The sequence below is a fragment of the Melanostigma gelatinosum genome, assembly GCF_949748355.1.
Source record: "Melanostigma gelatinosum genome assembly, chromosome: 2".
NCBI lineage: Eukaryota > Metazoa > Chordata > Actinopteri > Perciformes > Zoarcidae > Melanostigma > Melanostigma gelatinosum.
The window spans coordinates 28,742,851-28,887,029 of NC_136635.1; the positions used below are offsets into that span (position 1 = coordinate 28,742,851).

The 144,179-nt window shown below is 43.6% G+C and overlaps 3 protein-coding genes across 4 annotated transcripts; all 3 read left to right on the forward strand.

Moving 5' to 3' along the window:
* The first annotated feature begins 5,555 nt into the window (after positions 1-5,555).
* htatip2 (HIV-1 Tat interactive protein 2) lies at positions 5,556-9,674 on the forward strand. The gene is made up of 7 exons (XM_079284420.1): positions 5,556-5,736; positions 6,412-6,601; positions 6,693-6,800; positions 7,094-7,231; positions 7,358-7,419; positions 8,024-8,259; positions 8,918-9,674. Exons 1-6 carry the CDS (start codon positions 5,621-5,623, stop codon positions 8,238-8,240), a joined length of 831 nt encoding a protein of 276 aa, XP_079140546.1. The 5' UTR covers positions 5,556-5,620; the 3' UTR covers positions 8,241-8,259; positions 8,918-9,674.
* Positions 9,675-10,363: 689 nt separating this feature from the next.
* prmt3 (protein arginine methyltransferase 3) lies at positions 10,364-72,973 on the forward strand. 2 transcript variants are annotated; one of them, XM_079285599.1, is made up of 16 exons: positions 10,364-10,406; positions 10,659-10,797; positions 11,078-11,160; positions 11,248-11,297; positions 11,494-11,599; positions 12,977-13,136; positions 13,715-13,856; positions 15,525-15,590; positions 16,677-16,798; positions 20,881-20,980; positions 32,521-32,599; positions 46,079-46,266; positions 48,468-48,554; positions 57,361-57,411; positions 58,068-58,155; positions 72,758-72,973. In XM_079285599.1, exons 1-16 carry the CDS (start codon positions 10,385-10,387, stop codon positions 72,865-72,867), a joined length of 1,593 nt encoding a protein of 530 aa, XP_079141725.1. In that variant the 5' UTR covers positions 10,364-10,384; the 3' UTR covers positions 72,868-72,973. The 2 variants fall into 2 exon arrangements, with proteins under 2 accessions (XP_079141725.1, XP_079141726.1); XM_079285600.1 differs by having other exon boundaries at positions 10,392-10,415.
* A 3,924-nt stretch (positions 72,974-76,897) lies between these two features.
* On the forward strand, positions 76,898-100,840 carry slc6a5 (solute carrier family 6 member 5). The gene is given in 17 exon segments (XM_079284918.1): positions 76,898-76,977; positions 77,927-78,406; positions 79,986-80,133; positions 80,712-80,843; positions 80,976-81,149; positions 82,646-82,796; positions 83,301-83,433; positions 85,066-85,200; positions 85,306-85,409; positions 86,106-86,230; positions 86,411-86,523; positions 89,989-90,106; positions 90,109-90,119; positions 92,029-92,128; positions 93,588-93,688; positions 95,663-95,830; positions 96,590-100,840. Coding segments are annotated over 17 exon segments (2,352 nt in total). The 5' UTR covers positions 76,898-76,974; the 3' UTR covers positions 96,746-100,840.
* Positions 100,841-144,179: the final 43,339 nt, after the last annotated feature.

Consider the following 144,179-nt stretch of genomic DNA (forward strand, 5'->3'; position numbering starts at 1 on the left):
TCACAGGCAGGGAGAAAGCACCATTTGAGGAGCATTCTCTCCTTTCCACTCTTCACATATTCTGGACAGCCAGGATATTTGCAGATGATGTATAAAGGCTTGGTTTCTTCCTTCGTCTTGGATTTTATCTCACAAACCTCTGCCTTCCTTCATTTGTTTTTGAAAAAGCAGTTTATTTCAAGGTGCTTCATACGGTGAAGTTTGTGTTTTTCAAAATGAGATGTCTGCACACATGAGGGAAACAAACTAAATCCAGAGTCATTAAGAGCAGGCAGATATGCAGATAGACTGACAGACGTAGTTAGCAGCAGGTTGGCCAGATGTGCAAGTGTAGTCTTATCTCTACCTGCTGGGAGCTGCCATGGCCCCCAGACTCTTTTCAGCACCATCTATTGAAAAACAGTGATAATCTGTTTGCTCCTTTAATGAGCCCATTGTTCCTCAGAGGAGGGAAAGCAGGTCTCATTGCTGCTTAGCTGCGGCTCTTTGAGCAGGAAAGCTCCTCTGAGCACCAGTGATACTCCGCTTCGCCTCGAAACATATTGGGAAGGTCTGAGCCTCAAGTCTGAGCCTGCAACAAAGCCAAGCCCGAGGAAGACTCTGAGCCTCTGTCCCACTGTGGAGTCACTTTATTGTACCGCTTTTTTCACTGCTGATCACGGGATCGGGCAGCTGGTATGGTCTTTTTAACCCCTAAAACTTTTGAAGTTTCTCCTGAGTTTCCTTTGAATTGAGAGAAAACTGCTCCCACTGTAAGACAGTATTTTGTAATTATATGATAATATTTAAAAGGTACCATGACTCGATTTTTGTATGTTGTTGTATAACAAAACATACATTTTACTGTAGATAAAAACGATAATACAGTATTACAATTTGCAACAAGACCACTACAGTTTACTTGCTTCTATCTTTTTCAATTATTGCTGAATATATAGGGACTCTAACTTTCTAATAACAGTAAACTTTTTTAAACTGTTCATTTTCATTTACTCTAAACTACATCAGTGTCTTTTTTAGAGGGGGAAACAAATACATTTGAGTGCATGTGGACATGGTATCCAGGTGGAAATGTATTTAAAATGTAAAAATGTAATTAAACTGACAATCTGTATATTTTTCCAGAGAAAACCTGTAAAAATAAAAAATAAAATGAGCCTCGTGTATATTCTGCATCTGCTTGGTCCAACAATGCATTGCACGTACATACCCTTACCATAAATCCTGTAAAAAAAGAAAGTGAAAACCTAAAACCTGAAGTTTACAATCTTATCAGTGGCAAATTATGAACTATGCTTAGCAAAATAAATGACAAAAAAGAACGTTCTTGTTGCTATTTTACTGATAAAACTTGACCCGTAACAAGTTGACAAGAAGCACACTGAAATATTCATGGTTCTGTTATCATTTGGACGATAAAACACATTGGAGATTAATTACCATTGAAATGCATGACGATAAATGGATATCTCAGCAGAAGGTCATCATCTTGACTATTGTGCGCAGCAGCTGCATCGGTAGACACAGCAACAAATAATGGCAACAGTCGGCTCAAATGATGGAGACTCCTCTCATAACACACACACACACATCATAGGTACGAACCCTGCATCTTGATCAGACAGTGCCTGTCTAATTGAGCTAATCCCCACTTCAGGATCAGCTCTGTCCCCTGAGGTCTGACCCTCCACCCTGCCAGTCTCCTGCTCTCCCCGTCTCAGCTTAGCCCTCCCGTCCCCTCTGTGGCTCATGTGGACTGCAAAGCTGTTTATTGGGAGACAATGGGCAGCAGATTGTGCTGTCAGGCTCCATTAATTTCCATCATTAGCATCACACTCCAGAGTCTGTGGAATCAGGGTCCAAAGCCGTAAGCCAAGTTTGTGTACAGCATGCATGAGTGTGTGTGTGTGTGTGTGTGTGTGTGTGTGTGTGTGTGTCTGTGATATTTATATACAGGCATTCATGTGTATTCATGTGTTTCATTTGGATATATCCTTAAAATTCCAATCATATCAGTCGGTTTTACAAATAAAAATAACATTCAATAAATCATTCAACACATATATCAAGAAAACAAAAATGAGTCCATATAGATATGAAGCTGCAGAACAAATGATGGGAATACCAACTAAATCTGATGAGTTGTGACTCCTGATAATTGCTCATTTTAGTTCAATGCCAGAGAGCGCAATCAAATGTCATGGATTAACACGTTGAACTGTCAGAGGTCTCAACTGCTGCCTGAAAATGCTAACAAGCTTACAGTCTTAAAACAATATACAGCAGAAATATAGAATTGGTTTTTTTGTGTAAAGGCGCAAACAAATTGGAGTTTGTGGCCGACTGAAGCGTTTGGAGACACCAACCTTTGCTCTTCATCTACACATTACACTTTTCATCAATTAAGCTTTATGTGAAAGACTTTATTTGCATTTTGCACGAAAAGATTTAAGAAAGCTGAGGTTCAAAAACGTAAAAATGGAGAAACTTGGAAACGGATGTATGCACATTTCAGGAGGAAAGAATAAGGAATTTTGTTTAATTCCCATTTAGGTATCAATCCGTAAACCCTGTATTTATTTATTTATTTTTCAGGGACAATGCACACGAATCAACAGTTACACTGTAAGTGAGCCAGAGTTAGCCAGAGAGGCTAATTTCCATCTGCTGTCCCCGGCCAGATGTTTCAAGGCATCTATGAACTGTGAGCAGACTATCATCGCACGTCTGAGATTGTTGTTGGACCTCATAACTTCACAATAAAAAGTTTGACAATGTTTCTATGACTAAAATCAATGTAGATACTGTACAGCTGAGATTCAGCCAAATCTCCCAAACTTGGTTGAGCTGTGACTTTCCTTTGGTTGGAGTTTTATTGTTTGTGCGTTTCAGTCTCTACAGCAGAAGTTGAATGTGACACATTTTTGGTGTGAAGAAGAAGTCCTACTACAGCGTTCTGCAATTAGGTGCCACGGTCTCTCTAATCAGGTGCAAATCCATCCATCCACTGTTCTAAACTGTGTGTCAGAACAGCAGTGACAGAGACCTCAAACATTATGCAATGCTGAGGAAATGCAGGAGGGACTTTGATTGAGGTATTAAGAATGTGAAAACCCAATGAAAACCAACTCTTTATGATCCATATGTCCTTTAGTGCGAGCTAATCAATGGTCAAACGCAATTGACCACTGACCACCATTGGTATTTCCACCTCCAGCAGCGGAGCACTAAAAGGAAATTGAACCACGTTTCTGCCACGCACCCACTGAGGCATAAGCCTTCTTACTCCAACTTCCTGTCTGATCAATGTGAGAGACAATGACTCAACAGGTGCGACAGACAGGAGCCCAGCGGCAGCTTTCCTCCCCGCCGCTAGGCCCAATTAGCACCCGCGGCTAAGGAACAAAGAGGCGACATTTCATTTCAGCAGAGTGCCAGTTAAAGGCCTCTTCTCTCAACCTCAGCCTCTTTTCTTTCTGTCTCTGACTGCTGACAAATTTAAAGGATCAGATTCATCCCTGGCTCCATCGTATTCTATTATATTGGGTCGATTCCTTGTGTTCGAAGTGGCAGGGGTGTTAAAAACATGGGGTGTTGATGAATTCATTGCATGTGACTGGACTTGCTTTCTTTGTGTGGAGGTTTTGGCTGATGAACCCCCCTGATGGTCTGACAAAAGGCAAATACATTTTTCAGGGTTTGGTTGGCACTCTGGGTCCAGGCTGGATTTCCTGACCAAATTACACACAAGTGCTGCCATCCCGGACAACTTTTCTACTTATTTTGGAAAGAAAAGATTCAATGTATCCTAAACATGTTAAAAAGCTTTTCATTATTATTTTCATACAGTGCCCTATGTGTAAATGGCTTTCATCAGGATGTAAGTATGGAGAGCCATTCTCTGTCTCATCATGGCTTCAAGACCCTATTTCAGTATCGCTATCTATTATCTATTAGCTAACATATATTTTTTATGTTTTTCCGCACATATTTGTTATGTAAAAGAAGCTCTTATGCAGCGAACATTTTGAGTGTGAACCAACCAGTTGGTAGAGACCACACTGGCTGAACAGCATCTTGCATTTAGCTTTTGTGAGATGAAAGATGTTAGAATGAGTATTAAATGTATGTTGAGGGTCATATTTTTCTTTTATGTTTCAATCTCCTTCATCTGCTTGAAGAGAACTGTAAGTAAAATATTTGTATTTTAAACTCAATGTTGGTCTGTTAAGGCTGGTCCAGTCTAATGGAGTTATTACAAAAAATGTAAAAGAAGAGTAAAAACCCTTGACTTGTCATCAATGGATTTTTCTGCTACATGAACTAAAATGGTTTGATGATAGCAATCAAAATCCCTGAACCTACAGTTTTAGTTTGTTAGTTCCCTGCAACTATAAAGCTAAACTCTCTGCAGTGGTAAACCAGGAAACCTGGGTGCAAATTAGAATGCCGTATGCAAGGCACTTAGAGCGCTGTAAGAGATCGTCTCTACTCTGTGGTATTGCTTTAGTTTCAGTAAAATATCTGAGTACTTCTTCCACCACTGGGCAACATGCATCTCTATAACCGACAGTGAAGGAAGACACAAAACCACCGTCTTAATGACGGATGGGGAAAATACAAGAAGACTGAATAAAAATGGTATTTTGATCTGTGTAAAAATACGGTTGGGCTTGCATTCAATACCTCGCAAAAAAAACACTTTCCTGAGGGCAAAAAATAAATTAAGTTATCTGACTTTTATCCTTAATGAGGACTGTGGTAATAGGTTATTATGTGATGTTTACGCATACACAAAGTTGCAAAATGCCCGGTCATGCTCATACGCAAATTCAACCCCACTTTAAATAAATGTTTGTCACTATGTTTGTACTTTCCCTTGGAAGATTTGCATTATGAATCTAATATTGAGAGATAACGACGGTAGACTGTTACGTATGGTTCTGTGTCCTGCTGTGAATGTTTGTGCTTGGGTGTGTGTGTGTGTGCATGTGTGTGTATTCTGTGTCTTTTGACTTCTAGGTGCAGCTCCCTAATGAGTGATTGAGGGCACCTGGATGAGGATGTGGTTTACCTATAAGCACCTCCTTGCACCGCCCTCTCTCTCGCTCATCTGCCTGGCACCAGACCCTGGTCTGCAGTGGGATTTGCACACTACAGTTGACTTGTGTCCTGTAAATAAACTGGCAGTTGTGGTTGTTTTTAACCTAACTTGGTGTCGTGTCCCTCCTATATGTTGCGACTCCCGAGCCGGTCGTAACAAGACCAAATAAGCAATTAAGTGCAACAGTTGGACACTAATCATGTTGTAATGGGCCATGATATTGAAATTAGAGTGGTTGGAAAATAAATACATAATATTGTATTATTCTACGGTTGTAGGATATTCTTCTAATATATATATATATATATTTAAAAAAAAAAAAATATATATATATATATATATATAAAAAAAAATATATATATATATAAATATATATATATATATTCTTGCAGGGTTTTTTTTAAATGTCAAGTGCGCATGCGCAAACGTTTTCTATGGCGGAAAGACAGCATGTGAGATGAAGCAACCAGGAAGTGTTGCAGCTATATTCAACTATTGCGCCCAGCAACGTCTGTTATGAAGATACTGGACAACGCCCTCGGAAAAGCGACCGGGCTGTTAACGGTCTTTATTGTTGTCATTGCAGCGGTTTTGAATTATTTCGACGACCCTGATCCGGTGAAATACACGAGGTAAACACCGGGCGGGGGTCTTTAGTCAGCCAGCTCTGTCCGCTGGACTCTGCACACACACACACACACACACACACACACACACACACACGTTAATTTAACTGCTGACACCAGGAAATGGCTACAGGCAACGTTACGTCAGCTAAATGCGAATATGAGTGATGTTAGCCACGTTAAGAGAAAAGCAACGACTTTATTTTAGAAACGTTCCTCCCCGGGGTCTCCATGACTTAACAAACTGGTGCATTTAAAGTTACTTTGCTGTTTGGATAACATATTCACCGTGTGAAATTGCTGTCTTACGACTGGGTTCTAAATGATAGACCTCTTCTCGTCAATTCGTCGTAAATCGTGTCTACTAGTTACATACGAGTTTTTATTATTTTATATGGTGGATTGCTGCCCGTCCACCGACTGCAGAGTCTATTTCTGAAGTTGGCGTTTCTTCTCATGGAACTATACAACAGCAATCAGTTTATCTGAGGACACAATTCATTTCCAATTGATTGCCCAAATTAGTATGTGAAATCACGCCTTTATGCCAAGATAGTAAAGAAACAATGTTCGCGGAGCGTGTTTCACATTTGCATACATTCCCTGCTTCTAATACACTTTGTTTGCGTTGAGCATTACCTGAACTCGTGCTAAGAGTCTGTTTGTTTTTGGCACACACAGCATGGCGGAGGACATGAAGACTCTGGAGGAAAACTTCAGGCAGCAAAATAAAAGCTGCTTCATCCTTGGTGCCTCTGGAGAAACAGGCAAGATGTTGCTTCAAGAGCTGCTGGGGCACAACATCTTCTCCAAGATTACCCTCATCGGGAGGAGACGGCTCTCCTTTGAAGACGAGGCATATGAAGACCTGGTCAGTGGGTTGATTCTCCAGTCGGTTGACAACATTGTCTGAGATTCATCATGTTGAGAGTGACATTTTCTTTTGTTTTCTATGCCTCCAGCTACAAGAGGTGGTGGACTTTGAGAAGCTTGATGATCATGCTGCAGCCTTCCAGGGCCATGATGTTGGCTACTGCTGCCTGGGAACAACCAAAGCAAAAGCAGGGACTGTAAGTTCAACATTACAAATCAAACGCTGATGGATCATCAAGATTTTACTGTTGAACTGTGGCACAAGTTACCAAAATACCTCCATATTCTCCGTGCAAAGTATTGTCAACTGTAGAATGGTCTGCTCTGTACATAGCTGGGTCACGACTATTAAACAGTATGTAAAAAAAAATATATATATATATATATATATAGTAAGAGTTTTAAAAACCTCACATATTTATATCATATTGTCTTCAAAAGTTCAGTATTGGTCGGGGTATATGTCAGTCATTTTCTTCTGTTACTTCAGGAAGGATTCATCCGCGTTGATCACGACTACGTCCTAAAATCAGCAGAGCTCGCCAAAGCAGGAGGCTGCACACAGTTCCACCTGCAGTCCTCCAGAGGAGCCGATAAAGACAGCAACTTCCTCTACCTCAAAGTCAAGGTGTTTTATTTCCTTCCTCTACTGCAGGCCACTTACTGAATGAAGTCTTCCTCTTTCTCTTGCCCGTTTTGTCTCATTAAATAATGACGTCGGACAATCACTGGAAATTGTTTCGTTTTTTCCCAGGGACAAGTGGAAGCAGAGATTGAGGCGCTGGGTTTTGACAGATATTCCATTTACAGACCAGGGTGAGTGGGCGAGCTCATTTACTTTATTAAAATAATATTTTAAGACTTTCAAATCACCATTAACCATTTGACACTAATAATTGCCCACCAAAACACATCGAATTGTTGGCATGGATTAGGACATCTGACAGCTGTTCCCAATGCAAAGGCCCGGTGAGCAGAACAAAACAAAATCTGGATGGACTCTCATGTTCATCCGTGGCTTGATTCGTATCATCACTCGAGAAGAGGAGTGCAAACATTATGCTTCACTTATGTTTCAGGGACTGTGATTGCGGTTGTTTCAACTCCTCCCCTGCTGCTAATTTGGCAGTTTGACAGGTTTTAGAATGTGATTTAATGCACCGATCTAACATCACCTTATCATATAATTTAGCAGCTCATTTAGGATACTGCGCATGTTGCAAACTGTTGCTACACACCTGTTAGCAGCTGGTGGGCAGCACAGTCCTTCTTGGCTAAATAACAGCTAAGGAAAGGGGCTGTTTGGCTGCAAGCGGTGAAAGTATTCTAAATAACATTTAAAACGGATGTTTGACTTTTTAGGTGAGCCTTTCTTATAGGTGGCTAAAATACTTCTCTCTTTTTTTCTTTCTCCCGACAGGGTTTTGTTAGTAGACAGGCAGGAGAGTCGGCCCGGTGAGTGGCTGGCCAGGAAATTCTTCGGTGCCCTTTCTGCTGTGTCTTCCACGTCCATGTCCATCCCAATCCAAGCGGTGGCTAAAGCGATGGCGTCAAACACTCTGCTTCAACCTGAGCAGAAGTCTGAGATCCTGGAGAACAAAGACATCGCCAGTCTGGGGAAAAGTGCAGGGAAGTGAGAGACGCAAATACCCAGAGGTGAGAACGTTGATTCCCATTTACACTGATCAATTCAAGCAGTAATTTCCTGGCATGGGACTGACCCAAGTTGGACTCCTTGACATCTGTATCTGATGACTATATGGATGCCAAGACACTGAGGCAGTGCACCACACAAATGGGTCGTCATAGTCTCCCCGTTATTAATCCTTTTTTATGCAAGTGATATTTTGTTTTTATGTCTTCATTTTAATGTCATTGCCCTATTTAGCTTCCATAGAAATGCTCTTCTTAAAAATTGCTGGGTGGTAAATATTGGTGCTCAGAAGTGGTTTTAAAATCCAGTTTTTCCATGTCATATTCCTTTTGCTCTAAAGCTGTACCTGTGCAAAGCTAAAGTGTAACTTTGGTATTTTTCAACCTGGACCCTTTTGTATTTGTGTCTAAGTGATTAATGGGGACAATTCTTTTAAAGAATTGGTCCAGTATTGAGCGAGACGGCGGGCGCTAAATCTCGTTCTGCTGCAGCGTTCTCGCTCAATACTGGACCAATTTCAAAACTCTCCATTCGTCACTTAGACACACAAACATGGGAACATAGGGTCCAGGTTTAAAAATACCAAAGACAGGTCAGAGTTCACTGTGATGTTCTGTGTCACCTGTATTCAAACTGCTCATTTTATTCTTCTCTTTTCAGGTCATTTCAGCGGATAAACGGAGACGACTCCAGACTGCAAACACTGTTCAGGTCATCATCATCATGTCAAAGCATTTTCACATCACTTCAAATGTATCCATGAGGTTTTCAATAGTCACAAAGCCAAAGGGTGTTTCTATTTAAGTCGTCTATACTATATCTGTGCACTGCAGCATGTCATATATTGGATCCATATCACCATATCTATGCTATTGTTTTTCCTGGTAAATTCTATTTAGCCTCTTTATTTCATTTATTGTTTTATTTCTGTTTCATATGTTGTACACAACTGTCTTCTACTTTAATACATTTTATTTCCTTTTTTTTCTTCTTATACTTGTGTGTATGTTGCTCTAAGTGATGCACTTCAAATTGCCTTTTTGTTTGAGAGATGACATTCAAATAAACGTGATCTAGCAGCGCCCCCTTGTGACTGAATGTGTTCACACTCATTGGGTTGTTTTTTATTAAGTAGCTTTGGTTTATTTGCTGCTAAAAACATACAGTAAAAAACTGTCTATTTGAGGTCATCTTTGTAGCAAGACAATGGCAACACCAGTAAGAGGGTGAGGCCTTATGGTTGAACAGATGTATTTTTTGCAACGTATTTGTAGCTATAACGAGTGTGAATGCCAAAGCTGTCATGGTTATGATTAAAATATCTAAACAAACCGTTTTCTCCCCCTACAGATTTTAAACCTATGGGAGCTCTGCAGCTTGTCCACAAAAGGGTCTTTGAATAAATAATTTAAACTTTGCTGGATTTGTTCTTCTGTTTTTATTTAAAGTTAGCTAAACATGTTTTTCCTGACTGTTAAAGTTAAGTTATTGTGTGTAACCACACGCATAAATATAATTTACACTCACCAGAAAATACATGGAGCGTTTGACAATACTTGTTGATGTTTTGAAGCCATTTCCATGTTTTATGGAGACTCTGAACTGCGACAGTGACCCGATTACCGAGTTGCTAACATGTCCATGGTTGCAACTGATTTTTTTCCGGCCAAACAAAGATGGCAGCCGAAACCGTTCTAGAAATTTTAGCCCAATCGATTATCTTTTATAATCACTTTGCATTTTATTTAGATATTTTCTCCAATGTTTTGCCCATCAAGCTTAAGTCCACACACTACAGCTGTAACGCTAAATGTTTTCTTTGCAATTAATCCTTTATTGCTGGACGGGTTCAAGGTTGTGCTCAGAGTTTTTGCAATCAATCTGTAACCCAGTTGAAGATCTGCACTGTTGCATAGGTGACAATAAAACCTGTTAAATAGTGTGAGTGTCGTAAAATTATACTTTTCACCTTCATGGGCAGATAAAGTATCTAAGATCAGCAATTCATAAATTAAACTCTGGCGACATCTTGTGGTCATTATCTGTAAGAGTCTCTTCTGACTCGGCCCAGCCCCCTTCTCTGCGTCACCAAACGTCACCAGGAAGTCCACTAACCAATGCGGCATCATGGAAGAATACACAGACCCACGTGAGTTTGGTAAATAGCAAATTTAAAACTCCCCCTAAAAAAACTACAGCTGGTATAAAAGCGTGCGCTTATTTTGGCTGGCGAACCTTTCTATTGCGCATTGTCAATTTGTTGCGCGTGCGTCACACGATGCGTTAGCAGCCGTTTTCCCAGCTGTAATGGCTGTAGCGGTGATGCTAATGCTTTTAAATAACTAGCTTTAGCCAAAGTACCTGTGTGCAAAGCGGCTGTAATGAGGTTTTACTTTGACAGGCGGCGATGGAGCTGCAGACGAGATGCCGGAGCTCTCTGACGGTGATGATGAAGACATGGATAATGATGAAGAGCCGTGGCAGTGGGAGGAGGAGGAGGACGGTCTACCGGTTAACGTCACGTGTCTGTTCTGTGACAGGTGAGAGCGCTTTGTGTTTTCACATACACAGTATCAGACGGACAGTCCCAACTGTTTGTCTTCACTTTCAACAGCTATACAATAATTGGATATCCATACTAAGTACTTATTAATACAATTCAAGGTTTACTTCTAAATGTTACCACTACACTGTACTCTTTTACCATACAATAAAGCACGACATCTCAGATGCTGTTTTTGATTTTTAAAGATTCAATATGTGTAAATGTATATGTTTCATTTAAACAGATTTCCCTACCTGTCTCATTTTGTGTTTCAGGTTGCTGAACTCTGTGCCTGCCACCCTGCAGCACTGCACGGATGAGCACCAGGTCAACCTCGTGGACGTGATAAGAAAACACGGTAAGCAGAGTCGGAGGCTCTGAAGAACCGGAGGATTGTTCCGTTCTGTTGAAATGGCTCACCCTCTTTTCTTTTCTCTCTCGTTAGATTTAGATGACTACGGTTACATAAAGATGATCAACTTCATACGGTCAACAGTAAGTATTGTCTGTAATGAGATGTGATTTATTTATTCAACATTATATTGTTGAGATTCATTTTTGTATTCATGGGGCATTGGAATTGTAAATATTTCATTTAAAAAAAACATCAGAAAATATCCACTAAATGATAATTAAAAGAACTTAAGAAAATAAAAAAGTATGATAGGACTGCTGATTTATTTCTTTATAGAAATGCGATGCATCCGGTCTGACGGGGCTGCCAGACGCTCCTTTACCCTGGGAGAGCGAAGACTTCCTGAGACCAGTCCTGCAGGACGACCTTCTGCTGCAGACGGGTACAGCCAGTGTGACAGTATTATGCTGAAGTCTCATTCTCAACAAGCAGTATCGCCTCCGAGATTTAATGGACGAAGCCAAGAAAATCAACGAGGCTGTGCACGCTTTGCACACTCATGCAACAAAATCTACACCGCACACTCGAACCTGCCACACACACACACACACACACACCACACTAAACCACACATTTGCATTGCAGATCATTTGCAAAAGCTACACCCATGAAAGAAGGCCTGACCAGAAACGACTGTATTCAATGGCGATATAAGACACCTCAGCAATATTTTTCTGAATTCATATTGTAAATAAATGTTTTACAGTTTGAATCATCAGCGCTGTTGGACAAGAGACCCCTCAAAACTTTGCTGATGAGGCATTCAGGTGGCCTCACGAACAGCAACTCCTTTACGTTTTTATTTTAGCCTTTGATTTTTGAGTAATTGCCGGGAGTTTGACTAAAAACCTCATCAGATACGTCAACAGATAGTACCAGAAGAAGTTCATAGATGTTCCCAGCACCACGTGGAACTGGCTTATAACTCACTCACATTCAGCACGTTGGTACTTGTTTGCAGTTTGTCCCTTTTTTATCAGCAGTGGTCCAGAGGAGAGAGGTGTAAAACTCAATGAAACATGATTTGGACAAAGTGTCGTCCAAATAAGGCAGATGCAGAATTGTTTGCATTTGTTCTGAATGGTCACAGGTTGCATAGAGAGGGCCTTCAGCGAGAAGGCGTTGATGGTGTTGCACTCGGTTGTGACCGCACTAGTTGTGGGAAGAATGGGGGGGGGGGGGGGGGGAGAGGTTGAACGAAGTGGTTCAGGTTGCTGTTCTTTTGTAGATTTGCGGTGCAGCCTTCTGTTTGTCTGCAGCCTCTGCAGTCAGTGATTTGTTTCTCAGAACCTCTTTGAAAAGCCCCTCAGAGAAGGAGCAGCTTTAGTATTCTGCGTCGGTGCAGAGAGCTCTAGTGGAGTGGCAGATATTCCGCTTGAGAAACTGCAACGGTGACGAACCGTATTCAGCCCGCGGCCTGTTTGCAGAAACCGGCCTCCGTGCCTCCTCTGCGGTGCACATCTCCGCTCCCAGAACCAACACTCATTTCTTGCATGGAGTTATTGTTTTCATACGAGGTCTTTAAAACTACAGGAAGGTCTGAAAATCTGAATTTAGGCAGATTATCATTTTTAGATATGACCTGAATGGATTTAGTCTGATTCTACATCCACTTTCATCTAACAGCCATTTAAAATATAACACAAATCATGCACGGCATAAATATACAATATACAATGCATACTGTGTTTTTAGTCGCTGTGGTGAGCCTTGATGTGATACACCTCTGTTTATCTCCCTCTCTCTGTGTTTCTGACAGACCTTGAGGAGCTCTGTGAGGGCTCCAGCCTGTCGACGTGCCCGTCGTCTGGGACCAAGTCCCATGATGCACTGCAGCAAAGGGCCCTGGTCGCTGAGGAGAGAGCCCGTACTGCAGAGGAGGCGCTGACCAGAGCCATGGACGACCTGCAAAAGCTCCAGTCAGTGATGTTTCTGCATTTTTTACTTTCTCTTTATCACTTTCTCTTTATGTGTGATATGGTTGTCATATTAGTTTATTTCATGTCAGTCCTCATATTAATTTATTTCATGTCAGTCCTCATATTAGTTTATTTCATGTCAGTCCTGGGTAGATTTTCTTTTCCTTTCCTTGTTCTTGAGAGCTTGCGGTGTACTCGGTGTGTCGCTCTACTTGTGCACTACCCTCTTGAGGCCAGCAGGGGGACACAGTGAACCCAGTATTGCAGCAACATCAACTAGATTACCTTGTTGAAGAAGTTTGGAGGAAGGGGAAGGATATAAAAAGAGAAAGGAAAATTCCACTGCAGCATGGAGGTTAAAGTGAGGAGGAGAGGTAGGAAAGGGGGGGCAATAAGGGAAAATTACAGAACGAGTGAGGTTGGGGCGGTTGGAAGAGAGTTAGAAAGATGAATGCCTCCCATCTCCTCCATTTACTGCTACGTCCTGCATGAAGGTTGTGTGTGCTTTCTGCTTTTCTGCTCGCTGCTTTTGTCCCAATAAGAGACGTTAAAGGCAGATCTATCTGCTGTGCTTTCAGGCTCCTGGCTCAGGGTTTGGTGCTGAACGCAGGGACGAGCAAACCTGGCAACCTGGGCGCGGTGGCCGAGCTCCGAGAGGACGAGGACGAGGCCTACTTCAGCTCCTACGGCCATTATAGCATCCACGAGGAGATGCTGAAGGTCTGAGTTGTGCAAACACACATAGCACCAACCCACGCACACACTGACCAGGCCTGCAGGTCTCATTACTGTCGCGTGGCTCGCTTCTCCCCCGGGCGCAGCTGTCTCTGCAGAGCGAAATGGGGTTCATCAGTGTACGTCTTGGCTGAAAGATTTCCATGTAGCACGTAAAGGAAAAATCATCATCTTTATGCACACATTGGTACTGAGGACAAGACATTTCCTCAAAAGTGATAAATCAGCAATAAGCGCTGAGCTCTAATGTGAGACACCGGCAGTGCCGCTGCATGGCGGATGCTCCAAATGTGGAAATACATTTTTACGCTGCTCCAATGCTGAAACCTGAAAGTGTCAGCAAGCTGGGGGGGGGGGGGGGGGGTCAGCTCTGTCTCCTCCCTTCCTGTTCTACTTACAGCAGTGCTTAGACATATCCCTGTTGGCTGTCCTGACTGTTAAGTTTTGCGTCATTTGTTCCTGCGTCAGGCTCTAAACTCGCATCAGAGCCTCAGGAGGGGGAACGAACACGTGATGGGGGGGGGGGGGGCTTTGCGGTAGAAAGTGTTCAACTCTTTCACAGGTCGCCGTGGAGTGCATCATCTCTGACGTGTGTTTTGGAGACCGTATGAAAGGGCGTCATGAATCCACTTTAAATTAGTTGCTGCTTCAACAAAACAACTGGATACCGGCCAATCAGTGGGACGAGGAGGTCAGAATTGTTCCATCGTAAACCGACTTCGTTTCGCTTGCTTTTGTGCTAACTGTGAGTTTAAGCGAAGGCTTTTGGTGTCCCCTCGTCGTCGGAATGAAGGCTGAACAATGAATTGTCTTCACACCGAACTTCGTATTTGAATTATAGCCTTCATTTTACAAAACATTGTCTTAGAAAACAGCTGCAGGTTTTACTTCTTTTGTTTATCTTAAAAACAATACCCATATATACAATATGTACAATAAAAAAGTGAATTGATTGCTATAATATTTCCTCCCTCACACGATCACTACAACACGAATGTAAAATCCAAAGTCTTTGTTCTTTTGAGAAATCCATTGAAAAGCTCCTCATCTGCTTTATTGTGATAGCATAACCTATTATCATTTATTTCACTGTTCCAGCGAAGTACAATGAACCGTGAATGAGTCTGTGGTTGTCATAGTAACTTTACTGAGGAGTTACTAATTGAAAACTTCCTTTTATGTAAATGTCCTCCAAGAGCTCAGTGTTGAATAAGAACCTCCTCAGTTCCACAGTGTCCTGCACTCAGCCAAGTTACTGTCACGCTGAGTGTTTTTTGGGCAGATTTGATTGGCAGGTTAATTAGCGAGTCCTGACCTGACCACTACAAATGTTAGGGTCCCTCCCGGTTGTATTTATCCCATTCCAAGAATCCCCCACCGTCTGTTTTGATCTGCTGTTATCCGTGAAGCAAAAGCTTTACATGCTCTCAGTTTTTTTTTCCCCCCCCCCAAGGTGGCTTATAAGGCCGCTGTATATCACAAGAACATAACATAACAACGTAAAAGTCGTAGAACTCCAAGAACGCTGTTATGGCTCTGCACATCTGCACTTCTTCTAGTCTTTGTTGTTATTTCATAACTGCTCATAAATAATACAGATTTTATAGGGGCAATGTAAAAATTGCTGACATTGATCCCTGATTCTCTCCGCAGGATAAAGTGCGCACGGAGAGTTACCGCGACTTCATGTACCGCAACCCCGAAGTGTTCAGAGACAAGGTGAGCCAAATGCAAACAGACATGTGTGTTAATGTGTGTGTGTACAGTCTTTGCAGGGTAGCCCGGCGGTTTAATCTACAGCCAAGCCTATTAACAGAAAGAAGGCGTGTGCGTTTTGCAGGAAAGACATTAATAAAGGGACGGTGTCTGATTTAAAACACAGTGTGACTTTATCAGCGCCTTGAATGTCGACTGCAGAGTGCTGATAACGCACGCATGCAATCCACCACCAATCGGCGACCCTCTGTGAACCCATAAAGGCAGTGGGGTGCTTGCAGGCAGGTTAAAGTGGCCTTAAATAGAGACACGCATTAACACCGTGACACATATAGAGGCCATATAGTCATTGCAGCTGTGCCTCGGCCGTTTAACACCAGTCGGGGGCGAAGATGAACAAATTAACTGGAGCCTAACCTGAAATAGAAGTGACTCAACAAGAATGGCTTGATGGGGGGAAAAAAAGATACTTTAGGGAGCGGTTAAGGTGCTGAAGACAAGCATGCCAAACATACAGGCTGTTCATTTTGATGACTTGGCACAAACGTGGAAGTCAAAGCAGCTCTAGGTGACGTGGATGTTGAAGTTCATATCGTCAGCCTCCCTGACAGTTGCTGCTTGTTCGTTATTTCTACATATTTTGGTTTTCCAATGCAAGAAAAATGTTTAAACGGAGCTCCTCAGAACTGATTTAAGCTCTTGGCTGAAATGCTTTGATAGATTCATAAAGCATACACAGTATACTGTATTAACACGTTTTTCTTATGCATAGCAAGTGTTGCGGCTCCTCCTAAAACTATACAAATATTGGAAGATTCACAACCAGATCACGTCTAAAATCTTACTAACTTATCCTTTGGTTCAAAGCTATTTTACCATTAATTTTTAGCTGCTATTAATTTCCTCATAAACTGTTTCCGGTGACAACATACTTTCTCTATACCTGTAGAGAATCTGTATTCACATTACAACGTTCAAAGCCAACAGTTCCATTTCATCCGAACGAAGTTGCCTGAATTTTAAAATCAATTTGAGCAGTTCTTTCCCTCAGTGTTCATATTTTGTCCCCCTCCCCCTCCCGTCCTGCAGGTGGTGCTCGATGTGGGCTGTGGGACTGGCATACTGTCCATGTTCGCTGCCAGAGCTGGGGCCAAGCAGGTCATAGCAGTCGACCAATCGGCAATCATCTATCAGGCCATGGACATAGTCAGGTGAGACACACACACACGACAGTCAGTCACTTTTTTATTTTTGAAAACCTTTGCCTCCACCCAAATACATTGGAGGTTGACGTAATCTCATGTATGTTGCTTACAGCAATGCAGAACTCAACAGGAACTTGTCTTTCAGTCAGCAGCTAACACGCTGGCAGATTAGCTCACTCACTGTAGTGGTAGCAGTCGTGACCCCCCCGCCCTGCACGTCATAGCGGTCCTTCAAGAGTTGAGAGAGTAGACCAAGCCTCCAGGAAGAGGAGGTTTGGGCTTTGAAGCTAATTTTACATCGCGGCCAAACGGTGGAATTACATCTTCCGGGGTCCAGACGGGTCCTTTTTCCCTTTGTGTGCAGCAGAGGGTTGTGGGAGTAGAGGTCTGTGTGACCTCCAGCCACCTTTTAATTTGTTGCAACTGGTTGACTTCAATAGAGCTGCTGTCAGTCGTGTGGCCATTATGCAGATAATGTACACCTGCGGTCGGACTCATTCACCACTCGTCTCTTCTTCTCTGCAGGGGCTTCAGTCCGAGGCCTGCGTTCTCTCACACACACACACACACACACACACACACACACACACACACACACACACACACACACACACATGTAGATGATCCTCAGTCCTGCAACCACTTCCTCCATCACACCCCTGCCTCTAAAATGCATTTTTGAGTTTGGGGCCATTATGACTGCTATTATTACCGTTATGTAAGAGAGTGTCGTATAAGCAAAACAACGGGGTTTGCTGAAGGAAAGGGACGTTTTAATTTTACAGCCCACTGACTCGCTGTCGGAGAGTGTGTTGGCATGCTGGCTGCGTCGCAGGTTCGCCAGCGGTGAAGTTTCAGCTAAAAGAAGATGTGTAACCCCCCCCCCCCCCCCCCCCTCCCCTCCTACACACTCACACATTCAGACACACACATCTTGCCCGTGGCTCCCTTTAAAGCCACTGTCCGCTTGGGTTGTGATTCTTAAGCTCTTACGTGTGTGTGTGTGTGTGTGTGTGTGCGTGTGTGTGTGTGTGTGTGTGTGTGTGTGTGTGTGTACGTGTACGTGTGCAGATGGCCTTTCCTTTGTGTGTCCGCCACCTCCTCTTGATGTTAATATCAGGATTGTAATTAAAGTGGCTCCTGTTGGTTGGGCAGGAGCATCCATCTCCTGTCTCCACTCCGTCGCCGAAGTTTAAATGAAAAGCTAGATGTGACTTCCTTCCTTCAGTCACTTCCTTAATGGATAATGTCCAAATACGGTTTTTTTTTATTCTTCTTTTTAAATGGCTGGAATTGATGGATTATCCAATTGAATGCTTTGAATTGTGGCAACAAAGTGGAAAAACATTTTACATAGATTCATGAAATTCAACTTTTAATGGAAGGAAAGATAGACGGACAGATTATCGGTTTGAGGATGTTCATCAGCCAACATTTGACTTTGGTCAAAGAATGCTGATCAGCCAGAAACAGGCACCCATGAATGCATGTAATTCAGGACAACTTAGTCATTGTTGGTGTTAGGGCTGGGCGATATGGCCTAAAAAAAAAATCTCCGATTTTTTTACAAAAAATCCGATTCACGATTTAAATCGATTTTTTTCCCCCACAATTTTTTGCAGATGACAGAAGCTGTTGAAAACAATTTTTTATTTTATTTTGTGATGATTTTCCCTCGTAGGTTGATAAAAATAAAGTGCAAACAAAACCTGAACATTGTAGAAAGGTGCCTGTAGTATACAAAAAGTATTTGGTCACTCTTTTGTTTCCCTGAATCATTTAAATATACAATTTAATTAAACATAACATTAAATGGCATTAAATAGTAGCCTTCCATTGTAAACAACTGTGCAAATGTAACTTTTTACAGTAAGCTTTTCTAACTGAATACACTGATACAAACACAGCATGAAATAAAATGTATGTGACCCTTTAACATTCACATTTTCAAAAGTGCAACATCTGTTCTAACATCAACATAACATATTTTGCACAGTAAATAAGTGCATGTAAACAAAATCAAGTGCATTCACAACATAACCAACAGTATTAAACAGTAGTGCATGTTTTTTCTAAATATTTTTTGCCAGGAAGACAAGCCTGTCTACTACCTCTGGCTTCAGGCATGCACGGTGGCATGTAACAATGCCCCCCCACACACTGAAAAGCCTCTCAGAGGGGGCACTTGTAGCTGGCACAGAGAGGTATTTCTTTGCTAAAGTACTTAGCCTTGGAAAGTTACGTTGGTGACGCTTCCACCAGTCAAGTGGATCGGTGTCTGGGTCAACCTGCTGGACCACAGGTCAGTTGTTGCGGAGTAGAATGACATCCCCTCCAGCTCCGCAGAGATCCTTTGGCGTGTACAGCCGAGGCAAGGCAACGTCAGAAAAATGTTTACGGCTTGGTAGCACGTACCTGGGGTCCAAAGCTTTGAGAAGGTGAATAAACCCCGGCTTTTCCACGGTGTATATGGGCACCATATCTTTTGCGATATACATCGCGACTGCATCCGTGATGGCTTTCCACCGGGCACTCTTCTTCTCATGCGGAGTACAGTTGGTGAATGTCTCCAAAATGCTGGGTTGTTGTTGTGAGGTGGCGGCGGCGGCGGCGTCGCTTGTGCTCCCGCGGTCCTGCGCCCTCCTCAGGGCAACAACACTTCTCCCTGCATTAAACTTCTCCGTGCTGCATTAAATTTGTTGTGCTGCTTGATTTTGTAGCAATAGCTTTTAGACAGACCTTACATCGTGGTGCTGTTTGTTCTGTGTCAGATGACACGAACCCGAACCATTTCCAGACCACCGAAGACACATTCTTGCCTCTCTTAAGAACGAGAGCTTCACTGCTAGCCGCCATTGTTTTCGTTTGTAAACAATGCGCGCGCACTCTACTACGGGAACCCAACGGGGGGGAGGGGTGGGGGCGATTTTCTCGATTTTCAATAAAACACATCGCCTTAAAGCACACATTCGAATTAATCGATTAAATCGATTTATCGCCCAGCCCTAGTTGGTGTGTATTAAAGTTTGTGTCGCTCATTATCCCAAAATCCCATTAACCCAAATATGATTAAAATAAAACTTAGATAGTTAATTTCCTTGTTTTTCGTTCAGGTGGCAGTTATTTTTGAAGTAATTTAAAAATAATCTTAAATCCTATTTTCTTTATTACCTTTTTTTGTTCATAAAGATTTTTGTATTTTTAGTTGGCATGAAGTGTAACACGTCCGCGTCTAGTGTGTGTGTGTGTGCGTGTGTGTGTGTGTTGTCCCGCCATGCTGGCTATTACACAGATGCCGATTCGGCTCTTTTGCTAACTCCGCTGCCGGCTAAACGGCGGAACAACTCTCTCCCCAAATTCCATGTTCGTACCTTTTATACAGAACGGCAAAGCGGAATAACGGTGCAATGTTCCCGCCTTTAACATGCTGTATGAAAAGGGCTTCTCTCTCACACACACACACACACACACACACACACACACACCACTACAAAGCCACACAGATACTGACTCTCTCCCCAGAGTCCTGACATTGTCCTCTAAATTACCCCAATAATGAGATTAGTGTTTCCCTCTTGTGAAAGGTGTAGGAGGAGGGGGGGATTGTGGGGGTGGGTTGGATCCTGTGAGGAGGTGATAGCAGCAGAGAGGGGAGAGACAGTTCAAGATAAGGATCGCTGCCACAGAAATGCACTCTGGGCCGCTGTGAGTAATTGTTCTGTCCTCTGTAACATTAGCTGTCATGATAATGGAATATTCACAGAGATTGATACCCAGACCGGCCGGTCTGAAAGGAAGGATCATTTAAACAGCAGCACTGATCTTACAGTCCCTACCTGAGCCTGACACCTCTGCAGCCCCACAGTTACAGTTTCCCCCCTTTCACACTCTCTACAACACGGCTCAGGAAAGACTGGAAATATAATATATACGTTTTATAAGTAGAAGTTTGCAGTATCCACATTATTAATGTGCACCACAGCAGCAAAACTACAAGCCCGCTCTCCAACCATTGGTTTACGGGATGCTAGGTATAAAGTCGATGAGTCGTTCTGATAGCTCCTCTGACTCTTGCATGTTTCCCACAGGTTAAACCAGCTGGAGGACAAGATCACTGTGATCAAAGGCCGCATAGAAGACATCAAGCTCCCAGTGGAGAAGGTGGACATCATCATCTCAGAATGGATGGTCAGTGCACGTTTACGCACACATGTACATACTGTGGCAGTTTGAGCGTGGGAATGCACTCACAAAGCCTCGTGAAATAAGTTCAAGTCATGTTTATTCAGATTGATAGCTGAGCATGTGGATCGGTAAACGCGAGTGCCTCTCCACCAAAATCCATCCCGTGTGAAAGGAAAACATCAGTTCGGTCAGAATATCAACTTGAAATCTTTGTTGTTTTGATCGAAGATGATTGAATACATAGAATCTCCTGTGCACGAACACGAGGGTTCAACCAGCTCCATGGATGCGTTAGCTTTTCCGAGACCTCGTACGGTCGCTCGAATAAACGTATTCCTGGCATGAGTGGTGTGGACAGCTCAGGTCACACTCAAACTCCTCCCTGTCGTTAAAACCTTGTGGCTTTTTTATGACACGGTTGAAGTGGGCAGACCTTTAACGACGCAGGTGGATGAATGGTCGGAAGAGGAGGCGTGTGTGAATTAAGATGTTCACAGTGGAAAGTTTATAATAATGACTAAAGCCTGGCCATCGTCACCATACATTCTCAAAGTCGAATACATCGAAATTCACAGGAGACAGTTTACTCGTCGTAGGAGCAGCTCACGGGGCTAAACTCGACCATGAGCTCCTCTGAATACCTAACCAGGAAGAGCAGTCTTCCTTCCCCTTGATGCCCATTTATCAGGGAGATTCTCTGTGGCGATACAGGCGGGACGGCCAAAGTTGAACGCACCGCTGAAGTCATACCTAATTCATGAGCATCTCGTATCTGTCCCCCCTCCACCTCCCCCATCCATCGTGAAACCCAGGGTCACGAGCAAGGGTCGCCAGCCAGAGCCTTCCCATCCTCTCACCGGGGAAATTGAAATTGGGCGGTTGACGTGTCGGTGGAGCGGTGAAGGATAGGGGGCGTAATCTCTGATGACACCGGCTCACAGAGCGCCAATAAATCTAAGAATCCTCCGGTCACTTCTCATCATGGCGGCGATGGCAGACATTTCTCAGAGTGGCCAGAACTTCCAAAGCTGCCGCCCGATCTGCCTGTGTGAAATGACAGGTGTCACAGAGTAAATGGCTTCAGACTGTATTAAACTTAAATGGCTTTGTCTTATAGCCAGGTAGTGTCTGATCACCACGGGAATATTCTACATATGTCATCACTCTATGTAATTCTTTTTTTTTCGTTTTTTGCTTCACATGCCTTGTTTTTTATTGTCATATAAATCACTTGTCACAATTCACTTCATAGCACATAAACATCATTGCATTTTTATATATTTTTTAATTAATAATTAATTAAAATAAAATAAAATGTTAATTTTCTCAACATACAGCTGGTGTTGGATGGGAATTTCCCACGTGGGGATGCAAGATTGAGCCCTCATTACCCACTGACTCTCTAAAATAACCTTTTATTACTAAATCTGATTTCCAATGTGTTTTACAAAAATATAATTTCACCTCATGTTAATTCCCAGATAAACCTTTTTCATGTTTCTCTCTAAACAGTGTGCATATAATCCAGCATTACTGTTTACTGGTAGCAGTGTTAAGTTGCTGCTAATGCAAGCTGAACACTTCCGGCCGCTCAACTGGCTTTTATTGTGACGCAATCACAGGAAATGCAAAAGTGTTACTGAGGTTTACGCATCTAAAAATGTGCAACCAAAAGAAGAACGTCCTTTTCAGTAATTACTTTGACAGTTTAATATTACAGGGAGTAACGGAACGAGAAGGCGCTGCAGCATGACATTCAATCATAAGTCCAATCATCGAGTATCTTTTCCTGTTTGTTTGGCTGCTCTGTAAATAGATACAACAGTTGCTCTTCTGTTGTTCTGACAAAAAAACTTTGTTGCACAAACACATTTTTAGGACTTGGAGGATTCAACAGCCCTTGCTATTACCACTGTAACTACGGGTGTCGCCCAATCAAGCAGAACTGAAATCTGCAGGACTTTAAAGTCACGGTGATTATTCTTGTACCACCCAGTTCCTCCCTGTAATAAACCCAAAGATCCTGTTTCAACTGTAAATACGGCAAATAATGGAGGAAGACCCACATCAAGGTGCTGTATCTTTGTGACTTTGATCAGGGTCTAATACCGTGGTCTGACATGGCTTTAATGCATGCGGCTGATCTAATCAGACCCTGCTCAAATTACACACACACACACACACACACACTGATTGGAGGCTTGCTAAGGCCTCCTACAGAAAATGGCCAAATTGGGTCAAAGCAATGGCGGGGGTGCACACGAGGGAATTCTGTAACTAAGAATAGATTAGCATCCAGCATTTCTTCTGTGCAGAGAAGTTGCTGGCTTTGTAGTCCGTCCTCTGGTTTGAAGGAACATTGGATTCGCGACATAAGTTAGTTAGTCGAGGTAGAAAATGTATTATAACACTTTGTTTGTTGTCACTGAACAATCTAATTCATCTGTAAAATGAGTTGCTCTAGGAACCCATGCTCTGTGGATCATGAGAGAGAGCCTTGGGCTTACTGTGGCAAAGAAAAGCATCAGTCCTTAAAAAAAAGCAAAAACTAGATTCATCTGTCATCACGTGTGCTGTGATTGAAAATGTTCTCTGGCCTGGAAAGTAGTCTGTATCGAGTGGAAGGAATTCAGTGACAAATGTTTGAGACTTTGAAAAGGTATTGCTTCCAGAGAGACTGTGAACAAATGCAGTGGATCATTTCAAAAACGGAAAATAAAGGCAGAACAAAAGGAGAGAATATCACAGCACTCATTTTTACAGGCAGCATAACGATCCACGATCTTATCACGTTTGATGACATTTTCACACAGTGGTGATGTTGCTGCTCTGCTGTGTGCAGGGGAAACCATAGAGCTGCAACTGATAGAATGCGTGCTGTTGCTCGAATGATCCACTAATTATCTCCCTCTTTAATCTTTAACGTTGATATACATGTTTGTAGAATTTTTTTAGATTAAGCATATTTGGGGTTCAGAAATGTCGAGATTCAACGTATGCATGGTTTGCAGAAACATACAGCGCCATCATTTTATTCTGGTGACTGGGTTCACAGTTAACACCACAATACAGTAGTTACTTATCTGACAATTAATGCTGTTTATGAAAGCAAAACGAAGGATTTTATCACTGAAGTGATGAGCGGGCGGACCGGCCGTGGTTACAGGGCTAATGAACAGAGGTGGGTGATGAATGTCTTGTATCTGTGGTGGTGGTGGATGAAAAGGGGGCAAATGAGTGTCTGTCTGTTGTGGCAGTGTTTGAGAGACTGCCTGTAGCAGCACCACTGTCATTTCATAACTCACAACATTGATCGCTTCTCTTTCTCGGCACACGAAAAAACAAAAACCGTCCAGAGCAGATAAGAGAGTGGGGGGCTGACGGGGAGGAGGAGAGCCGAGTCCGCCGAAGGCTAAATAAAGTCTGTCACTCCAAGATCAATCACAGGTGATGGGCCTGCTGGCTCGACAGTGTTTAATGGCGCGGACGCTCAAATACGGACATGAGAGTACGGCTGTCAGAGCGGAGTTGGCTTTAACAAACTTTAGTTACATAACAGGAACAGCATTGTCAACTAAAGCCTGAAATGATTGACTTACGAGTACGATAGCTGTCTTCACTGCTGCCCAAAACAAACTGCACCAGAGCGAGTTTGATGAAAACAGGCCGACTAACTTTGAGGAGTTTGAGAATGTCGGTTTGCCACGAAGAGGGACCCGCATGGAGTGTAAAAGATCCAAGCGTTTCCTCATCACGTATTTTGCATCAGCTGATTGTTTGTGTGACCGTCCTTGTGCAAAGTGTAACCCAGGCTTTGAATGTTAAAACCTGATCAGTCTTGAAACCACGTCAGTATCGTGCATAAGAAGCTCTCTATCTCCATAAAGCTCTCTGTGTATTTATTGCCCACCTACTGTAGTACGACTCCACTCAACCTTTCTCTTGTCCATATTACAAAATGTCTCTGGCAACATGTTACATTGGGCTAAAGCGGTCCTGGCCATATTTTGTTTTCACACTTTCTCCATTTCTTCTGTCCATCAAACCTACATAGGTGATACGATGGCCCTTATAAGTCCCCCTGCCCACAAACTGAACATATGGACTGAAATATGTCAAGTGTGGAATTGCCCTTTACAATTATTCTTTACATGTGAAATACAAACTGATGACACAGAAAACTATGATAAACACTAAGTGTTGTAGTCTTTTACTGCGGATGCTGAATCTGCATCATATATCGTGTTCTTGACAGCGGTTTGTGTAGAGAGGCGAAGGCGGGTTTGAGGTATGTGCTAACTCACCTTGGAGAAACTCTCCCAGAATGTCAAATTTGTCTTCAGCAACAGTGTTCACTTTCATTCAAAGGTGAGAAGGACCCTGAACAAGAAGAGTGTCAAAGAGAACTCTGCTGCGGAGGCTGTCTCTGATATTTTACCTTGAGGGGAACATAGTTTGACTACAAAGCAAGTATCATTGGCGCACACACACACACACAAAAACACACAAAGTCCGAACACTTGTGTGAGGTAGAGGTGTGAAGTCAAATTAATGGCAGCTCTTGCTCTTTAGCCTCATTATCAGTGCTGGGAGACTCACCTGCCCAAGAAGAGGGCGATAGTCATCAGTCATCCTGTCCTTCAGTCTGACTATCAGTCACACACACACACACACACACACACACACACACACACACACACACACACACATGCGCGCACAGACACACACACACACACACACGCACAGACACACAGTTATAGAGACTCAGGAAGTGGTTTTCAGCCAGCTGCCTGCGTACCAAAACCTCTGATGTCCACACGCTCCTAAAACTTATGAGCTGTGGTTACATGGACGCTAAATAATTAAATTATATATATAAATGATCATAGAAATATGAAAGATAATGATTTTGTGTTCCTATTAAACGTATTATCAAAGTATTTCACCACCTCTCTCAACCCGATTGGAAAGCCCTTCTGATCGGACCACACTCTTCAGATTGAGGTGGTTATGTGATTATTCTGATTGGAATATTATTCTGATTATTCATTGAATATTAGGGAATAAGCACAGCTCAGAACATCTTCCTGTTTAGTAAAATAGGGCAGCTGTGTCAAAAAATTAGGAGTAAAATCTAAATGAGGTGCTTATTATACAATGTTAGTAAATGACAACACAAGAAATGGTTGAAGCAAAGTTTAAAAACGATCCTCAGTCATCCATCTCTCACATCACATGGCCTATATGTTCATCAATGTGACAATCCACAACAAGTCAAAGAGACACGTTTCCTGTTAGTGCACCACCTCTCTGTTTTTATGTGACTCTGTGTTTCGTCCCTACGCGCCTAGTGAAGCACAGGCATATGGCCATATAGGCAGCCATTTACAACGAGCAGGGTGGTACATAAAGACCTGCAATGCAATTCAATACAATATTATATACTGTGTGCATCTAAAATGCAATGTTGCATTTCACTCATCCGGGCAAAACATCCGCAGGAGAAGAGTGACTGCTCTCTGGTTTGAATAACAATTCTACATGCCGAACATGAACTTGACGACCTGAAATATCCCTCAAACAGACATTCTCATGAACCCAGCCCCACAATCCGGCACCGCTCAGTCGACGTTGTTTTTGTGGAGAGAAATGGCCTCAGCGTTCCCCTCAAAATGATGAATTCAATAACGGCTTGTGAATGCTTGGACAAGTACATCGCCGAATACAAGTACATTAGGATCTTTATCGGTTATGTGTCAATTCAAAGCTATAACTTTTTTATTTCACAAAGGCAGGCATTGTTTTGTGATTCCGCTGACTTTGACCTTAAAACAAAAATGAGTTTTCATGTAAAGGTGCCTTTCCCAAAATCCAAACGTTGGGAAATGATGTGTATTCATGTCATCATTATCTGGTCTTGACGTCTGCAGCTGACATGATGGACTTTCCCTCCTCATTACAGCCACCATAAAGCCTGTAAAACCTAACAAGACTTTTAATTAGGTCGTGCTCTCTTTGTCTAAATACTAATGAACAAATTAATCAATGACGACTTTGTGCCGCTCAACTTACGGAGTAACTTCACTATAATTCACTGCCTTCTCTCGTTGAAGGTTTGCACATTGAGGCGAAGATGCAGCTGCATGAGCTGCACAGCTGATGCAGCTGTTTTACAAGATAGAATTTGGGAAATAAAAATTTGGTAGCATGAAATTGGACAAAAGAGACATGCGTGTCCGAGTGAAAATGTGCCATTTTCCATCAAATCGTTCATGTCATCAATTCCTTTCCATACATGATTGAAATGTTTTCCCGGCCGTGGAGATTATCGTTCCATCTTCTAAAAACACACAATGTTCTTCTCATTGATTTCAGGAGAGCCGCTGCTTGTAATAACCTTGTAGCTATACTGCAAATGGCTTTGCTGTTACACTATCTTTCCCCTCTATCTCTCATTTGCATGCCTTTAAATGGAAATTAGGCTGTTATTGGAACCCGCGCAATGTACACCCACCGAGCGCTAACGCACCAAAAATCTATTACTCGGGTGTGTGTGATATGTTTATGCTGATTTGGAGTCACCCGATCATAAACTAGCATAGAGGAGTCTTGTTGACGGAAGAGGCGCTGCCTTCAGTATTCAGTGAAGCCTGGAGGTGCTCCTAGAAACACACACATTCACGCGTGCACACCAACTCGGCCCTCCTGGGACTGGAAGTGATGATGATCTGCAGTAATTGAGTAAGACGTATGTTGAATGCAGTAGAAGAGAGGAGGTACTGGAGGGCGGAGGAAAGTGTAAACTGCTGACGCAGATTTTGTTCCAAAACGCCTCTTGGTACCCATAATTGACGGCCTTTCAGTCTCCCATGGGTTGATGGACATGAAATCTGTAAATTGTACCACACCAACACTCTGCCTCCAGCGACTAAAGACAGAGAAACATTGCAGGAGTTATTATAAAAGTTATATCTGTGGAGTTTATAAATACAACTCAAACTTAATAGCATTTGTGTAAAGTTAACTCCAATGTTCTACACATAAGTAACACAGCTGTAAAAGTGTATTTTCCGGTTTTCTTTATGTGTGTGTGTGTGTTGGTGCATATATAGATGTATGTGAGTGTGTGTGTGTGATAGCCAACTCGAGAATGTGTTTTATATGCTAATTCTGTTAATGTGTATAAGCTGCTCCAGCCCGTTCTCATTAGGATTTCATTAGTCCCTTTTATGGAAATGCACAGCGACTATACTGCAGAGCATCGCCTGCACCAGCCAAGCTGCCTGGCAGTCAAGCTGAGCTGCTTCCTCACACTAAAGCCCAAGTTATACCTTCCACGTCAGAGAGTGCGCAAAGTTCCGCTGGGGTCAGTGTGACGTACATTTTGATTCCAAACTTCTTCTTTTTTAGCTTCATGAGCCACTGAAACACTTTCACAGGCGGCCGTGACTTGGCTGTGTGCTACAAGTGGTAGTGTCGCGATCTACTGCGCATGTGTGGAACGCATCCTCCTCTGGTGTTGAGATTTCTTGTTTTCAAATAAAGATAAAATGAAGTGAGATAAAAGAGAGAGAGTTAGGCAGGTGGAGTCTTGAAGCGTGCACACTTTTAGGCCAGGTGGATCACTCTTTACTTTATTAACTGACATTAATCCAGCAACATGTCAACAGCGAATACATGAATATTATTTTGTGACTCAGAGCATTTGAACAGCATCAGCCATTACTCTTAAAGGAATACTTTTTTTCTTTACTGAGAGAAGATTATTATCAATTGACCCATCGCTAAGTCCCGCCCCTGGAACACATAATATTATATATATATATATATATATATATATAGTATACTGCTCAGCTCCATAGACTCTCACTCGCATCGTTTACGATTTTTCTCATTTTCATGCTGGTTTGTGATACGTTTCTAAAACGTTACGTTTTCATGTAAAATCCTGTAGAGCTAACATTAGCAGAGTACGTTAGCACATTATTCTAGCATTAGCACTTCTATGCTTTTCAGGCTACTAAAGGTGCACTGAATAAATGCTGCTTTTGCTTTTTAATGATTGTAACAGTAAATAAAGACCAAGACCTACCCGGCTTTAAAGTAACAGGGTTGTTCCTTAATTTCATTTTCTCCTGTCTCGTTCGCCAGGTGACTTTTACGCTGTGATCCGTAGGCTTTAGCTTCTATCTTTATCTTTGTCACCTGTTTTGGCTGCCGAATCAGTTTGACATCCTGGATAAATCCTTCAAAGACATTGTAGACCCATTTGAAGTAACGTTTTAGTTTTTTCAAAAGTTAGATCATATTTAGTCAGGGAGTGCAGTTCGTGACAGTGTGGGCTCCACGGTGGCTCTCGACAGCTCGACTGAGTCGCAGAGGGGGGGGGGTGGTGCTTAGTTGAGGTAATTTTCAGCAACATGAGATGTTTAGTCTGATCAGGAGCTTATCTGCAGTTCACCGGTCAGACGGGGATAAAACGTAAAGAGGTGACTCATCTTCATTTTGCTGAATGTGTAGTATCGGTAGGAATTATTTTAAAACTTGAACTTTTAATTAAAACGCTGAGACGCTGTTGGTCGGAGTTTGAGGAAACTGTGAGGGATATTACATTGCCTTGTTCTCGTAATTAGAATATCAGCACTGACTGGCCCGAAGGCTGAAGCCGAAGATTCAACTTTTAGTGACGACACATGGCTCATCAGAATCAGAATCAGAACCGTTTATTGCCAATGTATGTAGCATACAAGGAATTTGTCATGGCAGGTGGTGCATAACATTAGACAATACAATGAACAACAATCAACAGTGCAAGAAATAGAAACATATACAAATGTACAGTAGAATATAAAATAAAGTGCACAACAAACAGACAACAGGACTGTAAACAAGTGTAATATAAAAGTGACAAGTGTGTTTAAATATGAAGTGATGTGCAGGGGAGCAGTAGGGAGGGAAGGAAATTGTCCCGGGGATGACAGAGCCAGTGGTGATTACCTGTGTCGTTCAGGAGTCACATTAACACTGTTGGATTGTTACGGCAGATTTGTTTTTTTTTATGTCAAGGTGGAAGCATCCTGGCAAGATCTAATCAGACTCGGACAAACTCCAGTACTTTTAGTTCCAGCAGTCCTCGCATCCCATTCTAATGGCACGGACTGTGTTTTGGGTAATGACCATTGCAGATGTATAAATTAAGGGGGTGTGGTGCATGCTGCTGGGAGGACATGGAAGGCAGCAGGGTGGGGGGGGGGGGGGGGGGGGGGGCAGTAATCCTGGAGCATTGTTGACAATAAAAGTAAGGTGCAACGCCGCTTTCGGGCATCTCTCGCTCGCTCATATCCTCTTCCCTTCAAGAGAAGCGGTGTGCCGTGAAATTGGGATCTAAATTACGAGGCTAGTGTTCTCTGTGTGAGGGTTTTAAAAAACGACCCGCTTGGCTGCTCAGGACATCGGCTGGACCGCAGCAGTCAGCAGCAGACGATCCGCCGGCCCGACTTCGGTCCACTGTTGTCGATAGACGGAGAGAATGTTTCCCTTTGTCGCCTCACGGAGGATGAGTCGGTTACATCAGCTTCATCGCTGTCATGATTATCAGCAGAGGCCCATAACAGAGATGGTGACTATTTTGGAGTTGGTTATAAATCAGGGCTGCTTCCCCTGTTTGCCTGCCGCTTGCTCTCCTCTCCTTTCTCCAATGAGAGGTTGTCTTTATTTGAATAATAAGCTTCTTATCTTGGGAAATTACTATTCTGCTGGCCACTGCATCCTCTCTACATCACTCTTCCTCCGCTTCTACTTACCCTTCATCATACCCCCCCCCCCCACCCTTCCCTCGTTCAGTACTTCTCTTTTGTCCTGGCCCTCACCTCTCCTTGTCCCTTCGTCCCCCAACTGAAGAGAACGTAGAGATATTGGAATCTTAAACATAACTCGGGCCATTCTGTTTTCTTATTTTTCCACACATAAGGCCTTCACACACCGTGGGATGTGACACATAACGGCATGAAAATGCGAAATACTCGCCTGTGAATAATTCACATCAAAACTATTCATGCTGGCAGCAATGCAAATTACCAACTACTGGGATCCCTCTGACCCGGAGCAGCGTCTGGCACTCTGTCGGAGGTATATCGTTATGTAGCCTAAGCTACTGGAAGCTGTTTTATTGAATTTCCCTTTCGCGAAATGTTCCCTCTTGTTACGGAAGTGAACTGTATATGTCCAGGGCTTTTATTGTGAAAGGTAAGAATGAAAGTAGAGGATATGGTCTGCGTTTCCTTTGTCAATGTTGAAAGAAGTAAAGTTTCCAGTCTTGGTGTGGGCAGTTTGCTGGTAATGGCATACTTAACCTTTTAATGTAGCGGGCAGTATCAAGTATATACTTACTGAGTATGCAGTATGCAGTACGTGAGTATGCAATTTCGAACGCAGCCTTGTTTATAACATTTGTGAGGATCTGACTGCTTGTGTTTGTTCCCCCTTCGGCCCTTTATTTAAGAGCTGTTGCCATGTTCTAAGATGTTTGGGAGGTATGTTATCAAAACCAATAGAACCGATGGTCTGACTTACTTATGGCAATAAAATCCAGCTTGTTTATAATTTGTTTTCCCTCGAGAATCTCTTATTTCCTCTACTCTGGACCTGTAAAGCTGTACAAAATACAAAATAATAAACGTTGTCAGATCATGGATAAACTGACGATTAAGCGCCAATGTGATTTATTCCAGAATGAATGGCAATGTCAGATATCCCATCAGAACTGCACCACAAATCCATATCAATCCATGTAAGGCTTCGTGAATCCACAGTGAACATGCGGTCAAATTTATCATTATGAAGGAAAATGATGGGAACCAAATATCCAGATTGAAAATTGAAGGGGTTGTACTTTCGACATTCTACATGGAGCTTTTGCTTTGATCGTAAAACGCAGATGAAAGCATTGATGGGTGTTTTTGTGCCTGGAGGAGCCAGTCAGTGTTGAAATAACTGATACGGGTCATCAGTTACAGGACAAATGTACATGTAGTGATTTGACTCCACCTCCTTGTCCCAGATGGAGATATTCCCTCCCATATGTTTGAACCCGCCCAAAATGTGCATATAAATACCATATTGAAGGGGCCAGCGTTGCAGCTCGGGCTTATCCGATTGGTTGGAGGGGTAGGAGGATGAAAAAGCCATTTGTCAGCAGTACCCGCCAGTCAGGTCGAAGCCAACAAGATGTGGACAAAACTCAATTTCAGCATTAATGGAATAATCCCACGGTTAATGTGCAGCCTACTGGAGCAGAGCAGGAGCTCAACCCAGGGTCAAGCCTTTGGATGTTGGCTGGCAGACCACGAAGGGCACGTCACCTATTTCACAGTCACGGCTAATTCACATTTCCACCATGGTGATCTTGAATAAAAAAATAATTGGATTGTCCAGCTGTTCTGTCGTCTTCTCCTACACATATTATTTATTACCTGCCTCGACCTGTCAGTCAGCTTGTTCCAGAAGATTCTTCGGTGGTAATGAGTTTTTTCCTCTCTTTCTAGGGTTACTTCCTGCTGTTTGAGTCCATGTTGGACTCTGTCCTGTACGCCAGAGACCTCTACCTGGCGGACAATGGCTCAGGTAGGTCGCATCTTCTCCCCACCACAAAATCAAGGCAGCACAAAGGTTTGTCACGTCAAAGTTGGCGATTATCTCTCAGGTACATGATATATGCCACGAAAAAACGGCACAGAAAATTACTTTTCTCCTGGCATTGTCATTGAATTTCTCCCGAATGTAGTTTGTGAATGAATGCTGCATTTTAATAGTGTTCTGCTTTGTTGACACTAAAGTGACGCCAAAGCCACCTTCCACCGTTTGGGGGCATAAACTTTACAAAAGCTCTACAAAACCCACTTGCGTCAACTTCAAATCAAGCAAAGGCTCAGTGCACCAAGTTAACACAACATGACGTGAACCAACAGCATTGTAACCAATACAGACTAATAAAAACATATTTCACATGGCTTGCAGTCGCTGAATCCAAAGGGAAAATGTTTTGTACTGTCTCTGCTAACACAAAACAAAGCTGTAAAAAAGACTAAACCAACTTACCACAGCATCTCCATCACCTGCTGCTGTTTAATTATCAGCTGATAGAGCTTCAGCATCAGACCTGTTGCCTCATGTGCCCCCTGCACTCCATTTAAGTGAGTTTCCATGTCCCCCGCCACTGTGTAACAAGCAGCAGCCTGGACCAAACCCTTGAAAATCTTTGAGTTCAGCATTGGTTAATCTTCCAAAAGTAGGAAAGGTGAGTTTTTCCTCTGCAAATCTTAAAATATTTATACTATTAATAGAATTCTCCGCATACAGTGGAAATGTATTTTAATTCAAGAATAGAATATGTTTTGTGTGTTTTATTACTCAGTTGAGGCTGTTTCTCCTGCCATTGAAAAGTTGGAGTGGTGCAGTGTGACACTGAGGTCAGCAGGGAGACACTGCTCATACCAGCTCCCTGTGGTTATTACAAGCAGCACGCGGGAGTGATTGGAGCGGTTTTCTTGTAGTTCCCACTGGGTGTGTCAAATGTATGCGTGTCAATACAAGCAGCAACCATTGCAGTGATACTGTCAAATGCAAATAATAACATCCTATTTAGACCGTTTGCTTTAGGGATTTGCTCTGTGTGTGTCTCCCTCCCTCCCTCCCTCCCTCCAAGGGTCATCCCCTCCATGCCACTGACCAGATTTAATGGCTTGTGCCAAATGTGACCCAACTAAGGAACGGTTCCACCACACTGCTTTTAGTGGCTCCTTGGGACACGAGGGAGAGGTCACACTCTCTCACACACACACACATGGAATGACCCCACCCATATAGAGACAGATCTGTTCGTGAGGGAGACTGGACAGGCGAGGGTGTGACCGGAGTGAGGCAGAAAGTGACAGGTCAGAGGACATCGTATGGTTCGTCATGAGCCTTTAACCCCGGCGCTCCCAGAACTGGATGCTCTCTCTGGATCTGCTGCCACTCAAAACCAAGAAAAATGTCTGATCCCCCGATGGAGCTGGTTTGATATGGGAACGTAAAAATGTTTTTTTAAAGCTCTACAGCCTCAAACAATCATTACATATTCCCAGTACACATGATAAGTCCCTCCAGGTGGCTTTATCTTTATTTATATTGTGTTAGACCGCGTCTACCGAGATTATTAAACTTAAGTTGGCCAGTTTTCATGAGCATTATTTTCACACTTCTCTGAAGTAGCAGTGTCCTTGTATAAGTCTCTAGTCCTAACCCTGCGTCACTATATTGTTGAAGGAGTAACGTTGACAAGCACTTTACGTACTGTTGGGGTCTGATAAATGGCTTCAACATGTGCTGTGGACAAAGACAATCAGGCCTTCACTGTTTCAAGCACAGGTCTCATCCTGACTTGTAGTTTGAGGAGAGCAAAGGGATTTCACACTCAGGTGTGAATTCCCCCCCCCCAAATAACCATGGTAACCGCGGCAATCTCATTGGCCGAGAGCCAAGAGACCCGAGGACCCCTGTGGTTCGGCCACTGTTCTATAAAACTCTCTGCTGCCCCCACCTCATAGCTTTCCCCCTTCGACCTCGGTTGAGTTAGGAGGCACACAACCGCTCTCTTCGCCCGGACCCCCCCCCTGTCCAGGCCACAGAGAATCCAGCTTTTTCCAATCGACCTCGGTCGAACAGGGAGCACACCTTCGCTCGGACACCCCCGTCCAGGCCACGAGGAAGCCCCTCAAACCCTCATCAAACCCTGACAGGTCACGAGCCATTTCGCTGGACGAAACGACAGTGTTCCACGTTGAGTACGGCTCCACTCAGCCCGCGAGACGAACCCGCATCAGCGATCCGTTCTCTGCTTTTTGTTTCTTTTTATTTTGTGCACAAACCGGCACAGAGGAGCCCGACGAAGCCTCGCTCCCCTCGTGACCGACGATTCCCGGCAAGACGCGCAGACACGTCGTCTCATCCGAAGTTAACTGTTCTCCCTGCAGCGAGTACAGACCGGACCTGCGTTTGCTCCAGAGCCACGCTAACGGACCGAAGCCGCGCCAGCTCACCGCCGCGCGACACACAGCGCCCGCGCAAAGCCGCGCCGACCCGCAAGCTCCCCCCCTGTCCCCCTTCCCGACGAGGAAAACGGACAGCTTTGCCACAAACACTTCCACGTTGCAACGAAGCATCTACAAGTAAGATTCTTGGCATTTGGGCATAGCTTAGCTTAAATTAACTTAAGTTTAATTCAGGCCATTCATTTATATGTTGATATTCCCGTGTTTTTGGGTGTTTAAGACTGTCGCGTGATATTGAGGTATTACGCAATCATTACGGCGCAGAGAAGCGCCGCTGTATTTGTGTATCAACTATGACTGTTTCTTTGGGATTAATTTCATTCATTGTCTTCCACTCCGTGTGGAAGTTCTCTTTTCATTAACTCGACTCGGTGAGTGAGCTGAGGTGCGTGGTTTATCACGGCATAAGTTACCGGCAGTTCTCAAGACGACAGCGGTATATTTATGCGTGATAGAGCCAGCCAACTCAGGCTCACTACAACGCGCACCGCGCGCAGAAGTCTGATTCATGAGCCCCCACCTTTTTTCTCTTTCCTCCTTTCACGAAACACACACACACACAGCTCCGAATTCTACCCCTGGGGAACCTCGTTCAAACGAGCGCCTCACATCACGTGCTGCCCAGGCAAACGTGAATTACGCACAGCAGCCCCATTCTGCCATTTTGTCCGGGTCCCTCGACTCCGCCATCTTTGTAGTTTCTAGCTGTAGTTCTTAAGGCCCCTCCCCTTTGGCCAGCGTCACTCGACGCCGCCATCTTTGTAGTCTTTAGCGTAGCTGTAAGACTCCTTCCTGTTCACCCACAGACCCACACACACACACATACACATACACACACAGACATACACCCTCATCCATTTTATTCATTCTTTAGTTTAGGCATATAAAATTGTATGATAATGTTTGTTGGTTGCAATATTAATTGATTTGATCATTTATTATTTTGATTCAATAAACTCTGTTATACTTTCAGGAGCAGTCGTCTGTGATTACTTGTGCATATGTATTTGATAAGACTGTATGTAGTAGCCGGTGCTCGAACTTAAAAACCTTCACTGTCACTGAATGTATAGTCATACGCAGACTATTGACATTATGAGTGACTACTAATTATGAGACTTAGTTTTATCGTTTGGTTATTGGTCCCTGTTCGCAGGGTGGTGCCCCGTTTATATTAATAATCATTAATAATTGTTACATACATCAATAATTCTATTGATGTCAAGAATTCAGTTTCTTAAATGCTGATAACCCAAACACGCTCCTTTAGATCCCAACATAATGGTGCCCCGTGTGAGGCTACGTTATTCCAGTTTTGTTACAGTATATATGCACATTAATCCATAATTATTTTTGAATAATTAATTTTCCAAAAAATATTTTTTTTCGAAAAAATATTTTTTTCTTCTTCTTTTGAATGATCCAAATTCCTGAAACTTATTTCCCAAAATAGGTAGGCTTTGATCTTCAAAATCTTGTCTTATTGTAATTAAATTTTTGATTTTAAATCCAGATTTTTAATCTTAATCTTTAATTCCCTTCTCGAAATTTTATTTCGTTTCCAGGTTTAATTATTCGTTTCATTTCTTAAACTAACAGCCAGCTGTGTAGTAGATTTGATCGTTTTATTTGTAATACCTTGCTTGTTTTCTTAAATCCCTCCAAAGAAGTTACACACAGCTGTCACAGGCCCAAAGTGCTAAACCACATTAGCATTTTCGCACCTCTGGCTGCAGAGCAGTAGTGATACCTCAGAGCAGCAACAGTAGAAACGTAAGTCACAGAGCTAGACATTTCACTGTGCGCCTGCATGAACCGTAACACTAACAGTAATTAACATCTAACAGTAGAAATCCTAAGTTACAGAACTAGACATTTCACTGAGAACCGTAAACACTAACAGTTTCCGTTCTAACACTAGGGAATTAACAACTACTGGGAGTCGTGCTCATTAGAGAGAATGAGCAACGAGAAATCCCCCATACCTGGAGCTGTAGCTCCAGAAGACACCGCATTACGAGATGCGGTGGCTGATGTCCTCGGACTCACAGCAAAGGAAAGAGAGTACTTTGCAAAATACACTGCTGTCCTATGCGACGAGCAATTAGAGCAGCTGGTGGCTTATGTAAATAACCCAGCAGGTAACAGAGAGCGCCTGATTCAGAACGTAATCGGCGAAATACTGCTCATCTACCATCAGAAAATGCAGCTGCAAGCTGCCCGAACCCGGGCACAGAGCGACGAGCAGCAACGCGAGATCTGGACACTCCGAACAGAGGTTCAGGAGTTGTCACGTGACTGTAGAGCCCTACAGTCAGAAAATAGTAGCCTGCGCAGTGACCTCAGAGAGGTCAACCTAGAACTCTCTAAAGCATCAGAGAGTGATGACAACCTGAAAGCGCTTCAAGGTGTTCCAGCAACCCCGGTAGGTACTGCTACCCCCTACCGAGCCTTTCAGCCCAGTCATTTCTTGGTCTCGGCTCCCTCATTCCCCGAGAACCGAACCACCTTGCATTTCTTGAAAACGCGTTCCCCAACCAGGAGGAGAGAGGACCAACACCAGGTCCTAGTCGGCCCAGGTGGCTTCAAAACCACCTCAGGCGAACGCAATCCTCCACGCAGTTCACGCTCGCGACAAGAACTGACCCCATCCCCCTCAGGGAGGGAGGATGATAGTCGTTACCACCATCGCGAGTATGGAGACTCAGACGACTCGGACTGCCCAGGCCCCATCAACCTTGGAGGCCTGCGTACTCGGCAGATTGAGTCTCTGGTAAAAGACGTAGAGCGCTTCAATCCCGATAATCACGACTCGAGCATCGATGACTACCTAAGGGAGATCGATCGCTGCCTCCTCGACCTATCGCACCCCTCATCGCGCGAAAAGCTAAAGCTAGTGTGGAAAACCACAGCGCGAAGCGTCCACGCTTTCATGGAAACGCTCCAGCCGAGCATCCGCGACTGCTATTCATCCCTTTGTCACGCCCTTAGGGAGGAGTACTCCCTGTACTCTAACCCAGCTTCTGCCACCCTCTTCGCCTTTGCCATTTCCCAGGAAAGGCTAGAGTCTCCGAGAGACTACTTCAGGCGCTTGAGATCTGCGTACTTCCAAGGACGTAACGCCCCAGGTCTAGAAGAAGACCATGCCTTCAAGTCGCTTTTCTTGCACAATCTCCACAACAACGTGAGATACGATGTTACTATGCACTGCAGAACGAGTAACCTCACCATGCCAGAGATTAGGAAATACGCGCAACTTGCATGGGAGACACGCGGACGGCCGACAAATCGGTACGAAGACACCGCCATAGTCTTAGGCATCCAACAGTCGAGCGACTCCGACTTAGCGTCGGAAGACGACGAGAGGACTTGGCCTAGCGAGCCCTGGTCACCCCCGAGGAACAGACGACCCTGGCGGTCGAAAGACCAACGGAACCAGGGGGGTGAAAGACGCCCTCAAGGGCAACACATCAGGTAACGCTGACTCGCAGCCCACCTGACTAAGCCGAGTGACCTTTCCCCCTGCTGCCAAGTCGACGTGGTAAGGGGGGGGGAAGAGAACTCAGCACACTTCCGGAAACGACCACTCCCATTTCGCACCTCGTTCTTCAACCTTCTTGGGCGACCTTGTTCGCAAAGGCAATGCCCGTTATGTATATATCTATACATATTCTTCAGTCTTACTGGGGGGTCATAACACTCTTGCTCTACCCGACTCCGGGTCAGAAACGAGCCTCATGTGTTCCCCCACCTTTTCGCATACACCTCTAGGGTGCCACAACCTTAGAGGCCCTTTCGAGCACCCTAGCTCGTAAAACCTTTTGTCACTTAAGCCTTGTTCTCCTGCTCTCTCAGCATGATCCACCTCCAGCTTGTTCAACGAAGCCCCCGCCTTCTTTCAGCCTAGTCATCTCCCGGGCCTGTCAAGTCGCCAGTGCCGTAGGTAACTGAACTTGACCTGTGCGCCGGACCTGTCTCCATCTCTAATTAGGAGGGTGGGGGGAGGGAGATATCACCAGCCCGCCATGACACACTCCAGAGTGAAACTGTTCGCGACATTTCCCTGGGTGCTGACGGTAACGTGGGGATATCCGCCCTCGCCACTCAAACAGCGCGAGGGGGGTGGGATCTCTGACAACAGAAACTTAGAGAGATGCACTTCACAGGAAGTACACTCTAATCTCGCCAGTGCCGAAACCAACCGGCAGAATGGCAGCTTACTATTGACTACTAACGTTTAACTGCATGCTCCAACTCACCCTGTAGACATGCACTAACCGCTAACACAGCCAACTTCAACCAGAACAGTTGCATGACCTGACAAACCATTGTGACTGTAAACTGATGCTCCACTCTCATAGAGAACCCTTTGCATGCTTTATAGACTCTACCAGAAGTAACCAGAGAAGACATAACCTCTGCCGTAGCAGTCAGATTTAACCCAGGACCTCATCCGAGAAGGCTCAGCTGTCAACAGCTGGAGCAGCGAGAGACCAGCCTAGCTAGTCACACTAGCCGTGCTAACGAAATCTGTAAATCTGCTACCACTACTGTTATGCAACCCTCACAGGTACCTCTGGCCTATAGTCTTGGCAACGCAACTCCAATATCGATAGATTCTAAAACTTAGACACAGGACTCGCTCTAAATCTACCGATCAGAGAGAGATAGACGCACATATCATGTACTAATAGATCCAGAAGCGACAGACTAACTGGATTCCCTCCTATTCATAACACCACGTAGCCAACCTACGACTGCTCCGCCGACGGACTCCAGTCCTGTCTAGGAGTTGAACCAGTAACCACTGTTTGCCCCTCACCTGCTTCTTGTCTTTCTATTCTTTCCTTCTCTCTCTTTTGTGTTTTGTTTTGTTTATTTGGGTTGTTACTTTCTTTGACACTGTGCCACAATGCTAGAATATCACAACATCATAATAGCGATTGAATTATTTGGGAATAATGTTTTGCTCACCTATGATTTGAATTGTGTATGATAGTAGATGTAGGTAGAAGTAGTTAAAGTCATCTGCCCAGATGCCACCTTAGTCATCTGCCCAGATGCCAATGAACTCTGAACTTGAACACCATGAACTTGACCACTATGAACCTTGAACTCTATGAACAATGAACACTGCCTGTTTTAACCACTGCTTTTGGTCTCAGGAACACTTGGACTGTCTCACCTCTTCAGGTTTCCCCACCACATGGATGCACATGCCAGCCCTTGGTTTGCTCTAAAGACCGAAGCCAACATCTCGCTCTTCAGAACAAAGGGGGGATGTTGGGGTCTGATAAATGGCTTCAACATGTGCTGTGGACAAAGACAATCAGGCCTTCACTGTTTCAAGCACAGGTCTCATCCTGACTTGTAGTTTGAGGAGAGCAAAGGGATTTCACACTCAGGTGTGAATTCCCCCCCCCCAAATAACCATGGTAACCGCGGCAATCTCATTGGCCGAGAGCCAAGAGACCCGAGGACCCCTGTGGTTCGGCCACTGTTCTATAAAACTCTCTGCTGCCCCCACCTCATAGCTTTCCCCCTTCGACCTCGGTTGAGTTAGGAGGCACACAACCGCTCTCTTCGCCCGGACCCCCCCCCTGTCCAGGCCACAGAGAATCCAGCTTTTTCCAATCGACCTCGGTCGAACAGGGAGCACACCTTCGCTCGGACACCCCCGTCCAGGCCACGAGGAAGCCCCTCAAACCCTCATCAAACCCTGACAGGTCACGAGCCATTTCGCTGGACGAAACGACAGTGTTCCACGTTGAGTACGGCTCCACTCAGCCCGCGAGACGAACCCGCATCAGCGATCCGTTCTCTGCTTTTTGTTTCTTTTTATTTTGTGCACAAACCGGCACAGAGGAGCCCGACGAAGCCTCGCTCCCCTCGTGACCGACGATTCCCGGCAAGACGCGCAGACACGTCGTCTCATCCGAAGTTAACTGTTCTCCCTGCAGCGAGTACAGACCGGACCTGCGTTTGCTCCAGAGCCACGCTAACGGACCGAAGCCGCGCCAGCTCACCGCCGCGCGACACACAGCGCCCGCGCAAAGCCGCGCCGACCCGCAAGCTCCCCCCCTGTCCCCCTTCCCGACGAGGAAAACGGACAGCTTTGCCACAAACACTTCCACGTTGCAACGAAGCATCTACAAGTAAGATTCTTGGCATTTGGGCATAGCTTAGCTTAAATTAACTTAAGTTTAATTCAGGCCATTCATTTATATGTTGATATTCCCGTGTTTTTGGGTGTTTAAGACTGTCGCGTGATATTGAGGTATTACGCAATCATTACGGCGCAGAGAAGCGCCGCTGTATTTGTGTATCAACTATGACTGTTTCTTTGGGATTAATTTCATTCATTGTCTTCCACTCCGTGTGGAAGTTCTCTTTTCATTAACTCGACTCGGTGAGTGAGCTGAGGTGCGTGGTTTATCACGGCATAAGTTACCGGCAGTTCTCAAGACGACAGCGGTATATTTATGCGTGATAGAGCCAGCCAACTCAGGCTCACTACAACGCGCACCGCGCGCAGAAGTCTGATTCATGAGCCCCCACCTTTTTTCTCTTTCCTCCTTTCACGAAACACACACACACACAGCTCCGAATTCTACCCCTGGGGAACCTCGTTCAAACGAGCGCCTCACATCACGTGCTGCCCAGGCAAACGTGAATTACGCACAGCAGCCCCATTCTGCCATTTTGTCCGGGTCCCTCGACTCCGCCATCTTTGTAGTTTCTAGCTGTAGTTCTTAAGGCCCCTCCCCTTTGGCCAGCGTCACTCGACGCCGCCATCTTTGTAGTCTTTAGCGTAGCTGTAAGACTCCTTCCTGTTCACCCACAGACCCACACACACACACATACACATACACACACAGACATACACCCTCATCCATTTTATTCATTCTTTAGTTTAGGCATATAAAATTGTATGATAATGTTTGTTGGTTGCAATATTAATTGATTTGATCATTTATTATTTTGATTCAATAAACTCTGTTATACTTTCAGGAGCAGTCGTCTGTGATTACTTGTGCATATGTATTTGATAAGACTGTATGTAGTAGCCGGTGCTCGAACTTAAAAACCTTCACTGTCACTGAATGTATAGTCATACGCAGACTATTGACATTATGAGTGACTACTAATTATGAGACTTAGTTTTATCGTTTGGTTATTGGTCCCTGTTCGCAGGGTGGTGCCCCGTTTATATTAATAATCATTAATAATTGTTACATACATCAATAATTCTATTGATGTCAAGAATTCAGTTTCTTAAATGCTGATAACCCAAACACGCTCCTTTAGATCCCAACAGTACAGAAGTACAGCACATGGCTGGAGAAACTCCCAAAATCATCACATTCAGTGATAATTCATTTTACAATAACTATTTTTTAAGATATGACAATTTTATTTCTTCATGTTGGTTCAAAGTTTGTCCAGATAAACTACAGTTAAATATTCTGCTTTCATGTCATTGGTTGTTGCAGAAGCCAACAGAAACAATTATGTTATCGAAAATCATAAATTTAGCTCATTGATAGTTTCACTAATTTGATCAATTCAGTTCATTCCCCGTGTCTCATTCAGCATGCATGGTGCCTGGCACTAAGCAGAGGTTAGTTACCTGTGTCAATACTACGAGTGGAGGCTCCTCCATGTTTTTTTCCAGAAGTAAACATGCCCAAGGCGTGTGTGGGGGGGGGTATGACAAACGGGCTGTGAGCAGCGAGTCGAGAAGGACGCAGATGCCAAAGCCATGAATCTGGGGATGCCCGTGCACCCCCCCCCCCCTTTCTCTTCCTCCCTTTCCATCCACACCACAGCACTCCTCTGTCTCCATTTCCTTTTCAGTGTGTGTCTCAGACGGGCCTGTCCCGATTCTGCCCAATCAGCAGCTCTCTCTCTCTCTCTCCCCCCCCCCCTCTCACCTGGCCCTCGTAATTACTCACTCGGTTCAGTAATCAGAGTATAACGAAGTGACAAATCTGCTGTTTGCGTGCGTATGCGTGTGTGAATATGTGTGTTGCACAGTCATCAGGTATACGGTGACACTCACAGGGTCACGAGCTGGCTCCAGCTAATCATGACAGGGCCATGAGTTGCCCATCACTGAGCTGTCGCCATCCATTCACACATTTTATGGTCCGATGTGTGGAAGGTGACTGAGCACCAACACACATGCCAGGTAAAATGAATAAAACGTGCTCAGTGGAAGGCTTGTATTTTTAAAAACTATAATAAGTAGATTCCTCCTGATGGAGGATAACAGGTTTGGGCCTGCTTGGTTTTTGCAGAAGTTAGAATGGATTCCAATTCTCTGGACTATTCTTTGTCTCTTTCCCCCTTTTCTTCTTCCTGTAAAACACTTATATAACTCTTGTTTTTAAAAAGTTATTCGGGTCCGTCCTGTACATCCGTCCGGTCCGTTCTCGTGAACGCACTGTCTCAGGAATGCGTTGAGGGAATTTTTTCCAAATTTGGCACAAATTTTAGTGGTCAAAGGCCTCTGTGACCTCACAAAACACTTTTTTGGTCATAACTTAAGAATTCATTCAAGTTATATTTTGAAAGAGGCCGCATGCATGTAATAAGTGAATAAATGTATGTGTTGCTGGACTTTTGGAGGAAAAGGCGCGGAAAATGAGGAGTAACCTTTTTTGTAAGATATCAAACGAACCGTTGTATGAGAATACCTTGAATTATGACAATTTCACACAAATATCGAACAGGATTAAATGATGGAGTGAGGCCATTTTGGACAAACATGGATGTAAACTGCAACATGACTGATTGGCGGAGCAATACAACCTTGAGTCGGTCATCGTAGTCTCATTAGAAGTTCTCATGATGCCATGGTTAGATGTACCACTACGGTTACCGATCCTTTTCTTTTTTTCTTACTCTCCTGTTATGAACATCTATTCTTACGTAACTGCTACTAGTAGCAGTAAGTTGTGTGTTAAAATATTAAGTTTGATATACCCTCATGAGTGCATTCTAAACTCTAGTTTAGGCCCGAGGCCTCTGAGTCGTCTAATGTTACTTCACAGTAGGGGTACCAATGGCTTCAAGCATCTCAGCTCTGGCTTAATCACCAAGCATATTACCCACACAAAGGAATCTATTCAGATGTGAAAACACAATGAAAAGGACATTAAGGCTCATGTTTAATGCTCATTTAAGACATGGATAATGTTTATTCAATAGACATGTACCGGTAATATGAGGAGCTTCAATAATCACTGCCTATACTCCGTGCTTTGAAAAATGAAACGAGAAACACACTTCCCCAGTGACTGACTGACATCTTTTAAGAAAAATAGTTTTTCCGAAGATCCGAAGCTTGTTTGACCAAAATACATCAGGGTGATTTTGAGCAGCAGTCATTTCTCTGAGGTGATGGAGACGCTGTCATCTGTGAAACCTAGTGTTTAACTCTTCTGGCCACTGGCACAAGCTTCAAAACCTTCCAAATGATTCCAAGTCACACGTTTCCCAAACTCAGAACGGACAAATCCAACACTGGCTTTTAGATAGGACCTTTGCGTTTTTGCAAATACAGGTACCTGTTAAATGCCACTACATCCTACACACTGGACCTTTATTTAAGAGTGCTGTTCTATTATGATAGCCCAGTGCTCATGGGTCAATGAAATCACAGATGGTAATATTCGGGTGTCCACATTTTTCCCATCTCGTGTAAAGTATGAAGTATTAAAGTGGGACAAAATGGCCATCAGGCCTGTTTTGTGTTCAAGTGATGGATACAGTCATTACAGCAGCCTCATGGAATTGATGCAAAGCTCCACGCCCCCAAGATGTTAAGGCGTTCTCTGATTAAATCCGTTGAATGGTTTTCAAGCCATTAAATTTGTTGATATTAAGCTTGCCTCAGCACTGAGAGAAGTTTATGGGACCAGAATTTGCCCATGATTAATGATCTTTAGTTTAACACATCCCCAAAGGGATGCACTCATTGCTGACCAGGCTGCCTTGCAATAGTTGAGCCCACTGAAACAAACTTCCAAAAATATGGACTGTGGTGCATTTGTTAGGTGTTTTTTTTGGATGTTTAGCGCATTATTTGGAGGTTTAAACAATATTCAGGTTCAATTCAAGTGCATTGCCAAATTTTAGAAATAGACGAGAGACCATCTTGTGACAGGATCACACCTGCCATGACGCCACATCGGACCAGGGGCATAAAACGGCGCCATTGCATGGACCACACCCATTTTGATCTCAACTACACACCTCTAACGTTTTGTGACTGCATCTTGCACGGTTGTGACGCGACCGCGTTGACAAAATCTGTCCACAAACAGTCGGACATATAAACACAAAAAAGTACTCAAAACCGTCTCTGTGGTGGTTCCCGCTGCAGTAGGTTTCTGACCCCCACACAGAGACTCGCAAGGTGAAAACAATACCAACCGCTGCCAACTCCCACCAGCTCTGAACAAAGCCTCTCTGCTGGTCGTGGAATTTTTCATCTTTCATTTCTTTGGCGGAGGCACTTTCTTGATGGCTGGTGTCCAGGGCCCTCCCTCTGGCTGCCGGCCGGCTACCATCGCTAACAGCACTGCCAGGAGTGAGCAGCACCAGAGGAGCTGTCATAGCATGTCACAGGTGGTCTCCCCCTGCTCTGCTAACTCTTTCTCTGTCTCTGTGTCTGCCTCCACTTTCCCATTTTCTCTTTTATCTGGTTCCTCTTGACGAGGTCGTTTAATGGTGAAATGAAGCCTTTTTATCACACTGCTGGCATGCCAAAGCAAACTGATAAACAGATTTCTTCAATAAATATACGTCGGTGACGTGAGCAGCGGGAAGTCACCCAGGTGATTGCAGTGCAGAGAAGGTTGTTTCGGTAATATGGGAATATACGGTAATGTATTCACCATGGGGCTTGAATGTGAAGACTGTCTTGTGTTTTTTCTGCTTATTATGCGTTTGTGTGTGTTAAGATCAGTGCTCGACTCCCTTCGCTCCTCTCTTTTCTCCACAGTCTATCCAGACCTTTGTAACATCAGCCTGGCTGCAGTTGGAGACGCACATAAGCACCAAGACCACATTGCATTCTGGGATGACGTGTATGGCTTCAACATGGCGTGCATGAAGAGGGTTGTGTTGCCTGAGTCTATGGTGGAGATGGTGAAAGAAGACACGCTCATCTCTGAACCTGCAGTCATACAGGTGAGCATGCTTATAAGTGTTTCACTTCCACATTCAACCTGCAATGTGGTGGCTTTGGAGCTCCAGTAATAATACTGATATTTGAAACCACAAGTACACAAAATGTTTTACTAATATTCATTATTTTCTAAAATGACAATAAAATGCAACCGTGATTTTTTCTAAAATAATAGAAAATGCACTTACATATCCTAACACTGTAAGTCAGGCTGAAGTTGTCCTCTATTTAGCCCTGTAATGAACAGTTCAGCTGAGGTCTGAGATTTTTTCTTCTTTTTGGAAAAAAGCATTTATAGTGTTGGTTCCCAACTTGGGGGTCTGGAGCCTTTGAGGGGTCCTAAGATGATTACTGGTGTTGGAGATAATAATTAAAAAAAAACCTCTGCTCCAAAAGACGTTTTTAAAGCCAGTATCTAATCTTTGGTTTGTTTTTTTGAAATACTGTGTTTCATCTTCAGGCATCTAAAAATGATTCAAATCAAACAACCTGAGAAGGCTAAATCACTCTTCCATTGACCTGCTTACAAATCCTACACAACGCAAACGGGGCTTAGGGAATCACTATTTACCATTATGTTAAACAAATAAATCATTTAAAAAAAGTTATTAAATGTTCCTGCCAGAGGTTTCACTGAGACTAAACCTTGAGCACAGACTCGTGAGGCTTTTTTCTGTTGCAGTGATCAGAGTGGATCTTTCATTTTGTCATCTGTGGATGACACCAACTACCCAACATCTGACATTTAACACCTGCATCAGCTGGACATATTTGCAAACCAATATGTCTGATCCTGATGTACAAAGATGTTGGAGGCTACAAGTCGGAGCAATAGAGTTTGTGGGGCCCAAGCTGTTAGGCCACAGACAGGGAATGAGAGCAGGAGTTAGCTGTGGAGAGAGATAGGGCCCTGTGTGTGTGTGTGTGTGTGTGTGTGTGTGTGTGTGTGTGTCTGATGCTGTAGCACTGGGTGATTGATCTGTCTACTCCTTGATTAAGTTCCTCTGAAGGAAACTTCATTACTCTCAGCCCCCTGTGGATAGAGCGGTTTTCACTGACGGCAGAGCGCACGCATAACGCAGAGATAAAGCAAACGCAGTCCAACACATATAAGAGCACAGATACCTCTTCTGAATCTTTCTGTGTAAGAATGCGCTCCCTCTTGCCTCACACGCCATCGTGTGTTTCTTCGCCAGTTGGCCCGCTTGCTAAGTAGCATGTCCTCCACCCATCTGTGGATGTGATGAATGAGGGGAGAACTTGATATAATGGAATTTGAATCCTCTAATCGATAGTTTCTCCCCTCCAGTGACAAATAGACAGCCCTGCTGCCCAAATTACATGGACTCTCATCTATTGCCTCCCGTTGATACGATCCAATAACATTCCATTAAGGCTGGCTGCTACTCCGTAAAATTGAGAGCCCTTCCATGGAATTATAAATTCCTGCAAAACAGATGAGTTTTAGTTTTTTCTCTCAGTGAGGACAGATAGGAATGTTCAACTTGAGGAAACTTGCAACCGTTTGTACTCTTTCATTGCAGCTGTTTTGATTCCAAGTAACTGTTGAATTGCTGTTGGGATCACTGGTTTTTTTTACTCCTGGATTTACAGTCAGATATAAAAAGTGTGTTTCCATCGACCTGTTTTTATGCACATCTGTTAAATTGTCCCATTTAAAAAAAACGAGAAAAAATCTTGAAATGTCACAAAGACGTTTTTAGGCTTTGCTGAGGTGGGAAAGTTGATGAGTCGCATTGATTACCAGCCAGCTGTCATTCTGTTCTTACAGATATTTGTTTTTATCCCCCAAAAAACGAGCACGGAACTATTGATGATAAGAAGACGTAGAAGGCTATCACGTACAAGACTCCATCCTTTCTTTCTGTCACGGTTTACACTTAAGGTCAATTAAAACCTGCTTTTTGTTTTGTTACAGCTGCGAACCAACTGTTCGGGTTGCGAACCAATTTATTTTTGTTGATATTCTCAGAGTAATTCAAAATGAGGTGCGCAAACCGGAGCAGAACCCCGTTCCATGTTAGTATTAGTTAGTCTGATGCTTCAGCCAAAACAAAGAGCTGCTTCTTATTGTCGCGTAGTTTATTGTTGCTTCATCACCGTTCATATTGTCATCTGTATTTATCTTTTTGTTTTTAAAAGTTGTGCATTATATGCTGTGTTTATTTCTGTCTTTCAACAGACGTTTGACTGTAACAGAGTGTGTCTGTCTGAGCTGGAGTTTGATTCCGATTTCAGCCTGAAGATAACAAACACCGCCGACTGCACAGTAAGTACACACGCATACAGACACTGCCCTCTCGCACACTGACGCATCCATAATGCTTTTGATAAAATTGAAGAGTTTGGAAAATTGATAACGAATCGCAAAATTTATCTTAAAATGATGATCTTTGACATCTATTTCTCTGATAGAATGCGGCGCCTCTGCAGTAATCAAGTACCGCCCGTGTTACGCAAACGGTTGAAGATTAAAGATCCAGTGTTTAGGATTTGGAGGAATCTCTAATCACACCTCCCTTTCCAAGGGTGTCAGGGAACTACGGTGGCCTTTAGGGAACATGCCAAAGGCCCCCTGTAGAGTCAGTGTTTAGTTTGTCCATTCTGGCTTACTGTAGAAACATGGCGGACTCCGTGAAGAGGACCGGCTCCCTATGTAGATATGAAGGGCTCATTCTAAGCTAACGAAAACACAACGGCTCTTAGTTTCAGGTGATTTTACACTAATGAGAACATAATAATGAATATCACATTTAGTTTCTGCATATTGATCCCCCAAAATCCTACACACTGGACCTTTTGTAAGGGGCTACACAAAAAAATGACCTGAAACAAACATTTGCCCACCCGCCATCATTTATCAGAGCCGCTGTGTGAAAGGAACACGGCAGCACAACCAGCAGAGACATCAGTCAGCTCATGTTGATGGATCGTGTTCCTGTATTTAAGAGGATGTCTGTCAGTGTGATATTTAATCGAGTTTCAGATTGAATCACAGCAAGGAGGCTAATGTGACTTTGAATTACATGTCATACAACATAGTGGATGTTCACAGCCTGTTTTCCCCGTCATCCTCTCAAACACACACTCGCTCACACAATCACAAGCCGCCTCTCACGTTGGAGCCTTAACTCGTCGCAGTGTGTTAAAAACACATGTTTGTGCCGCCTGTTGACTCCTGTAGGGGGCGGCTAGGGGCGGGGGGGTTGATTCCCGGCTCCTACTGTCTGCCAGTGTCCTCTTGAGCGAGACAATGAACCCCGAAGCTGCTCCGCGGGGCGCTTTACCGCAGCCCACTGCTCCTAAATGCTTTTGATGGGTTAAATGCAAAAGGTCAGATTCTATGCATGTACCTGAAAGTATGACACGAAGGTCATTAAGTTTTACGTCCGGGTCCTCCATCCACTGATCCACAGCGGAGTTACTCTTCATGTTTCAGCCTTGTCCACTTGTACGTACTCGTCTCACGACGCACTATGACTTTAATAACGTCCTCAGACGAATGGGTAGCCATGATCATTTATTCAACAGATTGATTGTGACCTCCACAAATCTTTCAACCGTTTGGGAAAACACAGTCATGATAAAAATTGCGTTTTGTCATTTTACCCCGCAGAGCACAGGAGCTGCTGCTCTACAGCTGCATCCGTCGGTTAGTTTGTTTGTGTTATTGTGTGACTTTGGTGAATCCGAACAAACGCTTTTGAAACACCGAACACACACAATACCACAAACCAACTAACCGAGCACGGCAGCAGTAGAGCAGCAGCTCCCTTGTTCTTCGAGGTCAAATGAAGGAGTCCTGATTTGAGCCGTTCTTCCTCTTTTATTTACATATTTGATATTCAGGTAATCCTAACGTAACTGAAAGTAATCCATACTCTGGAAAGTTACTTTACTTTAATATTGTGATTCTTGGATTAGGTTCATGACTACATTTTTTTAAACAGCTAATTAGTAATTGTATTGGCATCGTAAAGATGATTACTGTGAATATGATGGATTAATCGTATGACCTGCTAATGCGCAACGTGGTTTTGGTGTTTAATCACTCATAGGGGGAAACAGATTAGGAATCTTTAATTACCTAATTTATGCTTTCTAATTAATAACACGTGTGCATATATTAACAGAACATAGTGTTAAAACTAAAATAATTTGACCCTGTTAACCGACAACACCCGCAACGTATTCATGCATCTCTGTCCAAAATTAAAACTCTTATTAAACCAGAGGACACTTTTATTCCCATCCCTGAAAATAAATGCAGTTAATTAACCCAAAGACAAAAAGCAGGAGTCCCATGTGAGACCCTCACAGTCCTGTTGTGTAGGTCAGTTTGACCAACGACAGCGACACTAAATTAAAATGTGTGTCCTCAGTGAGGGTCAGCTACAGGCACCAACGCATGGAGAATGGTTTATGATTCTGTTTGGTGAGGTGTTGGCAGCCACCATAACCCCCCCCCCCCACCCCCCTCCAGGCCATCACCCACTTCCCCTGAACTTCTTCCAGCGTCTGAGCCACATCCCTCTCTGTAGTCCCGGCCCACTACAGAACAGCCTCACTACTGCAGGCTCTGGCGCTCTGCACCGTGAGAAGTGATCCGTCTGTAGAAAAAGCCCATTGTGTCGGAGCAGCTTTGTGTTGTGCTGCAGTGTCACTGCTCTGGTCTGGTGTATTGGTTTAATGGATAATCAATAGGTGGTTATCATCTGGCCCGCGCTCACGGGGTAAGGCCGGTGAATTTAATGGGATTTTTTCTGTTCTGTAATTGAAAACATCCAGTTTTTGTATCTAGAGTATAAGTCCAGTCATGTTAGGGGTCCTGCAGAAAAACAGATGATGGGACCGCATGCTACGGAGGTGTGATTATTTTATTTAGTTTTGTCGTTTTCGGGTGCTAACCACTCTTTCCCTGCTTTTCTTCCTGCTATTTCTTCTAACCATCCTCAGTTATTGTGCTGATTTGCAAGAACGTACACACTGAATGTGTCTTTGTATCTCATTTATCAGTCAGTCGTGCTATCAGACTGCTTTTATCCTGGCGTCTCCGGCTTTTACAATGCACGTATTTTATAGAAAGTATCCACTTGTACACATTGTAGATGCTCTCCTCCTGCATCCAGCCTGCTCGCCCCAGGATTTACAGATGGATTATTGACCTGCAGGAGTTAGTGTGTGGCTACCATAAAGATACTGATCTGTAGTCAGTGTTGGCTGCAGCTCCTCAGCAGCAGTTAAGGTTAGGATGTGTGAAGGGTAAACCGCTCCTGGACCAGTGGATCGGTGAGGGAGAGCTGCTGCGCCTCCCGTCCTGTGATGGAGCGCCTGCTTTTGTTCTCCTGTCGACAGTCCATTCATCAGCTCAGCCTGCCTAACCTTGCATTAAATGAACAGCACAACCCCATGCGTCTGCGCCGTTCACACACAAGACAAATCCTTTTTTTCTTTTTTAAATCCCTCCTTTCCTCGCCTCTCTTTTGCATCTCACATGCTCTGCGCCTTGTATACATCGTGTCTGCTTTTGCAATCCGTGATGCCGAATACAGGGTATGTGACTTTCATTAAAACTTGGATCAGAAATTCTCTCAGGGCGTCTATCTATGCCCATGCCTTTTTTAAATGTTATCCCCACAGCGTCATGATCCACTGACCTGAACTCTAGAACAGGTAGCAAAAATGCCTCGTCCCTGCGTTGAGGCTGAAAATGATGTGTGCTGAAGGTGTTGCAGGAGAGAATAAGTTTCTGTCTGTAATTAATTTTAACTCTGCTGCTGATGTGGCTACTGTAGCGCTTCAGAGGAAAATGTCCCCGCAATCCATCTCTAACCTGCTTTCCATCAAATTTAAATTGTGTGTGTGTGAGGGGGGGCCAGGCACTCGTCAACTTCAAGGACGATTTTGAGCACATTAAGAAGAGAATGTTAATGGAAAAATCCACTCCAACTCTCAGCAGTACATACATTCAGAGTTCACTGATCATCTGACTGTCGATAAGAATTGTTCTGGCTAGTTCCAGTGGACTATCAACCAATGTTTCACATACTGATTTATGTCAACGTCCTTGAAGTTAAAGGGGAAATGCACCGATTTTGAGCTTAAAAGTCGGTTTACACACTTCGGAAAAAACTATCTTCTATGTACTAGTTGCTGAAATATATTTAATGGTAATGTGGATTTATTTTATATGTGTTTTTCCTTTTCGTAACTGTAAAGCATTGGTAACATTGAAAGGTGCTATAGGTGCTACCAAACTGTCTGCGGTTAAATTGCATTGTGGGTAATTTAGATGCCAGGTTTATGGTTCTGCGGCATTAGACTTGATTTGTTTTTAAGAAGCTGTCCACCGTGAATCCGACACTGTTTAGTGCAACACTAAATCTATGGAGACTCTTTTACTGCGATTGTTTGCTATCCCGTGGCATGTTGTTGGTGAAGTGGTAACTTAACTGTCACCACACCAGAGACCCACAGGGACGCACAACCCAGGTAGTGAACCCCAGAGACCGAAGTTGGAAAAAGATATTTCAGAAATTATTTTTTCAGAGCCAGCATCTAGTGGCAACTAGATGAACTGCAGCTTAAGATGGGTCAATCAATCAATCACGTTTTATTTACATAGCACCTTTCAAGCAAATCAAATGCAATTGAAAGTCCTTTACAAATGATTGACAAATCAAAAGAGACGTTAACATTTGGACCAGTTTACCAGTTATACACATAAATCCATCTCAGAAGAGACATAGGACAGTGTCTTAAACACATCGCAGCTAAAACTTCAACAATTCATTCTCACCCCGTCATCCAACATGCGCGAGATGCATCAATTTGAGGCACAGTGAAGGTTGTCTAAAGGCATTGTGAAGAGGGATGGTGGTTACACTAAATACATTTCCATCAAAGGTGCTCCGAGGAATTCACTGAATATCCCAGATTATTGACACAACATAACAGCACAAGCACATGTGAAGGTTGACCTGCTCTCTGTTTATCAGCAGTGGTGGGCGAGCTGGGTTATCCTCGTGTTATACAGTGCTGGTCGTGACAGCATGCTTTCTCTGTGTTCACTTCCAGCAGTACTGAAAGGCTTTGAGGTCTGAGAGAGGAATTGAAATTATGTTTTTTGGAAAATCTGTCGGAGGAATTTGTTCTTGTCTTGATGCCAGAGTTTGGGTTTCCCAAATCTCTGTAACAGAAAAAGTTATTATGACCATTTGTCATACAACAGGGAAAAGAAATTGAATAACACCTCGTTTACCAAAAGCTAAAATTTCACTTAAACTTGCAAAACGCACACTTTCACCTTAACTGTGTTCATTGCTTCTATTCCTCGAGAGAACATGAACAAAGCTCAGCCGACCACCGTCGGTTTTGCGCAGCGTGAACCTGCATCAGCTCAGACTGTTACAGTTCAGTTGTTTGAGAGTGAAGAACGCCGACTGGAGGTGCGCTGCAGCCGTGTTCCTCACCGAAGTGGCAGCAGTCGGGTGGGGAGGAGAGATGGGGGGGGATTCACACCAACCCACCCATGAGGTGGTCGTGCTTGAAGCCTCCACGCCTGGATAAACTCCATCAAAAGCGCATTAGCCCTCTCTTCTCCCTCCCCCTCCCTCCCTCCGTTCCCTCCCCTTAACCCCCCCCCCCCCGTCCCTACGTCGTATAATAGTATCTGGCCGGGCCACGCAGCTCGCTGACACACAGCCGGGCGAAAGGGGAGCGATGATGAATTGCTCCCTGTTGGTGTTATCCATGATGATAATTATTAATTCCCCCCCCCCCCCCCCGCTCTTCCCAGAGAATGGGGGCCGGAGAGCTTCAGTGTTGCGGAGCCTCCTCTGTGGGCCACGAAGCCCACTGTCATCACTTATCATAGACAGAGCCGAGGCCCAAGGCTAAACGCTGATGAAAATGAAAAGCGCTCATTCTGATTCGTCCTGTTTTTGGTGTGTGTGTGTGTGTGTGTGTGTGTGTGTGTGTGTGTCTCTCGTGTTTCAAGTTTACCCTCTCTTTTCCTTGCACTCTCTGTTTGTCTCGCTTGCCTCTTTAAACCTCCCTCCCTTCGTCCATCATGAGAATGGGAAATAGAGGCCTTAATCTGTCAGGGGATCTTATCAGATACAACTTAATAACAGGGTTGTTCAAATTATCATAAATTAATGGAACACACATTTTGAACATAAGTCTGTGAGGGGGCACAATTTTTTATTTCAACTTTCTGATCATTCAAGCACAAGAGGACAACCGGAACCGTGTTCATATTATTGGGTTTTAAACCTTTGTGTAATGTGAAAGGCGTTGCTCACGGCAGTGTTGTGGTCTAGACCCGATTCCGCGACGAGACCTTCAAAAAGGGTTTTAGTCTTGAGAACAGTCTGGAGACCAAGACTGATCTAGAGTGACTACAGCACTGGCTCATAGTGCAGAAAATGATCACCAACTCTGCGTCTCTTCAGAGATTTTTAGCCTCTTTTAGCTCATTGTTTTGCTGAAACGGCACATTTACTGTTTCAGCACTCTCATGAACCTGATTTCTTTCAAACAGGGTTCCGTTTTTAGCAAACCAGCTCAGATAACTCGCTGTACGCTACCTGCTTAGCACCAAACAGCGGACAAATTAGGCAAATTAGCAATGAGCAAGTGAAGAAAGTGGAACATGTAGCAGCTAAACACCCTGGTATTTTTCTGAGTTGTGAAAACTAGAAGAACTATTGGTCTTCATCAGGTGGACAGAAACATGACTGAATGCTCTGTTTGATGGACGTAAATAGTATGAAGTGAAGAAAGCTGCAGCTGAACTCCTGCTGCTGTTTTTAGTTCCCATCTGGAGGGAAAGTTTGAATCGAGGTATACCGTTTTACTGGCCGTTGTAAAAGCTGTCATTAAATTCTTTCAAAGGGCCCCGAGAAGTTTGATCAACTCTCTTACCTTCAGCCTGTTTACGCATTAGCAGGAAGCATTAAGTGATCAGCTATAGGCTCGTACCGTCCGGATCAGATGTGAGTCATCAAGGTCTTTCTTGCTGATTGCTTAAACTTCCACATCTTTGGTGTTTTATACATGAGGCAGTTACAATACTTTCTTTTTCTTTCTTTCAAATGGGATTTTAATGGAGAAGCTCAGCGACAAGCTTCTCCTGTTTTTTGTTTTTTTGTATTTGCAAGTTTCACTCAGTGGCCTACATTTTAATTTGCCCGTCTCGCTGCTGTGTGTGAACGTTGCACAACGTCGAAGTGACAATCAATCTCGCTTACGAGGCGTTGACATCGGCGAGGCGCACTGAGGATGATCTCTGCCTCCCCGGCTAGGAGAGGTGAATCTGCTCTGCCTGATGAGTAATTACGGCTAATTTCCTAATTACCTCAGTACCGAGCGTCTCCGTAGCGTTCATTAAAAGCCATAATTGCATTGGGTTGACATGCTCTTTTATCCACTTCGGGTTATTTTCTGGCGGTTTAGTCGTGAGCTAGCGTTCCGCCCCTGCCTGTCTGTGTCGATAAAGGTTGATTGAAGCCTCTGTGCGGGGAGTGTGTCGAACACGGCTTCTGACGGCATTCCGGATTATCTGAGTCTTTGTGTGTACGCTGTAGATGCATTGTAAAAAATGTATCGCTTTTGGCCAGTTTCACTTGCAGAAATTATTGAATTTCAATTTGGGAGACTTTTACAGAAGCTTTGAACAGATGCTAAAAACCCTAAATAGGAAACCGTCTCCCCAGCTTTCACATTATATTACAGCCCCTTTCCCCTTTCCTGCTCCTTCCCTTGTTGTTCCAATGCTCTGTATGTCTTCCCCGTGTCTGTTTTCCTGTCTTTACCTCCCTTCTTTCCTCTCTTCCCCCCTCTTCCATTGATTCGGCTCTTCTTTGTCTCAGAGAGCTGGCCTCCAAGTTGTCAGCTGCGTCAGGATTAAAAGCTATTAGTTCTGCATCATTGCCACTACAAGTGCGCTCCTGAGATTGATAGAGTGCCTCTCTCCTCCTCCAGCGGGGGGAGAAATGGGAGGAAAACAAGCCTGGGGGGTGGTTTTTACCTCACATATCTGACAGCGGTCACCTACAGGCACTCTGGCACTGGACTCTCCCTTCAGTTTGTTGTAGATGTGTGCATTGGTTTTCACTCAGTTGTGTTTCTTGCTCTGTAGATCCACATCAGCAGAGAGTGTATTTTATAAAAGACTACATTTCCACGCAGGCATTTAGTGAATTGGAAACCCCAGCGCGAAGGAAAAGAAGTCTGTCACATCTAAGGCTTAAAAAAGCTTTAGTGAAGCCTCGGACTGGCTAGTTTCTTCTTCTGTGGTTTGCCAAACTAATAATCATAAGAATGGATTCCGTGGGAGCAGAGATTTGTCATTTGTCCTTTCCCTGAGTGGGCATTATTCAGATGAACACGCCTTCCTATTCATTTGGACGAAAAAACACATGAGTGTTTATTTTCCTGTACCCATTCCTCCAGACTGTTTTCACATTGCTGTCACCAAAATAGCCACCGTTGCTAATTTCATGTAACACGCTGGAATTCTTCTTTTTTTTTTTATTGTCAGCAAAATTGCCTCGGTGTCGTTGGAGGCAGCCTCATAATTAATTTCTTTTGTCCGATGACAAGTCTCCCAGATGAGGTGCAGCGGGAGCACATGGGAGCTGTTGTTGACTCAGCCTGAAGGAGAAACCCAGTTGGTTTTGAGAAGGAAGGAGGGTTGAAGAGTGCACATGAGTCGTATCGTTACCCATTCTCTGTAACAGAGAAGCCGATACAGTTACCAGACACACACACACACACACGCAATGACGTGGTAAGCATGGCAAGCAAGCTAATCTCAATCCTTGTCTCCTTGAAGGTAGGTAAGTACAGTAAAGATAACTGTAAATATTTGAACAGTAAAATGTGTTCCCAGTGTGGTTTTACTGCCTTATTCCTCAACTCATTCATTGCTTTGCTCATTAAAACCCTGAGACTTTGTTGTGCCTCCTGCCTCTCTCAGCGCTGCGTGCCAAGAGTTGCAGCGTAGTCAAACAAATCCAGGGGTTTATCGTTGTGTCACATTCTAACACGGCCCTCATATTTCATTGCAGGCAATTGTCGGCTACTTTGACATTTTCTTTGACAAAGGCTGCGGCAACAAGGTAAGCGACGGCCACAGCCAAGCCATTTAACGGAAACTCAATTATGTTCACGCTTTGGCGTGTTCCTCCTCCCCGAGGCGTCCGCTGGCAATCGACGGGCGTCCTAGCCGGCTGCTGATATAAGCACTGACCCAGCAGAGCCGGCCAGTTGGAACAGCCGATGCCAAGCTCTGTGAGCAACACCGATATGCCTTTCGTTTGCACTTCCTATTGTACCTGAGACTCTTAACTGCATGCTATGGATGGTCCACTAAATGTTCATCCCCACTAGCACCTAAGGCCGGAGCAGTGTAACATGGTACTATCTGTTTGCTTCATGAACACAGTACAATTGGGTTTCATTGATAATGCAGAGTAAGCTATGAATGGTTTAGTTTAAGCATGGATTGGCCCGAACAGAAACCATGAAATAGAAGATTTACCTCCAGTAAGCTTTCCTTGTTTTTCTGACACTTTTTATAGTCTGTATTTTTATGAATTAAGAATATCTTCAAAAGTTTAAACCGATTTATAAACCGATTTCATGTCCCGGAACATCCAAAAAGTGGTTTTGTTTTTGTGAAATGCTGCAACATGACAAAGTGTTCCGTGCTGTAAGGTAGCACCAGTTTGTGATGTTTGTGCTCTTGGTTTTTTTTCACGTATTATCACACCAGGTGATGTTCTCCACGGGTCCTCAGGTCACAAAGACGCACTGGAAACAGACAGTCTTCCTACTGGAGAGGCCTCTCTCTGTCCAAGCAGGTCAGTGAAAACACTCTGCAACACTCTTTCTACATGCACAGGGAGGTTTTACACTTTTGTCCGCTCTCACGTACACATTCTTAGGCCAAGAGGAGTTTACATGTGTGGTTGAGTTCCATTTAGGTTGTATGGCTCTATTTTCTTTCTTGGTTTTATTTGCCTCTCTGGCGGTGCGTCATAGCGAGCTGCGGCAGGTAATCTGTCTGTGGTGGAGATGTAGTCAGGCTGGTTGACACCCGTTATCTGTCACCCAGAGAGACGGCGAGGGATCAAAACAAATCTCATTCAGCCATCGGCGACAGCATGTAGAACTTCATCTGATAGCCAGGTTACAGGCCTCTGAATCATGACATGACGCTACCAGAGCAGCGCTTTGTAACTGACCGGTGAAATGTAATCGCTGTGTCAGCACAGTTACGTGTTTTGAGCTGGTGCAGCTTGCTGTGACGTGTGGATGTTCTTTGAAACGACTGTCTGCAGGTTCAAACTCCAGCAAACATAACAGGGAAAATGTCATCAACCGGGCATGAACGTGGAAACCTTAGAACATCTATTTTTTACTGTAGTGGAGGAATAGTCCCAAGCCCCAAGTACCCAACAAATCCAATCAACTTTTAAAAAAAGTACACGATGTAAAATCACCCGTAAAGTCTGGAGTTGATGTCTAACACGGCGGACTTCACCTTAAAACGGTGTTAAAGACGATGTTACTTTTAAATGAAGAAATTGTTATTCCACTTACCATTAGCAATAAAGAAAAGCACCCTTGCTCGATGATGCACTAAAAGGTTTTGCTGTCACAGCATTAAACCTATTTCATGCTCATTACGACGGCGTGCACGGCCCCTGCAAACACGAACGAACCTCCTCTCTTCTGTAGTCCTGCTCACTTGTTGTAGACTAGTCTACTTATTTGAAAAGTGATTGACAGCCGCTCTGCCTGCAAGAAGCATGAAACCGGTTTTACTTGGTCTGAAATTACTTCCAGCTCATGGAGGCGAATACATTTGATAAATACGACGATTTAACAGACATCACTGAATCTTCTCAACTTGTTCTACTGTTACTCTATACTTGAAGCATTTACTGTTCAGTCTGTCTCTAATAGGAAGTCCAACAAACAAACAAACACAATAACGAGGAGGCAAAATATAAACTCACATCAGCATGTTGTCCTGACTTTTCCCCTTCGAAACATTTTCATCTCATGAAGGAAGAAGAGTATTTAAAGGAAACACAAATGCACCACTTCCTGTGTGTGCCAGAGCATTTTGTCCCAGGAAGAACCGGTCTGAGCGATTTAGATCAGAGAAGGATAAAGCTTTAATAAACGAGTTACAGGACAAAACTCTGCTGCTGTTGATACTGTTGTAATGAATCATAGCAGACTGGTATAATGATCCCTTTTTCTGTGTATGTTGTGAGTGTGTGTGCTGCTGCTGTTCACTCTGGCCGTCTGTGCGCGTTATCATAATGGGAATCGCAGATGTGTCTGCAGATGTGGGGATGGATGATTCCGGGGGCCGGCTGTCCACTCGCTGACCAGACATTAGATGGGAGTCTGCTGTAATAAATGACCAGCGCTTGATGTCCGGCGGCCCTTAGCCACGCTCAGCCGGGACGATAGCGGCGTCAGAACGTCTGACGCCGCTCACACGCTATCGCAGGCTTCCGTGCTCCGCCGGGTCAGATAAACGCAGCTGAGTGTGAGCACTGAGGACGACAGAATGCAAACACAGTGCAGACGTGAGGAAACCGCGGAGCGGAGCGGACACGGATTTCATTTGATTGTCTGGCGCAGAATGTCGGGGCTCTGTTCCCTATGTCACTTGTGCGGAGCGGAGAAACATAATGAGTGCAGATGCGTCCATACAGGGCTCGAGGGGTTCACCCAATGGTGTGATGGAAGTGAAGCGGTGGCCTTCACGGTCACCATGCAGAGCATCGGGTCGGACAAACGCAGAGGCCGCTGTTCCTGTGAAACCAAAAGTCAACGTTGACTTCTTTAAGTGTCCGTCCGTTACCTCAATAACGTAACAGACTCATTGAGCCAACAGAAATAATGTTGTTGCATTTTCTTTTCTTTTCTTCAATCTACAACGTTGACCACGTATTTGAAACTGCCACCGTAATCCAGGAGAAAAATACGTTCCCCCCCGAAACGAAGCTGAGAATGCAGTTTAGTTGTATGGGAATGTAATTTGTCGGAGACGGGGCTGCACATGCTGTCTTACACACTCGTGCAACACGTACACACAATTTAAAACAGATTTTTCTTTCTCTCCCTTACTCTCATTCTCTTTCTCTCTCTCTCTCTCTTTTTGAACTGTGTGCCTCATTTTACAGTCAGCAGAGCATCTGGGCTCTTGGGGTTACTTGGGGGCATAGTGACAAGTCACGGCATTAGCCAACACACACACACACACACACACACACTCTCACACACACACACACACACACACATGTTCACAGCCCAAGCTCACAACCAGCGGGTTTCTGATCCAGCCGAGTCTAGCTTAAACTGACGTGGGGACTGTAAAGATCCGCTCAGTCTGTGCTTCATATGTGAGCCGCACCGAGTGCGAGGAGGACAAGTTTATCGGAAGAACAAAACGAAGGAGGAAGAGTGCGAGTTGAGGGAGTGTGCGGCGTGTTATTGATGAGCTCGCGCCACCCCGGCACGCTGACGGTCCCCAGCCTCCTCCAGGGGCCGTAAACCAGAAATTGAGTTTTTAACAGCATTCCGGCTGCCTGCTAGACTCCTATGGTGCACTTTATAGCACACACAAACACACACACACACACACACACACACTGTTCCTCCACACACTCAAATTCACAAGAGTACTTGAATGCTTCTATACTAAACTCCCCTCTGGCTGTAAGAGAAAACTTCCTAAAGTCACCTTGAAGAGCACCAAACTCTTTCCTACACACTCACACACACACACACACACACACACACACACACACAGTGGCCTGTCCTCCTGGGTGTTGACTGAAAAGCACATTCAGCTCTGATCGGCTGTGGTGAGGGCCGGGCATAAACAACCAGCGGTTTGTTTTTTAATACCGACTGTGTCTGTGGTGATTCATCACGGCGAGAGACCGAATCCCATTTGATGTGTTTGTACGAGTGCAGCAGTAATTAACTCCGAGGCTGCGCTGCTTGTGGGAGGTGCCGGCAGAAGAGAGAGAAGGCACGCAGCAGGCCGGAACAAAACATCCCTGCAAATCCTCGCGACTGGCAGCGTAATAAATTAAACAGCGAATCATTTGTCATGCTCTGGTGTGTTTGTGTAGCTCGAGTATTGAAGAGGAGGGTCCTTTTTTTCACAGCTTTACCTCCTTTAATGTACCCGGAGAAAGGAGGTCACTTTTTTTTGTCTTTTCTTTTTTAATTTGCAAGAAAAGTCCCATGATCCTCGAGGTGAGGCCGTGGCCTGGTTAGCTGCGCCGTGGGCGTTTGTTCCTATCGGGACTCTCATTGGACAATGGGTTGTTGTTTTTTTGCTCCCACCCACTTTCACGAGTCACCTCCTCTGTCCCGAGTGGTGCTGTGGCTGTTGTAAATCTCCTCTTCTCCTCCGCCCTCACCTGTCCAGGATCACATACTCGCTCACCCCATCCCCCATCGTTGGCACTCCGGCGGTGCTTGAGCCTGTCCGACCTTCAGCTTCTTCTTCAGTGATTCAACTCACTGGTTTTGCGTCTGCACAGTGGTGCTTGGGACACACCGCCCCAAATCTGCTTCTTAGCTCTGCAATGAACAGTGTTGGGATCTAAAGGAGCGTGTTTGGGTTATCAGCATTTAAGAAACTGAATTCTTGACATCAATAGAATTATTGATGTATGTAACAATTATTAATGATTATTAATATAAACGGGGCACCACCCTGCGAACAGGGACCAATAACCAAACGATAAAACTAAGTCTCATAATTAGTAGTCACTCATAATGTCAATAGTCTGCGTATGACTACACATTCAGTGACAGTGAAGGTTTTTAAGTTCGAGCACCGGCTACTACATACAGTCTTATCAAATACATATGCACAAGTAATCACAGACGACTGCTCCTTAAAGTATAACAGAGTTTATTAAATCAAAATAATAGATGATCAGAATCAATTAATATTGCAACCAACAAACGTTATCATACAATTTTATATGCCTAAACTAAAGAATGAATAAAATGGATGAGAGTGTATGTCTGTGTGTGTGTGTGTGTGTGTGGGTCTGTGGGTGAAAAGGAGGGAGTCTTACAGCTACGCTAAAGACTACAAAGATGGCGGCGTCGAGTGACGCTGGCCAAAGGGGAGGGGCCTTAAGAACTACAGCTAGAAACTACAAAGATGGCGGAGTCGAGGGACCCGGACAAAATGGCAGAATGGGGCTGCTGTACGTAATTCACGTTTGCCTGGGCAGCACGTGATGTGAGGCGCTCGTTTGAACGAGGTTCCCCAGGGGTAGAATTAGGAGCTGTATGTGTGTGTGTGTTTCGTGAAAGGAGGAAAGAGAAAAAAGGTGGGGGCTCATGGATCAGACTTCTGCGTGCTGTCCGCGTTGTAGTGATAATGGGGGTGTCTGGCGTATCGTACATAACGTGCCGTTGTCGGTAGAACTGCCAGCAGTTATGTACAATAGCCGAGATTCCACACTTCACTCACAGAGCTGATTTAATGAGCAGAGAATACTACACGAAGTGTAGTAAAACCAATGAAAAGAAATCAAATAAATCCAAGCAAACAGTCACAGTTAATACACGAATACAGCGGAGCTTCTCTCGTCCGCGAGGAGTTCCGTAATGATTGCGTAATACCTCAATATCACGCGACAGTCTTAAACACACAAAAACACGGGAATATCAACATATAAATGAATGGCCTGAATTAAACTTACGTTAATTTAAGCTAAGCTATGCCCAAATGCCAAGAATCTTACTTGTAGATGCTTCGTTGCAACGTGGAAGTGTTTGTGGCAAAGCTGTCCGTTTTCCTCGTCGGGAAGGGGGACAGGGGGGAGCTTGCGGGTCGGCGCGGCTTTGCAGCGGGCGCTGTGTGTCGCGCGGCGGTGAGCTGGCGCGGCTTCGGTCCGTTAGCGTGGCTCTGGAGCAAACGCAGGTCCGGTCTGTACTCGCTGCAGGGAGAACAGTTAACTTCGGATGAGACGACGTGTCTGCGCGTCTTGCCGGGAATCCTCGGTCACGAGAGGAGCGAGGCTTCGTCGGGCTCCTCTGTGCCGGTTTGTGCACAAAATAAAAAGAAACAAAAAGCAGAGAACGGATCGCTGATGCGGATTCGTTTCGCGGGCTGTTTCGTCCAGCGAAATGGCTCGTGACCTGTCAGGGTTTGAGGGTTTGAGGGCCGTTGTCTCCTCGTGGCCTCGTGCGTGCTGGAGGGGGGAGGAGAGGCCGAGGTGTCTTCATGCGTCCAGGACGAAGGTCCGGGTGAAGAGCGGTTGCGTGCTTCCTAACTCAACCGAGGTCGAAGGGGGAAAGCTATGAGGTGGGGGCAGCAGAGAGTTTTATAGAACAGTGGCCGAACCACAGGGGTCCTCGGGTCTCTTGGCTCTCGGCCAATGAGATTGCCGCGGTTACCATGGTTATTTGGGGGGGGGGGGGAATTCACACCTGAGTGTGAAATCCCTTTGCTCTCCTCAAACTACAAGTCAGGATGAGACCTTTGCTTGAAAAAGCGAAGGCCTGATTGTCTTTGTCCACAGCACATGTTTAAGCCATATGGCCAGAGCCCAACATCCCCCCTTTGTTCTGAAGAGCGAGGTGTTGGCTTCGGTCGTTAGAGCAAACCAAGGGCTGGCATGTGCATCCATGTGGTGGGGGAACCTGAAGAGGTGAGACAGTCCAAGTGTTCCTGAGACCAAAAGCAGTGGTTAAAACAGGCAGTGTTCATTGTTCATAGAGTTCAAGGCATAGTGGTCAAGTTCATGGTGTTCAAGTTCAGAGTTCATTGGCATCTGGGCAGATGACTAAGGTGGCATCTGGGCAGATGACTTTAACTACTTCTACCTACATCTACTATCATACACAATTCAAATCATAGGTGAGCAAAACATTATTCCCAAATAATTCAATCGCTATTATGATGTTGTGATAATCTAGCATTGTGGCACAGTGTCAAAGAAAGTAACAACCCAAATAAACAAAACAAAAGAGAGAGAAGGAAAGAATAGAAAGACAAGAAGCAGGTGAGGGGCAAACAGTGGTTACTGGTTCAACTCCTAGACAGGGCTGGAGTCCGTCGGCGGAGCAGTCGTAGGTTGGCTACGTGGTGTTATGAATAGGAGGGAATCCAGTTTGTCTGTCGCTTCTGGATCTATTAGTACATGATATGTGCGTCTATCTCTCTCTCTAATCGGTAGATTTAGAGCGAGTCCTGTGTCTAAGTTTTGGAATCTATCGATATTGGAGTTGCGTTGCCAAGACTATAGGCCAGAGGTACCTGTGAGGGTTGCATAACAGTAGTGGTAGCAGATTTACAGATTTCTTAGCACGGCTAGTGTGACTAGCTAGGCTGGTCTCTCGCTGCTCCAGCTGTTGACAGCTGAGCCTTCTCGGATGAGGTCCTGGGTTAAATCTGACTGCTACGGCAGAGGTTATGTCTTCTTTGGTTACTTCTGGTAGAGTATAAAGCATGCAAAGAGTTCTCTATGAGAGTGGAGCATCAGTTTACAGTCACAATGGTTTGTCAGGTCATGCAACTGTTCTGGTTGAAGTTGGCTGTGTTAGCGGTTAGTGCATGTCTACAGGGTGAGTTGGAGCATGCAGTTAAACGTTAGTAGTCAATAGTAAGCTGCCATTCTGCCGGTTGGTTTCGGCACTGGCGAGATTAGAGTGTACTTCCTGTGAAGTGCATCTCTCTAAGTTTCTGTTGTCAGAGATCCACCCCCCTCGCGCTGTTCAAGTGGCGAGGGCCGATATCCCACGTTACCGTCAGCACTCAGGGAAATGTCGCGAACAGTTTCACTCTGGAGTGTGTCATGGCGGGCTGGTGATATCTCCCTCCCCCCACCCTCCTAATTAGAGATGGAGACAGGTCCGGCGCACAGGTCAAGTTCAGTTACCTACGGCACTGGCGACTTGACAGGCCCGGCCGATGACTCGGCTGAAAGAAGGCGGTGGCTTCGTTGAACAAGCTGGAGGTGGCTCATGCTGACAGAGCAGGAGAAGAAGGCTTAGTTGACGAAAGATCTTACGAGCTAGGGTGCTCGAAAGGGCCTCTAAGGTTGTGGCACCCTAGAGGTGTATGCGAAAAGGTGGGGGAACACATGAGGCTCGTTTCTGACCCGGAGTCGGGTAGAGCAAGAGTGTTATGACCCCCCAGTAGGACTGAAGAATATGTATAGATTTATACATAACGGGCATTGCCTTTGCGAACAAGGTCGCCCAAGAAGGTTGAAGAACGAGGTGTGAAAATGGGAGTGGTCGTTTCCGGAAGTGTGCTGAGTTCTCTTCCCCCCCCCTACCACGTCGACTTGGCAGCAGGGGGAAAGGTCACTCGGCTTAGTCAGGTGGGCTGCGAGTCAGCGTTACCTGATGGGTTGCCCTTGAGGGCGTCTTTCACCCCCCTGGTTCCGTTGGTCTTTCGACCGCCAGGGTCGTTTGTTCCTCGGGGGTGACCAGGGCTCGCTAGGCCAAGTCCTCTCGTCGTCTTCCGACGCTAGGTCGGAGTCGCTCGACTGTTGGATGCCTAAGACTATGGCGGTGTCTTCGTACCGATTTGTCGGCCGTCCGCGTGTCTCCCATGCAAGTTGCGCGTATTTCCTAATCTCTGGCATGGTGAGGTTACTCGTTCTGCAGTGCATAGTAACATCGTATCTCACGTTGTCGTGGAGATTGTGCAAGAAAAGCGACTTGAAGGCATGGTCTTCTTCTAGACCTGGGGCGTTACGTCCTTGGAAGTACGCAGATCTCAAACGGCTGAAGTAGTCTCTCGGAGACTCTAGCCTTTCCGGGGGAATGGCAAAGGCGCCGAGGGTGGCAGAAGCTGGGTCGGTGTACAGGGAGTACTCCTCCCTAAGGGCGTGACAAAGGGATGAATAGCAGTCGCGGATGCTCGGCTGGAGCGTTTTAATGAAAGCGTGGACGCTTCGCGCAGTGGTTTTCCACACTAGCTTTAGCTTTTCGCGCGATGAGGGGCGCGATAGGTCGAGGAGGCAGCGATCGATCTCCCTTAGGTAGTCATCGATGCTCGAGTCGTGATTATCGGGATTGAAGCGCTCTACGTCTTTCGCCAGAGACTCAATCTGTCGAGTACACAGGCCTCCAAGGTTGATGGGGCCTGAGCCATCCGAGTCGTCTAAGTCTCCATACTCGCGATGGTGGTAACGACTATCATCCTCCCTCCCTGAGGGGGATGGGGTCAGTTCTTGTCGTGCGCGTAAACTGCGTGGAGGATTGCGTTCGCCTGAGGTGGTTTTGAAGCCACCTGGGCCGACTAGGACCTGGTGTTGGTCCTCTCTCCTCCTGGTTGGGGATGTCGCTTTCAAGAAATGCAAGGTGGTTCGGGTCTCGGGGAATGAGGGAGCCGAGACCAAGAAATGACTGGGCTGAAAGGCTCGATAGGGGGTAGCGGTACCTACCGGCGTTGCTGGAACACCTTGAAGCGCTTTCAGTTTGTCATCACTCTCTGATGCTTTAGAGAGTTCTAGGTTGACCTCTCTGAGGTCACTGCGCAGGCTACTATTTTCTGACTGTAGGGCTCTACAGTCACGTGACAACTCCTGAACCTCTGTTCGGAGTGTCCAGATCTCGCGTTGCTGCTCGTCGCTCTGTGCCCGGGTTCGGGCAGCTTGCAGCTGCATTTTCTGATGGTAGATGAGCAGTATTTCGCCGATTACGTTCTGAATCAGGCGCTCTCTGTTACCTGCTGGGTTATTTACATAAGCCACCAGCTGCTCTAATTGCTCGTCGCATAGGACAGCAGTGTATTTTACAAAGTACTCTCTTTCCTTTGCTGTGAGTCCGAGGACATCAGCCACCGCATCTCGTAATGCGGTGTCTTCTGGAGCTACAGCTCCAGGAATGGGGAATTTCTCGTCGCTCATTCTCTCTAATGAGTACGACTCCCAGTAGTTGTTGATTCCCTAGTGTTAGACCGGAAACTGTTAGTGTTTACGGTTCTCAGTGAAATGTCTAGTTCGGTAACTTAGGATTTCTACTGTTAGATGTTAATTACTGTTAGTGTTACGGTTCATGCAGGCGCACAGTGAAATGTCTAGCTCTGTGACTTACGTTTCTACTGTTGCTGCTCTGAGGTATCACTACTGCTTTGCAGCCAGAGGTGCGAAAATGCTAATGTAGTTTAGCACTTTGGGCCTGTGACAGCTGTGTGTAACTTCTTTGAGGGATTTAAGAAAACAAGCAAGGTATTACAAATAAACGATCAAATCTACTACACAGCTGGCTGTTAGTTTTAAGAAATGAAACGAATAGTTAAACCTGGAAACGAAATAAAATTTCGAGAAGGGAATTAAAGATTAAGATTAAAAATCAAAATTTAAAATCAAAAATTTAATTACAATAAGACAAGATTTTGAAGATCAAAGCCTACCTATTTTGGGAAATAAGTTTCAGGAATTTGGATCATTCAAAAGAGGAAAAAAAATAATTTTTCGAAAAAAAAATATTTTTCGGAAAATTAATTATTCAAAAATAATTATGGATTACTGTGCATATATACTGTAACAAAACTGGAATAACGTAGCCCCTCACACGGGGCACCATTATGTTGGGATCTAAAGGAGCGTGTTTGGGTTATCAGCATTTAAGAAACTGAATTCTTGACATCAATAGAATTATTGATGTATGTAACAATTATTAATGATTATTAATATAAACGGGGCACCACCCTGCGAACAGGGACCAATAACCAAACGATAAAACTAAGTCTCATAATTAGTAGTCACTCATAATGTCAATAGTCTGCGTATGACTACACATTCAGTGACAGTGAAGGTTTTTAAGTTCGAGCACCGGCTACTACATACAGTCTTATCAAATACATATGCACAAGTAATCACAGACGACTGCTCCTTAAAGTATAACAGAGTTTATTAAATCAAAATAATAGATGATCAGAATCAATTAATATTGCAACCAACAAACGTTATCATACAATTTTATATGCCTAAACTAAAGAATGAATAAAATGGATGAGAGTGTATGTCTGTGTGTGTGTGTGTGTGTGTGGGTCTGTGGGTGAAAAGGAGGGAGTCTTACAGCTACGCTAAAGACTACAAAGATGGCGGCGTCGAGTGACGCTGGCCAAAGGGGAGGGGCCTTAAGAACTACAGCTAGAAACTACAAAGATGGCGGAGTCGAGGGACCCGGACAAAATGGCAGAATGGGGCTGCTGTACGTAATTCACGTTTGCCTGGGCAGCACGTGATGTGAGGCGCTCGTTTGAACGAGGTTCCCCAGGGGTAGAATTAGGAGCTGTATGTGTGTGTGTGTTTCGTGAAAGGAGGAAAGAGAAAAAAGGTGGGGGCTCATGGATCAGACTTCTGCGTGCTGTCCGCGTTGTAGTGATAATGGGGGTGTCTGGCGTATCGTACATAACGTGCCGTTGTCGGTAGAACTGCCAGCAGTTATGTACAATAGCCGAGATTCCACACTTCACTCACAGAGCTGATTTAATGAGCAGAGAATACTACACGAAGTGTAGTAAAACCAATGAAAAGAAATCAAATAAATCCAAGCAAACAGTCACAGTTAATACACGAATACAGCGGAGCTTCTCTCGTCCGCGAGGAGTTCCGTAATGATTGCGTAATACCTCAATATCACGCGACAGTCTTAAACACACAAAAACACGGGAATATCAACATATAAATGAATGGCCTGAATTAAACTTACGTTAATTTAAGCTAAGCTATGCCCAAATGCCAAGAATCTTACTTGTAGATGCTTCGTTGCAACGTGGAAGTGTTTGTGGCAAAGCTGTCCGTTTTCCTCGTCGGGAAGGGGGACAGGGGGGGGCTTGCGGGTCGGCGCGGCTTTGCAGCGGGCGCTGTGTGTCGCGCGGCGGTGAGCTGGCGCGGCTTCGGTCCGTTAGCGTGGCTCTGGAGCAAACGCAGGTCCGGTCTGTACTCGCTGCAGGGAGAACAGTTAACTTCGGATGAGACGACGTGTCTGCGCGTCTTGCCGGGAATCCTCGGTCACGAGAGGAGCGAGGCTTCGTCGGGCTCCTCTGTGCCGGTTTGTGCACAAAATAAAAAGAAACAAAAAGCAGAGAACGGATCGCTGATGCGGATTCGTTTCGCGGGCTGTTTCGTCCAGCGAAATGGCTCGTGACCTGTCAGGGTTTGAGGGTTTGAGGGCCGTTGTCTCCTCGTGGCCTCGTGCGTGCTGGAGGGGGGAGGAGAGGCCGAGGTGTCTTCATGCGTCCAGGACGAAGGTCCGGGTGAAGAGCGGTTGCGTGCTTCCTAACTCAACCGAGGTCGAAGGGGGAAAGCTATGAGGTGGGGGCAGCAGAGAGTTTTATAGAACAGTGGCCGAACCACAGGGGTCCTCGGGTCTCTTGGCTCTCGGCCAATGAGATTGCCGCGGTTACCATGGTTATTTGGGGGGGGGGGGGGAATTCACACCTGAGTGTGAAATCCCTTTGCTCTCCTCAAACTACAAGTCAGGATGAGACCTTTGCTTGAAAAAGCGAAGGCCTGATTGTCTTTGTCCACAGCACATGTTTAAGCCATATGGCCAGAGCCCAACAACAGGAAAGGCCTGAGATGTAAAAAAAAGATTTAAAAAAATGAAGGTAGACTGCAGCAAGAGGGAGGATGCCAACGAGATGTGGCCGTGAGCATCGCTGCAGTGCATCCTTGTCTCGTCCAAAATGCTTTTGGTATTTCGATAACCGCGAGAGTTCCCAAGAGCATCTTCACTGAACTGCGTGTCTGATGTTAACGCTCCTCCATTCCGCCAACTGACAGCAAAAACACACGTCTCTCCTTGCACTTTAGAGAAACAGGAATGATTGTGTTGAATGCACACTCAGGATAAACCGGTCCTGTGTTTTTACACTCCTGAAATAAGAACATCGTCGTACGTTTCTGTGACAATCAGTTAGTATGGCAGTACTTCAGCTCAGTCCACACTTGCCCTCACTGTACGGAGCGGCACATACTGTAGCAGTGTGAAATGGTTAAAATGTAGATGGCAACAGTTTAGCTGAAGCACTAACGCGAGCCGTGTATTTCCTGTGTAATTTCATGGAGAGAGGCTGCGTCGGGCTGTTTCTTGTGCTTAATGACACTGGCACGTTGATGTACGACATCGTGGCGAAAAGCCCGGCTCATTTCCACACATGGTTAACTCTGTCCCCCAGCATCTGAGTGGCCGGTGTACTGACGCCTCCTCCACGGGGAGTTTGGTCTGACTGATTGCAGCCGCGCTGCAGTAGTCGCACCGCGTCTGAGCAGACGATACTATAATGTGGAACACGAGGGGTTAGTCGGACGGTTCTCTGTGAAGTTACTTTGTGGGTAAACGTCTTTGCTCCCACACCTCTTTTTTTCGCCAAAGGGAAAGCAATTATTGCTTTAACCTTTTTATTGGCCTTTCTCCAAGTTGAGTTTGACTTCAGCCGTCCACTGCCCCCATGAGCTCTGTTGCTGTTCCCACTATAGCTGGTGTGAAGTTGAGGCTCCGTGTGTCTTTCCTATGAAATGAAAGCAAATGTAGTTTTTTTTTTTTTTTAAGTATCCTTGAGGCCCATCATCACCAGTGCTGCCACACAGAAAACACAAACCAGGCACATGTCCTTATCTATTACTGCTGGGTTTGACCCAGTTCGTCACATTCGCCGTGACGTTGTTATTGGGACAGCCTCGGACATTTCTATCTGTTGGGGACGGTAAACAGCCACTGGTCAAAGGCTCAGACTGTGTTTTGCAAGTTATTCAAGAAAGCCAGAAATCTAGCCGTTCTGTTTGATCAGGACTCTAAAAGGGACATATCACAAAAGGCTCGTCTATAAAATATACCGCTCACGAACTACGTTTGCAAAGGTGCACCATATATTTCTCAAACGCCAATTGGAGCGTCAGGCTATTTTGGGAGGGGGGGCCTTAAAGAGACGGGATGAATACAGGTATATTCAGACAGTATGTGAAAAATAATATTTTTTCTGTTCTAGTAGAAACCCAAAATACAAATATTAAGCTGAAACTGAGCACGATATGTCACCATCAACTTTGATTCTCAAATGATTTCTGTTGTCCGACCTTTATGAAATACAGCCAAAAAACAGCATCACGTTGGTCTCCTGAAAGTAATTCACAAAGTTATTAAATCAATTAATATCATAACCTCCAAAGCCCAGAATGAGGACTGAATGCTTTGGAACCGCGTCCGTCTGTCCTCCTCTGCAGTGGACCGGCGGACCCGGAGAGCGGCGCCAGCACCAAAGACTCGGGCGACAGCGGCGTTGCCATGGTAACGAGTGAGACGTGACAGCAGCGATGGCAAACGCTTCGATGGAGAAAAGCGCCACAGTCAGCATTTTCTCTCGTCCTCCTCTAACCTCCAGCGATGGAGAGCATGTTGAGGGAGGGGGGGGGGGGGCTTGTTTGCCGTGTGGGTAAACATTCATTTACCTCCAGCAGTCAAACGTGAAGTCAATCAGAGTGAGTATGCGTCATAATAATCAGCGTCCTTTTTTCCCCGGCCTCCCCGTTCGCTCGCGCGTCGTACCGTAGATGCGCTTCCTCCTCGCTGCCATCTGGAGACTTCGGCGACGTCTGCGCGCGCTCTCGCACCACCATCTTGCTTATTAACATACATTAAACCACATTGCCTTAACACACGTCATCATTTCTATAAGCACCAGTGAGTCACTGCTCATGCTGCAGAGGCCTGAGCTCAGCAGCACTGTCCTGCCGCAGGGCGTCAGGAAGACTTGTTTTTATGAGCAGGTAGTCATTTCTCTTTTATTACGAACACACTGATCGATGTTGTCTGCCTTTTTCTTTTTTAAGAGTCTGATATAAAGGCAAAGACGCTACGGTCAAGATACACTCACGGTTATCGGATGGAAATCAAATGATTAACAGTTTTATTTACTTCAACTTTCTCTGGAGGTGAACAAAAACTACATCCAGACACAACCTGTTCCAAAGCAAATGTAACTGTTTCAAGGAGAGAGAGAAAACACAAAGTTGAGTTTATAATTTATTGACAACACTAATGACACTGTTACTTTATGACATGTTCCTTCATTCACATGAACACAAAGTCTGTAGTTTATTTGGTGTCCCACATACATGGTCTTGCCACCTTAAATACTCATCAGCACACCAAACGTGTATTCATCCCCAGCTGAATATAGTCCCCGACAATTGTTTTACTCAGTCCTGTTTGAGTAAAGTCTGCTGAAACCTACAGTGCACAGCATATCAACGACTTGTTCCCCAGTCCGAGGTCTTCTGGTTATCTTTGTGGAAACTCCACCTTTTTATTCCAAATAAAACCTGCCGCAGTTGCATTTTTCATCCTCACACCTTCACACACAGAGGGAAGAGCTCTCCTGTCTCCGAAGTGAATCAAACCGTGTACTGATACGAGCATTTCTCCTTTCCTCAGGGGAGGAGCTCCGGGGAAAGATCACCGTGCGGAAAAACAAGAAGGACCCTCGCTCACTGTGGGTCACCTTTGACCTCGGAGACAGGAAACAGACTTACTGCATGCAGTAACGTCAGCCCCCGCGTGATAGAACATCCAGCAAACATATTCCACTTTTTAATTGACCGGTCATGTATACACTTGATTTTGATGTTTGGAATGTTAGGATTGTTTCTGTGCCTTGTAATAATAAAGACATAACGTTAAACATAAAGATGTTCTCCTTGTGAGTGTGTTTAATTAAGCAGAAGTCAACATGATTAGACTTCAATAGGATCGTTTGTAGATGTCTAAGTTACAGGTAATCGTTGTTTGAAGGCAGTCAAATTACGATGCGAAGCAACTGCATAGAAATGTCAATTTTAGTTCTATAGCCCAATATCACCAATCATAAATTGACCTCAGGGGTTTTTACAATCTGGACAGCCCACGACAGCCTCTTTCCTCTCCGACCCTCACTTGTATGCTACATATGTAACCTAGATGTCTGAAAATCCTGAACTTTTAAATCCAGTTACGCCCAGTTTTATCATTAAATGTCTTTTAGACCTGCAAATTACAAAAAAAAAACACATTTACCTAGTCGGCCACGTTCATCGTGCACCATTACGCTCGTGCGTCTCCCGTCTGATCAAAATGTCCAACAAAAGAAAAAACACTTGGAGGACCTGGCTGCCAGCTCTCCTTTTTAAAGAGATTGTGTGCTTTTGCCAAGTATTTCTCTTCGTGTCCGTCCATATCCTCCTCCTTATTGTCCGACTTTGAACTGCGTGATATCTCACCGGGGACGTCATCCATCTTCCGTGAGTTTACTGGGACAGTGCGAAATTAATTTGAAGTCTTAAAAAGGCTGACTGAAGCCTCTTTACGTGCTTCATTAAGCAGCTCTGGTTACAATTAAAGTTTTTTCTTTCTTCCGTCTCTGTCTGAGATGATGAAAGAGTAGTGGTCTGTGAGGAGGAGGAGGAGGAAGAGCAGGCTGAGGGGCTGACTGTCTTATTGGTGATTTGACAGTCGCCTCCTCTGATGTATTTCTACAGCTTCTGTGTCCTCTGCTTTTACATGAATACAGTCTGCTCTGACAACAAACAGGGCGTATTCTCACAGGAACGGCCTTTTTCCGTATACTGATTTTGTGGCGCTTGAAGCTTTTAAAAGTGCTTTTGAGAAGCTGCCTTTGTTCAGAATGCAGACCTCATTCATGGTCGTTGTCTAACAGGCAGCCTTCCATTTACGGAGGCACTTAAAGACTCGATTTTATGATTCTATCTGTTTTCATGAATAGTCGATTTTATATGGACATTTATTGTTCATATAAAAAGTCATAATACATGCAGCATTCTTGTGTTTCTCAAACACACACTTTGTTTTTAGATGCAACATTTATTTGCGTTTCTTTGGGGGGGGGGGCATGTTGGCTTCCTGCCTGAACATCTCCTGACACGTTGTGTTGTAAATTGAGAACAAAAAACACCTTAAAGGAATTCGCTTCACGTTCTTGTTTAAAACGAAAATCCTCAAATCCCCCGAACCTAAAGTGTGAGGCTCCGTCAGCCAGGACTGATGATGATGAGGGTAATGATGATGATGATGATGAGCCGTGGGCCCCTGGGTGACCTCATCATGCTGAATCACCGCTTTCCAGGCGCTTCAGATGGATGCGGCTTCTTATCACTCGGGCGACAGTGGGAGTGATCAATTAATTACACGAGCTCGTGTAAATAACGAGCACGAGGAGAAACCCCTCCGCGTTAGTTCGGCTCGCTGATCAGGGTCTCCAAATAAATTTAAAAAATGAGAACGATTACAGATGGGAAACCAGTAGAGCCTTGTTAAAACATTCTTCTTTTTTTACAACCGTTGTTTTGGACATTCTGCTGCAGAGAGACAGACACGTGAGCTTGATTTAGCTGCAAAACCATGTTCTGTTACTTCTTGCACTTAAAATCCTCGTGAGAAACCAAACTAGGTGTGTGTGTGTGCGCGTGTGTGTGTGTGTGTGTGTGTGTGTGTGCGCGCGCGTGCGTGTGTTCAGAGGACTCTGGAAGACGAGTATAAATCAATTACAATTATTCTCTGTTGACAATGTAATTAAACTGGAGGCGGCGGCTAATACTCCCGCTTCAGCCTCTTATCTGGCGCAGCGGCGCACAGTGAGTGAAGGACGGCCCCGAGTGGGACTCTGCGTGTCCCGGTGTAACCACAGCTGATCCCAGCAGGGACACTGCCTCCAACACCCCTCGGCTGTCGTGAAATCAGCGCAGGTTGAAAACAATAAATTAAAAAAAACAGGAAAATCAGTAGCAGACAAGTGCATTGGCCACTTTAATTCAATGAGCCTTCAGAAAAACGCAGATGAGGATTTGGATGAAACATTAGCCTATATTAATTAAAGTTGTTTGTTAGTTTATTACACAGGCCCATGGGTTTGTGGTGGTGCATTAATATGATACAGATATTTTAAAATAGTATCTGTATTTAATGTGATATTTATCCTGTCTTGTAGCTACTGCTTTAATTAAATGGCATAAAATAATTATAATTATTTTAGATAATAAATATGAAAACACCAATTAAATAATCGAATGGTAATATAATATGACGAAAATTATGACATTATTACTATTATTATTTGCCCACCTATTTGTTTCGCTGATGGCCCGTAACATTAGCTAGCTAAACAGCGTGGTTGCTAAGCAACTAACGGTCTGTCTTGGCTGAAACTCATTCATAATTGGAGGTCTGAGATTAGCGTCCAGTGTTGACTCAGCCAATCAGAGACGGCCGGAGCTATTTCGCTTTATTAAGCAAAAAGATTTTGATGTTGCCGCAAAGTGTCAAGATTAAACACTTAACACGAAGTCTATTTTCGCTTACGTGTGTTTTTGTATGCAGGCCAACGTAGCTACTCCTTATTGATGCCGTAACTGTTTATAACGAACGTTGTTAAAGTTATCCTCAGTTGATGAGACAAACGAGGTCGCTTGGTGTCTTTTTTAGTATTTGGGTAAATCACACTCAGGACTTTCATACCGGTTTAAAAGGGAGACTTGGAGGATGGTATATGCGCAATGCAGTGTTTTAGAATCTATGGCACCTTTTTTCTTCTCCCCTCCACTGTCGCTGCTTCCAGTCCAGCTCCAGTGGTTCCTCCTGACACACGTGATTGAAGGAGAAAAAAGAGGCCTCGTCTCTTGCGTAAGACTTTAACAAATGAGTAGCTTCATAAAGACCTCGCCCACTTTTTTTTTCCATTTCAATCAATGCTCCTGTCGGTGACGCACGTGAGCCTGGAGCGTGTACCGTACGTGCGTAAAACCCATGTAAAAACTATTTATAGTTCAGACCACTTATAGCACATGGTCTTCAGATGGCTATTTTACTTCTACAACTTAATTGATGTGTGCATATTCATGGTATGTTGATGTATAAGAATATTTACAAAGAATACCAGCCGTATTTGTAGTATAACTCAAATAAACACGTCTCCAATAATGCACTCTTTGCTTTCCTATCATCATCATTTTGCAGGCCTAGATGTTGATGAAGGTGAGGAACAAAGTTTTTCTGCATAAAACGAAAAATCGTGTGCACCGCAAATGCCTCTTTCACATGAGTGGCTAATTGTTACTGTACCAGAGAAACCCGACTCAGCAGCACAGTGCAAACATTATTTAGACCTTGCATGCACCCTGATGCATTCGATCTTCTCCAATAAAAGCCTAAACCTGGAGGTCTTTATCCCAAACGAGCTGCATGTGCTCGCGTGGGATGCGTCTGTGTACGTGGGTAAAGCATCCTACACACATCCCCCAGAGATAAGTGTATTAATCAGCGTTGGAGAGCCCATCCAGCGCTCACGCATGCCGCCGTGCGTAACCACAACGCACACAATTCACGCACGCACGCACACAAACGCCCGACGTCGTCTTGGCTCCGGTTGTCCCTTTAAAATCCGAATCCGAGGCCAATGATTTATCAAACTCCTATTATCAAGAAAATGTCACACGAAGGGCACCTTGCGCTGCACTGACGCAAAACTCCGGTCTTTCCCACGGAGCTATAGAAAAGCTTTGCACTTGGTGCTTTTGCGCGGCGACAACCAGTCCGCTTCCAGTCCTCTCTCCTCGTCTCCTCACAGCTGTTTCCAGCCTGCCAGCAGACACCTGCAAAAAAACATGGTAAGTGTCCGAAAACACTTTCTTTGCTTTTCCACCTGCACTTTCATCTGTTTCGTGGACTTGTTCTGAGCTGATTTCGTGTTAACTTGACACTTTTCTTTTAAAAAGCAGTGTGGCACGGTGCGCTTCTTGTGCTGTCCTTGGTGCTGAAATGCAGCTGCGGCTCAACATTAAACTTAAAATTAACTTTTTTTTCTCCACTTGCTTCTGTCACCAAATTGGCTTTATACATTTTAAAATTCTGAATTCTGACTTTTTAAAAGTTTTAATTTGGAACAAATGTTGAATTTTAGACCACTTTTCCTACTTTTAGATTATTTGTGTTTTATTTCAGGATAAGCGATTACAACCAGATGTACTTGTTTTTTCTCACAACACAACGAAGATCAATCAACTTTCTTTTTTTTAAATAGACCAACATCCCACTTTTTTCCCTTTTTTTTTTAGAACCTGGATGCTTTTCCGGTTGTTTTCCCGCCCCCGCCACCGCTAAAATGTCAGGGAGTCATTTGTAATTCTGCCGCCCCGGGTCCGCTCGCTGCTGTAACGCCGGTGATCTTGCATGCCTGCCGGGGAGAGCGGAGCCACAGAGAGACCCGCAGCAGCTTGTCTATTGCCCATAAAATCAGTGGATGTGTGTGGCTGAATGACATGAGGGGGGAAATGGGGCGTAAAATTAAAGAATCTTGCAGAAAGCGAGAACTGGAGAAGCAAAGCAACCCCCCCCCCCCTATCCCTCCCTTCCTCCAACACACACACGCACACACCATCACCCACGGTAGACTGTGAGCTGAAACTATAGAGCAGCCAAAGCCATAAGATGCTGCAGAATAAAGACAATTGAGCATTTCTTTCGTCCCATAGATGGGCTGCAGCGGCCTCGCGGCTTCATGGTTTTCTGCCGTTCTGCTGCATTTTGTCTCGCTGATCTTTCGCTCCCATGTTCCAGGATTTCTCTGACCAGAGAGAAATGGCCAAACAGCCGGCCGGCGCCGGCGCTCCAGCCGGCTACATCCCAACGCAGCAGCCCGATGGAGCTGCGGGATTTACAGCAAACAAACCGGACAACACGGCCGCGTGCCCGCCGGCCGCCCCCCACCACCACCCGGCACCGCAGCCACCGCCTCCGTGCAACGAGAGCAAAACTTTTTCGAACACGGAAAATAAACCGGGAGAACTGGACAGCAATAAAGCGTACGGGACGTTTAAACGCGCCGCGCCGACGGGCCCTGGATCCGTGGCCGTCAACTCGGCCTTCAGGAAGGATTCCGCCGGTTCGGCCCTCGGAGGGTCCGCACAGTACGGCGACCCGCTCCGGGCCGCCGCGGAGCAGAACAACGCCGCGGGCAACTGGACGGCTATGAGCCAGACCACCATCGTACTGGGAACAGATGGGAACACGTCTGTTCAGCCCGGCGCCGTGGCGGGGGTAAGTCAGCTTAAATGAACCGTTTCCTTCACGAAGAGCGGCTGGTCTCAGAGCGGAGCGGCTGGAAGCAGGTGCGGATGTTGCGCATGTCGCTGACTGGATTAACCCCGAAACAGGGAAGGTGCAAACCCCTTCGGGGAGCTCTCAGATCAGGGCTGCTGATGTGTGATGGAGTGGAAGAGGGGGAATCCAGAGTGTGTGGTGCTGAGCTGTAATGTGAATCCCTTAAAAAAATGTGCAGGCTGGTTTTGTGTGTTTTCTGCACAGATGTGCTTAAAAAGTGTTGCAGTTCGACAACTTCCGAGCTGAATCAGCAGAAGCCCGACAATCAGATCAATCATGAGGTCATCGACTAGACCGATCGTTCATTATGATGTTTTTTAAACAAAATGTTATTTAGCAATCCCAGACAAGACAATAAGTGATTTGATTATTTTCTTGCCTGTTGTAATTCAGGCTGTATTAATATTCCCACACATCCGAGGTTCTGTGCCCCTGCTGCGGTCCTCTGCACCATTCTGATCATGCAGGGATCAAAACTTTCAAACCCGCTTATGTCAGCTAAATATTCGGAAACGAAACGAGCAAATGAATCCGTGTGGTGGATGATCAGATCAGCAGTTAGTGCAGAGGGAACCACTTCTCGTGGTTTTTTTCCCAAGATATAAACCGATTTCCGGTGATTTGTTCTGCCTGCTTTTTGATCACAGTTACAATGGTGCCACGGTTTGTGATAAAGGGGAATCAATTACGCTCTCGCGGTGTTTTTCGGTGTCCCCCTGCGCCTAGCAGACACACTTGGTATGGCCCAGAAGCCCAGGTGTTACCCGGCAGCACTGTAGTACATGAGACTGCGGATTGTGTCCAATCCCCCGCGAGGGCAGCCCCCCCCCCCCCCACACACACACACACACTCACCCACCCACCCCTCACACATTCTCACACGTACTGACGCAAACACACACTCACAAAAATTCCCATGGTGTTGTTTATGCATCTGAACATTCGTGCAGTTTCTTTTATGAATCTGCTCAGATCCCGCGGTGCAGCTGTGGGCTAATTGTGCATTTCTGTTCGTATTTGCTCACATTATATTGGTGGACCATTAGCAGTTTTTCTAATCATCACATCTTAGATTTAGGAGGTGCTTTCAAGTGACTTTGTGGCAGTAATGGGCCTATTGAAGAGGAGTTTAACATACTTGTCATCGGAAAGCTGGTGCTGATCTCTGATTGTCAATCACATCTGTAACTGGGAACGAAATTATCATTGTGGAGACAGACAGAAATATTTTGTGAGGGGAAAAAAAGGAAATTGCACCTAAAAACGTTTATGTTCTCTGATGGGATGAATTTGTATTTTTTTTAAAAGGAAATGTTTCTTATGTTAGTAAAATGTATGTGTGCTTTTTCTCAAAAGAGTTGCATATTGTTGGTGGTTGTTGACTAAAGAATAGGTTCAGATTTCGTTATTAAATCCCTTCAGACCCAGACTCAGTGCTTTTATTAGTATTTGTATAATGTTAAACTTGGAGATATAGGTTTTATTTTGGAGAATAAATATTTTTTTCTCCTCTTAGACTGACGATGATGACGAGAGTGGAGATGAGAATAAGGCCAGAGGAAACTGGTCCAATAAGATGGATTTTATTCTGTCCATGATTGGCTACGCGGTGGGACTGGGGAACGTGTGGAGGTTCCCTTATCTCGCCTTCCAAAATGGTGGAGGTAAGAGTTTTAGGTCAATGCTTTTTAATCACGGAAACAAACCACAAATTCAGCTCAGAAAATGCAAATTCTTGCCTGGTTTTAAGTCAGGGATTGAATTATTTCCTATTGCGTTTTAGTTTCCTCCAATCGTAGCCCTTTAACCACGAGACATGAGTACACTAAAAGTGATAAATATATAAAAAATCGGTTGTACGGGTGAGATTTTGTTCAGTGATTATTTCCAAGAAAAAAAGGAATACAATGCACCAAAATAATATATCGGCTATGTAACATAAAAACAGCTGTTTAATATTAGTAATTATTAATAAAGTTCCGTAGATATGTTACAACAGTCATTATTATTATTATCATTCGTGTTAATGCACTAATTTGTTCAGCTATGCCTGAAGCCATTTTCAGCTCATGTATGTGTTTAATCATTAATAAATGTTGCGAATGATCCACACTGTGTGCGTTGTTTAAACATAAACAGATGAGACGCAGACACCTGCAGCTTTTTCATTTGCGCTGATATTTCAGGCTTTTCCTGCCTCTTAAAGTGCGCTCTGTCAGCCTGCTGTTTCGTTTCCTTGCAGGAGCCTTTTTGATCCCCTACCTGATGATGCTGGGCATCGCCGGCATCCCCATCTTTTTGATGGAGGTGTCCCTGGGCCAGTTTGCCAGCCAGGGGCCCGTGTCCGTGTGGAAGTGCATCCCAGCTCTGCAAGGTATACTGCCACAAGTAAAAAAAACAACCAAAAAAAACGAACATTCAAAAATAAACCTCATATATTATCATCACGAGTTCTCTACTTTTCTTAAGAGTAATTTATATATTTTGTCTCATTTATTTATTTTAGGTTGCGGGATTGCCATGTTGATAATATCTGTCTTGATAGCCATATACTATAATATTATAATGTGCTGGACACTGTACTACCTGTTCGCTTCGTTGAAGGGCTCACTGCCATGGGCTAACTGTAGGAATGAGTGGAACACGGTGGAATGTAAGGACAAAGACATGCTGCTGTTAGGTAAGACGCACACCTTCACACACACACACACACACACGCACGCACACACACACACACACCAAAAGCACCTCTCTCTCTGCACAATGCGCAATGCGTCATGACTCCCTCAGCTGAGGTGTCCTGCAGTATAATGAATCCTGACCTGTGATCTCTGCGGTGTTTTCACTCCTAAAAAAACACTTTGAAACCAGAGCACGTCTTTTATTTTGAATGGTGCAGGCCAATCATATTTAAGGAAGCTCCCAGTGTGGCAGATTCAACTTAGAAAACATTTTATACCGTTTCGATTCTTCTTTTTGATATTTTACCCTTTAAAGCTGCAGTGCAGCTGAAACAGTCTGTCTTTCAGCTTTTTTTTATATTTGAATTTTTTTTATAAAATCATGGTCTCACTGTGAGTAAGATGTGCGGGCAGGGCTTTGATGTCGATCCGCGTCGAATACATATCGAAATTCCGTTCTTTTCGTGTAATATCTGCTCTGAGCGATTCTGTGAATTCAGCACAAAAAACTGCTTGCTTGACAAATTTACTGTACAGTCTGAGCTGCTGCAGTGCTGCAGTGAGCCCCGAGACTGACCCCTGCTGGCCGCTACACGAAGTACAGGCCGCCCGTTCAGCGCTGTGGTCGCTCTGCCACTCTCTCACCCTCATGGAGGAAAATATGTTATGAAGGAGAAACATCAGCAATAATACAGATCCGTTTCATGGATATGATTGATGAAGTACCCATGCAAGATGTGGTGCATTAATACGTCCACATCATATGTTATATATTGCATATATCATGTAGTGGGGGTGGACAGAAATATATAAACATCTTTACAATCTCATACAACAGCCTTGCAAAAATAATATAAATACTATGTTTACTTAGATTTCATTTTTCACATTTTTGTGTCAAAAAAGACGGCTGTCAAATCGGATTTTTTTAAAGCTATATTTTCACATTTTCTTTATTGTTCCAACCCCATTTAGTGACGGAAAACTCTGTCTTTCTCTGCCTCTGAGTGTTTAAGTCATTGCTTTGTAAAGTATAGTTGTTGTTTTGTCGTTAATTGAGACAAATACATTCTCAGTGCAATTACATGTGTTCTGCATTAAAATGCCTTAAAAGCAGGATATAAAGAATGTAAGATATACAAATATATTTACAAATAAAAAAAAATATATGTATATATATATTTTATATATAAACTATTGTCTTCACACTCTGATGTGTCTGCATGAAAAATTGTGGTTTTCTTATCTAATCTTTCCTGGAGCATCTGAAATGAGGCACACATTCACATAATCATTTCTGTTATTCACATCTGGCCGCTCAGTTCTCTGAGGAAGTCTCCAGACAGGCCTCCTGCCGGCACCTCCTCTCATCTCAAAGCCAGATCCATCTGTTTGCTCCCAGTGTGAACAGCTGAGCGGACAGTAAGCGCCGGCCCACAGCAGCACTCTGCCGTGTCTCTCCCAGTTGACGTGTGTTGGTTTCTGATTGGAACAGACACGTGCATCCTGCGGGACAGAAACATCACCTCCATCAAGAACTCCACTTTCTGTCTGTCCGAGAACGCCGTGGGAAACCTGACGAAGCTGATAAACATGACCGTGGACCGCAACAAGACCTACGTCAGCCCCAGCGAGGAGTACTTCAAGTGAGTGTATGAGCTGCTGACTGATGAAAAAACGCCTTTTAAAGTCGTACGAGGAACACAAAGTAGACCTGGACAGTTTGGTTTTCATCGTTCTTTATATGTCCACAGATGAGACATTAAACCAGATGTTCTTTCAGTTACTCTACTCTCTTTCTAGAGTAAGACCTGCAAATCTTTGAATTCAACACACACACAAAAAATAATCACAACAGTTTCATCTGTCAATGTTCTGCAAAACATTTCCCAGAAGCGCTCTTCTCTTTAAACAAGTGCGTAATTCGCCATTGCAGTAAAAGTATTACCGATCATTTCTGTTAAAACGCACAAATATTACAACTGCAGCTCAACAAAATACAAAACTGCAAGAACGCAACGATCCGCAAAAAGAATAAAGATGACTGAGTTGATTTGTGTTGAAATAATCTTTCTGCCCTATTGCGTTGTGTTTAAGTTTACCGAGATGTGTTTTCAGGCTGAGTTTGGCTGTTTGAATCACACCTGCAGGTACAATGTGTTGCACATCTCTAAAGGAATCGAATACCCAGGAGACATCCGCTGGCCTCTGGTAGGCTGTCTGCTCCTGGCCTGGTTCATCGTCTACTGCTCTTTAGCCAAAGGAATCAAGTCATCAGGGAAGGTAACAGCACGCACAAAAACTCCTCTTCTGCTTGTTGCACCTTTTTTTGTTGCCAGCTGTAGAAGAAACAACCTGTCGGGGGGGCTTCCCTAACCCTTCACAGATGAAAGTGGCCCCTAGTGATGAAATGTGGCACATTTAGGAAGTGAGCCCTGCGGAGTCCTCAGCAAGGGAAAGCACTCATGTTTAGATTGGACAGCTCTTGATGTTACCAAGGGTTTGCTTCTCACAGCTCGTTGTATTTCGAATCGACCTCTCGGAGAGTAAAATGCCCAGATTCATCCACAGCCGAGAGAGCGTTGGCCCCTCGTGAGGCTGTGTGTTTGTATGTCCGTGGACAGAGGCAGTCACAAATCTTATCAGGTGTGCAGTTGAGATCAAATTGAAGGCCGGGTTCGAAGATGGTTGTGGTCTGAACAAGTGTTCTCGAAGTAAGGGGATAGGAAGTAGGAAACCCCCCTCCCGCCTTTACACCTGATATATAGCGTCCCAGCTGGTGTGATGCCGTCGCTCTCTTTGAATTCGATTTTTATGTAAAATTGATGTGGACCAACTTGGTATTGATTTGTTGTCGGCATTTGAGTCTATAACTTGTGTTACTTGATGGCACAGTGTGTAGGATTTGGTGGCATCCTGTGGAGAGGTTGCAGATTTCAACCAGCTGAAAGTTCTCCCGTGGGCCAAGCGTGTAGAAGAACCCACGGCCGACGTGAAAACGTGACTGGTCCTATGTCGTGTTTGGTTTGTCCGTTCTAGGCTACTGTAGAAACATGGCAGCCGGTTCCGTGAAGAGGACCCGCTCCGTATGTAGATATAAACGGCTCGTAGTTAACGACACCACAACGATTCTTATTTTTAGGTAATTAAACACTAGCATACACACATAGCACACATTTCTGCCAATAGATCGCCCTACATGCTCCACACTGTTCCTTTAAAGTTGTCCAAGGCCTGAAATGAATTATCTTTTGAATAAGAAGCTAAAAAAAACAACACCTAAATACTTTTGATCGTGGTTTCTAGAAGATGTGTGGATCTATTTTCCTCTCTTGATGGAGGACAGGCAACATGCAGAGGAAACGTTTGACAGTTTATTCAGATTCTTGTGTAATGTCGCCCTCTGCTGGAGGTAGAGGTGACACACACTGTGGCAACTTTTAGAGACCTCAGTGTGCGTAATTAAAACTGCACCAATAGGTTTGCATGTTTCATCGTGGGAAAACATGGCCATCTTCAATTTTATGAGGCGGTGAGTGAGTGACTTATTGCATTACAATGCAGCTGCAGAAATGCTTTGACAACTCTTATTGTTGGTGCATCAGGAAGATGCTTAATTATGATCTATATGTGGGGAAAATTAAGGTTTAAGTCTGCAGCTATTATGACCAAAAATTGAATATGGCATACATTACAGAAAGGGAGAAATAAGAATTCAATATGAAATGAAGTAAATCAGACACAAAAGAACACAAAATAAATGAATGTGTGTGAGATGACGGAGTTGACACACTGCTACGTGACTTTACACTGAATGCTCTCTCATAATAATCAGAAGCAGCTCTCTCCACAGCTGCTTCTTTTCAGAACCTCTGATTTCCAGTAATTCAGTAATCTCATCTCCTCTCTGCTCAGGTGGTGTATTTCACAGCCACGTTTCCCTACGTGGTGCTGGTCATCCTGCTCATCAGAGGGGTAACCCTCCCCGGTGCCTTCGACGGCATCCTCTACTTTATCACACCGAAGTGGGAGAAGCTGAACGATGCAAAGGTACCCGACGCCCACGCGTTTAATTCACCCGTGATGTGCGCTTTGCTCCGTCCTTTCCTGCTCTTGACCTGCAGCTCTCTCTCCCCCCCCTCCCTCCTCTGTCAGGTGTGGAAAGACGCAGCCACTCAGATCTTCTTCTCTCTGTCGGCGTCTTGGGGAGGCCTCATCACTCTCTCTTCCTACAATAAGTTCCACAATAACTGCTACAGGTAAACACACAAAAGGTAAACCATGCTTCTGGCAGACACATTCAAACTGTCTCCGTTGACACTGTATCTGTCCTGTACGTCTGATAGAAATGTCAATAATAAATGTCACTCTTTGCAGCCTGCAGTTCAGTGTTTCTGTCATTTCCTCTCATCTGAAGCATTCCCCCGCTGAAATATTGTTGTGTTTTATTTACCACACATCCCTCACTCAGTTCAAAACACATATTAAAGGTACTTTTTATTGTAAACACCTGAACGCACAAAACAGCTCTCTTGCGTGCTGAAAACAGATTTGAAAATGGACAAATTTAAAGAAAATATTTTGTAGAAATATATTTCTTTCATGTGAACACAACTCAGCAAATGAAAAAGATCAAAGCAGGGCTTATTGTTGAGTTGTTTCTACATGTGTGAGATCATTTTTGATATTTATATACACACATAATTATCTTTATATGTGTGCATATTTTCTGCAAAGTTTTGCTCTGAAAATACTTTCAATAAAGGTGTACACCTTCTGTAAATTCCCCACAGCTTTTAAAGGTCTCTATGTGCAATATATATTCCTGCCACCAGATGGCGCCATTGTGCCATCACTTGTTATTATGTAGCATGTTTTGCTGCGTGATTTCAGTTACTCAAGCAGATTTGTGCTTATTCGGCTTCTGTTTCTCTCTTTCCTCTTTCTCCCTGCAGTGATACTATTATTGTGACATGCACAAACAGTGCCACCAGTATATTTGCTGGGTTTGTCATCTTCTCGGTCATTGGTTTCATGGCACATGAGTTGAAAGTGCCGATAGAGCAGGTGGCAGATGAAGGTAAGACACCAAAGCGGCAGGCAGCAGCCGCTGCTCACTGAACCACGCCTGAAAGTTTGACCTCATGATCTGCTGTGGAGAATGTGTGTGTGTGTGCATCGTCATTTACGTGTGTGTGTGTGTGTGTGTGTGTGTGTGTGTGTGTGTGTGTGTGTGTGTGTGTGTGTGTGTGTGTGTCAGGTCCAGGCATAGCGTTCGTGGTGTATCCGGAGGCTCTGACCAGACTTCCCCTGTCTCCTTTCTGGGCGATCATCTTCTTCCTCATGCTCCTGACTCTTGGCCTGGATACCATGGTAACCACTGCTCCCTCAATCTGTGTGTGTGTGTGTGTGTGTGCATGCTGTTTTATGTCTATAATTAAGTGGCTCCTATGTCCGTATAATAAAGATGAGGAAAATCTTCCAGAGGATAGCTAATGGTGCCAGCTTTAAAGACACAATCTGACATTTAGGAATTGAAAGCGTGTACGGAAAAATTCAACATCATTGTGAAGACACCTGTTTGTCATCTGAGCCAGATTGAAACGAGGGCAGGTAATCAATTTTAAAAGCATTTAAAAAAAATATATTAATATTCTCTTTACATCCCGACAGCAATCAATTAATCAAAGGCTGTGACGAAAAAAAAAGACACAAGTCTGTCTGTCGCAGTACTGTAACAAGCCCGTCCAATCAGTTCCTGCCTGCACGCACTCTGTTTTTCCATTTATTCACATGTTGTGTTGTTAGCTGCCAAGCTAGCTGCTGGTCCATCATTGTTCATGGTAGCTTGAAAGCTAATTATATACAGTACAGTACAGTTAATATGTGCAGTGGTTGCAAGAAATAGCTTGTGTGCTAACGCTAACCGTGCTAACGCTAACCGTTCAGAAATCCACAATGTCTTCTTTCAACACGCTAAAAGAACAAGACAGTTCTTGAGATGTTGGAAGTTGTGTTCTTTTACTTTTGAATGTAGCTAAGCGAGCAGGTAACTTCTTCTGCTTTTAATATTCGTTCTAAGCTCGGTGAAAAACCAAACCCGCTTCTTGAAATGGTGACTTTTATTGGCGACTTGGGGGCCTTGTCAATTCTACGACCCACATTTAGAAAGAAGATGCAGAGAAACACAAGCTACTTTAGCTGCTACATGTTCCACTTTACACTTTAGCATCTAGCTGCTCAATTTGTTTGGTTCTGTTGTTTGTTGCTGGACAGGAGGTGTACAGTTGGTCTATCAGAACCTGACCAATACATAAAAAAACAAGAAAATCAGCTGAGACAGACACGTTCTATTGCTGCAAAAACTAAATATTGGGTTGACAGAGGCTAACAATTGGAGCTGCAGAATTGGGGTTAATTCTCTCTTGGTTTGTCACAGCAAATTCAGATTATGCATGTTCATGTGATTTAATTTCAATATCAATGTCGTTAGATTAAAAGTAATGAAAAATGGTCCTTTAGTTCATATTGTTTTAAAGCATTTGTAAATTAATTAGTTGGGTGTCGGTTTGTGAGAAAAGACAGTTTCACTAGTGGCTGCATCTCCAAACAGTCTGCTGGTTGAGGATCTCTTTAGAGTTTCTAAGAGTTTCTTCAGTAAACACTCAACTTTGGCAGCGGCATCCAGCTATGTCGAAACGCTGCACACATTGACCCAATTAACATAATTACCCATACACACCACCCACTGGGACTGATTTCAGCTGAAGTGCTGGAGCTCTCCGGGTACTTGAGCAGAAGGGGGTCTGTGTGATTGGAGTGAGCGAAATTAAGTTGACCTTAAAGTCAACAACACTGACGGAAATCTAATGAAATACAATTGAAGTACTTGCGTTTTTCGTCAACAATTTCCCCTATTTTCTGACATCGTGTAGACTAAATAATAAAAATGGCTTTAGCCAGTTTAAGGTGAATGTACACGAATGAAAACATACAAATGAATATAATATTCCATTTCAGCTAATAGAGCCCAGAAAATGCTACACACTGGCCCTTTAAATTATTCATTACGAAACTCAATCTACAATTATTTTAGATTCGTTATCTTGTCTTTCTATTATGAATCAATAATTGCATTTTAAAAAGGAATCACAAAATGTTTATTTCCCAAAGGATTACTGTTTGCTATCTTAATTTTTTGCTTTTGGAAAATTGATTGAAAACCATAATTTTATACACTTTTAAAACTGCACTAACTAGGTTTGTTTTTTATATTAACAGTGGATCAAATGCGTATTTGTAATGTGAAAGATTTCCCTCTTCGTGACAAGCCCACAGTGAATTACCACCCAACTCTGCTGCTCCCTTCAGCTCCGAAGAGCGCTTTAGTGTCTTTCAGAAACTAAAACGGTTTGTTTCCTCCAAAGCCTCATCATCTGTGTTTTGGGGCTCAGGGGAAAAAGCTTTTTTTAATCACAAGGTTGTTGCTTCTTTTCCGCTCCACATATCGAAGTGTGACACTTGCTCCCTCTTTACAGCAGCCCACTGCTCCTAAAAAATGCTGAGTATGTGTTAAATGCAGATATCAAATGAGATGTTTTTACAAGACGATTGTAATACACTTTACGTTTATTGTATTGTTCTTTTTTTCAGCAGCATGCGGGCTGTAATCGAATAAACCCACTGTACACCACCTGCTCAAGACCAAACAGCAAACAAACAAAGTTATCAATTCGCTAATGAATAACATTTATCCTCCAAAGAGCCACATATTTCCCTCAGGGGTTGGTGGGGACCACATTGGAGCAATAAGAGAGTGAATATTGAACCTAATCCATGTCTCTAAATGAGAAATAATGTTGCTTTGTGGCTCATGGATTTGCAAATTTGTTTGCCACGATAATTAGATATTGTGATATTTGTTATTGATGCTCCGCTACACTTCGAAGTTAAACAACTGTAAATGTGTCGGTTACTTCACTGATTGATTCCCGATGTGACTTCAGTGAACAAACGCTTCAGTCTCCGGGATGTTTTCAAAGTCCAGACCAGCTCCAGATACAATCCTGGGCAAACAGTTCCAGATGAAACACCAACTCCTTTAAGTGCACCGCGATGCTCCTGGGCCGAGCGGAGGAGCAGAGGGCACAGCGGCGCATTAAGACTCAAGTCAACAGTAACAGTAACGATGATGAACAGTTACTTTGCCTTGGCAGCGGCAGCTCCGAGGGGAGGGCCGGTGGTGGCGTTGTTGAAGAAAGGAGCTCGACGGTAATAGGCTTGGGATGTTGATGGGAAATTAGTTTTGGGAGCTCAGGAGGAAGTGGAGGAACGGAGGGGAGGCAACGGGTCTCTACAGTACGCACAAACATACACAAACTATCCCAACCTCCCGCAATTTGCCTGATTGTATATTCATCCACTGCTGTCCTCTGGGTTCTGAGCCCATTTTACCATCATGTTACGTTTGCGAATGAAATCTGCTCCTCCTCGGGATTAGGATAATGTTCTTTATTTGTTTTGGAAATGAATGAAATTACGGTAAAATAATGTTTATATTGAATAAATCTAAGACGAACGGCTCACAACACTGGATACTGAATTTCTACAGCGGCACCTGCTCTGATTCAAATGAGGCAAACCTGCTGACGGGAGGCTTTTCAGTTGAAACGCTGCTGCACACTGGGCACTTTCAGTAATTCTGAAGATCTGCAGAACTGTTTGTTTGCTCAAACATATGATTAAACATGGAGAACTTGACTTTGTCCCCTTCCTTATCCCCCTCTTCTCTTTGTCTTCCCTTTCTCTCTTCTTCCTCCCGCTCATCTCCATCCCCAGTTTGCCACCATTGAGACCATCGTAACCTCCGTGTCAGACGAGTTCCCCAAATACTTGAGGAAACACAAACCCGTCTTCACCCTGGTCTGCTGCTTCTGCTTCTTCTTCCTGGGCTTTCCATGATCACAGAGGTACGACACAATAACACACATCTATGTACGTACACGCTGATGCAACCCCCCCCCCCCCCCTCCGCGCAGGGACACTTTGAACTAGAAAAAGCATTTTCTGCTGAAAATGCGTTGGAATGCTGAAAACTGAAATTAATCACAAAAACATTGCTGAAAATAGATATCCAATTCAAAAACTAATTGCAAAAAGGTTAATAATTCAAAGAGTTTAAAGATTACAAATATGAAAAGTCATATCACACCTCTCCTGAAAGAGCTGAACATTTTGACATTTGAACAGTTTCTGTGGCTTAAAAAAATTCATCAGTGGTGATATTTGTAGCAGTATAAGTTGTGGTAGAAGTATTATTAGTAGAAGTATTAGTAGCATTAGAATAACTACTAGTAGTAGTAGTAGTGATATTTGTAGTAGTAGTAGAAGTTATAGTTGTAGTAGAAGTAGTATTAGTAGAAGTATTAGTCGCATTAGAATAACTACTAGTAGTAGTATTAGTGATATTTGTAGTAGTAGTAGAAGTTGTAGTTGTAGTAGAAGTAGTATCAGTAGAAGTATTAGTTGCATTAGAATAACTACTAGTAGTAGTATTAGTGATATTTGTAGTAGTAGTAGAAGTATTATTAGTAGTAGAAGTATTAGTAATTAGAAGAAGTAGTAGAAGACGTAGTATCAGTAGTAATAGCTGTAGTATTGGTCGTAGTATTTAATATCACAGTAGTAGTAGTAGTAGTAACAGTAATGGCAGTAGAAGATGTAGCAGTAGTAGTAGTACTAGTAGCAGTCGTACTAATAGCTGTAGTAGTATTACTACTTTTAGTAGCATGAATAGCAGTAGTAGTAGCAGTTGTCATATAAGTAATAGTAGTAGTGGTAGTAATAGCAGTAGTGGTAGTAATAACATTGATGGTAGCAGTAATAGCAGTAGCAGTAGTAGTAATAGTAGCAACAGCAAAAGTTATAGTAGAAGTAGTAGTAGCAGTAGTAGTAATACTATATTAGCAGCAGCAGTAGTAGTTAGAGCATTCATTATTTCAACAAAAAAGCCTAATTTTGAGTTTAATGTTTACATACAGTTAATCCATGGGGCTTTTATTTTGAAAGGGTGGGGGAGGGAGGGGGAGAGGAGACATAATCATAATCTCTGACACATAAACAGAGGTTATTAAATGACAGGCTTCATCACAAGCAGTTCAGTTAGAATTCATTCTGTGGGGCTTTTATTTTGAAATGGGGTGTGTGTGGGGGGGGGGGGGGGTTATGGAGGGGGGAAAGACCTCTAAAGATCCCTAAGACCTGAATGACTGTATGAGAGACACAGAGAGAGAGAGGGAGAGGAGTGTATGTGCACGTGAGTCTGTGTGTTTATCAACATCACTAATTGGCTCAATCGCAAACACCTGTGTGCCTGAAGCCATATGAAAATATTCTCCATAGAGATCCCATTGAAAATAAAAAGCTTAATAATTCAAAACGTTTAAAGGTTAGAAATATGAAAAGTCATAGCACCCCTCTGGTGAAAGAGCTGAACATTTGGATAGTTGAATGGTTTCTGTAGCTTAGAAAATGGAGGAGAAGAGGTGGGACGGAAGAAATAGAAGAAGTTGAATAAAGATTGGAAGAACAACAGTTGGAATGCTTAACAGCATTCCAACAATTAGCCGTCAGGTTTCTGCATGTAAAGCGAAGCCGCGGCCTTCAGAGGGACAGGCTCAGTGAGTGGAACAAGAGAGGCTGAGTCTTCCCCCCCAGACAACTTCAGAGGGCAAAATGCATTCATTTCTTTTGATCTGGTACAAGTCTGTGTTAAAGTTATGGCCATGGACAAGTCAGAGGGGAGGAGGGGAGGGCTGTCGTTGTAAGATGAAGCCTTGAATTGTTTTTGGTAACACTTTGTTTGTGCGTTATTGACAGAGTGGGATGTTCATGCTGCAGTTGGTGGACACATTCGCAGCCTCCTACTCTTTGATGATCATTGCGATCTGCGAGCTGGTGGGGATTTCCTACCTCTATGGTGAGTAAAGCTGCTCCTGCTTCATCTCAAAACTGAAAGTCTGAAGCCCTGCTAGTGGCCACTCGAGAGGTGTAATGTTAGTGTTACATCCCATAATGTGGAAATGAACAAACGGCGTTCTGACAGTTTTGTTGCTGTCTCTTTGTTAAAAGAGTAAAACGCGTTAGGATTCACACTGAGGATATTTACACCAAATTGATGGTGATCTGGTTCGTTTTTGTCAACATATCTTGTTATGGAGCTAAAAGTTGGAGGGACTGACTGAACGACATCTCCATCCTTAGAATCGGTTGTTTGCAGGTCAAAAATCCTACTTAAAATCAGCTCCTTCATCAAGTATCAGATGTCATAACCTCGATCACACTTTCGATTATGTCCCTTAAACAAGCTTTTTCCGTTTCGAAGATAAAATTCTTTATTTAGATTAGAAGCAATTACCTATCTAACATTTGCAGCACAATAGTGAGACCCTTGAAGCCCGGTGAATGTCTTTCAAACCTTCTTGACGAAGCCCCTCCAGAAGACACTTTAGAACTGTTTTCACAGACTGTAGTCCTCCTTATAACTGAACTCCCTTCGACATGTGCATTCAGTGGAGTGACCCGTTAACGACTTCCGAAACCTAAAGTAATTTCATCAGTCAAACTGCTGGTTTTGGTGTCTTGACTTTGTCTCGGGCCAATCCCAGTGCTTCCACTGGTAACCCCGTGTTTAACATCACATTGCTATAAAATGTGGGTATTTCCCTTGGGCAAAGTCTGCAGCAATGCGGATTTACGGAAAGGGTTCATAAAGGGCTCAAAATGTCTGCGAGAGATCCCTCAAACACTCGATTATTTGACAGTGGGACATCCCTAAACCCTCGCGGACCTGTGGGAGCGCGCCTTTAATATCCGTGGGTCCGTGAGTGTGGAGATTGGGATTGGGCCTATGTGTCAAAGGTACAACGTGTTATTCCAGCCGTGACCACTAGGGGTCTCTGTTGTAATGTATAAGTCACACAATCCCGTGCGCACACACACACACCTAAAAACACACACACACACGCAGGCAGAGAGCTCAGGTGTGTGTCAGAAAGGCCGTTACCAAGGAGCCAAGCGAACGGCTCTCCTCCAGTTTGTCAGAGCATCAGTCCAGGTGACATATTGAAATGATTGTGTGACTCTGCCTCTTCATGTCACTCAGTGTTATCCGTCAATAAAGTCAGAGAGGAATGAAGCCATCTGCTCCCGGGCTTTTTCTCAGGGTCGATAGAAACCGATACTATCCCTCTCTCTCGCTCTCTCTCTCTCTCTCTCTCGCTCTCTCTCTCTCTCTCCCTCTCTCTCTCTCTCTCTCTCTCTCCTCTCCTCTCTCTCTCTCTCTCTCTCTCTCTCTCTCTCTCTCTCCCTCTCTCTCTCTCTCTCTCTCGCTCTCTCTCTCTCTCTCTCTCCCTCTCTCTTTCTTTTTGTCTCTGCAGGGCTGCAGAGGTTCTGTGAGGACATTGAAATGATGATTGGTTTCCAGCCAAACCGATTCTGGAGAATCTGCTGGGCCTTTGTGACTCCAACCATTCTGACGGTACGTTTCTTTTCGCTCATCTCATTCTGTCTCAGACACACACACACACACACACACACACAGACAAGCACTCACAAAAACACATATTGTAAAGTCAAGACAATTTTATTTATATCGCCCTATATAACAAATCACACATCTGGCTCAGGGGGCTTTACGATCCCTACAGCACACGACACCCTCTGTCTTTTTCGACCCTCGCTGCGACATGTGCGGCCTAAAATGTTTCCATTTTCACCGCCGCCAAAATGGAAAATGATTTCTTCCTTCCAATTCCTGTCACGTCACCAAGTCTGGAGTTCTTTTTGTTTTTCAAAAGGGTACCTTGCCAAACAGTTGGTGTGATGTCAGTTCAGCTGCCGCAAACACACGGCTACATTTGTTTCTGGAGGAACTGTGTATTACTGTGTATTAGAGCCGGTACATTCTAATGCGAAGGGGTTTAGAAATAGTAATGGAATCCACTGTAGCTCTAAAGCAGAGGTGATGATGACAAATGGAGCAGCAGTCGGGCCGCTGGTCATCTTGCTGCTCTCTCTCTCTCTCTCTCTCTCTCTCTCTCTCTGAGAGATCAGATTTCCTCGGGGAGCCCATTGATGCACGACCCCAAGCTAATCTATTTCTGCCTGACTTCCTTTTTTTCTGTTTGTTTTCATTTTCTTCCACTTATTCTAATCCTTCTCAGACAAATTTGCTGTAGATAGGAGGGATATATTTCTGTCCCTTTTTTGTACTCACTGCACATATAGTAAAAAGGAAGGTCTCATTTACACCGTCATCCATCCTCTTATTGATATGGAACAGTGGACACAGCTTTAGCCGTGTGTCCTGACTGAGTCCAGTACAGTTAATTGGGAAGAAACCTACTGTACAGTCCTTGTTTATACATCAGACCACAGAAGTCCAAAAATGCTGGCCATTATTTCAAGATTCATTTTTATCCTTAGGATTTACATCTGACGAATGCAGAAATGGTAATTATTTAGTGATCAGTTACAGAAGGAATCCCTCATATTTGCTTTCTTTAGCCTAACACTAGCTTTGGATGAGTGATTTGTTTCCCTGAAGGCTTTTGGGGCTTTCTGACATTACTTGTATTGAACTCCAGTAAACTTTAACTGTGTGTCCCGTACGTTGTAGTAGAAGTTATGAGGAGCATGAAGTTGGAACACAACTTGCAGACTTGTGGGTGACGGTCCCGTTCCAGAACCGGAGGTCATCTTGGTTTTTCTCTGCAGCTTGACAGCGAAGAACTTACGAGATGTTTCTGTGGGACGAAACTGTCCAAACGGCTGCAAATGTTTTATAGAGTTCTCAACAGGAAACTCGCGCTTTCAAAATCTTACGAAAAGCTACAAAATAGCTATATCTATAGAATTATGCTTTTCCAGGTTGTGTTGACAATTTACAGCACAACCAGGCGGCAACATTCGGTTCTGACAAGTGAAGCCAATGCTGAGGTGCCTTAAACTTACATTATTTCTAATGGCCAGCAGGGGGCGACTCCTCTGATTTATTCCCTCAGTAAACGGTGTAATTCTGAGTTTATGTTCTCAATCACTAGTTCCAAGTCTTCCATACAACATGATGTTAATTTAGTAAACTATGGTCCCATTTAGAGTCAAATAGACCATGAAGCAGAGTATGCTTTAGGGCGGGGCTTACTGTGATTGACAGGTTCCCGCTACCAGACATCTGCATCTCTACGTCACTCCTCCGCATAACAAATATGATCACTTCCCTTCACTCAAAGCCAAGACGGCGACGGCCAAAACTCCGAACTCCAGGCTTCAACACCGCAGTCCACAAACGACTACAGTCTATGAGCACAACATGCACAGAGTTACAGCTTTACACCAGTAATGAACAGTATAATACTGTATATACTGTATAACACTGCTGCAGTAGTTGTTGAAGGTAACAGAGAAGGCATCTGACCTAACGCACAGTTCCTTGATTCCCTGGTCTGTGCAGGGCATCCTGGGACTTAGTCTGTACCAGTGGAAGGGGATGACGTACGAGGACTACACCTACCCCAACTGGTCCATGGTTATGGGCTGGCTCATGGTCTCCTGCTCCGTCATCTGGATCCCCATCATGTTCGTCGTTAAGATGTACCTCGCCCCCGGCGCCTTCAGAGAGGTAATAATGGAGACAAAGCTGTGACCAGACATTTTCATGTATGTTTTGTTTTGGTCTGCTTTGCCCACACACACACACACATACATCCTGTCGGTGAAATCAATATTCTCACCCTTCGCTCATTAGCTCTACCTTGAACAGACGTGAAGTTATTCATGCAAGTAAATCTATTTAGCACATTTCAGACCCAGAGCTAACCCTAAGTGCTTCTCAGATTACACAAGAAATGCAGACAAACAATAAAAGCAAGCAAGTACTCACTTGCATTTAAGAGCATTCAAGTGCGCTGTGCTGATAGCGCCTCTATTTCACTCTTCACTTGAAGTGCAAATGTGAATACAGTACTTTTACTGTTAAATAAGCTATAAACGGAATTCAGAGCACATCTATGATTCAGTCAGTGCCGGCCCGGGATTTCCAGAGCGCCGTTCGCTTGTCTGGTCAAAGTTTAATACTGTTGAACATGTCACGTGTCCAAATTGTACCAAAATCGCCACTGGGTCAGCAGCACAACACCCGCCCAGTGTGAAGTGAATTCAGATGAGCAGCTGCGGAGAAAGCGCAGAGAGACGAGCGGATTCCTTGCTTATAAAACAACAAGAGCAAAACCACTCGACCTGTTTTTGACGCTTCATTGATTTTGAGATGAGGCATGAAATACGTCTTTACATCAGGAGCTTCAACAACCGAGCTATTGTTCGAGACAACAATTCTGTGCCCCCCCCCCCCCCCCCCTGTGTGTTGCCTCTCCTCTCGCAGCGCCTGAAGCTGGTCTGCTCCCCTCAGCCCGACTGGGGTCCCTTCCTGATGAAGCACCGCGGAGAACGCTACAAGAACATGACCGACCCCCTGGGAACCAACTCCCTGGGCCTCAAGCTGCCCCCCAAGGACTTCCAGCTGGGCTCCTACCAGTAGCAGCCGCCCGTGCAGCACCGCACCACCTCCAACCCCTGCAGGGAGCACCGGGAGCGGGTCAACCTCCATCTCTTGTCCTCCCTCCTCCTCCTCTCTCTTTCTCCCGTCCGTACGTCACCCTCTTTGCTCCCTGTCTTCCCCCCTGTATCATGGATGTGGAAACAGGCCCCCTTTCCTCTTCCTTCTCTTCTTCTTCACCACTTCCTCTCTTCTCTCACGGAGGAGTGGAGTCTACTCCTCCGCCGCTGCTTTGTACTCGGTTAACGGGCGATCATTGCCCCCCACACATGACCACTGATTACTTCAGAACCCTTCCCAGGGATCTTTATTCCAAGAGAAAAGTGTGTCATAAAGTGACACAGCTCAGACTGCACTTGCAATATTAGACTCCCCATAGCTGCTCCCTATGGAGTGTATGTATGTGTGTTTGTGTGTGCGTGTGCTCTCATATTTGTGTGTAGAGATAATGAATCATCTTGGTGCGAGCAGACACAGGAAAACAAAAAGAAAATTGAGCGACGGAGAAGCAGCGTTTCAACGAGCTCGGCAGGGTGTTTTGTTCCATCTGTGTATAAGATTTCCAACGGCAATACAAATAATATCAACTGCCTCGGGAAGAAAAAAAAAAGTAGCACTGGTGTCACATTTAGTTCCTATCCAACAGTATATATGTATCGTCACTCTAGCTACTGCTCAGTTGCTCTTGCTTTTGTCAGAATCTGCAATGTGTGCCTCCTTGGTCCCAGTAGAGTCGCGGATGTATCCTGATGACCGCTTTCAGATCGGCCTGGATGACTCTGCAGTGTGATAGAAGCTTGGATCTCATTTATCTCTGAGTCCGAGGGACCATTTGTGATACCCTCTCTCTTTGTCTGTTTAGTAAGTCTTATTCCTCCTCGTATTCTCCTCTATTGTATGATCCTAGAATGTAAAGGACACATTCCTAACGTAGGAAACCACTAGAGTCGTCTATCCTTCCTCTAGTAACATGGCCATTTAACCCTTTTAAGTCTCGAAGATCTAGTCACTCTGTGCATATATGTTAGACGGCGTATTAATCTCTGTATGTGTCGTGAACTTGTCAAGCCATTTGTGAAAACCATCTTTACAATGTGCATCACATCAGTAGAGTAACAGTATAATATATATATATATATAAATAATTACATAGATATACAGATATATATAAATAGCTTTCAGCCGAGGAGAGAACTAGAAACATAAGCGATTGAGAGTGAGTGCATTTGTGTGCGTGTTCATGTCTCTCTGAACACCACGTTTCTCTTGCTAGCTGTGTAATAGCTTGTACAAAGTGTACACTTCTTTAAAAAACAAAAAAATCACTTCTTCCAGGAGCAAGTGTGTGTGTTGTCGCGTCCTCACAATGTTAGGAGCAGCTGCTATGTGTGAGTAGATGAAGCTTAGACTGGAAAATGGCCTCCCTCTTTCCTGGAAGTGTACTTTGTCTCTTGTTGTTTGTGGTAGACCTCTGGAGACCTCTTTGCCATTTCAGACTTAAGCCTCTTGCTTCTCTGTGTGTCCACGTGAAAACAGGGTCTCAGGTATACTCGATTCCATCCGACTACCCCGGTAGTTGCAGGAATGGCAGCATTCAGTGCATAGGAAACACAGAGTAGAGCCATCCTTATGCTAAACTATATTGGAAGCCGTGTGCAAGTGTGTCGCACAGGAGCGGAATCAAGATACTACTTCCTGATGACCTCACTGCAGCGTCACTCTGCTTTCTGCTTGCTGTTGCTTATAAGAGTGAGTTAACCTATTTTGACGATGAGTGCAATGCTAAATCAAGTATCTTGGTTTATCTAACAGTTAGATGGAAAACAATCGTAAGAAAATCTAATTTCATTTTAAATTCAATGGCACTTGAGCCAGTTTGTTGACCGTCGATACACTGACCAGCTTTATTTTACATATGCAGAAAACAAAAAGGCTTGCAGGGACCTTCGGGTCACCTTTCTGACACTGTGGTCCATCACAATCAGTCAAATGACTGTAATTTAGAACACAACGTCCCTTTAAGTTGTGCTGTCAAGACATCATCAGCACAAATGAGCTACTGTGAGTGTGTTTCAGGTTGTGTGTGTGTGTGTGTGTGTGTGTGTCTCTAAAAAGTAGTCTCCAGATCTAACAGCGCAGCAGCCTGAATGAACAGCCCGGTGCAGCCCAGCAGGCGTCCGAACGGCTTTGCAGCCTTTTTAAATGTGACATGACAGGCAGACAACTTTTACTTCGTGGGCTGCCGACCAATTATCGACACAGTAACACTACGTTGCTACTCAGAAGCAATTAGTCCTTTCCACGCTTCGACCAGTTGGATAAGTTGCATAACAAGTTGCGTAACCGATTGGCTTCGTTCTGCTTTTAACGCCGCAGGCGTTCACTTGATGTCGTTGAGTGGTTTGAAAGGAAGTTGCAGACATGGATGCAGTTACAGTCGCTCAGAGCTTTAATTAAGGGTCTCCCGAACCATTTCTCGAAGCCATGTCTTTTCATGATCTTGATATGAAAATAGCACAGATATGATTTTAGAGGTTGTAAAAAAAAAAAGGAAGCATCATCAATTAATGAGCACAAAAGCCCTGTTGTGAAATAGCTTGCTTACTCCACTGTGTTGCTTTTGTTAAGACTTAGTGCGTTTAGCTCTGTTTGTTCAATCGTGATAACAATGTGTGTGTGTGTGTGTGTGTGTGTCTCTGTATTAGTTTTTACTGAACTCCACTAAACTGTCAGAAAACAGTTGTTTGCATGGTCAGTCTCAGAGTAAATCGCTGAAAGAACCAGAGGAGATTTACAATATTTCCTTTTCCTTGGACGCCTCGGCCCGATGCTCCCCTTTCTCTGTTGTGATGGGCTTGAGGATCTTAGACCACCCATTGTGAACCTGAGCTGATTAAAACTGTTGATGATGTGCTCAAAAAAAAAATCAATCCAATGGCAACCATTTACTTGAGAGCAGGCTGGCATTTAAAATCATGTGTTGGATGTAGTGGACAGTATGCTCTTTGGAGTAAGACTTGAATGACAAAAGCCTTTCATGCCCTGAGATAGATTTGAATGATCTCCTTTATGGCCACAGATAAATAGCTATACGTTCTGTGTTTTGTCTTTCCATTTCTCCCGGGCTTTTCTGCTTTTGGTTTGAGGAAAAAAAACAACAAAAAAAACAGCTTAGGGTTCAGTTCAAACCACATTGCGTCATAAGATATACCACCGAAGAGCTTGCATGTGCAGTTTGTGTTGCTGTAACCTAATGTCCATGTACAGTAATCCTTCTCCTTTCTCTCTCAATAGTATAAGTCGATGCATGTTTTCGTCAGGGAGCTTTTTGTTCTACATAATGTTAAGAAACATAGGGTTGTACTTCTTACAGAGAAGGACGACAAAAGAAAAAAAACAAAAACAGGAAAATTAACTGTCAATTTGCTTTGCCTGCAAGTCAACTGTGGGCAGTATAGGTAACCAAAGAAAGAGTACTGTTGTAGTGAAAACAGAAAACAAACTTTAGAAGAAAAAAGGAATGTGTCATCTGCGTATAGGAGGTTGAGATACTGCCATTCATATCCCACGTAGTGTTCCTCGATGTTTGCCAATACGTTACAAAACATCTTCAGGTAACCATTGGCCTTATAGATGTCCTCTAATGGTATAATATTGTATGTGTTTCAAAAATAACACCACAGAATAGCTTATCGTCTGTCTCATATGGTACAAGTATTCCTATTGTTATGTCTGTTGTGTCTTTTTGGCACTTTATTGTCTGACCTATGAATGCATAGGTTAAATTTCTAATTACTTGAGTAATGTCATATATTTCTGCGTGTTCTATGTGAGGTACTGCTGCCTATGGATATAGATATGTGCCTCCAACAACCCACGACATCTTTTTGATTTGAAAATAGAGAGTAGATAGACAACAAAAATGTTTTAAAATAATGAAAAAAAGAAAAGGATATATATAAATCATATATGTGAAATGCATTCATTTATTTTCAGTGTCATCAATCTTTGAGGCCCTACCTCAGATTTTGTATTTATGGATAGAAATGCAATTGGATTATATTATCTTTGCCAATAATAATATATCGCTATTATATCATGAAATGTATAACCTATGAATCAATAAATAAATGTTATTGTTTTCTTTGTTGTCACTGTCTTTAAGACAAGCCTGCTGTGTAAGGGGAGCTGTAAACAATGACGACAAGGATATTACGAGAAGATAATAAGTCCCGTCTCTGACCTGTCAATCAACTTTTATATTAAGCTGCTAAATGACTGAAGGCATCGCGGCTGTTTGAAAAATGTTCCATACTGTTTGTTGTTTACAGGAAAATCATGATCAAAGAGGAGGAGATTGAAAAGAAAGACGCTCCTGCAGGCATTTTGTTGGTCGGTCCATAGCGTGCGCTGCTGAACACCACTGACTGTGACAGACAAGCTGCATATTTCATGTCAAACCAATTTGCAATTTAAATGAATGTGGGTGGAGCGCACCGGTTTGTACAATACATCATGTGCACACCTTCTTTGGGATGAAAATAATTCCAAACACACATTTGACTGTACATAACTTAAAACAGGATGTGAGGCTAGCAGCTCTGTGAAGCTGTACTTAGTAACAGAGGTGGTAAAAGCGTATATGCTAATGTTTAGGTGGTAAATATCAAGTGTTTTCCAGAACTTTTACTAATTAGCACAAAAAAGCAAAGAACAGCTGAGGGGCATGTAGATGTCATTTGTTTTGCACGTATCTGGGAATCCACCTGCCATTTTAAACGTCAGAGGATCACCAAAGTCAGCAGGAGTCATCCTCTGGGGACCATGCATAGCTATACAAAATGTATCTGGTAATACACCTGAAAGTCGCTACATGAGTCCTGAATTTACACCCAGAACTTCCCCCAGCTCTTTCTGCTTCAGCTGCAGCTGTTTGACAGTCTGAGGATGAGCACTTAAATACGGACAAATTTGTGCTGAAAGACAAAGAAAAAAGCTACAAATCTATACGACAGAAATTGAACAAAGTTCCGTTATGTACCCAACTAACACAATTTACTGAAATGATGCAATTTACCCAGATTAGCATGGTATCCCTTAGCATCCCTTAGCATTAGCATCCCCTGATATAATTAGCAGGGGATATTCTTCAGAAGATCCAGAGAACAAAATACCTGCAATTATTACAAACCAGAGGGGAAATTCTTTGTTTTTTAAGATAAAGCTTCATTTACCATCTGTTGAACACACTTAGACCTGAAAGTTTTGTTGAGGAAAAGTGCTGCCATCTGCGCCGTCAGCCCCGTCCTCCTCTTCTCAGCCTGCTAATGTGAGATCAAAGATCTCTGCGGGAGTGAAAAAGAAAGTTTGACGCGTTCAAGAACACTTTGTCTCCTTTCCGCAGGTGGTGCCATTCAGACATTTATCATTCTGACCGCGGCAGTCTCTCCGACAGCCTGTTTGTTTACTTCACCATCAGTTAAAAGTTGCCAGGCCCCCCCCCCCCCCCCCCCCCCCGGCTTGAAGACGCAAGACCCCGCTCACAGTTTCCTGTCTGTATTCAGCTGGCAAGAAAATCCTTCATGATTTATCTCATGAGCTGATGAAAGCTGATGAGATGAGGCAGGAAGTGAGCTGACCTTGAGGAGCAGAAAAGCTCGCCACCACACCATTAGTCATGCTTTTGTGCTTTTAAATCCCCCTTTCTGTGTTACAATGACAAATCAGAATGCTGCCGAGACACACGTGACATGATTAAAGGGTAGCTGTCATTGTGAACTTTGCTAAAATGATTTAATCACTGCGTTAAATATTAAATTGTATCTTATCGGCTCTTTCTAATGGCCAGCAGGGGGCGACTCCTTTTGTTGCAAAAACAAGTCCGATTGTATAAAAGTCGATGAGAAAATGACCTTACTCCTCACCTGATTTATTACTTCAGTAAACATTGTAAACATTTCCACCAGGAGAGACCAGTCAGATGAAGACAAGATAATGGTTTATTATTAACAGATGACATGTGATGATAAAGTCTTGACAGAGTCTTTGGTGCTTGGAGTCTAGACACTGGTGATGATGGTGGCAGATAGAATGATGAGTTGATGACGCGGATGAATCTGTGAAGACTGGGCGGTGATGGGGAGGTGGAGGGGCGCATAACAGCAGCATGAACGTACTGAAGGTAGAGAGGCAATCATATTTAAAAAGAGACAGCTGCAAGATGATAGGCTGGCGATGTAATTGTTTCGGTGTGCTATTGCATAGAAGAGACCAGCTGATCCAAACAGCCAATATGGACATAATGAGTGAGGAGTGCTTTGAATATTTAATTGGATCTTATTGTCTCTTTCTAATGGCCAGCAGGGGGCGACTCCTTTGGTTGCAAAAAGAAGTCCGGTTGTATAGAAGTCTATGAGAAAATGACCTTACTTCTCACTTGATTTATTACTTCAGTAAACACATTAAACATGAGTTTATGGTCCCAATCTCCAGTTTCAAGTCTTCTTCAATACAGCATGATGTTCATTTCGTAATTTTTGGTCCCATTTCGAGTCAAATAGACCATAAAGCAGGGTATGCTTTAGGGCGGGGCTTCCTTGTGATTGACAGGTCACTACCAAGGCGTGGTCAGCTCTGTATGTTGCCTATGTTAAACAGTGTTCGGTTGTGCTTAGCTAAACCAGCTCGTCTGGTTGCAAAAAGATGCAGACGGCCTGAATGCCAAACTCAACAACCAATGAAAGATGTCAATGGTGTGATGCTTAAGGTAACACTTGTGAGATTTCTGAAGAGGTGTACGCATCAGTATGTATGTGACACTGGGTATATGTAAATGGAGATGGAATGCAGCACCTGTGCACACACTGAAGCAGTTGCAGAAGAAGAAGTTGTATTGGCATGTTCAGGCAGACTCTTCAAATTGGCCATATGTGTACATTTTGGTACCGTCTGTCAATCAGACCTCTATTCATCTTCCCATTCAAAGAAAACAAGGCATTGGTTGATTTGACCAGCGCATGCCTGTGTTTGATTCAGCCAAAATATGCACTCTGTGATTCAGGGCAGTTAGGTATGTGCACGCAGTGAATGTATCTGCATGTGTGTATATATATATATATATATACACAGTAGCCTATATATACTGTATACAATATTTATCTTTAGTAAAGGTCATTAGGTGCCCTTTAAGAGTATTGAGACCCTAAACCAAGGTGATGACTTGATCCTCATCCGTAAATATTTGAGTCTCAAGGTTTGTTAGACATGTTAATGCAGAACGTGAGACTGGACGGTGAATTAGTAGGAAAATATGTGTTGGTGTTGGCTTCGATGGTGTTGCCATTCTCTCCCGAGGCTGGTCTCAAATGCGTTGACTGAGGAGGCACTAACTGTTGCTTGACTCAGGCTGTTCCATACTGGTGGTGTTCTACTACATGTATTATATTTTGTTATTTTTCACTGCATTGAGAACAATTGTTATTGCAATTCTCTACACATGTTGTATTTTTCCCACCCAAATAAACCTGAAATCCATCCCCCCAGAAATAGACATGGACTGTACTTTCACTTTTATGCTGCAAATAGGCTGTTCGATACTAAAAGAGTGCGGCGTGCAAGTTCTCCTCCACTCCATACAATTTAATGCAAACAGCTGAAATGGAGTCAAAGACGAGCCACACCTGGAGAAGCCACAGGCAGCGTTATGTGCCCTCGGTGGGAAAGAAACACACAAAGGTAAGACATAATGTTCAGCAGGTTATGGCTGCTGCATGATGTGATGTTGTTTTCTGTTTGGCTGCAGGTTCTAGTGAGTTCAGGTTGTCGCGTGATTTATACTGTTGGAATCTGCGGAGTTTCAGCTTTCATAACGACGTGTCACTGTCTGCATGAAGTCACGTTAGCATGAAGTAGCATGAAGTAGCATGAAGTAGCATGAAGTAGCATGAAGTAGCATGAAGTAGCATGAAGTAGCATGAAGTAGCATGAAGTAGCTAACTTGCGAGCACCACTACGCACCGCTGACGTGATTTTGCTGTGTGCTCGTTTCGTTGCTTGGTGTTGGAATTGCGCTTCGTTAAAGTTAAAGTTGCATCCGAACTGTCGTAGACAATAGAGTGCCTGCACTTTTTTATTGAATTATTTATTTATTTATTTGACTTTCTGCTCATAAAACATATGCTCAGTAATTAAACAGCAGTGAATTAGAGAGTGCTTTCCTGTCTTAACACACTTTAAAGCCAGTGGTGAGTTAATTGTTTCCTCTTGACTTGAGGGCATCATTCACGAGACACACTGTGGGAACGTTGCTTTAATTTGCACCATTGTCAGATTGAGCGACAGGCGCACAGACACGTTCTTCCTCTTTCTTTTGTTTTTGTTGGGCTGTTTGAGTCGCAAACCCTCAGTGTTGTGTCAATCTAAGCCAGGGATTCCCAAAGTGGGGTGCGCGCACCCCTGGGGGTGCGCGAGCTGCCTCTAGGGGGTGCGCGAGAGGAAAAGTGTAATGGCGGTCTGATGGTGTAATAATATTAAATATTAAAAAAAAATGTAATTTTAATTTAAAAACTGTCAGGTGGGACATCTGAAGCTATCAGTCGTAAAAGAGGAGAGGGACAGAGAGAGAGAGAGAGGAATCGGAGGCGAGGGGAACGGAGAGGTGCGTGGGGAGAGACCGGGAGAAGAAATCGAGTCAGAGGAAGATGAGACGGAGGAAGGAGGAAGGGATTGCACAGACAAATCGGGAGCACATCGGCCCATCGCGGAGTCAAGGTGAAAAAGAGGAAACGAGAGTGAGCATCAGACTGGGAAAAAAAGAGGAAATATGATGAAAAGTATCTGTGTCTGGGCTTCACTTGGATTGGCAACGCAGATTCCCCAAAGCCACAGTGCGTGGTGTGCAGTGAGGTTCTGGCTAACAGTCTGAAGCTCTTATTTACGTCGCCACCTGAACACCAAGCATGCCAGTGCAAGTCAAAAGCCCCTTACATTCTTTATATCCAAATTGGAGGAGTTACAAAACAGCCAAAACAACTGCAGTCTCATTCATGTGTTGGTCTATAAATGACGCACTACGGGCTTCATATCTGGTTACAGAATAGCGAGAAAGGGGCTACCGCACACAATCGCCGAAGACGTGAGCTTGCCAGCTGCCAGAGAGATGGTGGAATGTATGATTGGGGAGAAAGAAGCAAAAACGTTGGACATGATCCCGGTGTCCAACAACACTGTGTCGCGCCGCATCGATGCTTTGTCCGAAGACATCCTGGCTGCATTAGTCGCTCATTAATTGTAAATTAAATGTGATAATCTGCCTCTGAGCCTGTGCGTGTGTCCTCACATCCGTATTGCTCTTTAAAAGTGACGCCTTGTGTCACTGAAAGTTATTGAAACTTTGTTGCAGTGTTTCAGGGCGTTTTCACACCTTCAGTTCGTTTGCTTTGTTCCGATTCAGGGATTAATATGATACAATGTTGCACTTGCTCCTTTGTTCGGTTTGTGTTCACACTGCAACATTTAACAGCGGACTAAATCTTGTAAACAAATGCCACGCGCGAGCAAACTGTTCTCTCATTGGTCCGATTCTTATGCGGCTATGAAGGCTTAAAAGGCTCTGTTAAGTCTTTTTTTTTTTTTTTTATTAATGGGGGGGGGGGGGGGGGGGTGCGCGAACCCGGTCGGGATGTAGAAGGGGGTGCGCGGCCTAAAAAGTTTGGGAACCGCTGATCTAAGCCATGCAACACCACAGAGCAGCGGATGTATTTTCTGAAAACTCACCACATGCAGTGCACGCCCATGTTTTGATTATGATTATGGTATTTACATTTAGACTTAAATACATACTGTAATATCCCATCAGATGAAAGTTCAAAAAACCTTGAAAAAAAGGACAATTAGTAGTAACGCTGAAAACTATTTCTTCAGTCATGAGAGGACTTGATCAATGTGTGCTGTAGCATTAAGATTTTCCTTTTCGGACCTAGAGAGTCGAGCCTAACCCAAAAGCCTGAGAACATAACTCCACAAAGCTGCATTTAAGCAACACGTGTGAATAGAGTGCAGCAGGAATGAGTCCTAAAACCCAGAAACGAGTTACAATTTCTGATCCACGCCTTCATCACCTCCAGAATCGACTACTGCAACAGCATTCCTTACGGCACATCATCCAAAATCCTAAATAAACTCCAGTACATCCAGAACTCTGCTGCTCGCCTGCTCACCCACACCCGCTCCCGTGACCACATCACCCCTGTTCTCCAGAACCTCCACTGGCTCCCCGTCCCACAACGGATCCAATACAAAATCCTTCTCCTCACTCACAAAGCCCTCCACAATCAGGCCCCCTCCTACCTCACCGACCTGCTTCACCACCACACTCCATCCCGCCGGCTCCTCTGATGCCAACCTCCCGTCCCTTCCGCTCAGGACCAAGCACCGGACATGGGGCGACAGAGCCTTCTCCATATCTGCCCCCTCCCTCTGGAACTCTCTCCCCAAACACATCAGAGATTGCACTGACCTTTCCACATTCAAATCACAAATCAAAACTCACCTGTTCAAAACTGCTTTTAATGCGTGACGATTATTGTGTACTTTGTTTTTAGTGTATTGTTTTTAGTGTCATGTTTTTTGTCTGAGTGTCATGAAAAGCGTGATATAAATAGAATGTATTATGATTATTATTATCACACCGACTAGTCTGCTTTCACAGCCTCGTCTGCTGATTGCATTCACGATTCAAAAATCATAAAAGTGGAGCTCAGTTTTGAAGATTGTCTTGCTGAACAAAACGTGCAAGTATTATAAACTTGTTTGCCACAGAGCTTTTTTTACTGCAAAAATGCAGAATCCAATGAAAGAAAATCCCTTTGTGTTTTATTGTTGAGGGAACAAGTGCTTCTGGGGTTTTGCCTACAAAAATATGTCCTCCCTGCAGCACTCTATAGCTTACACCTGAATGCATTATGCCCCTTTCTGGGGGAATCTATAAGAATACATATAAGAAATCATCAACTGAAGCAGGAGTAGACAGGGTGGATGGGTACAAGTTGAGTACATAGGAACATACACAAAGTAGCCTAACAACTATATCCAGTGAACATCGAGCGTCTGACAGCTGATTTCCTCACAATGTTTGTAAACAGACTGTGAAATTGATGTAGCCAGAATGAATTGCAAATCAGTCAAAAAGAATAAGTTGCTCTTAAATCAAAGTAATTAAGAGCAGAACAGTTTTAAGTCAGCAGCTTGGTTGGAACAGCATTGTGGTTTCTCCCTGAACATGTAGCCACAGTCTCCTCTAAAGTTGTCCTTCGATCTTTGTAGATATAATCTCCACTGTGTGTAAATGAAGGTTTTTCGCTCTGCGCCCTCTCTGCTATTGTTAAAGCCACATCTGAGCTCGCCACAGCCACTCGGCTGGCCTCGTTCTGACTGCTGGTGTTTAACCTGCAAAGGCCCTGGGCTTGTGGGGAATGGATCGTTAAAGGACAGTAAAACCAGAGGTTGTTCAATATTTATTCGAGACAAATAGAAAGAACAGCATGTCACAGTGAACGAAGTAATAGCTTGTACGTCTGGATTTTTTTTGTCACTTGCATTGTTACAAATGCCAATGTGGCTGTGAACGAGGTTTTCTTGCTCTGAAGGCAACGATGTTGTTGTCTGCTCTCAGTGGGGCGCCTCCTTCTTGCTTCTTTTTTTATTTCCTCAAATAACTTTGCATATTTCTTATATAAGAAACAAACAAGACGTCAACAAAAAGACGTTGGGTGCACCGTGTTTTCTGACGCCTACGATCTCTCCTCATTGGAAACAATTGTAAAGAGACGCTGGTGATCAGAAAAAGACGCCATGTGGACACAGGCTCTTAATCTGCAGTGCACGTGACATTGTGAACAGAACAGAGGTGCAGATGTGGCCATCTCATGCCACGCTCCAGCCGTTATGGAGGCCAGTGCTGTGCTTCATGCTGTTGTCTCCTGTGTCTTAAAGCGAGGCCGCGACAGAACTGTCAGACTAGACCACATCGCTTCTTGGTAACGAACACGGCAGTATTTTCCAGCAATAATCCTGAAAATTGAAGAAGGTATTCTTGATCCAAGCGCAAATTAAAGGACTGCTCCGCCAAGCAAAATCAAATTATACGATCCGAGGCGTCCTTCCAATGTGAAATTGACTGGCAGAGCTCCAGTCATTGGCAGTGACAGTGAACATTTACTGCGATTTAAAGCATTAAGCTTTCATGAAGTTTATAATGATTAGTTCTGAAGTGGTCCAGATTTGTCCCTGAGAGGGTTTAGACAAGCATCATGAGGAGAATAAAGTCTAGTGGGAACAATTGTTTGTAAATCCTTTGGCTTTAAAATGTTGAATCGGTGTTCAGTGAAACCCCAAAGGATTGCCTCCGTCTCTGAAATATCAATAATACTTCCGTAACCTCAGTCACGGTGTCATGTCTGAATACTGCACAACTGTGATAACATGTTATATGGTCAACATAATGTGCTTTATGTGATTAAAAAAAACACCTGCTGCGTCTTCTTTGGATTAGTGGTAACGTTAGCGGCGCTAGCGGCCTCTTTGCTAACAATCCCGCAGACAAAGTTGCAGTACAATGTTTTCCCGATGTCGAATTATGAATGTTAAAATGTCGGCCATATTATCTGCCCAAAGAATTGTTTTTGTTGCTGCTGTTTACGTTCCTTACGATGCAAATTCAAAAAAAATGTTCTACAGGAATGCATTTTTTGTTTTCTTCTGTTTGACATGTTTTTCTTGCAAATGGGCTACAACTGCATTTCGTTGCACATCCCTGTGTTGCACAATGACAATATCTCAACAACGAAATCCCTCTGTTTCATGAGTACTTGTTCCTTCCATAGTCCCCTCTTGTTCGATTGAGATAATTCAGATAATTTCGCTCGTTAAGAGACTGCTGCAGTATTTCTTTACCCACAGTCAAACTTGGTGTCAGTATGGAGATTAGTTTCTCCGTGATTTTCCTCATCAATAGTTGGCCCACATTTCTCCACCTTTGCTAAAATGCTGCCTCCGGCAACGGCCTCGTTCGCCTATATACGGACGCGCCAGCGCTGTTTGCAACGAGCACTGCTGTAATGCGTGATTGCGTGAATACAAACCACAATTGCAAACTGGTCTCGACTGCAAGCTTTGCCAGACGCCTTTTGGGGGGTTTTGTGTGTCATGCTTCATGTCATCCAAACTGACCGTAGGACTCCCACCGGCGGCTAACGGCTAGTTCTCCACCTGGCGACATAAGACAGTCAATTTGTTTGAGTGGAAGAGTTTGAACTCTTCTGTGGCTGCTGACGCATGGAGGCATTTAATCATGAAGCAATATTGTCAGTAAACAAGCTGCTGCTGAAAATAAAAGAAGATGGCTTAGGCTTTCTCCTTTGCTGGAACTCTAGTAATTCCAATGATATTAGTCTGAGTGCTTGACACGTCTTTTTTTAAAGCTTTATAAAGGTTTCTTCTTTTTACAAGGGTGTTTGTATCGTAAACGCATCAATAAATCCTTTGTTTCTGAGCCTTTTAAAAACCTTTCCATCTGCAAGTGAAATAGAATTTTAAAAAAAACAACATAAACATCGTATACTTGAAGTTTTTCTGGTCAGATAAATTACAGGTTGTATCCTGTAAATTCATATGCTCTTCCAAGGGAATAATGATTTATGGTTGTACAGCCGAGCCAGGGGTGTTTGCTGAAAAATATCCCAGGGAAAATAACAATGTTATCCTTTAATGAGCCTTTCAAAATCAATTGCCTTGGCAAAACAATAATGTTGCCTCTCTGGAACTGACAATTTTTGTCAGTGCTTGAAAAGCCTTGGCAGTGTGCGAGTGGGTGCTTGTATTTGAAAGTAAACAACAGTTAATTAGTGCACAATGGTCTGTATGGTCGGTAGGAAACGACTCAGCGGTTTTTGGAGGAAAGGGGTACAGGCCTTTAAACAACGTGAGGAATTATCGACACGAAAATGCGAAAACTACTCGGCTGCGAATATTTTGCATCAAAACTGTTCATACTGGCAGCGATACAAATTTGCAACTCTTTTACCACTTTTTAAATAAAAGGTTAGAATAGATCAACCAATCAAGAGATCGGACCAACCGGGATCCTCGAAATTAAGAGGGTATATCTATGATGAACTCTGTGCTCCTGTAAACAATGTTGTGCTCCTGCTTCAGCAGTGGTGGAATGTAACTAAGTACATTTACTCAAGTACTGTACAAAAGTTTAATTTAGTCATAGTAGCACATGTGTGGTAAAACAACACGGGCAGACAGATTTGCTGTTGTGACAATGTTGTCTGAGAAAATGAATGTATGTAACCTAAAGGTGAGAAAGGTCGGGAAAGGTGTTGATGGATCTTTAGCACAGACCGCATTTAGAGGCTTCGCCGACAGATGAGCTGAATAAGTGTGAGGAAGGCATGTAGTAAGGTGATTAGTCGAGACAATGTCATTGCTTCACTTTGTGCCGTCCACCATGAACCTCACGGTAGAACATCTCTTGAAATGTTTTCTGTTTGTGTCAGCTTTTTAAATGAATTAAAAACAATTTTAATTAGACTTCTAATAGAATTATTATGCTGGCAACCTCACGTGTACCAGCAGGAAAAAACATTGTCCAACCTGTGAAACTGATGCTCCGGTAGAGTAAGAAATAATTAACAATGTACTTTTGCCATATGGTGAGAGAAATCAGAGACTTACTTCCAGTTCATTATCGGGGAAATGGTTACAGATGCACGTTGAATGAAGAATTATTGGCGCCCAAAATGATTCACACGTGTTGGTGGAAGCTGTATTGCACTAGTTTTTATGGTTACAGCACAGTGAAAGCCTTCATTTGTCACCGTGAGGTCCAGGACTGAGGCAGATAACATCCAATATCCAATTCCCTTAGGCCCGGGGCTTTACTGAGGTGTGTGTGTGCCTTTCTTTTCGAATTAGCACCCGTGCATTACGGTGCAGTACTCAGCAGCAACAACAGAGCAGGAGAACTCAATGACCTTCTTGCCCTCGTGAAAGAAGTGGGTTAGCGAGGTCATTCATCAGATCACAGAGGTGGATCAAACAGAATTACAGCCGGTGGAGACATGGTTAAGACGCAGCAGACCGTTGAACCTCACGGTCTCCATCATTTTGTCTCACACAAATACCATATTCTGAGAGCACAAGCTTTACAGAGGTCAGGTTATGTAATTATTGGCACACAATCTCAGTGATAGTAATATTTTTTTTAATGGTAAATGGGCTGTACTTGTACAGCGCTTTTCTCGTCTTTCCGACCGCTCAAAGCGCTTTCACTACATGCCATCATTCACCCAATCGCACCCATTCATACACTGATAGCAGGGGCTACCATGCAAGGTGCCACCTGCCCATCAGCACTAACTAACATTCACACACATTCACACACCGTAGCTACGGGAGTGATTTGGGGTTAAGTGTCTTGCCCAAGGACACGTCGACATGCGACTAACGGAGCCGGAGGATCGACCCTGCTCTCCGCTGAGCCGCAATCGGCATTTTGTTTCAGTAAACATGGACACACACATGATGCCTTTGCTTATGGACATGTTTTGACTGAAATCGAATGTTTTCCTGCAATGACATGAACATTACAGCATCGTCCGTGATAATTCTGGTGGCATAAGTTTTTCGTTTTGTTGAAAAATGAGACATTCCTGATTAAACCTGGCAGTTATTCAGTCTCAGTGTCCCGGCTCCTGTAGGGGCTTTAAGTGGACATATATACAGAAACACCAGCAGAATTCAGCCTGAAGGAGATGCCCTCAGGTACCTCCGGGCCCTGAAGTTTCGGACGTTTCCTGTGTCTATCAGATTAGGGAAAGCTGTCTGTAGTAGCTTAATAGCCTGCATACATGGAGTGTCTGGCTGTATGGCGGGATTATGTTATTGATATTGTCAGATTCTGGTGAACATGTGGCGTTTTAAGTGTGATGAGAGAACATACACACACAGAGACACTCAGCTTCTTTAAAAGCTGATTACAGAGAGCGCTGACAATTCAACAACTCAACTTGCATCCAAAATCCAATTAGTTTCGTACCTTTAAACGTCACGTTGCTCTGGTTTAAACACTATTGTAAAAGTAAAGCGGAGAGCCGTGATAGCAGTTTGTTTTAAATGTCAACTCCACGTTAGCCTTCGCAGTTTTTCTGCAGTCATAATCAAGCAGAAGGTGGCTGGTACATTCCACTCTGTAACTTGAGCCAGAGGGCATACAACAGAAATCCGATGGCGGTTTTGACACAAGAAAACTGCCTTTTCTTTACCACCACATCCCCACGCTAGCATCATGCACAGCTGTAGAAGCACAAGGTCTAAAAGTAGCTGTCAAAACACAAAACAGATTGAAAAATGATGAGTCAGTGCAGATGTTAACCGTATGTTTTTAGTTTCGTTGGATGTATGAAATCGCTGTGCATTAGATGTTTAACTTTGCGTGCCTTCTTGGCCAGATGGTCATTGCAAAATGAATTCTCTCAATGGATTTCATCTGGTGAAATAAAGGTTAGATTAAATTAAGTTAAAATGACGAAGATGTAGAATCAGCTGCTCACGTACAGTTTACCGCTAAAGGAGTACTTTCAGTATTTGCCCGACAGTTTGCTTTCACGTGAAAGCCCTCGATAGAGTTTGGATGATGCATGAATTGAATTTGATCTCTGTGTCCCTGAAGGGAAATTGTGTGGGCATTCTGTGCACAATTCGTACAGTGTACACAGTGTACTGTGTGAAATGTGCTAATTACATTGTAATATATAACCTTGTCTTGGAACATTATTTCTTGGCATCACAGGCGGAATGTGTGAATGGAATCAAATATTTGTCCGCATCGGCGCGGAAAGGGGTGTGGGCAGACAGAGGACAACATCTGTCTGCTGTATTATGGACTCTTTGATTTGTGCCTGGTCCAGATGGGCCGTCGCGCCTCGTGGTTTCACACGGCAAACGCTACAGGAACAAATGACTCGGGCTGTGATCCAAGGACGGGGACTCTCACTAGGACAAACAAAAGGCCAGATGAATGGGCATCTGTGGCTGACTGCGGCAGTAGATTGTCCCTCCTGTCCTATGAAGCCTGGCGAAGGAAAACTTTAAATGTCAAAAACGTGAAAGAATGAGTGATGAGAAAGTACTAAAGTGCAGGCCAGTTATTGATACACCCTGAGTGTTATAGCTATTTTTTATACAATTGTTATTGATAGAGTGTCATTTTCACAGCTGAATTTAGAGTTTCTAAATCAGATATGCTTTATTCTGAACCTAAAAGAAAACCTGTTTAAGGAGCACTAAAGGATGATCTGTCCTGGAATGATGACTGTACCTCACACCTGTTGTTTTAATAAAGTAAGTCAATTTGGAGTGTTGCTGAGGGTGTTGTGTGAAAGTCCTTATTGTACCAGGGAGCCACTGAACAGTCAGCGGCTAGCAGCTAACAGTGCTAACTGCACTAACTACGGCAACAGTGGGGAAAGAGCTAACTTTTTTTTATCCTCGGGGAAACCAGCAGGATGGGCCTTATGATTCTGCAACAAGCCGCCCCACCGCCGTGGGTCAGGGGGGCATTATCAGCTGCATCCAGTGTATGATCGCTGTGCACTGACTTCAGCCAGAGTTTGATGGGCGGACGGTTCATCCAGTCACCTGCGTAGTATTTTAAGTGCCTGCACTTTTCCAAAATAGTTTCCAACGATGAATCTGTGAAGTCTCAGCTTTCACAATGACACACGTGGAAACAAGAAGTAACAAAATCTCCAGGTTTCATGGCTCCTTCTGTGTTAGATTTGCTGCGCCAGTTGTTATGGAGTTGGGCTGCTGCTTTAGTACCATGTCCAGCTGTGTTGAGCCCACCAGCAGCAGCTGGTTTGTAGCAAGAGAGGCCTGCAGGAGTCCTCCATCTGGATCCGATGCACATCTTAAAGCAAGAGAGAGCATCTGACACACTTGTATTCTAATTATAGAAGCAACAATGTTCTAAGATGGAAAGCAATTTCATCAGTGTCATATTGTGTACACAATTAAAGTTTACAAAATTCGCCGGGGCTTCTTCCACCTGCGGAAGGGAGAGAATGTTGCCATCTGAAATTAATTTACTCATGAATGCAGGCAGCTCTGTCATCACATAAAATCCCCATTGTTCCCCCGTGTTCTCTAGATTATTCTGTCGGATGAAATAATTATTTATCGTTACGATCAACATCATGTGGTATTATGAATATTGTGAACTTCCAGCGCTCAGGGCGGCACTCTTTATTCTGTGTGTGTGTGGATGATCCTCTGAATCCCATTCCAGCACTTTATTGTTTTATTCATGAGATCTGCTGATACATTATCAGGGTTGGATGGAGACACGTGAATCCATTTGGTGTCGTCGTTTCCTCCGCTGGAGGTTGATCAGTGGCATTGGGCGTGCGGGCCATTGTCATGTTTCAAAGTGCCTGTCGTGGCTTTGCTTCAGCGGAGATCTTCATTTCCTTTTTCGCTTGTGTCACTTGTTTCTGATGCTTGTCTCCTGTCTTTTGCTTCCTGACTCTGGAATATTCATACATTTTTAAATTCTGCTCCCCTTCTTTTTGTTTTATTCTTTTAACTTTTTGGACCAAGCTGAGAAACATTTTCATGTTTTGTTCTTCCCTTCTCTTCATCTCAGGATTTTTCCCCATCGTGAGTTTTTTTTCCATCCCTACTCAGAATTAATAATTCATCCGTACATAATTAATAATGGAACAAAACATAACACACCATTTCACTGCAGATATACCTTTTTATACATTCCATGATCTGCAGTACTTTGTGCAAGTGGTGGTAATTGAACATGTTCGTGATCTTTACACCATTTAATGCTACTTTCCTGGAGTTGCTCTGTAAGAATCTAATGGCTTTAAATAAATCCAGTTACATATTTCCCAGGATGCAATGCTTGCTTGATTCGATTTTTGGAAAACATTTCCATCCTTTATTAATAACTGAAATGAAGAAATACTTGCCGTATGCCATATGAGTAAGTTGTCTCATAAACTTATTTTATTAAAACAAATGACGAGAGCACAATTGAGAACCCTTCTACCTCTATCCATCAATTCCATTGGAATTTGTGTCCAACAGAGACTTTTATTTCTTCAATTAACTGGATTTCAGTTTTTCAACTGGAAATGCCAAGCTCGCCTCATAGGTTCGCCTCATTAAGAAAGGTTTTTCAAAACAGGTCCATCTGCTGCATCTATAGCTGTCATATGTTTATTAAATCCATTGAAGCTGATTTCAGAAACCTTCATTAATTACTCCAGTAATAGATGAACCCAACAATAGATTATTGGAGATGTCTTCTTATGCAACGCTAACCTTTAAGCGGCTGTTTCTCTGAAGAAGTAATCTGTTCTTCAAAGAGTGCTCCAGGAAGCGTGTGTGCTTTCTTGCAGAGAGTTGGATGAAAGTTGTATTGTTGTATCTGTTGTACCTTTATACACCGTAGTGGCCAACCTCTCTAATGCAGCATCACTAAAAAATACTTTCCCATCATGACAAAAAGAACAGCTATGAAATGTTGAATACATGTTTCAGAGCATCGCAAAAAAAGCTGCATCACAGGATGTACGGTTGAAACGCGTGAGTGAAAGCCGTGGAAACCTTTCCGGGACCCAGTGGAAATCATGGAAGCTTCACATATTCTCTGTCAATTTCTCGACAGAAAAGAGATATGACAGAATTGATATTTGTCTCCTCATCTAATTCCCAGTGAGACATACTTGTTTCCCCGAAATGTCAGAATATTCCTTGAAGCTTCTGCTCGTCTTCCTTCGTCTCATTGCCCAGAACTCTTCTAAATTATATCAGAAAATGTAACTGGCCGTGCAGAGACTGAACAGAAAGCAAGCGGGGGGGGGGGGGGGGGGGCAAGAAATCAGTTCTCTATTGTGTTGCTGTTTGCATCTCTTGAGTCATCAATGCAAATCGCACAGAGAAGAGAGAGCATTAACGGCCTTTTCTCCTTTTCCTTCTCAAACAGTCATAGTGTGAGAATCTCATTAATGCCGGTTTCATCATGGCTGGTATTTTTTCATTTTCTTCGCCCTCATTTATAGAGGTGTAAATCAACCCCTACACCTCAAATCCACCAAATTGAGCTCCTGATGCCGTCTGGGCCCCAGAGCAGTGAGCACAAATGTCAGCTAGATTACCAGCCTAATTGGCACGCCGTTAGCCGTGCTTTCCGAAGCAGAGATCCAGCCTGAGAGCTGAAATACTGCAGCGAGGACAGTAATTCACAGGAGCCCACATCTGAACCGAGCAGAGCAGCGAGGGGGAGGAATCTCCCCTCTCTCTTCTCGGTTTCATATTCTGCAGACACGGATGCACATGCATGCATAAACGATGACACACAACAACACACACAGGATGTTGAACCCACACCCTAACCCCCTCCGATTTGCGTGCTTGGTCTCCTGAAATTTCATGAAATGAGAATAATTCCTAAAAAACAAAATGCAAATATTTGCCCTGTGTGGAATGTAGAGAAGGAAAGGTAATTTGATATTTTGCTCCAGGCAGTAAAGGTTATAATATTTGCCTGAATTAAATTTTCAGTTCAACACACTGTTTAATAAAACATTTTATATTCCAAAGACACTTGTTCCCTACCTCACGAACTGTAATGTGATGTGAAATGGGACACTTGCAGTCATAAACTCCCAGAGAAATATCACTAACTCTGCAGCTCTTCTGAGCTTTGTAACCTTTTTTTTTTTTTTAGCAAATTGTTTTCCTCGTGCAGTAAATTTACTCGACACTTCCGTCTCGGTACACTCATCAAGCCCACTGCAGCAGCGGCAGACAGCTGTTTTCAGCAAACAAGTTCTGATAAACGAGCTGTGCGCTAGCGGACCAGCACCAAATAAGTGCTGCAGGGATGACGTATCGGTAGCATCGCACTGGTTCCCTTTAACAAGCCAATGTAACATGGGATTATTGCAGAAAATACAATCTGTGGCAAACAACTGTTTATGATCCTGACATTTTCTTGTTCAGCAAGATAATCTTTACGAAACAACACCCACTTTTATGATTTTTGAAGTGTAAATGTAATTGCCAGATGTAAAACGCCAATGGGATGTAGACAAACTACTCCTCATTCGTCACCAGCACAAAGCTAGATTTGGAGTGGAATGACGTTTAGCTTCTTTTAAGACACGTGAAAGCTTAAAATTCGGAAATTACGGATCTAACTAAAAACCCAATCAAAAAAACCCCGTCAGAACTCATTCATGCAGCACTCTATGACAGACGGACACAATGAGTAGCTAGCTGGAGAAGGATGAAGAGCGCTGGAAGCAAACGATTTTAGAACGAAATGCTCCCACTATGCATGTGGTGATCCTGTTGTCGGTGCTTCAGAGTCAGTCTGCACATTTCACAAAGTAGGAGACTGTATTGTGTTCGTACAACAATCCACTTTGTCAGACGGCAGCGATGGCAACGGGCTAAGTCCCATCAGCTCGTTTGTCAGGGAAATCAAAGAGAGAGAGAGAGAGAGAGAGAGCGAGAGCGAGAGCTGTCAGGGAAATTGCCTCGTTAATGCATTCCAGTTTGCCGGTAAACAAACTGACGCGGCTAATTTGATGCAGCAGACTAATCCAGTGATGGTGGGCAGCGCAAGGCCACAAAGCAGATCTCAGTACAGCAAGCTTCACTTGTTTACCTGTGCGGAAATAGGAAGACACACAACGCCATGTCTGTGGTGGGCAGGTTACCGGGATGCTCAGCTGTATTTGATCAAGTATTTTCATTGACTGTACTGTGGAACTCTAGGAGAAATCAAATTCACTTCCTCGAGGGAAACATCTATTATTTGTACAGATTCAAGAAGAATACCTCTATTGTTAGATATTGGTTTTACGTCTATTGGGAGAGAACAAATAACGTTTGCGTTGTTTGAGCAAGGGAGAAAGCTCTTACAAATATGAAAGTAATCTCAATTGTACTTGAAGTGCAACAATGGATTTCTTCCATTTGGCTGCTGAATGTCAGCGCTAAATGGCTGCACGAGAGGAATCGGCCCTCCTGCTAAAGATGTTTCGTTCGCTGAAACATTTCCTGCTGTCGGGCTCCATGCCGAGAATCTCTTGTGTATAGGAGCCGGGGTTAATGCTGTCGCAATATTGGAACAGATAGACACTGATGCATAACAGGACTCAAACTACGTTTAAAAAAAGCAGTACTGTCTGTACTTTGACATGCTCATTGTTAAAGTGCGTCCGGTACATGTTTATTTGCCTTTTATCACTTCACATCTTCCTGTGTAGGCTGGCATTTACAATGGCTGAGTGCTTCTCTGCAGGTGTTCTCGTGATACCAGACAGCTGCATGGAAGATTAGCCGATTCTCTGTCCTCTCCATTACCTGCCACTTGTGGTGTGTGTAGGTGCTCTCAGAGGTTGTAGCCTCTGCCAAGCAGGACCAGTAGCCCTCCGGTTCCTCACTCATCTGTTGGGGGTAATTATTAGTTTATTGTGATCATCAGAAGTATGAAATCACAAGTCCTCTTTCAGATAGTTTCAATGACACTACAGCCACCGACCTGTTTTTTTAAAAATGAATCAGTACTTTTATGACAATAATCTGTCCTTAAGAACAGCAGTGCTTGGAGCTAAAGGCTAACTTTGGCCCGCTGACATACTCCCAGTGACAATGCTAACGTGGTGATGTTGTCTTAAATGTCTAAATCATAAATTACACTCATTGGCTCGCGCTGTAACCTCGGCTGCACCTGCATGGATTTGCTGCCTCTTCCCACAATGCATTTGCCCGAGCGAACAAACCGGCCCATTGCCCCTGAAGTCTCTGCCAGTTAACAATCAAACTCCACTCAATCATTTCTGAGATCTGATTGAACTGCAATTTTGGTGTGACGCAGACATCAGCAGTGGTTTTCAGACTGCTGTTAAATGTGTAGCGAGCAACAGCGGGCAAAAAGAAAACCATCCCGCCTGCAAATCTCACAGAGATTTTCATGGAATTCTTAGTGAGTAAAGATTGGAAATGAATCATAAGATGGAAATGGCCCCACAGATGAATACAGCGGCGCACAGAAATAGAAGCCACAGTTCACTAAACTAGACGATCTAGTGATTTTTGTTTGTGTCTCTGTTAGTGGTTTAACGGACCACTGTCGATCCGGGATCCATACGGATCCCCCGTCCCGGTTCAGCATGCATGTGAACCGCAGGTTAATTACACAGTTTAACGTTAACCATCACAGTGGGAAACCCCCCCCCCCCCCCCAATGTTCAGTCAAATATCCAATCAGGACATCGGCATTTAAAAAGAAAAAGCCCGATAGTAGGGCTGGGCGATATGGCCTAAAAATAAAATCTCCGATTTTTTTACAAAAAATCCGATTCACGATTTAAATCGATTTTTTCCCCCACAAATTTTTGCAGATGACAGAAGCTGTTGAAAACAATTTTTTATTTTATTTTGTGATGATTTTCCCTCGTAGGTTGATAAAAATAAAGTGCAAACAAAACCTGAACATTGTAGAAAGGTGCCTGTAGTATACAAAAAGTATTTGGTCACTCTTTTGTTTGCCTGAATCATTTAAATATAAAATTAAATTAAAGATAACATTAAATGGCATTAAATAGTAGCCTTCCATTGTAAACAACTGTGCAAATGTAACTTTTGACAGTAAGCTTTTCTAACTGAATACACTGATACAAACACAGCATGAAATAAAATGTATGTGACCCTTTACCATTCACATTTTCAAAAGTCCAACATCTGATCTAACATCAACATAACATATTGTGCACAGTAAATAAGTGCATGTAAACAAAATCAAGTGCATTCACAACATAACCAACAGTATTAAACAGTAGTGCATGTTTTTTCTAAATATTTTTTGCCAGGAAGACAGCGTCGCTTGTGCTCCCGCGGTCCTGCTCCCTCCTCAGGGTGCAACGCTTCTCCCACTCGGCGGCATGCCTCTGTTTGAGGCTGTTTGTTCTGTGTCAGATGACACGAACCCGAACCATTTCCAGACCACCGAAGACACATTCTTCCCTCTCTTAAGAACGAGAGCTTCACTGCTGGCCGCCATTGTTTTCGTTTGTAAACAATGCGCGCGCACTCAACTACGGGAACCCAACGGGGGGAGGGGTGGGGGCGATTTTCTCGATTTTCAATAAAACACATCGCCTTAAAGCACACATTCGAATTAATCGATTAAATCGATTTATCGCCCAGCCCTACCCGATAGATAACAAAGTAAAAGCATAACATTAGAATTTTTGTTGGTTTACCCAGATTTCAGAGCAGTTAAACAGCTGTAGAATTAAACAACAAAGGGATCAGTATCTGGCAATATGGATCATCAATGGTCGGCAATTGGTATTGGCGGCAAAAAAACCTAACCATGGATTTCTAAAAATGATATTTGCTTCTTTTTTTCTTTTGTGCTGATCCGATCCGTGACTCTGATCCGTGATGCGCTCCGATCCGCGAGTTGTATGACCCGTTGCACCACTAGTCTCTGTTCTGTGTTCACTCATCAACAACACATTAGAAAAGCAGATTGCACACTGAATCTGCCGTCAATCCGCTGACAACAGAAAGATTATTTTATTCTCCGTTGCTGAGTCATGGAGGTCAATTGTTTGTTTGTTAAACGACAGCACTATGATTCTGAATCCACTGAAAGGATGGATTTCTTCCTCAGACTTTGGAAGAATGGCAGCGTGAGTCCCCTACAGGAGTGGGCATACAATATGTGATGTGGGTGTTATTTACATGCAGGCGCCGCTGTAGGGGATCTGAAAAATGGAAAGATGATGTGGACAACACGACTGACCAGACACAACAACAGCATACAAATAAATGTCATCATTAATTCTGATATATCCAGCTGCTGCATCCTCCATGACCCTCGGTGGACACACGGTCCTGCAGAGAATGCAGAGAAATCCAAAACAAAAGCCAGAATAACTGTTTTAAGCAGTTTATTCTTCAACATTTTCTTTTTTTTCAGATTCTTCCTTAAAATTTGCCCCATATTTTTCCAGAAAAAAGATCACATAAAACTTAATTTGCAATAATAAAAAAAATAACACGGGCTTGGCTTAGAGAGCAATTAAAATTTTGCCTCAATCTTTATTTTTTAAACAATTTAAATCCCAAGAGCTTTCAAATTGACTTTTAAGTGTGTGTATCAGATTTTACAACAGGCTAAAAGTAGAGCTCTTCTCTCCCTTATCCTTTGTCTGAGACTATGGCATGTTCTCTTTGATATATTAGCTCTGACACCCGGGTCATATTTTCATTAATTAAACATGGCTTGTAATAATTTCGTACTGATAGAGACCCATTTCACCACCGACTTTAGGCTCACAAGATATGCCTTTGCCACGTAACTTAATTAGAAAATGATAAATGCCCTACTAGTGTGTCCATACATTTTCTAAAGGTCAGGGGCACCTTTGTCTTCACTCATTTTAATCCATCACACATTTGCAAAGGAGTTGTTGAGCGTATGGAGGCATTGTCTCCAACTATTACATCTGTGTGCCTTTTAGGTCCACTACATCATCATTTAACATAATGGGGGCCGCTGATTATATTTGTGTGCATGTTTTTTTTATTTTAAAGGTGAAATGTGTGGCCACAGGCTCCAAACAAACAGGGGTCAGCAAATCACCTGTACTGCTGGGTCCAAGCAATGTAAACGGCAGGGCAGGAACATGCAAAATTCTACCAAACTGCTGAAACTCTGAGAGCCGGTCGAAATAACACTGCTCTCCTAATAATCCCCACGTTTGTTTACTGAGACACTGGGGAATGCTAGATGCTACAGCTAACTGGGGGTCCGTCTCCCAGAGCCGCTGCTTGCCCTCCTCCCAGTCGTGTCCTGTAGTCTCTCCTAGGTTTTAGTAGATATCCCTGCAACACAATAAATACACATTTTTGACACGTCGCACTGCAACCTCTTCACATTCTGTTGATAATGCTTTAAATTAAAATGCTGGCCGTACCTTACACATTGCACCTTGTTAAACTTTAGAAAGTCCCATAGCATCTTGTGAAGCTAAGTATTGCTGCTCAGACTATGAATGTGAGAAAGTAACCCCAGGTCACCATTCATTCCAGACTACAAGAGTGTGATGTGACTGATACCATCCTTTTCTTCTTCTTTTGCAGTGACATGCCCCCTCAGTGCTTGTTTTGTGCAAATGAGTTTTACAGACTTTCATGGGCTTGTGCTTTTTTTCTTTTTTAATTTCCCACAGAATGATGGGCGATGCCCTGCTGCCATCACTGCATGTCTTCTAATTTCCTGCTGATAAAAAAAAAAAAAACATCACAAGAAAATGTCAAATTGTAGTCTTGTCTATTCATCAGCCGACCATTTGCAGGTTAGGACCATGATAATCAAAGCAGCTTGGCTTAAAACTTGCATAAACAAGCATGTCAGACTTGTCTTGTGATTAGGGACACAGCACAATTGGCAAAACTTTTTTTTTTTTGGAAGGCCTAGCTTAAGGGCTGCCAACTGTAGCTGATACTTAGCTGAAATCAGCCTGGGGCCAAACCCAGACCCAGTTCATTATGCAGACCAAGCCTCCGGAATGGCACCAGGATGTGAAGCGTATACTTAAAACAATGTATACATTTTTTCTTTGCGTGATGGTCCAAATCCATGTGTCAAAGTTCACCAAATTTGCTGAGCAAATACTCACAAATTTACAGGTAAAACAGACGGGATACGACTGTTTCCATCCTGGTTTTTTTTTCTGACAATGATCACAATCTCCCCTAAACAAAGTCGTTTTGTGCATAACGTAACCAGATAGTAACCTTAGAGCTTGACATGGGAACAGTTAAATAACCTCTTTTTCTAACGGCCATTTATAACTGTGTTGGAAGGCTCTGATAAAGATGTTGTCCTGCTGAATGGAGCGACAGATCAGTAAACGGTCGTATCGATCCCTTTGGAAGGCGATGACAAATAGCCCATTCGACTGTTCAGTGTGGAGGACTTGTGGCTTGTGTGGAGGGACAGGAAGGTATAAGGAGAGGAAGGGGTTGATGGCCATGGACCAAAACCAAACGATCTTCTCACTCTGTTAATTTTGGATGTCCCTCTGTCCCATCACTGCCTCAGTCTCCCTCCTAATCCCTGAAAGAGAACCATGCCAAACATGGGACTACACATACATTTTCTTCTGTGAAGAAAAAAAGCCAGACTTTTTACCATTTGCCTCATTTTTATATTTCTGGCGTGACTGTCTTGATGATAATGTTTCTTGACAATTCATTACATATTTAGCACATGACTTCAAGAAATTTCGAAAAAACGTTCATGTTGATTCATTGCAACTGAAGAATCGTGTCACATGAGAAGAATGGAAGTCTGGTATCTAAAGTTTTAATGGAGCTTTTTCACATTTCTGTGTGAAGCTGTTTCTTGCTTACGATGGACGAGAGTTGGCTGAAATTAGCTGACGTTAACGGGAGTTGCCATTGTTTTTACATTACGATGCGTTCAGGTGCTATTCCGTAAAAATTAGTATTAGACTGTAACGTTATCACGATGTGTTCAAATGTAATCTTGTAAAATGTAGTTTTTGGAGTAAAACTTGAAGAAATGCAGTTTTGTTTGTCACAGCAATATCAAACAGATATTAGAGAGGGAATGACCTGTGTGCAAATGGCAATGAAGGAGCGTATGTATGAATATATATTGTTTTACTTTTGTTTTTGCCGTGGTACCTTCTAGTACTCTACATGTACAAACAATTTGTGCAATGTATAAAATGACAACAGAAATGTCTACATCACTCAGAGAGGGACCTTTCGGTTTGGGTATTAGCTGGAAAACTACACCGCAATTGCCTTTGGCTTGGGTCATCTTCTAAACAATGAGACGACATCTGTTCATGAAACCCGTGCATGACATTTACAAAGAAGTGGGAAATGTGTAGGTAGTGCGAGGTGGAGTCGGTGCTTTGTGTTCTGAACAGAGCAGTGACTCCAAGCCATCCATCACTGTAAGGGATTGTTGTGCGCATTGACATTTTATATGCTGTGAAGGGAGCAAAGTGGGCTGCTGTTGCCCGTGATTCATTCGTGGTTGTTTTTCATCGGGATCCTGCAGAGGAGTGGAGGAGCCAGCGCTTTGTTTGAATGTCAGCAGCTCAGAGGGAAAGAGACTGCTGGGCCCACTGAGCTATGTACAGTATGCCCCCATGATTATGATGGAGTGTGCACTGTGAGTGCTCATTTATGAATGCTAAGAGCACCTTTTATTCCGAGTGCATGTTCTGAAAGTCTGGCTGTCACGAAGAATCCTGAAATGCTGAAGTGTTTCAGTCTGATCCATATGGATGAGAAGACGGAATTTAATACTTTAAAACCGCCCACAGTTCAGGCGACAATCCTTCTAATTCAAGTCTCACATGAAAGTTTATTTGGGACCGATAGACAATCTCTCATAAGTTATGTCCTCACTCAGTCCAGGCCTTGTACTTGACCTCATGGCACGTTCATCGATGATTTCCTTTTATATATTACAAATTATCGAACCACTAAAACTGCAGTATTGCAGCTGTTTGAAATTGAAATAGTCACTTTTTAACGAGATAGGTGTTAATTGTTTTGTTGTACTTGTAGAAATGTCATCAGTAACACCTCAGTGTTTCCCTGCTGTTGTTTTATTATATTTTATTCAAATGTTTAACAGTTAAGAATTGTTTTTCTAAATATAAATGACTTCTCCTGTGCGTTGTCTCTGACGTGTAAATGAAGCGTTAATTCTTTTGAGAGATAGACTTTAGAGAATAGCAACGTGCCAACCTGCTGTAGTGTTACATACAGCCTGTTATTTTGCTGGATTTCTCTCCATATATTTATATGCATCGTGTATTATAACCAGGACTCGATACAAACCAACCAAGCATTTCTAAACAAGAGTCGAATGTGACATGGCAGATCCACTGCTGCCTGTTTAGGCTCCATAAGCATTCAGCACATTTCAGTAAATACACTGTTGTTACTGTTCTGGCTCAGTCCTGCTATCCTGCTATCCTGCTACTGAACTAGTTGCTTTGGCTACCCTTTCTGTTTACATGTACGTCCCAGATTGTGCCTTTTTTTGACAACATCTCCCACGGTTTACTGTATCCTCTCAGGCATGGGATGATAAGAAAGAAATCGGTCCGCTTGGCTGGGTTTGGAAACGCTTCCTAATCTTGGAAGAAACCTGTGAGAAAGCAGTGTCTTCAAAGGCCTCCAATTGGGCGCAAGCTTTAATTGTTCTTTCATCTCAGCTGATATTATGTTTCATGCTGTCCAGAGACGAAAACAGGCATTTGCATGGGAGTATCCGAGATGACACTGACAGCAGAAACAGCTGATCGTGTGTCATGTGAGTTGATTGATTAATTGTTGTTGATTGTAATGTTATGCACCACCCGCCATGTGAAATTCCTTGTATGTGCAACATACCGTGGCAATAAATGGTTCCAATTCTGATTCTAAATTTTCGCTATGTCATAATACTGTGTATTTGAAAGGGTGTTCCCATAACCCATTTAGCCCATTTAACTCTTTATCGACAAAGTCAAAAACCACATCAAGCTAGTGTAAAATTGTTTATTTGCAGTTGAGGAAGTTTTATCACATTTGGCCATTTCCATAAATATTTTCTCATGAGATGGTTTAAAATGTGCTTAAAAATATATAAACGGAAACACATCTTGGGTCTTAGAACGATAAAGATATTTGGTTGAAGATTTGAAAAGTACAAGGCTTTCAGATGTCTGAATGAAACAAGGTTACAGAAACAATTCATCAACATTTAAAAAACTTTACTTTCATGGAAGGAAAAAAATAGCACATCCTGAACACAAAGGATGCATTATTCTGTCAAAACCCGTCAAATTACGGGTTAATTACGGGATTTTTTTCACAATGGTAAGACCTTCAAGAGCTCTTCTTCATTTTTCAGAAAATACTAACAAGGTTGGAGTTAAAGGAACATTAATAAGGAAAACTGAAGCTATTTCTGACAAATAAACCATGATAAAATACTCATTCAGTGAAATAACTGTCACAACATCACTCAACATACCGGGACAATGTTTGAAGCAATTGATGTAGCAACTAATATTTAACCCTGAGCATAGCTTACAGTGATGCCCTAAATAAAGCACCATTTTTGATTTGGTCTGTTTTCTGTCTGGAGGGAACCAATTTAGTCATATTCTAGTCTCCCTGTGCAGCACATCTTTTTTATTTGTGGCCCAAAAGGTTTAAGTGCTCATTTTAATATCACTCACTCATAATACACCACAAGATTGGTGTTAGTTGACTTTCTTGTACTGCCCTCAAATGGGGTGAATAATATCTCTGGATTCTTCTCTTTCACTCAGATAGCGTCTCTATAAACGTCTGCTCATAGTTATTACTAACCTTTCAAAATCATTGCATTTAAATGTATCTAATTGTGTACTGAAACACTGATAACATAGTGGAGGCTATCTACATGGATCTGAAATTATTGATACAAAAGCAAATTAAACCTCGTAACATTCTCAAATTTACATCTAATTTATCCTTATCGCTCAAATAAAAAAACATGAAACCACTGCAATCCTGTCCCATGAATTAAAGGTGCGTAATACGAAATTCAAAACATAACGCCACACGGCTCTCAACATGGCCGCCGGCCTGAGCTAACGGTGCTAACGGCGCTAACAGTGCAAGCAACGGAAGCAGTGCTAACGATGTTAACCTGAAGGGGAACCGGAGGGTGGGCGTCATGCTTCTGTGACTACGCCGTTATCAGCTGTGAGCTAGCCAGTGGGGCGCGCTCACATGCACTAACATGCACCACAAGGCACGCACGGCCGGCCCGGCTATGTCAACAAATCACAGCACAGAGAAGATGGAATTACAACACACTCAGAGGGAAAGTGACTTTTCTGCTCAGGTAGACATTACACATCTATATTGTTACACAGAAAATGGTAGTTAGCTGCTGTATTAATGCTCTGAGTGTCATATAGAGGATCTTTCACAAAATATCTATGCATTCATGAAAAAAGACATATCTAGAATCTTGCAAGTGCAACAACAAAGCAGTAGGTATTGGGTACACGGACTGTATGTGTCTGTAAGCGCATCTGCCATCTTGGTTTTATGTGCAGCAGCACAAAGTACAAAAAGGCTGGGTCAAAACTGAATATAGATTGGAGGGTGTGTGTTAATAAATAAATAAGTACGCTCTCAGCCACTCGCATCCCTGCTCTCGTCTCACTGGCAGGGCACATTTCAGGGTCAGGAAAGTCTGGAACATACCAAACAGTCTGCTGCTTGTGCTGATTGTTGTGGAATTATAGACTTAGTTTACAATTTTCACTCACAAATATTCCTGCCTACATGTCTGGGTGAACCCCGGCGCACATCACCACGGAAACTGACATATTAACTGACAACTTTTTTTTTTGTTCTCGTGGAGTGTCCTTGTAAATAATGACGTGTCTTATTGAGGTAGCTCGTGATTAAGATAAGCGATTCACATTGTGGTGAGCGCTGTTGTTGTTTTTTTCGATCCTCGGGGGAATGAATCAGTGCCATTTCGCTGGCTGCCTCCGTCCACTGCCTCTATTGTTAGTGTGGCCATTTTGCTTCGCCTTGTGGAGCCAAAGTACATAAACACCATTATAGAGGAGCAGTTGGAGGGAGTGTGGTGCTGTCTAACAAACAATGGCCCTGTGGAATTACCTGCCACGACTCATACATGTCGGGGAGCCACTATCGTCCTCCTTTAGACCTCAGTCTGGGAGCCCTCAAGTTTTTGTTGCGTTCATTTGGCTTCTGACTGATTGAGGAGGACCTGCCTACAAATTAAGAATGTTGATTCCTGTAATTTGTAATCATTCCTCCTATAATTTCTGCCGTGTGCAGCAGTGCACAGAGGGAGGTCCATGAAGAGAAACAATGTCCCATTTTTGATTTTAATCCTGTGCGTGTATTTTCTTGGCCCGACTTTGAACACCTTGATTTAGTAATGCAGATAATTAATTAGTGGTATGCTGTTGGGGTTTTATCAAACCAATTAAAGTAAAATTGAGGTAATTGTGTTAAGCGGAAAAGTACACAAAATTTGCATCTGTTTTAAGCCTCTGATGTGAAATGCGTGTTACTCCTTGCAATCAGACATCAAGTTGTTTTGTTTTTGCGCAGCTTTTATGCTCTAAAGGTTCAGAGCAGCAGACTTTCACTCGCATAACTATAAGCAGATCAGCTGAGGACGTTGTTTTTAATCAGAAGCCCCAGCTGCCAGGTTGTATCAGGCTATTACCTACTCAGTCGGCCCTGCTCAATGGCTTGTTTTATACTGCTATCATTCAAGGTTATGCTGAACCTGATTTGTACTGTCATTAAACGGGTTCTGTTGACATTTCAAGTCGTCTCGCTTTGTGAAATGCCCTCCTGTGGAAAGAAACAATAACTTGCGTGAAGATTATTGTATGGTGATAGTGCAAGCCGTGAGATGTGTTGTTTGAAGGTTCAGGTTCACTCGAGTTTAATCACATCTCAGGATCACAGTTCCTGTTTCATCTGAAATGATGCATTATTTTAACAGCTGTTTCACTGTTTCTGGTCAGATTTTCCAGTCAGACATGATATCTCAGTGTTTGGGGTTGAATTGCCCCAAAGCATTATCGATTTGCTAGTCTTCTGTATTTACAAGCTTCCTCTCTGCATTAGCCCTCCACACGGTTTCTGCACGTCGTCATGCCGTGTTCACACCAAACGCGTCGGTTTTTTGATGCGCGTCGAGATTACATACAAAGTCTATGCACAGACGCGATGAGACTGGCGATTTTGTGATCGCGCCGCAAAATCGGCAACGTGTGAGTTGAAATTTTTCAACTTCTGCGAAATAATCACGTGACGCTGTGGCGCGATAGCCTATCAGCGTTGAGTTGCTCCCCCTGTCATCACTGACTTCCTGCCGCTGTTGAATCAGGAAATAAATCCTGTAGCCGTCTGTGTTCACCCAGAGCTCTACGATACCTCATATCAACAGAGACCGGTTTAGTTTCCCGGGATATCTGTGACTTCCACAACACATATAAATATAGGTTATTTTTTCCATGGTTAATGACGGACAGTTGAACGGATCCAGGTCGATAAATCACGCCCCCTCTCCGGCGATTTTGCGGCGTTTGGTGTGAACACGGCATTAGGCTATCTGTATTTTTGGCGCTGGGACGAGCATTTGGACGGCTAAACGGCTAAACGGACAAACTTAGTGTGGTGGGATTCTTTATCGTTACGCACCACCTCCCATTGATTTTCTGTGAAGAGCACTGGAAGGATGTGGTTAAAACAATCACACACACAGACCGTTTGTGTATACAGTGTAAATGAATGTAACTGGCAGCCTTTTATTGCTCTCGCTGTAGCCCTCCTCTGGGACAGGCCTCTGCACCAAGCTCTTTCACCTACCAAACTATAAGAACTGGAAGCAGTCAGCACTGCATCTGGATCTTCATGACAGTGATCCACCCTCTAATGATCAAGTCTGAGAGGCATTGGCAGAGCCCGGTAATCTGGATGTACTGTTACTATTTTAAAAAAAGAACTACATCTGTATGTAATATATGCCATATTGGTCTTAATGTTCTTCTGCAGTGGCAGTTGCTGCTTGTTCAAGCCTCCTGTCCACACATACAGACTCAAAAACATGAGACGAGACTTGATGCTCTTTTGAATTGAACCTAAAAAAGCCACCCACCGGGACTCAAAAACTCGTTGAGGCTCGTAGAAGAGCGACATAGGGAAGCTGAGAAAGGTTCAACTTCATGCAGGTGTCCACGAACATGCAGGGATGACAACCAATCCTTGTTTGGATTCCCTCATGAATCCACCTTTAAACAACGGCTTCCCACAGTAAAACCTCAGCCAGCTACCAGGACTTGAAGAAGAAAGAAACGATGGATGGAAACACATCACTTGGGAAACTTACTGCTTTGTCTTGTGCCAGTGTAGTGGTGCAAGACGGCGCTATTAACTGCCCAAAGAGATGATGAGATTGTAAATTGCAAACACGCCTGCAAGCTTCAAACTCATAAAAGGCAAGAGAGCCCGCCACCTTGAACCCATGCGTGAACAAGGCGTAGCTCCTTAAAGGGCCAGTGTGTAGGATTTAGTGGCATCTATTGGTAAGGTTGTTCGCCTCGCTCAAAGGCCGTCCTGACCATAATGACACTACTTTAAGAGTAACGGAAGTCAGACGGCGGTTGTCGGTACGACGCTTTCGCACTCTGTGGCTCACAGTTATCGCAGTTTCACAAGCGTGTCAGAAAACTACGGTGGCCTTCAGGTGATGTAAAAACACAAAAGGCCTTCTCTAAAGCCAGTGTTGGATTTCTTTCCGGCTGCTGTAGAAACAGGGCAGTGCAACACGTTGGACTCCGCGAAGAATACCTCCTCCCTACGTAGATGAGAAAGGATCACTTTCACGAAAACACTACGATTTCTTAGTTTCAGGTGGCAAATAAAAACATAAAAATATATGTTATATTTCATTTCTGCTAATAGAGCCACCAAAATCCTTCACACTGGCATTTTAAAAGTGTCATTAGCTGTTTCTAATTTCCAAGATTACATCAGTTACTAACATTAAATAAGGCAAGAAAAAGGGAGCTGAATGTCATGCAGAATTACAATTTCATACGCTTTATCATCAAGACTAAAATGTTCAAATTTCTGATCTTAGCGACAACTAATGTTGGTCAAAAAAATGTACACCTTACCTGCGTACACAAAGTAAAACAAACTAATGCCAACAGAATTTAAAAGCATCACCGCATCCAGTCCAACACTGTAAACACAAATGGAAAGTAGAAATGAACAACCAAGCACTGTACAGGACCGAGTAGTGGTGCAGCTAGAATCCCTCCCACTCTAGCCCGAAGGGCGTAGAAATGTTTCTCTGAGCGCTGGGGTTGTCTAGCTTGCAGGGAAACGTGTTTCTTCGTGTAGCCTATTTTCGCTCAGCAGTTGGCGGCGACTCTGTGTGTTTGTGTGCTGTGATGGTGGAGTGGAGCGGATGCTGCTCTTTCTTTTGCTCTGAGATTTCGGCTCCCAACCTGCCCAGTGTGCACTCCCAGCGCTGCGGCCCTGAATGGGAAGCACCAGCAGAACCCTCACTGCAAGGTGCAGACCTCACAGGCCTGCATTGACAGATAAGGCAGAGCGGCTTCGGTCAACAACAGAGCGGCACAATACGAATGCTAATATCAAACTGTAGGGTTGTACCAAGACGGCTTCCACTGAGATTTGATTGAATTCCACCTCAAGATCCGACATGGCCAAATCAGATCCCCACTGCTTATCTGTGAGAGCCTTGCTGATGGCTAAAATAGGAAATGATAATCATTGTGGCCTTGATCAGCACAGGGTCCAAGTGCAAACATCTCCTTCTGGGAACAAGCTGGTCCTCGGGGCCATTACTGGCTGTCCTCTCTTTGTTCCTAATGCGTCTTTTGTGTCTGCTAAAGAGAAATGTCTTTCTTTAAACTCTGTCCCTGCCTTCTCCGTCTGACTTTTTAAACATATTGAAGGTCACTTAAAAGGCTAACTTCATAAGTGAACCACAGGTTCCCGTGTCTCTATAAAGTAGACTTGGTCTTTACTCACTGCAGTGAAGCAGGCACCAGGTGCAAGAAAGAAGAAAATGAGTGCAAGTGGTAACTAGGAAAATGAATGTAAACTAGCGTAGCGTTCATCCCATTGGAGAGATGGGCCCAATCTCCACACTCACCGACTCCCGCATTTCGGTTGAGGTTTAGCGCTGTCCCACTGTCAAATCGTCGAGTGTTTGAGGGCTCTCTCGCAGACATTTTGAGCCCTTTATGAGCCCTTTCCGTAAGTCCGCATTGGATGCAGACTTTACCCGAGGGGATTACCCACAATTCATTGCAATGGGGCGTTAAACAAGGGGTTACTAGTGGAAGCATGGAGACGTAAAAAACAAAAGGACGGCACATGGGTATTCAGCCTGGCAAATCAAATTTACACAGAAACATAACGGATTAAAGATGAATAAAAAAACAACACATGAAATCAGAGGATATTTATTTATTCATTCATCAAATATTTCATTTTGTCATTGAAGCTGTTTTGACAAAAACGAGTAAATATGTTATTTGAAATTACCTCTCATCTTGTGAGGAAAAGAGCCTGGAAGATGTTCAAATCAGGGAGTACAAAGTACAAAATAAATACCCACAATTGTACATCATAATCTTTGACGTTGTCATGGTAACTCGATATGTTGCAGAGTAGTGCTGTCCCATTCATATTTACACCATTTCAAGGCCTCACAGTCTCTCACACTCAACCAGGTGATGTCAGTAAGTCCCTGAGGCTTCAACAATCTTAAAAATGACGTTCCAACACAACTTAACTGGATTCTCAATTACGTTTCGACGGAAATGTATCAGAATATCCTGGTTCTCTCTGAGTGACGCCTTGACTATTAAATCACAAATACTATGTTAGGTTTCGTAAAAAACATCACAGTTTGTCTTGAATTAAGTACGTTTGCTACATTATTTAAATGATGGAATTAAAATAACTTTTGGTTTCTCACGGGGACACAAATAGCGGCCTCATGGGTGAAATCCTGTGTTTGTTTGACCCATCTGTCCACCCGACCTCCGCTGCACGTGGACGTATTTGTGATACATCAAAAACAAAGATAATCTGGGAGAGTTGCCCTCGAAAGAGACCAATCCTTTTTTGTCATATTAACCCCCCTAACACATAATTGAACAGTACTGAACATAGTGTAGATGTAAGGTAATTGAATTACAAATATCAGACCAGATAATGAATAGTATTGGGATTTGGATAAGTAAAACGTTTGATGAGAGATCACATGCATTATCACAGTTTGTGGGTATTAAAACACCAACTTGCTGCATCATTTCGAGCTGTCATTAGAGCACATGTGTCAAACTCAAGGCCCGCGGCTTGAAAATAAAAGTATCCCCAAGGTCGAAATCATGAGATAGCATGTTGTCTGTGTACCGACATTAAAACTATCACAACAGGTGGACAGGAGAGGCAACAGCCCGAAAAGCGGTTTTCCAACGATTGAAAAAGATCGACAAATAATCCCAAAATGTCCACGAAGAGAAAAATTGATGCAGAGGGAAGAAAATGTGATGAAAGATGGGAACGCGAATTCAGGTTTGTGCTTCAAGGAGAACAACGGGTCTGTCTTCTGTGTTATGAGGCGTGTCGGTGATGAAGGATACAATTCACGTCGGCATTTTGACACCAAACACGGAGCTAAATTTAGCCTCCAAGAAAAACATCAAACTGTCCAAGAATTAAAAGGCAGACTGCAATCACAGCAGAATATATTTACACAGCTACAGCCCAGTGCATGCTAAAGGTATGTGAGCAGAGCTCCGACCAGATACAGACTTTTACAAATGTCAGTTTGTGAAGAAACACCATCGCAGACCGAGTTCATGAACTAGCAGCAATCTAACAACACAGCAGCTAAGAGACGAGCAGGTACTTGTGTTTCTAATGAACTGTTGATGAAAGCACAGACAACACGGATACATCATCTATCCGTGTTCATCAGACCTGACTCTCAGTGAGCAGCTCTTGGATGTAGCTGCATGCACAGGACGACGACAGGGAGGAACATTAGTGATGCAGAGAGGTGACACAAACAGCTTTGAACAAAGTTAATGTCATAACTTGTGTTTGATATTTGTCTTTGTTATTTTCTTTAATAGTTTGATCTTTGATAGAGTCATGTGGGTTTCTTAACCCTCAATTAAACTGATTTATGTTATAATAACAGAAATGTGTTTAAATATCATTTTTCATTGATATAACTGCATGTACAATATGTTTACACTTGAATAAACAATAATCAAATGCAGAGAGAGTTATTTAACAATATGTTAGGAGAAGTTAGTGATACAGTCTTACAGTTCCAACCGGCCCTTTGAGGGCGACCGTGATGCTGATGTGGCCCAGAGTGGAATGAGTTTGACACCCCTGACTTAGAGTAATGGTAATGACTTGTATTGAGTTCAACACAGCAGCTCTGTCTCTTCGCTGCCTCGGGCTGCAAAATGTCAGTATGTTAAGAGCCTTGACTTCTTGCATCTATAATAAACTCTTGCTCCCATTACTCGCAACACTTGCAGAAAGATTCAAGTCTGAGTTATTGGCCCAAGATGAACACAAATAAATGTCTGTTTCAACAAACTTTGAAATCAGTCGTTCTGTCGATACTAATTTGGCCCTTACCTCCATGTAGCTCAGGGAAAACTTCAGAGCACACTGACAAAGCGATCCCTTTCACATTATAGTCAATTGATCCAGTGTTATAACCCTGAAAACAAATGCTGACGTGTACACAGCCCACTGCTCGCTGCCACATTAGCCACATCAACTTTATACGGTAATAATATGTTTATAGCTTGTTATGCTACCCCTAATGGGCCAAAACAAACGAACAAACAAAACCAAAAAAAAGGTCAATGAATGAGTCCGACTACAGGCTCCGGACATGTAACAGAATAATTCTGCCACAGGCTTTTACCAGTTCCCAGGTCCTTGTCTGCAAAAACTGGAAGCATATATTTACGCTTCTGATGCACATATACGAACAAAATCACTCGCAGACCAAAAGACAAACATCAGAGTGGCTGGCACTAGTTGGCCCCCATTGGCCCATCGGTGCCAGTGGCAACCGGTAAGAGAGAGAATGCTCTGTCGCTATTCAGCTAAACTTTCACCCGTTTTCCAAAGTTTCTCCTTCGTGTTTGCTTCGCCGTTGTCTTGTCTTCTAGCACAAACAAAACACCACAGAATGATGAGAAAAACAAAATGTCTCTGGAGCAACTGCCACTTTATCTCTCAATCTGTTTTTTTCAAAGCATACAACAAGACGGTTAACACATCTTGACAGCAAACGGTTGGCTAGTGTGTTTTGTTTGCCCCTCTGTGGCGTGTTTTTAGATTATGAAAACAGACTGCTGATTATCGAAGATATTTCTTCTCACACAAACACAGAACGTACATTTCAGCAGTCAGCCCGGCAAACTGCTATAGCGTGTGCAATCAGCTGAAGTGCAACTTATAACAGAAGAGAGAGAGTGTCGGCCTGTGTCGGCGCCGGTTTTATGTGGTCGGCTTGCCAGGACCTCGTGTTACTGCGGTCTGTTTCGGAGAGGTTGAGACGTTCTCATTAAAAGGCTTTCTTGTCTTGCTGCAGCGGACAGATGATTATGACCTGGACACCAGATTTACTTCCTGTAAATCTGGTGTCCAGGTCACGGGGATTACTTTCCGTCCTTTTGCCAACAGCGTGGAGACCGTTGCATGTTCTGACAGAAGAATGGGCAGCAGAATATATTGCCATGAATGTCAAAGAAATGAGTATCGAAACAAGCCTTTGTTTCTTACAAAAGTGTCACAGGTTATTACAGTATAATACACATACTTTTTGCCCCCCTAGGTTGTTGCCCTGTGATGCAGCTTGTTGTTGTTGTTGTTCATCATTACTGCAGACAGCCTACACTTTGGCTCTGCTCAGCGGGCACCCTTGGGGGTGGTGGGTTTGAAACCCGACTTCCCGCTGTATGGATAATTATGCCCTCTGCTTGTTATGCTTCAAGCCTCAATCACACGGGCAGCTGAAACGGAACAGAGAGCAAACATTTAGCCTCACAACGTAAACATCAGGCCTCTTGTGTGCCGGGAGTGTCACGGTTCATCTCGAGCAGATGTTTCACTGAGCTGGAACCAGGCTAGGAATTCAAAAATATATCCCCCCCCCCCCCCTGTCTAAACAATTGAGGCGTTCACAACATTTTGGAGGCACTTTTTTGTAATTAGTGCATCGAGTTGGTTATTGTTTATTCACGCATCTTGTTTCGTCAAATTGATCTATTAACAAAATGCTTTTTTCTTAATGTTCTGTCAGTCTACTAATCGATTTGCGTGATAAAACATGAATAAAATCAAATCATAAAATTGACGTTCGAAGTGTGGGATGCTCTGTATGTGTAAGGGAAAACAGAAGACAGCTCCAACTATTTAGGCTTTTATTTAGCTCTTAATAGCCTTTGTATGTGTATAATGCATTAGTTTATAGAAAGTTGTTGAAATGACTGCAGTTTATAATTTAATGTGCTTTATTTTCATCCCCAAACTTAGCCCTGCTGACATTTTGAGCATTGATTTAATATAATTTTAGACTCGACTATCCAGCACTGCATCATCGGTTAATAGACCGAAAGAATATGTTCAAGCCAACATCCCATCCATCCACCAGACAGCAGCACCCAAAGCTGTGGCGTTTATGCTCGCTAGCTAATCTCTCCTGCCAACTTACTGACACTGTTGGCCACCGCGCCCGACCGAAGACATTTTAAAGTCTCTAGTTTTAATGTTACTTGCACACAAAAAGATGACTCTTGCTTGTTTGGTGTCAACATTGTCACTCGCTGCCCTCCGACATCATCAGCCAGCACTTAATGCGTTTCACAACATGAAATCCCATTCAAATGTTTTAAAGTGAGTGCATACATGGAAGTGGAGCGGCATGCGAGTCACGTTGACATTTTATATACAAGCAAACACGGTCCATCAAATAATTCTCGAATGAGCAACATTAGACCTTGACTGAAAGCGTTGATTGAATAAAATATGATCAACAGAAATATTGGCCTGTAATTATTATGCATTAAACAGCGCGTGCTAAAGCGTTAATCACACCTGTATAGACTTAAGGGATGTTTTGAAGATGGTCCCAGACTTCCAGACTTTAAATGATTGTCGGGAGCCAGTCATTTTGCGTTGAAAACACTCCGCTCTGTCAGAGTGAAGGTACTTTACGCTGAGCCACTGAAATACACATTGGCTTTTCATGGCCATAAAACGTCTTTTCAGTTTCAAGCCTCACCACTGCTGCCTCTGTACGCGTTTGTCTGCCCACCTGCCAGCCGCTGTGAATCAGGGCTCCCCAAAATCACTAATCCCAATGTAGCCCTTGGCAATAAGGATGTTTTTTATTGCCCCATACCACAAAATGACCGCAATACATCACCAGGAGTTGAAAGGATTTTTGATCAATCCCAGTGAATCAAAGCTCGCTTCCTCTGAGGCTAAGCTATCTTGTTTGTTTTCCTTTCTGAAAAATAAAAATGCTTTGACTCAGCAATTGGAGGACAGTGCTAAGAGTTAGTGGGTCTTCAAAGGACAACAGCATTATGACGATAAAAACTGACTTTTAGACAAACTCACTTCTGTAACCACACAGGCAGGACATGCAATCGAATAAAATGCAATGCAACAACCCTAAAGCGAGTTGCGTCGGGTACATTCTTTTTGCTATACTGTAAAAACACTGCCATCATTCTCACACTTTGCCTATCGTGAATGTAACCTCAAACTGTTGTCAATGCTTTCTTTTTTTCTTGGATTTCAGGTAAAAATCCCAAAGTGAAAAAGAAGCAGGGAAAGCAGCATTCAATTTGAATAAAAGTGAGAACACAGCAAATGTACTCATCACAGCGTTGAATCCCAGTATGGATCCTTGAATGCATTCCTTCAGAAACGCAGAAGGAGGTCTGAGAGTTCCTTGAGCCGCGGTTGATTATTAATGTGCAACCTGCCTGCACTGTGGCGCGCTCACGCCGAGGACACTTCAGTGAATGATTCACCTCACTGTGCAGCGACGGAACATCTTCAAAGGGTGAGCGGTTGTATCGAGTGCTGCTTTCTACGGGAGAGTTCTGTATGTGCCGCAGTCTCTGAAAAGAGACGAACACAATGTTGATGCACTTCAAAATCACAAAAGGTGTTAGAAAGGAATGTTTACCTCATCAGTATAGTACTTGTATGAAGTAGTGCATATGCTCAATTGACATATGGTTCAAACGCCCTTGAAAATACATTTTGAAGCTGCAATCAAAATGTTTTTGGCTTCTACATAGCAGAAGAATCCTCAAACAAGCTTTCAACCCCGACATCATCACCTTTCAAAGCTCATATGGCTGATTCATTAAAAGTCTGACCTGCCCATTTCCATCTTTTGGCGATTCCCATTTTCTTTCTAACAACTATAATGACAGCAAGGCTCCAGATTTAACTTCTTTGACCACCGTCCCAAAACTTTATTTCAACCATCGAGAAGTTTTACATTGAGCTACAATAAGCTCCTACTGCAATGTGCATGATTCTTGATGCAATGTAATTACAGATTCTTTCAGACAGAGAGGACTTTGATTGTCAACCCATTGTTGTATGATGATGAATCCCATTTTGTTGGATCTCCAACAAAATGCTGACAAAACAAGAAAAGACCATCAATAATAGTAGCGATCGTATCGGCTTCCCTTTTCCACCTTTTATCTTTTCTTTTTATTGTCCTCAGTAGGTCAATCTGATAAGATAAAGTGCATCTCCGCAAAAATGATGACGCAAATGTTATTTCCTTCAGGTCATCCCCGGCCTATGGAGACAAATGGTCTTTGTTGTCATTTCTTTGTGTTTTGCTGACGAAATTGTTTTCACTGAGAATTGTGCTGCAAAAAGTCTTCGAAAACGTGTGCCTGTGACAGAAACAGTTTGCTTTCACTTCAATCCGCAGGAGGCTGTTTGCGTTTTGGAACAATGAAGCAGGTCTTCATGAGGCTGCAAGCGGAGGGAGGGGGTGCTCCTGTGATCAATAATGTGTTTGGTTGTGTTCGGGTAGAGATTTAAAGAGAAAGGAGAGCTCTGGCACAGCCTCTACCCTGGAAATTCAAAAAATGCCTCTAGAACGTGACAATACTCTCAACATGGGCAGGACTGGAGGTACAGGGACCTGGAGGGTGACCAGCGGCTTCTATTGTCGCCTCATTATCTGCAACCAGTGTAGCATTACTATAACAGCACAGCTCAAGCACTTTCTCTCATTTCTCTCCTATCAATGGGCTTTCCTACGCTGGGACTAGAGTGTGTGCTTGAAGCATTAAGCTGTTAAATTGGACGTATTTAGCGGCTGGCTAGTTAGCTAGTTCGCTTTCTAATTGCGCCATGCTGTCATGCTACAGTTCCAGAACAAAGCACCTCATGAACTGCTGGGCTGGGTTTACGTTACTTTAACATTTAGTGGGACTGTTTTCAAATTTCCACTCATGGTAGCTTTTACCCTTTCAGTTATCTTGTGCTAATTGCTAGAGCACTTCCGAATGCTAATCCCTAATGCTTTTCCCAAGCATGCTGACTATTGTTATGATTATATATCATGTATGTTGTGATGGTAGGAGTGCTGTAAAGGGACGTACAGTAGTAACTGTATTACAGTATAAACTCGTAAATATTTGTGAAGGGGAGTTGACTTATTAGGTATATATTAAGTATATATAACAGAGTTATTCGACTTCAAACACCTAAATCTTTCAACAACATTACTAAGTACACACATGCATTGGTTTTAGTGAGTTAAGTTACTCAATAATCCTCTGAGATGCACTTTAAAAGTCAAAAGTACGAGATAAAACTGTAGGACCTTTGAGTGCAGTCAGTGCTCTCACTGTCTGCAGGTTGAAAGGTGGAAACCATTTAAGGGTCCCACAGTGGAACCCATATGTGCTGTTCAGGTCTGTCCATGTACTTTTGAACATATAGTGTATTATTCTATGTTGCACTTCTGTGGGCATTTTTCATGTGCACTGACCACTTGTCAGTAATACTACAAGCCTCCAAAAATACTGGGTGAGCCTCTTGATTCTTCACGTGTGAAATTGTAAACATAGTGTACTGTATGTTGGACTTCTGGAAGGAACAAATAATACATTTGAAAATAGAATGGGGGAAACAATTGAATCGTGTGCAGCAGCATTTTGGTATCATCCAGCCCCTCTCAGCCTGCCCTCTCACAGGGCGACGCCAGGCCAAACTGACTGTGAGGTTCAGAACAGGACACAGAAGGGATGCCAAGCTGGGCACCTGCCATTACAACCCTTATCTCTGTCTGGCCTCGCTCTTCTTTCTAGGTCTCCTTCCAGCTTTTCTTTTTGGTGATCATCCAACAGAATTGGAGTAGTTGGACAGCTGCAAAATGTGATAGAATTTCCCCAACTCACAAACGTGTTTTTGTGTTTGCTTGGAGCATTTAATGTAGTGTTTGCTGCTCAATCAATTATGGGATGAATGGCAGTGGAAATTCATTTATTAAGAAAGGGTAACTTAACCTTTTTTTTGTGTCTCAGTGAAATATGAGGACAATTGTTCCAGTATTGAGGGACAACGCTGTAACCGACAGCCACTAAAACGAGCTGCGAGGGCAATTTTGCAGCGTCAATGTAACGGTACATTCACTAAAAGTGCTTGTTGTTGCAGCTGACGGGCTCAGATTGTGATTATAAGTGTCTGGCATCATGGAGAGGAGCCTACAGAGAAATACAACGTCTTTCGTTACCTTTTGATAGATCCAGTCTGTTTGTTTTTGTGTCCAAGTCCCGCTCAAGGAGACGTCTCGTTATGAAATATAAATATTGGGCACCAACACGTCCCAGTCTTTACAGCATTCTTCCTCTGTGGTCATACAAGGTCACAGGAACACCAGCTGGTTCTCCCTCTCTCTCCTTGTTCGCTCTTTAATTTATAGGAGCTCTTCATCTGTAAACTCTGGCTCAAATAAATAGGGGTGGACATGGAGTTAAAAAAACGAATCCACATTGTCTAAATAATGTCAATATTCAGCCGTGACATGACAATATTTTAGACGAAACAAAGCTACACTTTCTGTACTCCGACGCAACAAACTCTGGCCGGCCGGCACTCGCCTTTCCTCTGTTCCGACAAGAAGTCACCTCTTGAGATTTCAGAACGAGACTTTTCCATGAGTGCACAGAGCCTGTCGGTGGCAAAAACAAGCACTTTTAGTGGACTTACATGACGGTGCTAGCTCTTGCTCAATACTGAAACTGTTGTCGCTATTAGTCACAAAAACACGGGAAAATATGGTCCAGGTTGAAAAGTTAGTGTTTAAATATTTGATGCAGCCCAAACAAGCATTATCTTCGCACAGCAGTGTAAAAGTGGCGTCAGATGTCCTGACATGTCTTTGGTACAATAATTGTCCACTGCAGCTTCCCAGAAACTTCAAACATGCTGCGTCAGTCTGTTTTTGGCCCAGTTTATGGCCAACATGAGCTGACAGCAAGTCAGAAAAAGCAATCATTGAGTCTTTTCTTCTTCTTCTGTTTTTTTTGGGGATGTCATTTTAGTTTTTAGGAGCCTTTTATATGACCGAACTGGTACTAACACCCGTCTAGTGTGCATACGTTCTGCTCAACGTTGCTGAGGTTTGTGGAGTCACACGTGTCCGGTTGATAATACCACTGCTGTCTAACTAAACCTCCTGTCAATAGTTCAGAAATAGTTATTCAAATATATTCCTTGAAGACATTTTTACAATCGATCAACAACACATTGCAACACTAGATCATCTGCAGAAAGGTGTGGATCTCCACAGAAGCAGCAATTCTTAGACGTTACGCTGCCTTCAATTGTTATCTTTGACAATATGCTGAATATTACTATTTTCCCACTAGGGATTAATATATTTTCCAAAAATTTGACATTTTCTGTCCCGGGAGCATATTGGTGTACTATTTGTTGGTATTAATCATTATTAAGGCAAAAGAACGCCTTTCATGTGAGTCAACATTAAAAGATAAGCAGTGTTTTATGTTTTGCAGAGACTCGGCTGGATCCTGGAGTGCCGGTGGACAGCGCTGTCCAGCTAGGTGACTCTTTTTCTGGTGGAGCAGAGACTCATTCAGAAAGGCAAAAGGCGGCTCGTGCTTATGATAAATAATGTACAAACTTCACAGATGAAACAGAAATGCACACTGTTCTCAGTTCATGGTTTGTGTTAATAAAAACAACGTAATGTAACAACAGCAACAATGTATCACAAATGTCCTTAGCGGACTTTCTTAACTTATGTAACAAACATAACAACTTTGAGTAATGAGTAAAGTCAGCATTTCCTTGTGGTTCCACATGACATGCACAGCGACCTCCTGGGTGAAAGTCCTGTGTTTGTTTGAATTTAACTGGACTTGTTGTCACAAGACTTTTCAAGGTTAACATCAAGCTGGAGTGCAATCATGCTGCCAGTCATGTTTTCTACTCTCCAAACTTAATCTGAAATTATTCAAGAAGATCAGTTTGGTTAGCTAGAATCACATTAGCCTGGATGAATTAAACCCCATGAGTAGAATTTGAATATTTCTGACTTTGGTGACACTGTCGCAAAAAGCACAGCTCGCCAATGCGCGTGAGGCTTCCGTTGGGCCAGACAGCGATGTCCTGCCAACTTCATTATGATAATGCGTCAAAACGGCTTGAATATTCCAAAAGCGACATAAACACAAGGGCAGCCAGCAGAGAAGCTTGATGTCCTGTACATATCACAAAGGGTGTCTATGTACATGATCCCCACTTGTGCAGGCGTCTGTGCCACTCAATCTTTGGCGCTGCAAGGACAACCAAATAAATGACATGAACAGATGATATTCACATCATGCCCACCTTTGCAGGTACTAATTCAGTAACAGGAATGTTTTTTGGGCTCAAGAATTGCAACAACAGAACCAAAGCTTAAGCCTAAACTCTGCAGTTGAAAATCTTACATTTCTAAAAATGTTCCTGGCCAAGTAGAAGAGATTAACGTTATTTGTCATAGTATGGGTGTGTAGGCGAGTGGCGGCAAGGGCAGCTTTTATATTACTTTGTATTTATTTAGTAAAGCTCTGTGGCAGAAACTTCTGAGGTATTCTATTCTCATCAGCCTTTTGACAGCTTTCACACGTCATCACAGGAGGGTGATAATAAGTGTGAATTTAAATTCCATATCGGCACTTTAAAGAAAGCCTCGCACGAGCATATTGAAATATTCAGCAGCTAAAATTAATCTTACAGACAATGACTTGTTAATCACAGCAGCTCTGGGTGTTTAATCCATCGACAGTAAAGAGAGTTGGAGTTCTCCAGAGAACAGAGAGGCCTTTTCAGATGTGGGTGAGTAGTTTCCTCTCTGTCCTTCCTCTGAGCACCAGCATACAGAAACGTACAGACCTCGAGCTGTACCTTCAATATAAATCTGGCCTTTGTTCTATCCTACCTATCTTTTCTCTTAACCTCGTGTCTTTGCCAGCTGTGACGGCGCCACTGGTGTTGTTTTCGTCCTTGTCGGTCTGTGTGCGAGTCATCATGGCAACCATGTGGAGCTGGAGGAACTACTGAAGCAGTT

Excerpts from the sequence above, each read along its gene's own strand:
- htatip2 (XM_079284420.1), top strand. The coding sequence starts at position 5,621 with ATGAAGATACTGGACAACGCCCTCGGAAAAGCGACCGGGCTGTTAACG. Across the intron at positions 6,801-7,093 it reads CCAAAGCAAAAGCAGGGACT|GAAGGATTCATCCGCGTTGA; the intron begins GTAAGTTCAACA and ends CTGTTACTTCAG. Across the intron at positions 7,420-8,023 it reads TATTCCATTTACAGACCAGG|GGTTTTGTTAGTAGACAGGC; the intron begins GTGAGTGGGCGA and ends TTCTCCCGACAG.
- prmt3 (XM_079285599.1), top strand. The coding sequence starts at position 10,385 with ATGGAAGAATACACAGACCCAC. Across the intron at positions 10,798-11,077 it reads ACGTGTCTGTTCTGTGACAG|GTTGCTGAACTCTGTGCCTG; the intron begins GTGAGAGCGCTT and ends TTTGTGTTTCAG. Across the intron at positions 57,412-58,067 it reads ACAAAGGCTGCGGCAACAAG|GTGATGTTCTCCACGGGTCC; the intron begins GTAAGCGACGGC and ends TTATCACACCAG.